General features: G+C 35.4%; 5 protein-coding genes and 3 non-coding genes across 8 annotated transcripts; 2 read left to right on the forward strand and 6 right to left on the reverse strand.

Moving 5' to 3' along the window:
* Positions 1-20,896: 20,896 nt before the first annotated feature.
* Positions 20,897-27,384, forward strand: LOC126973463 (myoneurin-like). Its single transcript, XM_050820765.1, has 2 exons — positions 20,897-21,958; positions 27,175-27,384. The coding sequence occupies exons 1-2, from the start codon at positions 20,945-20,947 to the stop codon at positions 27,382-27,384; spliced, it is 1,224 nt and encodes a 407-aa protein (XP_050676722.1). The 5' UTR covers positions 20,897-20,944.
* On the reverse strand, positions 22,606-22,679 carry Trnan-guu (transfer RNA asparagine (anticodon GUU)). The gene has a single exon. It is a non-coding gene; the product is annotated as a tRNA-Asn (tRNA).
* Trnan-guu (transfer RNA asparagine (anticodon GUU)) lies at positions 24,889-24,962 on the reverse strand. Its single transcript has one exon. It is a non-coding gene; the product is annotated as a tRNA-Asn (tRNA).
* A 1,850-nt stretch (positions 27,385-29,234) lies between the features above and the next one.
* On the forward strand, positions 29,235-29,308 carry Trnan-guu (transfer RNA asparagine (anticodon GUU)). Its single transcript has one exon. It is a non-coding gene; the product is annotated as a tRNA-Asn (tRNA).
* Positions 29,309-63,027: 33,719 nt separating this feature from the next.
* Positions 63,028-65,241, reverse strand: LOC126975187 (heat shock protein 68-like). The gene has a single exon (XM_050822953.1). It carries the CDS (start codon positions 65,033-65,035, stop codon positions 63,170-63,172), a length of 1,866 nt encoding a protein of 621 aa, XP_050678910.1. The 5' UTR covers positions 65,036-65,241; the 3' UTR covers positions 63,028-63,169.
* A 10,795-nt stretch (positions 65,242-76,036) lies between these two features.
* LOC126973468 (uncharacterized) lies at positions 76,037-78,344 on the reverse strand. The gene is made up of 2 exons (XM_050820776.1): positions 78,327-78,344; positions 76,037-77,202 (listed from the first exon to the last, which is right to left on the reverse strand). Exons 1-2 carry the CDS (start codon positions 78,342-78,344, stop codon positions 76,081-76,083), a joined length of 1,140 nt encoding a protein of 379 aa, XP_050676733.1. The 3' UTR covers positions 76,037-76,080.
* Positions 78,345-85,338: 6,994 nt separating this feature from the next.
* On the reverse strand, positions 85,339-86,958 carry LOC126975194 (putative aminopeptidase W07G4.4). The gene has a single exon (XM_050822965.1). The coding sequence runs from the start codon at positions 86,931-86,933 to the stop codon at positions 85,395-85,397; it is 1,539 nt and encodes a 512-aa protein (XP_050678922.1). The 5' UTR covers positions 86,934-86,958; the 3' UTR covers positions 85,339-85,394.
* A 16,754-nt stretch (positions 86,959-103,712) lies between these two features.
* LOC126973476 (28S ribosomal protein S35, mitochondrial) lies at positions 103,713-107,507 on the reverse strand. Its single transcript, XM_050820791.1, has 2 exons — positions 107,500-107,507; positions 103,713-104,611 (listed from the first exon to the last, which is right to left on the reverse strand). Exons 1-2 carry the CDS (start codon positions 107,505-107,507, stop codon positions 103,750-103,752), a joined length of 870 nt encoding a protein of 289 aa, XP_050676748.1. The 3' UTR covers positions 103,713-103,749.
* Positions 107,508-109,466: the final 1,959 nt, after the last annotated feature.

Genomic DNA, 109,466 nt, shown 5'->3' on the forward strand with positions numbered 1-109,466 from the left:
AAGTTTATTGGGACAGAAAAGTCAACGATGGTTACGATTTTTCTCTCAAGTAGGCCACAATCGGAGATAGACTGAATTGGGAACGGCCGTATAGCGCTGACAAAACTGTCAATATAAGAAAAATTCTGAAGTTTTCCGAATATCAGGCAGCCTTGCAAATAAACGCGGAAAACGTTATACGTCCGAATAAACCAATCATAATAGTCCAGTAATTTTTTTTTCTCTAGAAATGTCAATCATGAAAAATAGAAAAGATTTAAACAAAAAACACGTAAAAAAATGTTAATTAGTTAATTTTTTATGAATTTTTAAAAGTTAGGGTACTTTATCAGTAGCAGCAGGCTTAATTGCAATTTTTAGATACAAATATCTCTTTTTCTATTGCATTTACGAGTGAAGTGGTAATAGACAAATTTGTAGATTTTTTATTATCTATCGATTTTGTTTGATTGTTTTTTCGCAAATAATTTTATTTTCGAAGAAAATCACCAAAAAGCTGTTTCGGGGGTAGTTTTTATTGTTTTTACAACCCCTGCAAGCTAATTTTCGATTATTTGACTCTATATCCTCATTTTACATAAAAAACTGAAAATATGATCGAGAATTAAAAACATCCGAAAAAAATTTCGATTTAAAACTTTTCTATACTGGACTATAAGCAAAATGTCTATTTGTAAACATTTTTCATATTCTTAGTTAATTCAAATTCAAATATTTTTATTCAAAATAGGATTCAAAATCACTTACACAACGTCAAAAACTACCACCCATTCAAAAGAGACTGCCTCAGACCTGAGAAGAATGGGCGCAAGAAAGTCAGCGGGCTTTTTTTTTTACTATAAAATATGGATTACAATGTAATATCGTACAATAAACATTTATAATTAAAGAGCCTGAGGGTGTTCGTTTCATTCCCAGTCTGTGGTGTCATTAAGAAAATCGTTTATGCTATAGTAACCTTTCCCACACACACGTTTATTAAGAATTCTTTTAAATTTCGCACAACAAGACACATTTCTTTTTGTACATTTTCTGGGATCATATTGTAGAAGCGACCAAGAAAAGACTTACTAACTCGACTTAACCGAGTAGTAGGCATAACAAGTTTATGTTTGTTCCTCGTGTTAGCATTATGAATGTCACAGTTTCTAGCAAATTCCTCAATGTCCTTATGAACATATAGAACATTATCAATAATATAATATTGAGAAGCAACAGTCAAATAGGTACAAATATTTTATCTTGTCTCAAAAGAACATTAACATCTCGTAGAACATTCGTCGACCAAATTGGGGACGTTTTGAGAAAAGGAGAGGTCCGAAGCACCCGCAACCGGCGAGCATGTATGAAAAGAGTAATGAAGGTAGAAGAAGCGCGTGAGGTTTGTAAGGATAGAAGCAAATGGCATTCTATTGTCTCTGACTACCCCGACGGGAACAAGGCGTGAGTGTGTGTATGTATGTCTCAAAAGAATTATACAAAAAAACATGTACAAGTTACTACATACACATAATACCTACTACACAACATTATACATTACAACCTTTAGATACAAACATTAAGATGAAGCCTACATCGTCACCTTTTTGCTGTTAATAGTGATTTTCATTATTATAACACTGGAAATAAGGGATTGCTTGTAACTAATTCTAGTAGGCTTCGTAAGATACATAATAGCTTTAAGAGTAAATGTATACACTTCTATAATAAAGTCCCAGCCACTGTTCAGGCATTATCTATAAATAAATTTAAATGTTTTATAAAAAAAATGGCTGTGTCGTAGATCCTATTACTCCACTGCTGAATATCTAAATGATCGGACAGCCTGGGACTAGATTGTGATTATTTTATAGCGATAGAAATGACTGTACAATATTGTATATTTTTATTGAAAAGAGCGCAAAAAAAGAATGCTGGGAGAGTTTCTTGCGCCGCTTCTTCTCTCTCAGAGCGCCATTTGTTACCGAAACGGTAGTAGTATCTAGTAGTTATTAGAAATGACATCAAAAAGAATTCTAAAGGAATCAATTTTGAGAAAATAAATGCCTTTTATGCCTTTTTACATACTTAAGTTTGGTAAATGTATCTAGACAAGTAGGTACGAAGTTTCTATTGATAGGACTTCTTAAATAAACTAGGCACATACAGACAGTAGGTTTATGTGAAACAGACATAAAAGAAGCCTTTCCAGAAAATTGATATTCTTTTTATGGAATAGGAGGACAAACGAGCGTACGGGTCACCTGGTGATAAGTGATCACCGCCGCCCACATTCTCTTGTAGCAACAGGAGCATTGCCGGGCTTTATGGAAGGTGTATGCGCTTCTTTTAAAGGTACCCATGTCGTATCGTCGCGGGAACACCGCATAAGGAAGCTCATTCCACAGCTTTGTGGTACGTGGAAGAAAGCTCCTTGAAAACCGCACTATGGAGGACCGCCACACATTTTGCTGGAGTGTAGGTATGTGGTTTCTTTCTCATACTTCTCATACTCGGAAAGTAATGCTGTCTTGATCTGATTATTGGGTGGAAAATGCTGCTTCCCTCCATAGAGATGGAAAAACTCATACAAATTGCTTTCCACCTAAGGGCCGGAATGAACTTCAAAAATAGAACTGCTTTCAGCTGTGAAGAGTTTTATGTAAAAAAAAAACTAATTAAAAAAAACTGCGGCCATGTGACTTTCTAAACAGACAGTGTGAACTTAGCGCAAACTTCTTTGAGCGGAATAAGCCGCAACAATTACGCGGAGAGTTACATATTTAAAATTTAAAAAGTCGTCATAAATTGTCCTAATTTGACAGTTAATTTTAAATAGGTACTACTAATATTATGATTTAACATCAATAAATAGTTTAGATAAACAATTAGTTTTATTTTCCTCATATTCGAAATGAAAAGTAAAGTGCTTAACACGGGTAAAAGAAAATCAATTCCTGCTCGGACTATAGCCAATAAATAAATATAGTCTAAATACCTCGGGAATTGATTCTTTCGACCCTCGGTTAACAATCTACTATTACCTCGCATTTATTAAGGCGACACTAAATGCCGGCGACCTTGAGCGATATGAATTCACGACTCCTATGTAACAAAGCCAATATTTTAAAATTCTTGCGTCGAAAATGTAACATTTTAACAGGCGCAAACAGTTTAATTGCTTCCAAACCTCATTATTGATTACTAATCTGAGTAAATGTACCTACACAAAAAAGCAAAAGCAACTTTTATGAGAGTAGTATACTAAACAAATGCATCATGCCGAGAAAAAACTTGTTTAACTGCAAAGAAAACTGGTAGTTCATTATAGCTCTGGAGTGTTAACTTTAACCAACAGCAAGCATTAGCAACCTACAAGTAAAACTTAAGGGTATGTGTAACAGGATAAAGTAGTGCTCATAGCTCCAAATGATATATTTTCACCACAGAACTTGTCTAAAAACACCTTGATTGTGTGTTTTCTGTCTACCCTTCGCCTTAATAACATAGTTTTAAAGTACATCTCCGGCTCAAAATTGACCGGTTCTAAATTTAAAACAGAGCAGACACGTAAGCCCCGCCCATTGTTTTAGTATCTGGCGTTAAGTCACTTTAATGGTATTAGTTAACTGGGTCGGACATAATGCGGTGACAAGGTTGCCCCGACAATATCTTTGCCACAGACATAGATCCAAGTAGACAGCGCAAATCCCTCCGTCTGCATGAAAACCAAAGAGTATAATAATATATAGGGAAAAGAGAGCCCTCTCTACGCATTATGAGCTGTCTATTTGAAAACTAGCGCCATCTGGTGAATGGCCCCGAAAATAACTATATATAAGCTCGAAATTATAAAATTCATTTTTAATGTTGTGACGCAATTAAATAACTAACTCTACTTTTTAATGTAGGTATTGCAATTTTTTAATATGTTGAAATTGCGCGTAGAGTTAGTTATTTAATTTTGTCACAACATAGAACATAAAGGATAGATTTAGTAGTGTAAATATGCAAAATGGAACACGAGGGCTACATACATGCGCAAACGCTAGAAGTAGCCGCCATTTTATGATCAGTGGGCAGTGACACAAACAAAGAAAATTTGAAAGGTTTCAAAGCGAGTGACAGCTGACAAAGCTTTCATTTTCGGGCCAACTAACAGATGGCACTACAGTCTTCTGAAAACGTCACTATAAGGCGTCTGTCCCACCCATGTTGAAAACCAAACGTGCCCTTTTTTTGTACCTACTGTGACGTCGTTAAAAATGCCAGTGAATCGAGCCTAACGTTTAGCCAATCACCTCGTCATTAGCTGTCGTTTTCAGTACATCAATAGTCGGTATTGCATATTACTAAAATCGGCAATGTTTTATTTTACTTTATTCGACAAACCAACAATATTTATGCACAAATGTAAAAATATCAACAAGGAGACTTAAAACTAAAAGACACAGCAAAAATATCAATAACTGGCATGTACAAAAGATTTAGAGACATACAGATTATTTAAAGTAGTGTAACAAAAATAATAGTCATTTCTACAAACTAGCTCCCTTACGCAGGGAGTCAATGACATTATGACGAAAGCTGGTTGATGTGGAATTAAATAAATCGAGTTGCTGATTATTTTGAGAAAGTTTATTTAATTGTCGACAAATACGATTGAGGCAGGAGTGATATGCCAGCTTAGTACGGCTACGATTATCTTTAAATATGTTGTTGGCTCAAACTGTACGTTTAGGGATTTTACAATTGAAATTTATTTTTGGTAATAATGAAGTAACCGTTTGATTATTCAATATTTTATGAAGTAGCATCGTGTCAAGCAGCACACGACGCAAGCATAGAGGAAATATTTAAGTTTATCTTCATAAGAGGAATTGACAAGTTTTCTGTTGAATTTAAATAAGTCTTCGCAGGAATCGCCTTTGGACAGACTCGATGCTGTCAGCGTAAGTCTTTTGGTAAGGGGACCAAACAGGAGAACCATATTCTAAGACACTTCGAATAAGACACGTGTAAAGATGCAAAAGGCTTAAAGGATTGTATTATAAATCATAATAAAAATTAAAATAAAAGCCTCAAACGAAAGCATTGCGCCTTTTTTTGTCCTCTTTTTGACACGCGAAGTACATACACTCGCGGCATCTATTTGGATCCATGTCTGTGGTCTTTGCCCTAGGAATACGCCCACGCATAAACGTGGCGGTGTATTTCATTGTATATAGGGCTGCCCGATTGCCAAACCTTATAGACGCAGAGACCAGACAGTTTTATTACTAGTGGGAGGCTCCTTTGCACAGAATGCCGGCTAGATTATGGGTACCAAAACGGGACCTATTTCTGCCGTGAAGCAGTAATGTGTTGGCATTACTGTGTTTCTGTCTGAAAGGCGCCGTAGCTAGTGAAATTACAGGGCAAATGAGACTTAACATTTTATGTCTCAAGGGGACGAGCGCAATTGTAGTGCCGCTCAGAATTTTTTGGAGTTTTTCAAGAATCCTGAGCGGCTCTGCATTGTAATGGGCAGGGCGTATCAATTACCATCAGCTGAAAGTCCTGCTCGTCCCGTCCCTTATTTTCATAAAAGAAAAGGTTTTGCCGGCCATTTGGGGCATAAAAAACTACGTGTAACCGGTAAGAACCGACTTCAAAAACTGAAAAGTATCAAATAAAAATTATATTTAAAACACCTCCTATGAAAACCTTTACCTTTAATATTAATAAAAATACGGTTATTCAAAATAATAATAATATTGACACACTTTTACACAACAATTATCTTGCCCCAACCTAGGCATAGGCATAGCCTATGGGTTATAAGACAACGATATATTTAATACAATATACTTACTTAAACATACATAAATACATATAAACATCCATGACTCGGAAACAAACATCCATATTCATCATATAAATAATTGCAACTACCGGGATTCGAACCAGGGACCTCTAGATTAGTGGTCAGGGTCACTAACCATTCCGCTATATTGTATTTATATGTGCTACCTATTGATAGGTTTTAAGTCGGTGCCAAGCCCTACACAAAATTAAACTTAATATTATAAGCAGCTTAATTACTGTAATTATTAAGGTTGTCTGGCCACCCCGCTCAAAGTCACGCGTGGCGAGTGTAGGTACCTACTTTTACATTTGGCTTAGCACCTATTTCAAAGCTACCAAAATGTAGCACATACAAATAATAGTATTTTGTTAATATTAAAGTTATTGGTTTGCATAAGAGGTGTAATAAATTAAATTTTTAGTTGATTGATACCTACTTTTCAGTTTTAGAAGTCGGTTTTTTTAAATGTAGTTTTTTTTTTCTTTTACTCTTTAATGTCAGTTAATAATAATCTAATAATTATATAAAATTCTCGTGTCATGGTGTTAAAGTTTGAACTCCTCCGAAACGGGTTGACCGATTCTCATGAAATTTTGAGTGCATATTGGCTAGGTCTGAGAATCGGACAACATCTATTTTTCAGCCACATAAATGTTAAGGGTGGTCCACACGAAATTTTTTTTTAATTTGTTTGATTATGGGTCAGCATTAAAAAATACATACAACTTCCAATTTTTACCCACCTACGATCAACAGTTACTTTTGTATCGCGATTTTAATATCGACAATACAACGTTTGCTGGGTCAGCTAGTAATATATAAACATCAGGAATGAAAACACTTAACGTAGACAAGAAATTTCTTAAATTGAAAACTACTGGACCAAACTATGTAAAATTTTATGGGACCAAATGACATCTATTCCGCATCGAACTAAAGAAGAATTACGTAAATCGGATCATAAATCTCAGAGTAATCGTAATACATAAAAAAATACCGATCGAATTAAAACCTCCCCCTTTTTGAATTCGGTTAAAAATGTATCACAATCAATGAGCGTATACAATAAACTTTGAACATTACTGGCTACGAAATAAGGTGTTAATATGAATGAATGTTTAAATGTTATCTGTGTAAGTTAATACATACGTATCTGCCGCAAGGAAATGATAATAACAAAGATTTGGTCAATTCCCTAACGGCCGTTCCCAATATACTATCTACAGATAGGGATAACTTACTACCTTCTACTGTCAGTAATTAGCTGTCACTAATCTGAAGCTGTCTCAATATACCCGAGTATAAGTCTTTCTTATCGCCGGAATCGCCTTACTGCAGAAAAATGTCGGCGGCGGTGATCACTTAACATCAGATGACGCAATTAACCGCAATAAATGGAAATATGTATTACTTTAACATCTACAACGAACCGTGCTCGCTTGCCCGATTTTCGGACGTTCCCAATATACTATCTACAGATAGAGATAAATTACTACCTTCTACTAATTAGCTGTCAATAATCTGAAGCTGTCCCAATATACCCGATAAGTAATTCTTATCGCCTTATATTGGGAAACGTGAATTGCAATTTCCATACAAACTTCTATCACTGGTAAGCTATAAGTCGTCCCAGCGTGTGCGGATAAGGTGAGTTACCGTCGATAAGTTTATTGGGACAGAAAAGTTAACGATAGTTACGATTTTTATCTCAAGTAAGAGATAGACTGAATATTGGGAACGGCCGTAAGTCATTTAATCAAATCACGGAGTATGTTTAAAGAACAACACGATTTTATCATATTTCTCAATAAATCTAGTGATTTGATCAAATGCCAGGGTTGGTTCCGTGAAATGACAGTGAGTGACGCGACTAGAAGAACTTAGGATTTACAAGCGAGCATCAGACTTGAGTCATACCCCGACCCTGACAGGTTAGATGGAAGGGGTTGGCGGGCCATGCCCGTGGTTTTTTTTTAATATGGGCTTCTACTTGGCCTTTAGAGAAACTTTTATCTGTTTTGAGATTAGGTTACATTAATTTGATTTTCAAGAGAATGGTGCGTTACCTTTTCATGGGAGTGGAGGATTGAGCCAGGAGACATCTCCCTCCCTCCCCCTACCCCTTCCCCTCCCCCCCCCCTCTACACGATACTAAATTCTTACCAAATGATGTCTAAGTCTGACCAAATAAACCTAATAAATACCAACTCTGGCATTTGGTCAAATCACTATATGTTGTTGTTGTTTTTTTAACCATTTTAACATCGTCCGAGATTTGACAGAACCACTGTTTTTATCACATCCCTGCGACATATATACAACTTCTCGCACGCAAATTATACTTGGCACACGCAAACTTAGATAAAATTGCTAAAATACAATTGAAATATCAAAACTGAATTGAGGTTGACGCGTCTGACAGTTTAATTTAATAAATAAAATTATAATTTAAGTTGCAACACAGAGCAGCTCGAATTGTCGTGGATCCAGTGCTCTGTGAACGGCTGGATCACTTGGCGTTAAGTAGATACGTCGCTTCATTGTGTGTCTTCTACCGCACGTCGTCTTCGTTTATCACGGGGAGTGTTCCGAAGAGCATTTGGACCTGATTCCTGCCGCCGGATTAAACCTTCGCACGACACGCCACAAATCAGGATATCATCCCCACCATATGGATGTGTGGTGGTCCTCCACAGTGCGGTTTTCAAGAAACTTTCTTCCACATACTACAAAGCTGTGGAATGAGCCTAAATGCCTTCAAAAAAAGCGCATAGACCTTCCTTAAAGGCCGGCAATGCTCCTGTGATTCCTCTTGTATAGCAAGAGAATATGCGGCAGGCACTTAGCACCAGGTGACCTGTACACTCATTTGTCCTCCTTTTCCATAAAAAAAATCTACAAATAAACCTAGTTAAAACGCTGCATTTATGTTTATAAACAAAATTTTATGATAGCTTCCAAGAACACCAGTCATCTGAATTCCTGTCTTCATAATACTATGATTAGCTCTTTGATGTCTCTAACGGCATCGTAAAATATAAAAAAAAGGTTAAAAATGTACATATATATATATATATATAACAATATGTTAAATATTGTAAAGTTCTACTGTTTATTACATATTGGGTAGGTCTGAGAATCGGACAACATCTATTTTTCATCTCCCTAAATGTTAAGAGTGGTCCACGCCAAAATTTTTTTTTTAATTTAATGACATTTTTTTTTTAATTGTTTGATTATGAGCCAGCAAAAAAAATACATGCAACTTCAAATTTTCACCGATCTACGATCAACAGTTACTTTTGTATCGCGATTTTAATATCGGCAATACAATGTTTGCTGGGTCAGCTAGTAATATTATATATTGTAACTGATATGATTTATAAAAAGATAAAGCTGTATGTAGTTAAATATTGATTTAAAATAGTGGCTATGAGTTTCTTGCCACTTCTTCTCATTAAAGCTCGACCCTTCCCAAAGTGGCGTTAAATATAAAAAGAAAAGAAATCTTTTGACATTATCATAATATTATGTGTCATACAAATTAAAATAATTAAAAAAAAAACTCTTATTTATATATTATACTGAAATTTGAAGCTGAAAAATACTATGGCTACCGTCAGCGTCATCTAAGGATGCAGGACTTCAAGTCAGTGTAACTATAAATGTATAAATCAAATCAAATCAAAATCACTTTATTCATGTAGGTCACGGAAATGACACTTATAAATGTCAAAAAAATATTTTTTCTTATTTAATCTACCGCTACTTTGTAAAGGGTTGAACTAATGAGAAGAAGTAGCAAGAAACTCATTGCCACTTTTTTATATCAAGATTATCATTGATTTACAAATCATTTCAATTACAATATAATATTTAAAATGATGCAACAGACACACTCAAACGTCAAATAGTCAATGTCTTACACAAGTAAGTCAAAAAAGTAAATGTAAATTAATACAAAAGTTATTGAGTACAGTAGCTGCATCATCCACACACACCGTAAATAAATAAAAGTTCTGTGAGCATTTTATAAGCGATTATAAATAAAGTATATATATAATAACTTAAAGATTATCCTGCCAACACAGGAGCTCTCATTCACAAGCATAATTATATATATTTTTTTATGCATTGATTATCAGTTGTGTAAGACATCATTTTATGTAGAATGCTGTCCAAGAAAAGCATTTACAGTAGACCCTTGATAATGTGAGAATCGTTTAGCAGGGCAGTGTCGGACTATACTACACATTGACACTGAATACAGTGAAGTTATGATACTGAATATGGTGCGTGGTGAATTTGCATGCTGTCCAATCATGCATGACCTACATTTGTGAAGATTTTCCTGAATGATGTTTGTGTAGATATACATTCAACAGTGAGAGGCATATTGGTTTACAGGGGGCGATGGATTTACCAGGAATCTACTATTCTACTACATCTTAAGAAGCTCTTGGATGTGATGTTGCTTTAGTTGCAAAAGTCAAAGCCCAAACAATCTTTATTCACTGTAGAACTTTATAAGTTATTTAGTGCAAGTCAGGATGAAGTACAAAAGTTAGTATGGCATTCAAATGAGTGTAACAAAATTTAGAACATTAATTCCAACTATCTTTATCATTCAAATAATCTTTCACATTATAATAGGCCTTAGATGTTAATTTATTTTTTACGATACATTTAAATTTTTTATTAGGTAATATTTTAATATCATTTGGGAGTTTATTATAAAATATAGCACTATCCACTTTAAAAGATTTAGCAATTTTATGGGGCCTAGTAGATAGAATTGCGAGTTTATGTTTGTTTCACATATTGACATTATGTACATCACTATTCTTTTTAATTTGGCTTATATGTTTATGAGTGTTTAGGAGGTTCTCATATATGTACTGGCAGTGTACTGTCATAATATTAATTTCACTAAACTTTTCTCTCAATGAATCCCTTGAACACATTTTATAGACTGCTGGAATTGCCCTTTTATGCAGCCCAAATATGTTGTCAATATCTGCAGCCCTACCCCACAATATAATTCCATAAGACATGACACTATGAAAGTAGCTGAAATATACAAGTCTAGCCGTTTCAACATCTGTTAGCTGCCTAATTATTTTTATCGCAAATACTCCAGAGCTAAGTTGATTACATAAGTTTTTTATATGAGCACTATTGTAGCTAAAAGTCTAATGTAATGCCTAGGAATGTTCTCGTTTCTACATCAAGTTTGTCAGTATTAATTTTTATAGGTGTTGGTTGGTGCTTTGTATTTGGAAGTGTAAACATTTTGTTTTCTTTTAGTTTAAAAGTAAGTTATTAACATTAAACCAATTTACTGATTCAGCAATGTTGTTGTCAACCTGACAGAATTTTTATTTTTAATTACTTATTTTATTTTATTTTAATTACAAAGATATATCGTCAGGAAACAGTATAATATCATGTCTTTTTTTTGTCACATTTCATATTTCCACATAGTCTGTTGGTGTTTTTTCTATTATTAATTTATTCCACAACTTGTATCTCTGTGTTTTAGATTTCCTTCCTTTCTGTGCTTAATGAAAGGTGTTCGTGCAGTTTTTTGGTTATGGTACACCATGGTATGTTTGCAATTGACATTAAGATTTTGTTCATGGTCTCAAATGATGTTGGATTTAATAGAGCTGTCCCATAATTTTATGTCAACCATTTTTTTTAGAACGAATGAATTTATTGTACAATGATAACTTATAGTTCCATATTTCATACAAACATAATGTATGAAATTCTGTGTTAGATTATTATTATTATTGTATGATATTACGTTGTGACATAAATTTTATAATTTAACCTTTCTGTTCCGCGAACTCCGATCGGGTGTATATGAGGGTGAGTATGACTCAGATTCGAGAGATTTTGGCGCAGTGTTCTGACATATTATTTTACATACAGCAATACATTGCTTATAATTAGGACGTATTAAGTGAATGTATGTGAAAGCTATTGAAACAAGCTATAGGACTATGCAAAATAAACCATGTTATCAACGAAATAAGGGTCAGAACTTGGTGAGGGAGTAGGGTGCCGTACAGAACTATCGGTTTTGGTGTATCTGAAAAGTCTAGTGCCCTGGGACACTGCCAATTTTGGGAGGTTAAAAAAAACCCTTAGTTTCTTGTGCATATTCTTCTTAGGTTGGAAGCATTCAAATTCAAATAGTTTATTTCTCAGAATAGGATAACCGCATCACTTTTTGAAGTCAAGAAAATATACAAATAATAGAATAATACAGTCCTACTGCTTATAAATTAAAATAGTATGCAGACCTTAAAATTATTTACATTGCTTTAATCCCATGCACTTTTATCTGTTATATAATCTTTAATTGTATAATAAGCTTTTTTTAAAAGTTTCTGTTTAACAAATATTTTAAACTTTTTTAATTGTAGTTATTAGTTAGTTAGTAAATTTCTTCAGAGATTTTATTATAAAAATGGACACATTGTCCTCTGAATGATTTGTCAATTTTCGTTAGCCTTGTGTGAATCAGAGCAAGATTATGTTTATTTCTAGTGTTGCAGTTATGAATGTCACTGTTTTTTTTAAAACGATCTATATTTTTATGCACAAATATTAGGTTTTCAAATATGTATTGACATGGTACTGTTAATATGTTGATCTCCTTAAATTTATCTCTCAACGAATGTCTACTGGACAGATTGTAGATTGCTCAAACAGCTCTTTTCTGCATTTATATATGAATGGGTGGTAGTATTTGACATTCAAGAGGTGATTTTAAACAATATTATGAATAAAATTATTTGAATTTGAATTACTAATCTCTTTTAGCTTTCATAATTATATTTCCTTGAAGATGGACTGTTTCCTTGGTGGAGAATAAATTTCACTGTTGTTTACTGTACTGTTTTAATATTTACTAGCTGACCGGACAGATTTTTATTTTATTTTTTATCCACCATAATTACATTAATACATTTATTAATACACTATTAATTCTAAAGTTGTTAATGTTCTTCTGTTCATAATAAAAAAATAAAATTAGTAAAAACCGTTTTTGACCTCTACTTGGCAAAAGGAATATTCCTACCAAATTTCAAGTCTTTACACCTTATGGTTCCAGAGATATTGTGATGAGTCAATACATAAGAAATCTCTTCGATATATATAGATAACGCCAACATATATAATCTAATAGTAAGTCTATCATATAGATATTGCTTCAGGCACCTTAATAAGATTACAATATTTAGATTGCTATTTTATGTATGTAAAAATGTTAAAAAGAACTTAATTTGAACAGTTTTGGGAATTAAAAGAGATTAAGCATAGTGTATTGTTATAATAACGCTAAATAATATTATAATTGCATTGTATATTTTAACATACCGATTTCACAGCCTACGTCTTCGACGCTTGTGTCCTTCATAAATACAAAATATATTAGCCGCTATTCTTCACTAACACCGGCGTAAATTACAACACATCATGTTTCAACGTAAAGGTCACTAGTCGTTCTTTAGGTATTAATTAATCGTTTTAATTAGTACACAGCAAGTCGAGGGAAGTAACACCATACCACTGTTTAATTTAGATCTATACCCAACCGATAATAAAGTTCGAATGTAAACACAACATAAGATGTAAAAATATCTTAATTTTATAGAAAATCGCCTTCAGTTTTCTGAAATAAGTGATATAACTTTCGATTTGGTAATGAAAATAAAGTTTATGGTGTATTTCAGGATTTATATTTTTTTAAGCTTCAATAAAAATTGCCTAGCCTGAATAAATGTGATTAATGACATATTTAGCTTAATGTTGCCATTTAATGTACACTAACCGGGTATGACAAACGTTTTATTACTTTACATGCCAAATAAATCTACAAAAAATTACGAGAGAAACTGTTTACTTTTTGCATATCTATATAAATGGCTGAGATATATACGATCAAACGAGGGTGGCCCTATAAGCCATGACGTCATTCCCCCGGTCATTCAACTTTCGCGCTACGTCTACGAAGTAAAAATGAAATTTATAAGGTTCGCTGTTGTAAACATAGAAAATAAATACTATAATGTGTCTCAGTGCTTCAATTCAACAGTTAAAACACCTGATAAACTCTTTTTTTTACGTAGATAGGAGATGTCATCATATCTAAATGAGATAGCAATAGTTTGTGACGAGTATATTTTCATGTTTTTCTGAACGATTTGTACAACGTAATAGACACCTAATAACTTAATTCACACCAAATCACTCAATTACGTATTAGCAATCAGAATTTATTCAATTAGAATTTAAATTAAATAGTATTGCACTACGGCAGCTATTGCTTGTTGAACTGGGTCCAAACAAAAAAAACATGCGTGCAATTCACACTTGGTAGAAGAGAAACCTTCAAAAACTTTGGCTTCAAGATGTTGAGACGAATGTAAAATGTCAGGAATAGGATAATTGTAGGTTTTTAGTAATGATACAAAGTTTGATAATTATTTTACATTTTATTCGTTTATATTACATAGATTATTTTATGACGGGGAGTGTTCCGAAGAGCTGTTTCACCTGATTCCTTCCACCAAATTTCACCTTCGCACGACTCGCCACAAATTAGGATACATCCCCACCATCTGGATGTGTGGTATCCTCACAGTGCGGTTTTAAAGAGGCTTTAGTCCACGTACTACAAAGCTGTGAAGTGAGCTTCCTTAAAGGCCGGCAACGCTCCTGTGATTCCTCTGGTGTTGCAAGACAATGTGGGCGGTGGTGATCACTTAACACCAGGTGACCTTAAGCTTGTTTGTCCTACTTTTCCTTAAAAAAAAAGATTTATTCAGACCCAGAGCTTACATTTTATATGCAAAAAATGGTAACTAAAGTATGAAATAAAAATTTGATCTTAGTATGGATTATGGATATCCCATGTATCTTTGGAACCTCGTGAATTACTGTTTTTGATCTTGTTGTTGGTACAATGCGACTACTGCACATTTTCAAATTTACGTTGACGTCTAAAAACTTAATCAACGGATTCGCTGTATCCTATGCGAAATTTACATTAAGTTTTTAGTAAAATTGTGTCCCTATCATCTCGCTTTTTTGTTTCATCGCTTTTCAAAGCACAACGATTCTAAAGAAGTTTAAATAGCATACGTGATACCAATCTAATTTATGTGCTTCTGTTACATTATAATTGTTATTGTAATGTAACAGAACCGCATCTATTGTTCATCTTGTATCTATGTTTTTTATATGCCTGAAGACCCAAAATTGAATAAAAGGGACAACCACACCACATTATAAATTGCACAGAATGTAGATATCCGCTTTTGCATGCGCGCCGTCTTCACATTATATACTTACTATCTCTAATACCTAAGAATAACTGAGAATATGCGAAATAATGACTATATCGCTGATAAAACTCTCAATAAAATTTCAATAGATCGAAAATAAAAAGGCCGACACTGATAATTCGGGAAAATGTTTAATTTTGCTAGTCACCTCACCTAACCCAAATGATTCAATAGATGATATCCGGTATTGAGAACTGTAGAAACATTTGAGGCTAGGCATTTATGATGAAAAAAAAAATATAATTAGAAACTAAAATATAAATAAAACGATAATATAACATTATTGCGCGCATTGCACACGCTAAGGTTGTAAGGTTAACCTAAGGGCAAATAAAAAAAGTATATGTAAAACAATTGAGATTGTTTTGTATTTGACTTTGAAATAAAATTCGATTTTAATAGGTACCTAGGTATTTGTTATTTAATTTATAAATTAGCACTGAAATGACATAGTAATAGTTGTTTGAGACCCTGGACGGGAAAATATAACTAGAGACTTGGCTTCGGCCTTATAAATTGATATACCTCTGAATTTTAAAACAAGAAACTTTGCTTATGGTCTTAGAAAAATATGATCGGACTTGACATAATAATGCGAAGAAATTAAAAGAATAAAAGCAATAAAAACGTCAAAGACATGGCTGTATAGGCTTAAACCCTTTGTCTGCCTTACTATTAGACGACGACACCAATAAAAAATATCATTTCTAAATTCCAGCAATGTAAATTGTAAACAATAACAAGTCTAAAAATTTTAATTCTTATTTTTAGCTGTACCTTATATAATAGTCGATCTACTGTGAATAACTAGTGATATTGTGTTAAAATGTCTTCCTACCTGTGTTTCCTATGTCATAGTACAGTAAATGCTGAGACACTTGAGGAAACACGAGAAAAATATAAAGAGGTTGTTGGATTACATGTAAGTACCGTTTCCAAAGATCTAAATGTTTACAGCAACTATCTACGCCTTTCTTTTGCTTTATTGCTTTTTCTGCCGCTGAACTTCAGCATCTCAAAAGTAATCTTCAAAATAAATTTGACCCCTGCAATAGCTATAAGTTTATGATGACAGATAATTTTTCCTGGTTAGTTACTACTATATTATATCTGCTAAGAGTTCATAGACCTATGGGCTGTATTCCATATTGCAATATAAATAGTACGAAGTCTGGGTCAAGTTAAATATTTCGTTACATTTTCGAACAAAGAGTATACATTCACATTAAAGGCTGACAATGCTTCTCTCTAGCTTAAAACATGTAGATATCAAGAAGCAGTATTTCTGACTTTCTATTTGCCTCTCTATTATAAAAAAAAAGTGTGTGTGTCAGCTCCAACACATGACTGGAGTTTAATGCTCAAGAACGATTTCTTCTTCTTCTGAACAAAATCAAGTCCAATGGAGTCGGTTACAAACATACATACAGCAGAAGCTAATAAAAGCGTATTAATTTAAAAAAAAATATAGATAAATAAATAATAGGTTGGGTTAAAAATTGTCTTTTTGGCGTGAAATGTGCTACATATACTCTCCATATTAAATCAAACATTTAATTATGTGCATAGCTCATATAAATTTGTATCAACAAAGCACGCATGTTTATATATACAATACATGTCATATTAATGTATGAATTGTAACTTACTTAGTACCCACATGCTTATCAGATTTCCGGCACTATTATTTACATCACTTTCTTCCATAATTTATAGAATTTTCACTTAACTTTATGAAAGTATAAAAATAAATCCATTTCAATAATATAATAATGCTTCAAAATACAAGAAAGTGAAAGGTGTGCGAGAAATGATGCGCACCAAAAACATTACTATGACATTTTGATGAGCAGATTTTACTGTCCATATTTTTCTCATACCAGGCGCCTAATATGAAAATCAATTCTTAAGGAGTAAACTCCAAAAAAACAATGGTAGTAACCCATAAGTTGGTATAATCCATAAATTAATAGTAAGTGGACAAGTGGGAGTTGTATGAGGGCAGCGCTGTACCAATAGTCATAGAGATCTATGGGGATGCCTTTTTCCGGCAGTGGACATCTTTGGGCTGATGATGATGATGAAATGGGAGTCATGCTAGCATACTAAGGGTTCTGTATTATTGTACAAAATTGTCAGAAAAGTTATGTAAAAAAAAATTTTTTCTAGATAGACTGTGACAGTTGTGGACATGTTGAAAAATATTGTGGTGAACTGTTAGTATTTATTTACAGCAACACACACACTAATATGTATCTCGAGTGTATATGTGTAGCTTGTCATTCACAGTAAAGTAATAAACCTGGCATATTCTCATGTTGCCTGAGAGACTCATTCGACATATATAAATTATCTAAAAGTTTTCTATTTACATTTAGCAGTAGGAGGCTCCTTTGCACAGGATGCCGAATAGAATATGGGTGCTACAACGGAACATATTTGCTGGCTGTCGTGAAGCAGTAATGTGTAAACATTATAATGTTTCGGTCTGAAGGGCGCTGTAGCTAGTTAAATTGCTGGGCATATAAGACCTAACATCTTATGTCTCAAGTTGACAAGCGCAGTTGTAGTGCCGGTCAGAATTTCTGGGTTTTTCAAGAATCCTGAGCGGAACTTGTTTATTATGGGCAGTGTGTATAAATTAACATCAGGTGCTGTCAAATGCCTGCTCATCTTGTCCCTTATTTTTCATAATAAAAAAACAATTTGCCATCTTTATTTTTAATATTTGTTGTAATAATGTCAATAGTAATACACACTCTTGCAAAATTTCACCTGTCAAACCAAGGTGGCTTTTAAAATATAAACAAATTGACAGACAGTGGCTGTACAGTCTCGGTTATAAGGTTATGGTGTGAAACCCTTAATAGTTATTTATGCAACTGTTGTGTAATGAGGGGTATTAAAACATGAATGTGGCTTTATCTCACGAGGCGAAGCGGAGTGTGATAATAGTATCACATGAGTGTTTTAATAACTAATTATCAACAGTTGCATACAAGACTTTATCTACACCCATAATATGAATCCTCTAAAAGATTCTGAAATAGTTAGTCCTAGTAGTAACCTAATATCATCCATTACTGATTATATACAAATAAACTAAGTATTAATGAAAAAATATTTATTTTAGTAGTAATTTACAGTTTGTATAGTGCAATAATTAAAATTCACTTGAATATTATGTTCTTTTGCAGCGTTTAATATGAATCGCTAATTTTTTGTAAACAAAACAATAAAAATATCAAAGAAAAATGGCGGGGATTCGAATAACCTACTTTTTTTACGGCGCGCGACGTTCTGGTAGTGTGGAACGCGCGTAAACGAAAATGTTCCTTTTTTGAAATTCATACAGATACCACTCATCGTGCAATAAGAATGTGGCTGTCTGTTCAAACTCTTTGAGCATGAAGGAATTGAAAAAAAAAATAGGAGTGTTGTTATGAAATTCAGTACAACATTACAACACTCGTTTGGATGATGTAATGGTTATTAGAACATTGGGTGTTTTAATGTTGGCAATAAGCTAAGTGTTTCAGAATCTTTAATAGAGTATTTAAAGCATCGGTGTAGATAAAATCGTTAAAATTATAGAACCTTTTGATAAGAATTGAATTAGGTGTCATAATCATCATCATTTCAGCCGGAAGACCGCCACTTCTGGACAAAAGCCTCCCCCAAAGATCGCCATGACAATTGACTCACCCTGCGCTGTCCTCATCCAAACTATTCCAGCGATCTTGACCAGATTGTCAGTCCATCTTGTGGGGGGCTTACCAATACTGAGTCTTCCGGTATGTGGTCATACGAGGACTTTTCTACCCCAATTGCCATCTGTCTGTCTAGCTATTTGCCCTACCCTCTGCCACTTCAGTTTCGCAACCATTGGGCTATGTCGGTGGCGAATTAGGTGTTATTTTGCGTAAGTCCGTAAACACAATCCAAATGGAGAACACAATATGTCGAATTGGGGAAAAAATTAAATTTTGCAGAATTCACACTCAAGAATAATTAACGTTTGGACCTTTGTTTTTTATTTACAGCTATGCCCTGATTCACATCTCTGTTACATTTGCTGTCATGTTCTGCACAAACTTTGGATGTTCCGTTCGATATGTCTGAAGAGAAGTCTTGAATATCCTGTCCTGTTTAGGTATGTTTGGGTGTGACTTTACATAAAAATAAACTTGGTATGGTATAATCGGGCTAATTTCAGCAACTTAACGACTGTGCGCCATTTTTGCGCGCGCGGGAATATATTTGTCATTCCTGCCACCCTAAGTCCTTCAGAAACCTTAGCAACCTCCTCTCCTTCCTCTCTTTTCTAAAAACTTCCAGTAGTGTGTTTGGGGTGCCAACATGTTAAGCCTCCTCCTAATGCATAAGTACATGCGCAGCCTTTTTTTCTATCACCATGCAGGCACTGTACCGTGGGCTGTCAGATATCAGACGGCTGTTAATTATAAGCACCATGATCAGTTCTGGCCGCTGTTATTAATCTTATTAATAACATATCACCCAATCTAAACATAATAGTAAACAAAGGGTCACCAGATGCTAATTGCTCTTTTACGACACCAGAAACATTAATGATCTTTAAGCTGGATCCATTCTCAGTACTGTTCTCACCTCTGGGCGGGTGCTCCCCAGTACCAGCTTGTTCCATTTGACCGAATAAAACGAAAAAAGGTTCGAATCATCGACGATCAAGTCATCTCCTGATTGACGGCTTGATTCTTTGGCGTTGCTTAGAGATGTGGGTTCTTCATGCATCTTCTACCGCATTTATCACGGGGACTGCTCAGAGGAGGAGGAGTGCGAATTCCACCACTGGACATTACGGCGTCTGGCATTCCCCGACCTCGCAATTTGCAAGAAATTTCTTGACTCGCAAAGACACTTTGTGGAATAATTTTCCGGCTGCTGTTGTCCCGAACCGATACGACTTAGGGACCTTCAAGAAAAGAGAACACTGCCTTGCCTTAAAGGTATCAATGCCTGTGCTCATGAATCTTGGAGTTGAATATCCCTATTTTATTTATGATATCGTATACAATATATAAAATACGTTTTCAAAATTATAAAAACAAATAATTAATATTTCACTTACAAAAGTATTTGACTGTATGTTTATAAATAGACTTAGCATTGCGTAAGGAGGTTGCTTCGTTGTGTGTTTTCTAACGCATTTATCATTGGGAGTGTCCCAAAGAGCTGTTTGATCTGATGTCTGCCGCCGAATTCCACCTTCGCACGCCACTCCACAAATTTGGTACCATCCCCACCATTTGCATATGTGGCGTTCCTCACAGTGCGATTTTCAAGGAACTTTCTTCTACGTACGACCAAGCTGTGGAATGAGCTTCCTTGTGCAGTGTTTCCATGACGATACGACATGGGTATCTTCAAAAAAGACGCGTTCATTTTTAGGGCTAGCAACGCTCTTGTGTTTCCTCTGGTGTTGCAAGAGAAAGTGGGAGGCGGTGATCACTTAACATCAAATGACACGTACACTGTTTTGTCCTCTCTTCCATACATAAAAAAGGTAGAGGTGCCTGCAATCACACGATCCCTTAATCAAAGACACGTCTTTCATTAAGGGATCGTGGCTAGACACGTCTAGCCATGTTTTAGGGGCGAAACTGGTTTTCCAAAGCGCCATCTATATTTCTCTTTATTAAGTTATTGTATTTTGTATAATTTTAGTGAGAAAGGCACAATCAATCTGCAACGCAGTGACATATCAATACATGTAATGTGTCCAGACGAATTGGATGTGACGAACAAATGTACGCCATTTAATTATAATACGTATGAAGGAACACATTTCGATAACTATGAACCTCAAGTACAATATGATTGTTTTAATCAAAAATTTGAAAAAACCGTTGAAGACAACCGCTTTACTTGTATTGATGAAAGATTTAATGATGTAAATAACCAATTTAGTACAGGCAATGCTTATGAAAATCATGTTAATTTAACTGACGACAATAGAGGCAGTAAAGAACAATATTTTTGCAATCTAAGATTAAACGATTGTAATGTATTTCAAAAAGAGAATACGTGTAGCTATTTTGAGGAGCAAAGATTTAGTTTATTAAACGAAAATGCAAGGCCCATTGATAACTTTGAAAACCAAGGTTTCCAGTACGATTATGTGTCAAATAATGATTATTGTGAAAAGGATGATAGCTTTAATAATAGACAATATAATTACGAAAATAGAACGAATGAAAGTGATGTTATTAAAGTAGCAGATGTTGTAAATGAACAAGCTCTAATTAATATTGTTGAAGTGAGTAAAACTAATGAACATTTTGATGAACAGAGTCCAGAAACAGAAAACAAAAGACCTGATAACGATACTGTTGATTTAATTGATAATGTTGATGATCAGAATACCAAAAATGAATCATTTAATGATGGCAGTGATTCTGTTATAGACTTAAAAGACAATTGTAATGAAATAATTAACGCAAATGATATTTGTGATGATGATGTTAAAAGTAATACCGAAAATTGTGAATTACTCGAAGCTAATTCGAATGAGAGTGGCAAAGTTAAAATTGACAGGGATGATAAAAAAGTTAAATCTAAGAAGAAGGGCTTTAAGAGAATAGTTTTGAGTATTGAAGAGCAGAAACGTGATTTGGAACATTCTAGAAAGAGTAAAAAGTATGTCGATGCAGAGTTTAAATGCTACAGTTGTGCACTGGGATTCCTTTTCAAGGATACTTACCAGGCTCATATGATGAGGCATGAAGAGGTATGAATTATAATATAAGGATACTAGCATGTCCGGACGTTTACTTTGGTTCAACCGATCCAATAAACACTAACCCCCCTTATTCATAATGGTCCGCTAACTTTAAACAGCCGCTTAGGAGTGTTTTTTCTCATTCTGACTTAGGTCAATAGAAGAAGACAGAGTGAGAATAAGCAATGCGTTAGCAGACTATTATGAATAAGGGGGTAATACTTTTGTCGTTACTATAGCAAAATTTTATCATAAAATTTATTGAAGTAGGCGCTACTTTGGCGGAAATCCATATTTATCCAAATGTTTTAAAGTCTTCTTTAGTGTTTCGCCAGAGACACAGTATCGTGCCAGATTTTGGCGATTCAACATGTCTTGAGGATGCCTCGTGTAGAGGTGAAACACGTGTCGAATTGTTTAAAAGACAAATATTGGCGGAATTAACACTAAAGAAACCTCAAAACATTTGGAAAATTTTATCATCTTTATCTATTTCTTTCAAAGATTAATTTAATAAGTTGTTATGTATATAACAATATAACTGCGGTTTTTGTAAGTATGCCCACAATTCTTAAAAAAATGTGCATAATATTTTTGTTAATAATAAAATGGATTATATTATACAAAAAAATTTTTTTTTGTTAAAAAATATTCACCGCCCCCGGGTGGGCTTGAACCACCAACCTTTCGGTTAACAGCCGAACGCGCTAACCAATTGCGCCACGGAGGCAATGGATGATAGTGTGAAATTAAGCATCATTGTGTACTGTAAACATGATTATATACTGATAGAATTCCGAATGCGGTAATACGAGCGCGCTGTGGTTTGAAAGAGGATGTTGTGACAAGGACTGAAAAAGGAATGATGAAATGGTTTGGACACGTGGAGCGAATGAGTGAAGAAAGAATGACGCATCAGATATATAAGGCAAGTGTGTGTGGGCAGGTCGGTCGCGGGAGACCTCGTAGAACATTCGTCGATCAAATTGGGGACGTTTTGAGAAAAGGAGAGGTCCGAAGCACCCGCAACCGGCGAGCATGTATGAAAAGAGTAATGAAGGTAGAAGAAGCGCGTGAGGTTTGTAATGATAGAAGCAAGTGGCATTCTATTGTCTCTGACTACCCCGACGGGAACAAGGCGTGAGTGTGTGTATGTATGTATGTAAATATGATTATGGTAAGATTTTTTACACATGACTTATTAATAACACTGTTTATATTAAATACTAGCAGATTCCCGTGACTTTGTCCGCGTAGATTTTAATAATAATAAGCAAGTTTGGTATTGAAGATTATCTCATGTCCTATTCCAGTTCCGGTTCCCGTTTTCGCTCTCGTTCCCAACATATTTTTCTTTGTTTGGACTTCAATGCGAACGATTAATCCCCTTTGTCATACCCAAAAAATTTTAAAAACGCTAGAAGAAATAATTATTTATTTGTTATCAAGTTGCTACAGACCAAGTTTCATGGTGTGTATCTTCAATAATACAAACTTACACCCCCTATTTCAATCCCTCCAAGCCTTTTATTCGCTCTAGTCTATCTATAAAAAATTTCATCAAAATCGGTTCAGTGGTTTAGGCGTAAAAGTGTAACAAACATACTTACACATTTATAATATTTACTAGCTAATGCCGGCGACTTCGTCCGCGTAGATAAGGGTTTTTTAAAATAATAAGCAAGTTTGGAATTGAAGATTATATCGTGTCCTATTCCTGTTCCGGTTTCCGTTTTCGCTCCCGTTCCCAACATAATATATGAATCTTATATCGAGGAAGATTGCTATGACAATCTAAACCTACTATTGGTATAGTTATAGCTCATCGATGTGAATTTCAGTTTTTCTTAAATGCCTGGATTTTCCGGGATAAAAAAGATCCTATGTCCTTTCCCAAGCTCTAGTCTATCGCTGTACCAAGTTTCATCGAAATCGATTTAGTAGCTTAAAAGAGTAAGAAACAAAGTTACATTCACATTTATAATATTAGTAGGGATGAACATCCTGCTCGTCTCGTCCTCTATTTTCATAAAAAAACAACGTGTAGATTGCGATCGGCAGGTAAGGCCCATGATGCTAGCAATGTTACCTCTTTGTATGGCCAAACTTATCCTCTGACAGAGGTACCAGAGGGTACCGGATCTTGGATCAACTATCAAATCGGTTAGAAACCTGGATAAATCTGTTAAGAATTTTTGTGCGGATAATATTATTAAAGTGAAACTTTTAGTACATCGTCTCAAAATTTTTCGTCTGTGTGTTGCATGTCGCGTGACGGTCGAACGGCGACTATAGTTCGCAGCAGCTGACCGTGTAGTGTATAGACTATTACTCATTTGTGCCAGTGCTCCACGCTATTTTGTTTGTTTTTGCCAGTGTTTAATGTAAATGTTGTAATTCATTAAAGTGAAACTTTTATTCAATATTTTTAACCAGGGCTAAGGTCAGTAATTAAAAAATCAATTAATACAAAAAGTTCAATACAAATAGTAGTTGGAGACTTATTCTTATTTCCCATTATCATACCAATTTTCCACGTATAAAATTAAGATTGATAAGGCGATTTTATACCCTTAATGGAATATTATTCCAATTTTTTTTTGTTAAATCTCTATAATGTGAAAAAGCGTTTTTTTTTTTAACTTTTATCGTGGTTTCATAAAACCACATAATCCTTTTATTATTATAAGGGAGTAATATTATTATTATAAGGGAGTTATATAAAGTAAATTGTTATAGATTTCATGATTGATTACTTGCTAAAACGAGGTGAGCAGGGGTGATTATATATGTTCTTTCTTTTCACCAAACTAAAATTTACATGCTTCGTAGTAATAGTTTGAGATATTGCTGCCGGATGGCACCCACGAAATTGATGACTTTATTTAAATTTATATTTTTCGATAGCAAAAAAAAAAAAATTTAAATAAAATATTGTCCGCCCCCGGGTGGGCTTGAACCACCAACCTTTCGGTTAACAGCCGAACGCGCTAACCAATTGCGCCACGGAGGCTATGGATGTCAGTGTGAAATTACGCATCAAAAAAAATCGGTCTTTCATTGTCGGCCACTCACAATATTATTAAAATTTATGTAAATTATTTCTTATAAGTGTATCCTTACCGGAATGCCATACCTTCTATTATCTATAACATTTCATTAAATGATTCATAGATCTCGTCACGCATTTGACATTTGAAAAAAATCTGAAAATATTCAAAGTTATTCAATCGCACTATAAAGCGAAGCTCCGATCAGTCGATATATAGAAATGGCGGGAAATGATAAACGCAAAAAGTATCTAATAGAATACTTATCGCATTCCAAATTTGAATTCAAAATAACACTTATCTATTAAAAACTTTTAATTTTAACATGTTTATGGTCAGACTCGTTACAATAATAATAATATTATGATTTATTTATATAGTGTGTGGATTGTAGCTTCTACTGTACCCCATCCTGTGGTTTTTATTTTTGTAAAAGTTACCAGTGTGAGGCTCCTTTGCACAGGATTCCGGCTAAATTATGGGTAACACAACGGCGCCTAATTCTGCCGTGAAGCAATAATGTGTAAGCATTAATGTGTTTCGTTCTGGAGGGCGCCGTAGCTAGCGACATTACTAGGCATGAGATGTAACATCTTATGTCTGAAGGTGACGAGCGGAATTGTAGTGCCGCTCAGAATGTTTGGGTCTTTCAAGAATCCGGCAGAAGAGCGGCACTGCATAAATGTGGTAATTGATACGCCCTGCCCATTAAAATGAAGTGCCGCTGAGGATTCTTCAAAACCCCGAGAGCTCTGAGCTACACTACAACTGCACTCGTCAACTTGAGACATAAGATGTTAAGCCCAGTAATTTCACTAGCTACGGCGCCCTTCAGACCGAGACACAGTAATGTTTATACATAACTGCTTCACGGCAGAAATAGGCGCCGTTGTAGTATCCATAATCTAGCCGGTATTCTGTGAAAAAGGTTCCTCCAATTTACTATCACAGCTACCATATTGACGTTCTCCTGGTGTCTATGTAGTAATAAATCGTGTTTATGACGTCAAATATCGCAAGGTATACTCGCGTCATACATAAGACAATGTCTTCTTCGGCTATTATCGCCTGGTACCCAAACACTGTATAATGGTTCCTATCATATTCTCTATTCTGTATATAATTTACCTGTTTGTGTCTCTATCGTCTCGCTTTTTCGTTTCATCGAGTTTCAAATCACAACGATTCTGAAGAAGTTTAACTTCGAAAACTTAAAAGTGATATCGAAAGTGCGTTACCTAACCAGGAATAACTTACTTACTTAACTTACAGGAATACCTGAATATTATATAATTTTCATATTAAACAAACCCATACATTTAGTAATCATTAAAAAAAATCCATAGATTTACTATTTATTAAAGTTTTTTAATGATCATTTTGTGAATAGAGCGACTGGCCTAGGTCTATTTAATTAATACGTTTTATTGTAACGGAAATTTATATCAAAAATCCGTTTAGTTTTTTGTGCTTGTTCTCCTCGGGTCTTAGTGGTTCGGTCGAATTTAATTATTTCAATAATTTATATCATTAAAAAGATATTATTACTTATAACAGCTGAGCAAATAACGGTATAGAATAGCAGTTGTCTGTTATGTATGTTATAATTGTTATTTATTCAACTGTTGTGTAATAAGGGGTATTAAAACACGAATGTGGGTTTATAATAGTATTGATGAGTTCAGCCAGGTCGTCTATGCGTTTCTAAGTCTTTGACTGGGACAGTGCTTTGAGATTTGTATTGGAATAATTTTGAGAATATAAATGTCTTTTTAATCGCGTGGCAGAGCAACTCTATACAGTTCCTAAGATTTATGACCCGTCTGTTCTATTCCCTAACAATGTACATCAGATTTTTATGGAAAGAAAACTTCTGTTGGGCTTTTTTGTACAGAAAAATCTTGTGTTCGCGTCACCGTCATTCTCGTGACTATTGCACGCGATAAATAATTAAAAAAATAAATATAAAGAAATATACTTACACACTTTTTGGATAGGTGTAATCTAGTGAGTTCGCGTCACCGAAATGCTTATAGCAGTATATCTGTAGTTATACAGCTGACGTATTGTGTTACATTAGTGCTGTGTATATGTTATTAAATTAAAAATTTTAATACTTAAAGTTCTAAGCTTTCACTGCTATCAATCTCTGCAACTGTCAGTTTTTTTTTTCAGTCAAACGGCGAGTATCGCTGTGAGATTTGCACACTGCGATTTTCGACGCACAGCCTTCTGAAAATTCACAAAGCGTCACATACGGAGTTATACGTATGTCTCAAGTGTGGCTTGTCGTTAAAACCCCGTGCGAAAAGGAGTCATGACTGCGAAAACACAAATGTGAAAGAAACCGTGGCTTGTCACCAGTGCGGCAATCTGTTTAAGTAAGTATTTTAGTTGAAAATAATAAAATTATAATAAATTTCGTTGTATTTCAAAGATTACATATACATTTTTTAGTGTTTGAGACTTCCCAGTATGTTGTCTTAGGACACTTGTATTGGGAATATCTCGCAACTTCCTTAGCAGATACATTTTATGTAGTAAACAATATAGAAATAAACAGAAATGATTAATAACCAAATTTTACAATTAATTGTTTGTGTGTGTGTATGTGTGCATGTGTTTGAATTGGACCTTTAATTGGGTCCATCTATATAATGCGTGTGTTTGTCATGTCAGCCTGATCGGTATTTATGCAACTGTTGTGTAATAAGGGGTATCAAAACACGAATGTGATAATAGTATCACACGAGTGTTTTAATACCTAATTATCAACAGTTGCAAGACTTTATCTATACTCATAATATGAATCCTCTATAAACGATTTTGACGCCAGTTTTAGTAACCATTACATCATCCAAACGTGTGTTGTAATGTTGTACTGAATTTCATTACAACACTCGTTTTGATGATCTATTGGTTACAAGGACATTGGGTGTTGGAATGTTAGCAATAAGCTAACTGTTTTAGAATCTTTAAAAGAGGATTTAATGCATCGGTGTAGATAAACATTCACACCCCACGAGTTTTTAATGAGCCAAAGCATTCGGGTATCGGTACGCGCTTTAGGTACGAAGACATACCTACAGGTGTGCGGAAATCTCGAGGTAAAGATCACAGAGTACCTTTGTATATACTAGTAATAGAGACACTTGACTTCTGGGATTAATTAGGCAAATTAAAATTGAAAACGTGCGAGTGCTCTCCCACGTGACGTCACTCGAACGGTTGCCTCATTGCAAGAGCGCTCGAACGGACCGCGAGAGGTCGCGGGTTCGAGTTCCGCATCGTTCATTAATTTTGTTTTCAAATTTAATTTATGTTTATTAGATTGCTTTCGATTGATTTTTAAATTAATATTTGGTCTATATATTTTTGTGAAATCTGCGTGTATTACAATAGTATTTTTAGTGATTGACGTTGTCGAGGAATAAAGCATTTTTGACTTTGACTTTGAAACTTTGTTGGACCAACGTAGCTGATATATTCGATTGTTTTTTTAATTTTTGTATACACATGATTGTTGTAGAGACGCCAATGGTTTGCAACAGCACTTAAGGCGGGTACACACGTCCAAGGTGTCGAACCGGCTCTACTCGTGTGCTGTATGTAATGAAAATTTTGTCAACCAATCGACACTGAGGACGCATATGATGTGAGTTAAATTTTTTTAATGTAATGTTACAATTTATTTTTATTGAAAATAAAGAATGAAACGAGCAAAACGTTCAACTGATGGTAATTGATACGACCGACACTACAATTGCGCTCGTCACCTTGAGACATAAGATGTTAAGTCTCATTTGCCCAGTAATTCTACTAGCTGCGGCGCCCTTCAGACCGAAACACAGTAATGTTTACACATTATTGCTTCACGGCAGAAATAGGCGCCGTTGTGGTACCCATAATCTAGCCGGCATCCTGTGCAATGGAGCCGGTAAGGTAAAATACTGGTTGCGTTTTTCATTTCCCGCCATTTCTGTATATTGACTGATCGGAGCTTCGCTTTATAGTGCGATTGAATAACTTTGAATATTTTCAGATTTTTGTCAAATGTCAAATGCGTGACGAGATCTATGAATCATTTAATGAAATGTTATAGATAATGCAAGGTATGGCATTCCGGTAAAGATACACTTATAAGAAATAATTTACATAAATTTTAATAATATTATGTGTGGCCGAAAATGAAAGAGCGATTTTTTTTGATGCGTTATTTCACACTGTCATACATGGCCTCCGTGGCGCAATTGGTTTGCGCGTTCGGCTGTTAACCGAAAGGTTGGTGGTTCAAGCCCACCCGGGGGCGGCGAACATCTTTTTTATTTTTTTTTTATATTCAAATTCAAATATTTTTATTCAAAACTAGCCGACAGACGTTGTTCTGTATATAATAAATAAAATAATGTTTTCACATGAACTTGTCAATAATATATCATAACATCAAAAATTACTTGGTAAAATATGCACCCTGCTGTCGTAATGAAATTGTTTCACAGCAGAACTGTCAAACCGTGCGTCAATAAATTCTCTCATAGAAATTATGTATGAACACATCGAAGGAAAAACAAATTTGTTGTTTTTATTTAATTTAGCAGCATTTTCCTATTTATTCACCTTTTAAACCTTACCTGGACTTCCACAAATAATTCAAGACCAAAATTAGCCAAATCGGTCAAGCCGTGCTCGAGTTTTAGCGAGACTAACGAACAGTAATTCATTTTTATATAGATAGATAGATAGATAGATAGATATAATGTGACATAACTTATTGAAAGTCAAAAACTATACATTACAAAAGGAATGCCTCAGACCTGAAATGGATGGGCGCAACAAGAAACTCAGCCTGCTTTTGTTTCAATCAAAAAAATATGTTTACAAAGTAATATTGTACAATTAAACTTATTATTTAACAGCCTGAGGGCGGTCGCTCCATTCCCAATCCCCCCATTTATGTTATAAAGTAACATTTTCCACACAAACGTTTTTTAACAATTCTTTTGAATATCGTAATATATTTGTTTTGAACATTTTCTGGGATCTTGTTGTTAAAGCATATACATTGCCCCACAAAAGACTTACTAACTCGACTTAGCCGAGTAGTAGGCGTTATAAGTTTATGTCTGTTTCTGGTGTTAACATTATGGTTATGACAGTTTGTAGGAAATTCACTTATATGCCTATGAACATACATTACATTATCAAGGATATATTGAGAAGCGACAGTCAAAATGTTAATGATTTTTAGCTCTCAATGATTCTATTTATTATATTACTAGCTGACCCGGCAAACGTTGTTTTGCCATATAAAGTATAATTCACGTGATAGTTTTATAAGTAATAAAATATTGCCTATATTATAGCCTGTACATCATTTTGTTCTGTTGCCAATAGTTTTTGCAGCGCACGCAAAAATAGGTTTTCGATTTTACACCTTGTGTTACAAAATAGCAATTTTATTACGGATCCCTAATTTTGAAAAAAAAACATAGCCTATAGCCTTCCTCGATAAATGGACTACCCAACACTGAAATAATCATTCAAATCGGACCAGTAGTACCAGAGATTAGCGCGTTCAAACAAACAAACGCTGCAGCTTTATAATATTAGTATAGATTTATAAAGAGATTCGTATTAAAGACAGACTTTCGTCAATTGTGCAACTAAGAATACTGAAGTTCTTTGGTCACGTCTCTAGAAATGAGAACTTGGAGAGACTGGTAGTTCAGGGCCAGGTGGAAGGCAAGAGAGCACGCGGTCGATCGCCAACCCGCTGGATAGACGCCATCACAAAGGCTACTGAGTCCACCATAGTCCAGTGTACTCGCAACGCCTCTAACCGTCATAAATGGAAGCACATCGCCAGGACATCTACCCTCAGAAAGGATATTGACCCACCGAACACCCCACCATGTACCTTGTCAGCGCAACCACGACCACTCTGACAAGAGTGTCCGAATAAGAAGAAGAGTCTATTTATTACGAATTGTATACATTTAAAAATATAGATGAAACCTGTTCAATGTATTCAAATGCGAACCAGAGGAGGTGTTTCTTAATGTCCTACAAGATATTTTAAAATGTGTCATTGACTGTTGTAGCGTCGTAGGCCGGTTCGTTGCTTTCCCTAAAATATGTTCGAAGGTGGCTTTTTTTTTTCGAGAGGAGTAAAATACATTTACGTATTGAAGACCCCGAAACGGGGCCCATATGTCGGGCTCGGGTGTAAACACCCCCTACCGACTAAAAACCTCCTCTGTGCTGATAGCCCTGAAGGCTTTTACAGCGAAGCCGGGCGGGGGCCTTGGAGGCCGAAAATGTAGCTCACAGGCGCGGGGCGTCTCGGAAGGAGACTCGAACCTCGGACCGCCTGCTCACTAGGCTGGATGGAGAGAAGATCACTAACGATCTAAAATATCTGTTAGTCCAGTGGACTCTAGGTTTGAAGAGACTTCGCACTCGCCGGCGAGTGCGGTGATATATGTATGTAAGTATGTGTGAGTGTATGTGTGTGACTATTTGTGTGTAGTGTTATTGTAGGTTTGTGAGTGGTGTTAAACGAATACAGGACGAGGACTATCTCGTCGGGCTTCTATCAAAGTGTGAGTCGAACGAAGGTGGCATATATTAAATGCATGTTCGTGAAAGGGCGCTACTATCAATGTCTCGATGATCCTGCCATTAAGTACTCTCCTTGATGCTGTTAAATTAATCTTTTCTATCTATGTATATATAAAAATGAATTGCTGTTCGTTAGTCTCGCTAAAACTCGAGAGCGGCTGGAGTGATTTGGCTAATTTAGGTCTTGAATTATTTGTGGAAGTTCACAGAAGGTTTAAAAGGTGAATAAATATTAAAATGCTCGGAATTAAATTAATACAAAAATTTTGATTTTCCTTTGATGTGTCCCCCGCCGCGCGTCGTTTAGTAATCAAAATTAAAGAATAGTTTAAAATGAATAACTAATTAGAATATATATCTTTCTAACTTTGTCAGGAGGTAAAAAATAAACTTAATTTTGTAAACAGAACGTCTGTCGGGTCAGCTAGTATATAATTACTTTATTACGCTTTTACGCCGGAGCTACTGAATCGATTTTGATGAAATTTCGTACAGCGATAGACTAGAGCTTGGAAAAAGTCATAGGCTACATTTTATCACGGAAACTACCATGGTTCCTGCAGGGCTTGTGAAAAACTTAAATTCACTTTGATGAGCTAAAACTATACCAATAGTAGGCTTAGTTTGTCATAGCAATCTTCCTCGAAATAATATTCACATAATATGTTCAGAACGGGAGCGAAAACGGGAACCGGAACTGGAATAGGACATGAGATAATATGCAATTCCAAACTTGCTTATTATTTATAAAACTCTTTCTCTATGCGAAGTTGCCGGCATTAGCTAGTAAATATTATAAAGGAATGTATTTTTACACTGTTTGTTTGTTACACTTTCACGTCTAAACCACTGAACCGATTTTGATGAAATTTTGTATAGAGATAGACTAGAGCGAATAAAAGGCTTGGAGGGGGAATAGGGGTATTTTCCAGTGTAAGTTTGTATGAAAATTCGTCATTATTGAAGATACGAAACTTGGTATGAAGCAACTTGATAAGGAATAAATAATTATTTTTTCTAGCGTTTTTTAAATTTTTTGGGGGTGAAAAAGGGGGTTAATCGTTCGCATGGAAGTCCAAACAAAGTAATGCTTTCGCTTTAAACGCTGAATTTGATTTTGATTATATTTGGTTTACAAAAATAGACTCGACCTTGGCAAAGAACATAAGTTACCTTTTGTTGCAAAAAAGGGCATGATCAGGTTGAAATAAGGGATGAAACTTTGCATGGGAATACTTCATTTTCTGAGGTAAAACCATGAATCTCTATGTATTTAGGCACTTCATATGAAGTAAATAAACCTTTGAACCAGCCTTTTTGAAACTTTGACCTCCATGAGGATGAAATAGCTAATCACAGGGAAGTCTAAATAAAGCCTGATAATATCTCTCCTGCCTTCTGGAACTTTCCATCGGCTCACGTGCACGTGTTTTTGACTAATGTTTTTTGACAATAACACCACAATGTAATCAAATGATGAATTATGAAATAATTTTAACTAAAATTCTTAAACTGAATTATTCTCGATTTTATAATAGGTGTATTGTACATTTGCGCCGATTTATTGTAAAATTAGAAATACAATAAGTTAAGCCTGTTTGTATAAATATCCGTCGAATTTGAGTTGTGTCGTGTAATTAATTTCAGAAAGCACATAAACAGAAAGTTTCCGTGCGGCTTGTGTTCGGCAGTGTACAGCAGCCCTTACACGCTGAGTCAACATAAAAGGCTGCACACATCGCCGAGCGAGAAGCACTATTGTACCACCTGCGATACTATGTACGGTAGCAGGAAAGGATTACTGGCGCATAGAAGGAATAGTCTGGCGCATCAAAATACTGGGTAAGTAGTTTTAGTGGTAAATGTTGATTAATTATGAGGAAAAATTAAGAAGAAAACTCAAACCTTTAACACTAGATATTTTTTTTTAAATACAAATGAGATCGTACTAAATTAATCACAGGAGCGTTGCCGGCCTTTAAGGAAGGTGTAGGCGCTATTTTTATGCCATGTCGTATCGTCCCGGAAACACTGCACAAAGAAGCTCATTACACAGCTTTGTAGTACGTGGAAGAAAGCTCCTTGAAAACCGCACTGTGGAGGACTGCCACATATCCAGATGGTGAGGATGATATCCTAACTTGTGGCGTGTCGTGCGAAGGTGGAATTCGGCGGCAGGAATCAGGTTAAACAGCTCTTCGGAACACTCCCCGTGATAAATTCGATGGAAGACACACAATGAAACGTTGTAACTTTATTATTATCAAAAAGCCTATTGTACTTTATAGAATATTATTTAAATGACTATAAGTCGGTGTAAATTTTACCAAAATAATTTATAATTATATTTATAATTTTTTTGAAGTGATAACTTCTTATGGGAGGGTAAACCGCTTCGTGACGTAACGCGTTACGGCGCCAGTCTATCTGGCGTCCCTTTCTCTCACGCATACGACAGCGGTAGGCAGGCTCCTCCTCTCTCACTCTAACCAATTGTTACTTTTATAGGATTAAATAATGATACTAATAATGTACATATTCAAGAATTATTACTGAGAATAAAATATATGTTACTAGCTGACCCGACAGATGTTGTTCTGAGCATAACAAAGAAAATACTGTTTTTTTATGAATTTTTCAATAATATTTCACAACATCAACAACTATTTCGTGAAATATGCTCCTTGTTGTTATAATGAAATTGTTTCACAGCAGAACTCTTAAACCGAGCATCAAAGAATTCTCTCATAGATTATATGTCCATACAAAACAAATATTGGAATTAAAAATAATTATGGGTCCCAAATCGAAATAAAAACTATCCTATCTCTCAAGTTGGACTAAACTGCACTCGATGAAGGAATTCCCATTAAAATCCGTTCATTAATTTAGGGAGTCCATCGCGGACAAACAACGTGTCACTGTGTGTAATTTATATACATTAAGATAGTCAGTAAAATATTTTCTAATAAATAACCTTTCCTTACATATTCATATACATAAAATTAACCTCAACTTTTCTCAAGTTAAACAATTTCATTAAATAGTTCAATTAATATTTGTTTATTCAGTCGGGTGTCCCGAGACCTCTGTCCTATATAAGTATCACTGGACATGGTGTTCCATATGTTTGACAGCAAATTTGTGTCTCTACTTGAAGAGCCACTCGCGAGCGTCCAGAGAACTAATTTTGACGGTAACAACAAACGCTCCTTATTCGCGCATTCTTCATTCGCGTTTTCAATATTCACGGATTAAAAAATGCGGTTCAATTTCTTTATTCGGGGCCAAAGATTTGTTTTTTCGTGGATCTAATCGGTACATACATACTATAATAGAAAGGATTCAAATAGGCATCCAACCGACTATCCTTTTAAACGCGTCGTCAAATAGACTAATAATAAACTAAAATGGGCGTTATTACAACCAATTGACGGTACTTTAAAAACTGCCAAGCAAGATAAAGTTACAAAATTCTTTAAACCATTTATACCTTAGTCTGAGGATAATAATTAATAAATATGGTAAAAAACTTCAATAAATTTGGTTTTTCACATATTTGCTCTTTTTTGTCATCTAGGAACGTATCCCCTATAATCCCATATAAATTACCATTCCATATTCACGGTTTCCGTATTTGCGGTATATTTACGGAACATATACCCCGCGAATAAAGACTTCTTACTGTAATACTGCGGCTGCGAAATAACGTATATTACTCTGAAGTATTATTGCATTTTTAATTAATTTCGTTCGTTTTACGTGGTATTTATACTTCAAGAATCAACGTAATAAAGTTCCTACACATTTTTTTTGATTAAATAGTTTCCCACCATCTATCGATGTTTGCTTAGGTTGTCATCACTAGTTTTAGTACCGCAGACTCTCGCTACATGGCCAACAGCGCCAAAATGGCGAATATCAAACAGGCACAAAAGCACTTTGACAGCCGCCAGTCCAGTGGTATATAGTAGGGGTCAGTGCCCGAGACGTACGCGTATTTTCCTTTCAGTGAATTTATAACTGCCGTGTTTCAGATTACGGCGGCCACGCACGCTCGCGCCGAGCATTCGATACACGTGCGAACATTGCTCGCACACTTACACGAACAAGAAGTCGTTGCTGAGGCATATGAAGGGACATTTTAAGCAAACTGCTGTGAAAACTGTTGTTTGCTATTTGTGTGGACACAGTTTTAAGGTATTTATTTTATTTTATGACAATAAGGCACGAGACTAGCAGGACGTTCAGCTGATGGTAATTGATACGCCCTGCCCATTACAATGCCGCTCATGAATCTTGAAAAAACCCAAAAACTCTGAGTGGCACTACAATTGCGCTCGTCACCTTGAGACTACGGCGCCCTCCAGACCGAAACACAGTAATGTTTACACATTACTCAAGTTATATTTGGTAACAAAATATTTCTTATCTAAATATAGCTAAATTATATTTCCAGGGCAATAACAAGCTAAACAGACATCTTCGTGAAGTCTGCGAGAAACATGAAACACAATTAGCAGACATGTATGAATGAAAAAATAACGAAGGAACCATATCTGTCTAAGAGCGGGATATATCTCATAACAAAAAATATTTTATTTGGAGAGTGTTTACACAACCCCTACAACAATAAATAAAACATTGGTTGTCAGCTCCGACGCACGACTGGAATGATTGTCTTTGAACAGGTACTAAACAAAATCAAGTCTAATGGAGTCGGTTACAAACAGACATACAGCAGAAGCTAATAAAAGCGTATTGATTAAAAAAATCATAGATATTAATAGATATTAAAAAAATTAAATAACTTCATAGTTAATAGTGATTTTTCTTATGGTCAGGTACCTAATTATTAGAAATCTGTGATCAGCGCCATCTATCGGAAACCGTTATGTTGTCGTATTACTCGATATATTCAGTGTTCGATTTGGAAATACGAAAAATTTTATGAAAGTGACACTAGATGACGTGTAATCAAGTATTATTTGTTTTTAATTTGAACTTAGATGGGGAGTCTGTAGTTCAACGCCATCTAATAAAGCTTAGGAAACTGACATACATTAGCCACAACACTTCTTATTGCAAAATAAAATAATTTTCAAAATTAACGCTAGGTGGCCGACAGGAACATACAATGCTAGTTGTTGCCTTATTTGTAAGCAGACAAAGTCTGTTTTTATTTAAATGAGAAAAACGTTAGTATCCCATTTGATAAGTAGGTTTTACTCTCCATATTTTTCTCATACCAGGCGGCTTATATGAAAATCGATTATTAAGGAGTAAACTCCAAAAAAGCAGTCATGTTTCACGATGAAATTGAAGATTTTGTTCACAAATTAACATATTTATATCAGAATAATAAACGAAACAAAAACTACATATTGTAACCAGTAACGTGAAGTGAGGAGCGACTGTTGGAGAGGAGGCGCTAGTATAGCGGTGTGAAGTGAGCTCAGGGGTGGGACAGACGCCTTAAAGTGAGCTGAAGAAAGTTAGCCCCCCAGATTTTTATTTTTTTTTATTACATCGTTAGTTCGCCATTTGTTCTTGATTGTTCTCTATAAACATTTGTTTGTTCTCGATTTTTTTTTTAATTTTCAATTCATTATAATTGGTTAGGTTAGGTTATGTTAGAACAGTTAAAACAACGCACGAGCCGAGCGTACCGTGCCGCGGCAACAGCCGGCGAGTGCCAGAACCAAATAGTAGGCGTTTCCCCCCATTTTTAATTAATTGTTTTTAAATAAACAACAAAAGAACAAACAATTATTTATAGCGAACAATTAAGAACAAACTACGAACTAACGATATGCGATATTGAAATTTCAAAAATAGAAAAAACATTTTTTTTGTGGGGCTAAGTTTGATGAGCCCTTAAAGTGACGTTTTCAGAAGCCTGAAGTGCCATCTGTTAGTTGGCCCGAAAATGAAAGCTTTGTCAGGTGTCACTCGCTTTGAAACCTTTCAACTTTTCTTTATTTGTGTCACTGCCCACTGGTCATAAAATGGCGGCTACTTCTAGCTTTTGCGCATGTATGTAGCTCTCGTGTTCCATTTTGTATATTTACTACACTAAATCTATCCTTTATGTTCTTTGTTGTGACAAAATTAAATAACTCTACGTGCAACTTCAACATATTAAAAAATTGCAATACCTACATTGAAAAGTAGAGTTAGTTATTTAATTGCGTCACAACGTTAAAAATGAATTTTATAATTTCGAGCTTATATATAGTTATTTTCGGGGCCAATCCCCAGATGGCGCTAGTTTTCCCTATATATTACTACTATACTCTTTGGGTGAGCGAGAACAGGAGAGGAGAGAGGATGGCGTAGGGCTTATAAATGTCTTGCTCGAGATTGGATTAATTATTCTGCAGTGTTTAATTGTTGTTAAATAATTACCAGTTTAATGAATTAAAGGTTAATAGTTTTAATTGTAAAATCTGTGGTATAAATTGATTTGTGAAAAGAAACTATGTATTTTATTTTCCCTGGCTGCTTTAGAATAATTTTCGATGTCATGACAGTGACAATGATTGTTAGAACATATTTTATTCAGACTCGAGGTCAATGTGTATTGACATCTAGTCTGATGATGGATGTAATAAAATTTATACTTAAATAAAAAAAAATTGAATGTGAAAATCATAACATGTCGTGGTTTTTAATTTATGCGAGGAATTTTAAATAAAATGACATTAAAATGAAAGAAGGGGAAACATAAAAAGAAACACCAGAATGTATTTTGCTTAGATAGATAGAGCCTCTTGCTGTTGGACAACCGATGAAAACAGGCCCGGTTTATAACTTTAGTGTGCGTGACAAGCTACGTCTTACACTCGCCATTTAAATGTCACTTTGTGTTAGAGTGCGTGCTTTGCTCAAAATAGAGGTTAATTTTCAACCTCCATTTTTTTCAACGTTCTCAAAGCTGCCACAGTCTATCTCGTGTCAGTAGTCTACTTTGTGTTGGTGTGCGTGCTTTGTTCAAAATAGAGGTTAACAGTTAAGCTCTATTTTTTTCAACGTTTTCAAAGCTGCCGCTAGTCCTTATCGTATAAATAATCTAATGTATTTTGACGCAGCCGTTACGTATCACATAATTTATTATTGTGATATTGTTACTATGTTTAAAAAACTTTATGTAATAAATTTTATTGGTATGTTCATTTCAAATGAGTTACTTGCTACTTCTTCTCATTAGCTCAACCCTTTACGAAGTAGCGGTAAATTCAATAAGAAACAATATTTTTATTTATTTTTTGACATTCATAAGTGTCATTTCCGTGACCTACATGAATAAAGTGTTTTTGAATTTGAATTCATTTTATTCATTATTGGTATTAGGTGCAAAGTTAATTACAACCAAAGATTGCATAATAGTATTTTATGCAACAGTTGACAGTACTTCAACCGATCAAGCCTTTCGCCGTAGCAGAGAAGAGCAGCTGCCTATATCTTTCTCGCTCGGGTACATTCGGTGGTCCCGAGTTCACCCGATTGAGTCGTACACTTCCGAGTTTGACGTATCAGCCTAACCTACCTACGAAAAAGTGAATTCGGGGCGCCAAAAGAAGTTCCACGGCCATGTGGAGAGCAAAGCCAAATTGGCTTCGAAGAAACTGGGTGTCATTAATAGAGCACGGCAATACTTCAAGCCGGCCCACATTCTAGCGCTGTACAAAGCGCAGGTCCGGCCACACATGGAGTATTGCTGTCATCTCTGATCTGGCGCACCCCAGTATCAACTCGATCCATTTGACCGCGTGCAACGCAGAGCAGCTGGAATTGTCGATGACTCAGTGCTCTGTGGACGGCTGGATCACTTGGCGCTGTCTAGACACATCGCTTCATTGTGTGTCCTCAACCACATTTATCACGGGGTGTGTTCCGAAGAGCTGCTTCACCTGATTCCTGCTGTCGAATTCCACCTTCACACGACACGCCACAAATTAGGATATCATCTCCACCATCTGAATGTGTGGCGGTCCTCCACAGTACGGTTTTCAAGGAGCTTCCTTCCACGTACTACAAAGCTGTGGAATGAACTTCCTTGTGTTTCCGGTACGATACGATATGGCTACCTTCAAAACAAGCGCGTACACCTTCCTTAAAGGCCGGCAACACTCGAATGTGGGCGGCGGTGATCACTTAACACCAGGTGAGCCATACGCTCGTTTGTCCTCCTTTTCCATAAAAAAAAAGTTTTCACTTGAAAAGAACAACAGTGGTATTAAAAAATAATTTATTAAATCAAGTTTGTAGAATATTGTAACACTGTAACGCGGCAAACGCGACCAAGCTGTAAGCCTGCATCCCGTCTACAATTATCTTATTCAAAACTTCACTACATTTCATCAGAACATCTTTTTTCTCCTCACTCCTCTGAAACTCTTCGCTTTTCGTTAAGTTCCATTTCTTTCGCCATATCTCCGTCAGCGTACTCCGTTTCAACACCACCTCCTGCGTTTGGGTTTGACTTATCTTTATCGAGCTGTATCGTTTCAGCAAAATTTCTAACAAATGAAATATGTAACACAGGTTTTCTAGTTTCTTTGTGTTAGAAAGTTCTGGAATCGTCGATATACTCTCGTGGAATTCCTCTAGGATTTGAGTTACCTTCTCAATTGCGAATTTTACTATATGATGCGATCTGCTTAAGAGAATATATCTATCGATTTCTTCATCGATTTTTAGGTGCTGAAAAAACATAATTTAATTTAGTATACTCGTTTATTAACGCGAGTGTTGCACATTTAAATAAAATTCTTTTGAAAGGATTAAAAGTGTGGTGGATATTGAAAACAGACGTCTCTCTAAGTCAGCGGTATGTGACCATATCAGACCGTCCAAACCACTACATCTGTTTCTACCAACCAAAAATTTTGGCCAAAGAGAATTCTTCCAAGAACGCGTACTACCATTGGCTTCACGTACGTGCCTACGTGAAGCCATTGAAATTAAAAAAGTATCTTAATTTCAATAGAAAAGACGAGCTAAAATTATCTAGCACCTGGGATCCAATAATCACCAAATTAAAACCCAAAACTACACGTACCAAAAAAGTAGAGGATACTGTCAGTAAATTTTGCCAGAAACCATCTGTCTACAGCAAATATCACCTCCGAGGAAATAAATGGCGCTAAGCTTAATAATGACAACTATGACAAATACCATCTCGACTCCAGTCAACCGCAGTCACCCTCGAGACAATGGTTCTTGAAGGTTCACGAAATGACGGGTTAAATAAAATAATGATAAATATGTAACGTTTACGCAAAAACCTAATGTAAAATACAGTCCAAGTGTTGAGTTTTCTTTAGTGTTAATTCCGCCAATATTTTTCCTTCAACAATTCGATACTTGTTTAGCCTCTATACGAGACATCCTCAAGAGATGTTGACTCGCCAAACCCTGGCACGAGACCGCATTAAATGAGCCGGAAACTGATCTTTTATACCCTCGTCCCATGAAATGACGCGCTGTCATTGGTCGGCTGTTGTGACGTATTACCCCTGGAAGAGGTACTCCTACGTAACAATGGTGACACTAAAGAAAACTCAAAACACTTGGATAATTATGGATTTCCGCAAAGTTACGCCTACTTCAATAAATTTTCGTAAAATACAGTAATAATTACACGCGTATAGTACAATTTGTACACTTTTGAAGGTCAATTTTTAAATAATCGGTTCAAAAGACTACCAGGAGGTCTTGTTATGAGAAGAATCGACAAGAAACTCGGCAAGTTTTATTCTCCTTTTACATTCCACAATTTTTTATCGGCTATATAATATATTCCTGAACTTTACAATACGCTTTTTCATTGACGTACAATAGACGACTAGACTCACAATCAGGCTCAAAAATTGTCTCAAGGAAAACTCTGCGTACGCGTCTATTAGGTAGAGCATTCGTTCAGTTGTGTTTCGACCGCACTTTGAATACAACGCCACGCAATGAGAAAGTGAGCAGTGAAAAACTGTCCAATTAAATTCATATCCAAACTTTAAAATGATGTAGTGTAGTATTTCAGGTAAGTGCCCCTTTAAATTAACAAAATTCTCTAACTAACTTGACGTTTTAATCATTCTGCTAAGTAATTACATTTCAATTGTTAAAACAAACTGTTCTTGCCTCGTGTTCGCGTACTTCTGATGAGCGTATACAATAGACTTTCAATATTACTTCTACGCCATTAGGTGTTAATTTGAATGAATGTTTTAATGTTATCTGCATAAGTTAATGTATACGTATATACAACGCCGCTCGGACATTTTTTGACGACCTTTTAATAGGCAATTGGGAGTCTGGATATTTATTGTAGGTTAATGGTTTTCTTCACATACATATATATATATATACGGTATGTTCAGTTACATGATGTGGGAGTTTATTATATCTAATATATAAAATTCTCGTGTCATGGTGTTAAACATTGAACTCCTCCGAAACGGCTTCACCGATTCTCATGAAATTTTGAGTGCATATTGTCTCTAGGTCTGAGAATCGGACAACATCTATTTTTCATCCCCCTAAATGCTAAGGGTGGTCTCCACACGATTTTTTTTTAATTTTTTTGACATTTGTTTTTAAATTTGTTTGATTATGAGTCAACATTAAAAAATACATACAACTTAAAATTTTCACCCATCTACGATCAACAGTTACTTTTGTATCGCGATTTTAATATCGGCAACACAACGTTTGCTGGGTGAGCTAGTATTTTTATATATTTCCCCATGAATGAGAGACCAGTTGTATGAAGTCTGAAAGTTAAATAGAGAATATTTTACCATGTTGTCAGCTGTGAAATTTCCTTCGTGGATATCTGTGAGAAGTTTGTTCAGGAATTCTAACATTTCCTCGAGAAATTTGGGGTAATATTCTTCTTCGTGTAATTTGTCAATTAACTGACCCAATACCTGGAGTAAAAATTCATACTTTATAATTTTGTTTTTGAAGTTATTCTTCTTTAGGCGCATTATGAAAAAATATGAGGGTGAAATTTTAAGATGCGCGCGCATCACTGTAGCACAAAAGTAACAGGGTGAAGTTAGTTCCTTAAAATTTACAAGATTCAAATATATTTATTTTACCCGTAGGACAAAAGTGCTTGGGTATATCACTAACAAAAAAAACGAAAGTTATATTTAATACCTATTATAGATAATAAATCATTGTATTTTTTGGATGCGATTACTAATTATGACAGTAATCACGACCATAATGTTCATGAAGCATCCTTACACAAACAATTAGTTCAAGCTCTTAAGGTTGATGCGTTCAATATACGATAATTTATATTTAGGTATACAGTTTTGAAATATTTGATATGTATATTACAGCCATTGTTATACTCTATTGATTGAAAAGAGTGGCCGTTGAGTTTCTTGTACGTTCTTCTCGCGAGCTCTACTTTTTCCGAACATAATATGTAATTTAAAAGAAATATCTATAGTGACCTGACTAACGTCCCAATATACCGTCTATCTCTTACTTGAGATAAAAATCGTACTATCGTTGACTTTTCTGTCCCAATAAACTTATCGACGGTAACTCACCTTATCCGTGCACGCTGTCTGTCAATGGGACGACGTAAAGCTTACCAGCGATAGAAGTTTGTATGGAAATTTAAATTCACGCGTCCCAATATAAGACGATAAAAACGACTTATCGGGTATATTGGGATAGCTTCTCTGTCTCTGTAGATAGTATATTAGAAACGGCCGTTAATGACTTTACCTATTGCAGTTCAGAATTTTTGTTGGTTATCTATGTTGGGCTTGGCAGTTTATTTACACATTCTCCTATGGCAATGAAAATTGGCGCGTCTGTGTAAATATTTGTGGGTGGTCTACTTTTGGCAGACCAAAAACGCTTACCTTAGAAATTTCATAGTTAATTTTAGACGTGGAGACAACCAAAGGACATTGAGAAAGAAATTGGAATAAACAAAATGCCGATTGGTCGAGCCAACTCGATTGGGAAACTGTAAATAAAATACATTATTATTTTTTATTCTTGTCAGGAGAATAATCACTTATGGTTGTGCTAGTCGGTCATTCTTCTATACAAACCATACCATTGGTGGCTTCTAAGCATAGGATTATAGGTACCACAGGCCTAGGTACCGGCGCCTATTTCTGCCCGTGAAGCAGTAATGTGCGACGTTGCCAAACTTACACATACAAATTTAATCAAAGGACATAATAATCAATGGAAGTAAGATAGTGACATATATTTCATTGATAAGTAGGTATGTACCACTGGAAGGCTCCTTTCCAAAGGATGCCGGCTAGATTATCGGTACTACCACGGCGTCTATTTCTGCCGTGAAGCAGTCGTGTGTAAACATTACTGTGTTTCGTTCTGAAGGGCGCCGTAGCTAGTGAAATTACTGGGCAAATGAGACTTAACATCTTATATATCTCAAGGTTAAATTTAAATAAGGTTTGTCAAACTCGCTTGAATGGCTTTGCTCGTGGCATTGCCGTGGTTTGAGTCTTTACCTTTCCCTATGGTCGAACCTATTATTGAATTTGGTTTTTATGAAATAACACGAAGCGTACAAAATTTGAAAGATGCCATCGAGTGTCAAGATGCACACAAGCATCTAATAGTTGCTGTAATAAAAAAGCTATTGTTCTAAGGTAGTGCGGTATCTAGTTGGACCGCAGCGGAGACCAATCCTTAATCTAAGGCTTAAAATAATTATGCCGTTCAATGTTCTGCTGTGTGTAGTAATAATAAATGTATTAACCGGAAAGAGATCCCCTGGAATGTGTACTTTTGTATCCTGAATCACTATTACTCTCTTGTCTGCTTCTTCTCTTCAAATATCCCTTAACTTTATTTAATTCCTCTATCACTTTGTACGAAATTATTTGAGCTTGAGAATCCGACAGATCATTAAATACTTCACCATCACTATCAAATTCGTTTGTATTTCCTAATGATTCATAGTCTGTTAAATTTTCTCGGCCTGATTCTTTTCTTTCATGGATTCCTTTTTCATTCTGTGCATTAAATTCAAATTGTTTTGTTTGTCGATGTTCAGTAGAATCTACATATTGACGCGTATCAAGTTTATCAAAATCTTCATTTAATTTATCAGTTATTTTAAGTGCACTTGGAGTATCGCATACTAAATTAAGGTTTATTCCAAGACTGTCAAGATCTTCATTCAATGCAAAAGAATTGTTAAGTTCTATTAAGTCTCGATTACAAATTTGTTTGGGAAATGCTTCGTCACTTAATACGTCAAAATCATTCTCAATGGAACTGGAAGCAATATCTTGGCTTAAGTTGACATTTGTAAGTGCTAAATCGGGAGTTTTATTGGATAGTATGTCTTGACTGAGGTAAGTGAATTGGTTTTCATTACAAACGACATTATTTCCATTAAAAATAATTTTAGATTTCATTAATTCGTAATACATAGGATTATTTGTAATACTTTCTTGCGTGAGGTCAATGACATCATTTTTAGGAAAAGTTATGTCTGGTGTATTTAGTTTTTTATCTAAATCAATAATGTTAGAGATATTTTCATGTATGGTACTTTTATTATTTGGAACATCTTTTTGACTGTTTTTCGTAACTTTTTCTGGATTACTAGTATTTTCTTCAACTATGTCGTTGACTGCAATATATTTATTTTGACATATTTTAATTTGATTTGGTTGAATCACCACATTGTTACTATTTTGAATTTCCATATCAGAATCCTTTGTTTTGAATTTATTTTGACTAACAATATCTATATCTTTATCATTATTTGCAGCGGTGTTTTCTTTTCGATTATTATATGCATTATTAATATTTTTCAATGCATTGGCTTTAATAATTGTGAATTTTTGGTTTTTTTCGGAATCGTTTAACATTTTATTAGTAACAATAACTAAGTCGTCTTGGCTTTGACTTATATGGGTACAATTTTGTGAAAAACCGTGTAAGCTATATATTTCAGTCTCTTGGGAATCGTACACTTGTAAATCAGTTATGTAATCTGTAGTATTCTGTATTTTATTTGAATCTTTATCCAAATTATCTGCAACTTTTGCTATAAGATCATCATTCTGTCCATTTGCTTGACTAAAATCTGTTTCATTCAAAGTGCTCATTTCCATATTCCTATGGAGAGTTATATGTTCGTCGTTTTGTGTGCCTTCGCAGTAAGTTTCTTGGGTTAGGGAGGTGCTGCTTTTGTCGACCTGTAATGAATATTAGCTAAATAACTGCGTATTACTTTCCTGGAAGATAGTTTTATATGGTTTGAAGATAATATTCAGACTTTAATAATAATTATAACAGTTTAAAACATGATTAGGATACTGTAACCCGAAATATTTGACAATCCCCAAAAATTAGAAACTTTTAGTTAAAGCAATATATTTTTGTGTGTCTAATATAGCAAGATTTGTCTGATGGGGTGAGGCCTTAAAGACTCTCTTTCATGTTGTTAAATTTAAAGTTGTCTTATATATTTATAGGAAGGTATATATATCTTCAGAATCATCCCCCCACAAGATCGACCGAGGATCTGGTCAAGATCGCTGGAATACGTTGGATGAGGGCAGCGCAGGACCGATCGTCGTGGAAATCTTTGGGGGAGGCCTTTGTCCAGCAGTGGACGTCTTCCGTCTGATGATGATGATATATATATCTTCATATTTTTGATATAATACTCATTTTTTACACCTATATTTATTCACAGTGTATGTGGATTGATGCGTCTAACGTACTTAAAACTCTTGTAAGTTTGAAGTAATTTATATTCTTTACCTGTGTAAAGCTTGAGTATTTTAATATCTTAAAAACACGAACGTTATCGTTTTGATACACACCTGGGAGAAACTTGGAGCATCTGTAGCACAGGAATTCACATTTTCTTTGGTTTCTGCACAAACTAGACCATCTTCCATTCCATGCTCAAAATCCTTCAAAATATTTGGGCTATTATTAAGTTCTACATCAGCAATGTCTTGCAAATCATCGCTCATAACAAAATCTTCATCATCTATATCAATATCATCAACTTTCATGGTATTCAATTTGTTTATATATTCTTCGACAGTTATACTTTCTGGTTTACTTCTTAGAACTGCGATGGCAACGGCAAGTCGATACTTTTGAAGCATTTGCTGAACTGAAAAATTTATCAACTATTGGCGATTTTTCTTAAGAAATACGACCACTTGTTGATAAATGATCAGATATCGTAACAGGCGACTAAGGCCGCGTTTCCACCTGCAAGATAAGTTCCGCGATAAATGTCCGACTGTCTGTCTGACAGCAGCTTGCAAGTGTAAACCCCATTGCAAGTGCTGTCGCGACAGTTGGCCAAGCGCTTCATGCGAGTAGTTGCGAAAACATGTCTAAACATGTCTGCATCGACTCGCGACAGATCTCGCTGCTTATCGGTCTAGTTTCGTATATCTCGCAGCATGTATCGCCCGCACGGCTTGTGTTTTTGTTTAAATTGAACATAATAAGTCATCGGCAAAGTCGTGAATGGTCTCGTGAGGAAACTATAAAGTTAATAGAATATTATGAGTGCATTCCTTCTTTGTAGGATTAGCGGCATGCGGATTATAAAAACCGAATTAAAAATATCTATGCTTAATTCCATCGTAAAAGAATTCTCTACAACTGAGAATGAAGTCCGAAAAATCGCAGCATCAAGACTCACGTGAAATTATGGTGAACAACAGCTTCTCATCTCGTAGAAATCCATTCTCGAACCTAAATTGATATTTTTTTTCTTATTCAAAAACAAAATTATTAATGTAGCTGCTGTACGTACACGTCTTGACAGTTCCTATCACGACACTCTAAGCTCTCGTGTGTAAGCACCTCCGCGATAAGTTGCGATAGTATGATCGGCGAGCTTCTCGAAAGACATTTATAGCAGAAATAAATTGCAAGAATTAGTAGAACATGTAAACACAATTGCAAGAAGTCATGCAAGACTTCCGTGAGTTTGCTTGCAGGTGGAAACGCGGCCTAAAGGTGACTAAACTAAACCAATGATATGTTTCTTTGCACAAGATTAGCAGTAATGTATAGGCATTTTTGTGTTTCGGATCGGATGGTGCCGTAGCTAGTGAAATTACTGGCCAAATGAGACTTAACATATTAAGTCTCAAGGTGATGAGCGAAATTATTGCAGTGCGCTATTTAAGGTTTTTCCGGAATCCTGAGCGGCACTGCATTGTATTAGGCAGGGCTTATCAATTACTATCACCTAAACTTCCTGCTCGTCTCATCCCTTATTGTCAAAGAAAGCTGGATCTATTAAATCTCGTTCAACACATTGCTGCTTGAATCATCTAGTACTGTCAAGAATGTCAAATAACAAAAAAAACACGCTTTTTATAGAAAACCGAACTAAAAAAATTGAAAATTAATTTGAAATTTATAAATTAATTAATAATTAAAATTGGAAATTTAAAATTAACATCAATTCCTGCCTCATAGACGATAAATGAAATTTATAAAAATCTTATTTTGCAAATTGAAAAATTGAATAATTTTATCAAATTAATGTATTGTCATCGGTCCTCGATAAATCCACGAAGTTTGAACGAAATCTAGCCGTTCAAAGTGGGCCAAAATCGCGCCCAAATTATTCAGTTACAAACAAACATACATAAGCTAATAAAAAGGGTGTAAATAATGTCGTGAAGTAAGTAAATATATACACTTAAAACAAGAAATTGGTACTTTAAAATTTAGAGATATAAATATTGTCACCAAAATATTTGTACAATGTCTTTGATGTCAGTTACCAAAATTCAAGAATATTAAGTACTCTATAAACAATACGTCTCAATAAACAATAATATTCGGAAATCGGAATATATCTGCTCCGGATATGAATTATTGTTAATATTTGTCGAAATCTTAATTAAAAATATAGTTCTAATACATTCATATACCTTACTTGCTGTTAATTCTTATTATAATAAATAGTAATCTTCATTTGTATTGCAATTCGATGAATCGGTCGTAAAGTTATTTTAATTACGTTTACTCACCGTAAAAATCATCCATTCCAGAGGTTCAACTTTTCTAAAAATATTTACATAATATTTATAATACGTAAATAGTTTATAATGTCTAAATAAGGTTCATTCCTTTTAAAAAAATAACAAAATTAAATACATTTAAATTTCGTGGATTAACAAAATTAACTTAAGTATGATTATTTAGAGCAACATTAAATTAATTAAAATAACATAAACACACTTTGTTTTCAATTAAATGTAACTGTAAATTTAATTGTTATTTTAAAATAACATAATAATTATTTGATTGTATTATTTTTAATAAACACAAGGTACAACGGTAACACTATTGGTTTCAGACTTTTGGCGGTAATTTTTTTTTTTTCAATAAATTTGTGGGCACGGTTTATATGCAACAAGTCATAGATAATGTATTTGTACTACGGTGGTACAGGCCAGTTTAAATTCTCTTTGGTAGAGGCACAGATTACAATAATATTATATTTGGTAATGGGTCATACGACATTTAGCTTGAAAAGTGACGTTATTAAAAAATAATTCGTTATCACATTAGTGAAGTGATGTTTACGTAGTAGGTACCTAAACTAATATTTTTTAATTAAATGGCGTTATATACAATTTTATTTGGAATAAGTATTTTTATGATTGCTTTGGTAATGGCAATAATAAAGAAGATGTTTTTTCACTGGAAACAGGAACATAAAACTGAAATGAATATTCCTCTAAACGTTCTAAGGCCTGGTAAGTCAATATATTTACCGTGGTTTATTAACGAGTATTCAATATTAAGTAGACACCTTAGATAGTATTATTTTCTAGCCATTATCATCGTTATAGTATTATAACGTCAGTAACTTAGTGAGTCCTTACAAAATTTAATCTTAAACTGTTCGCTTAACGTCTTAATATAAGCCGCTTTAACGTAAGTTTGAATTGACTTTAAAAGAAATGATATCATTAAGAAATCTCATTGAATTCGCGCTCGAAGAAACAACTTAATACAAAAAACACTAAAAACTACACTCCACGTGACTAGGAGAAAATGAACCATAAATCTGTGGACTATAACAACTGCAAATGTGACCATTACCACAGTAGACATATGTACCAGTACGGAAACTATATACAATCGTTCTTAATGACACACTCACACAAACATGCGCATCGACGAGGCCCATAAGCGGTTTTCGCGGTCAAGGCGAGTCGAGTGTCACGTTGTTATTTGTTTCCGAGATCTTTTTAAAACGCCAGCGTATTGCGGCGTGGTATACGGCTATTTGAACTCGGCTCCATCAAAATTCCAGTTTTCGTTTTTTAAGCCCCATAAGGAACTTCGTTCCAAAACTCCTTTTTTAAAGTCGGTTAGAAAAAAAACCTGACAACCCTATTGCTTCAATGGAGTGTACGCACATCTTAACAGTGGGAGGCTCCTTTGCACAGGATGCCGGCAAGATTATGGGCACCGCAACGGCGCCTATTTCTGCCGTGAAGCAGTAATGCGTAAGCATTACTGTGTTTCGGTCTGAAGGGCGCCGTAGCTAGTGAAATCACTGGGCAAATGAGACTTAACACCATATGTCTCAAGGTGACGAGCGCAGTTGTAATGCCATTCAGAATTTGGAGTTTTTCAAGAATCTGGAGAGGCTCTGCATTGTTATGGGCAGGGCGTATCAATTACCATCAGCTGAACGTCTTGCTCGTCTCGTCACTTATTTAAAAAAAAAACATGTAGGTCAGTATTTTATCAACAAGCCTTTGTTTCCAAACTGATACATATGTCTACTGTGCCATTACTCAAACCATCATATCAAATTTACACAAAAGTGTGCATCTCGAGATGTCCGACAGAGGTGATTACTTAAAGTAATCTAAGTTGAACTATTTAATATTGAAATTGTTTAACTTAAGAAAAGCTTAGGCTAATACTTAAATTTTATGTATTTATATTATTATAACTTACCAGTGGGTTACTGAGTATACTTACCTAGATTATGGGTACCTCAACGGCGTCTATTTCTGTCGTGAAGCAGTTATGTGTAAACATTAATGTGTTTCGGTCTGAAGGGCGCCGTAGCTAGTGAAATTTCTGGGCAAATGGTGAAAGGTGACAAGCGCAATTGTAGTGCCGCTCATTGTAATGGGCTGGGCGTATCAATTCTCATCACATGAACGTCCTGCTCGTCTTGTCCCTTACTGTCATAAAAAAAAACGTAAGGAAATGGTAACATATAATAATAATATTGACACACTTTTTACACAAATTATCTTGCCCCAAATTAGGCATATATATCCTATGTTATGTTACATATATTTTAGAATTATTGATTATGTACCAACATTAGAATTTGTGTATGTACATTATTAGTTTCATTATTAAATCCTATATAAGTAACAATTGGTTAGAGTGAGAGATGAGGAGCCTGCCTACCGCTGCCGTATGCGTGAGGGAAAGGGAAGCCAAACAGGCTGGCGCCGTAACGCGTTACGTTACGAAACGGTTTACCCTCCCATAAGAAGTTATCACTTCAAAAAAACTGTTTCAGCTGTATGCATGATTATATCTATGGACAAATCAGTTCTCCAGTGCCGCCGTTACAATCAAGATATTCTTATCTACTCGATACTCAGTAAGAGCGATATAAGCGGACAAAAGAGTATGTAAGGAATTAAGAATCCGTGGAGACTTGTTATTTTTTTTAATTAGAAACTTAAATTAATGTTTTATAATATACTTACTATGATATTGAGTTTTTTATTTATGAGTAATATAAAAAAGGTTTTCTTTTGGAATATAATATATGTTTAGCACAATATTGTTATTTGGAATATTATCAAGTTATGTTTTCGGATTTGTTGAAATTAATTCGTTTGTAGAATTCCCCTAGCTATATATCCCAACATATTATAAAACAAAGTCGCCCGCCGCGTCTGTCTGTTCGCGATAAACTCAAAAACTAAGATAGGTTTAATGATAATTTATGTTTTACTTTTGAGTTACTTACCTTGTTCCATAGTATACTTATTCATATTTAATTTCAGAATGCTTTGTGTAAAAAATTGTGTATTTTTTTTCAAATGAGAAAGGAAAGGCTACTTCTTAAAGTGCCAAAGTTTTAGTGATATTTAGATTCACAGCCTTACAAATAAACTTGCCGTAAAATCATACCTGAGAATAACCCAAGAATATTATGCAAAATGTTGACTACATCGCTGTCAAGCAGCCTCGCAAATGCAACGCGGGAAAGTTTATAAGTCGGAATGACCAAAAATCGTAAGCAAATGTGTATTTGTAAACTATTTGCATTTTTTTGTTTATTGCAGCTATCTACCTACCAATTCAGTAAGTACCTACATAAATTGTTAAATGTCTGCAGAAAAGTCCGTGATGGCACGTTTCTGTCTCCTAAGGATATACAAACTATATACATTTTAATTTAAAAAATTGGCAATAATATTGTGGTAATTTAAAAGCTGTTTACACAAATACTATATTAATCTTTATCATTATAAATAAGTTAGATATTTTTACTCTTTAACATGTTTGATGCGGTACGACCCTCCCCCCGCACCACCTTGCATTGCAAACATGAAACGGTAGTTGAAGGGTATGATCACTCAGAAATACGTTTTTTTTGTATGTTTAACTAATTGTTTTTTCACACTTTTACACAAACTATCTTGCTCCAAACTAGGCATATAGCCTGTACTATTTGTACAAGACAATATACTTACTTAAACATACATAAATACATATAAACATCCATCACTCGGTAACAAACATCCATATTCATCATATAAATGATTGCACCTACCGGGATTTGAACCCGGGAACTCTAGCTTAGTTGTCATGGTCCCAAAACCATTCGGCTATATGGGTCGTCAAATTAAAAAAATACTTACATCATATTTTCTTCTCTTGTTAGAATATCGTCTGTCGGGTCAGCTAGTCTAAAATAAATCTCCTTTCAATATCTCCTTCACATCTTGTCTCTTGTTAACATGCTACGCAAATATACAATTGTTTTTAACTTGTTCAACGCATTCATCTTCAATCGCAATATTAAGTCAGTAAAATTTTCAGCTCTTGTTAAAGCAGTCCAGCGTTTGTTTTAACTCCGCCGATGATGCAAAAATTACTTGACCATCGGCGTACGCGAAGCACTTAACATACAATCCTTCCATATCGATCCCACATACAATTTCTCTCATATCATTCAAGCAGCTATCCATGAATAAGTTGAGTCTTGTCTAGCGTCTACAGTACCGTCGAAGGTGAACAATCCACGATTTGAACTAGTCCATTGACTAGTCGATGAAGGAAAATGAACGATCTAGTTTCGTTGACACTAAATACGTCGACGGCCCACCGCTACTCCCCAATGTTACTTAGCGGGCGTGAAAATCATGTGTATGTGTGCGTGCGTCGATACGGGCGCGGGCGGAAGTGAAGTGTGGTATTGAGTCCTCATTGGTCAGGTTAATAACACAATATTTAAAAAAATTGCTGCTATAAAATCTGAATTTCTAATATAGTTATTCAAAGGGTTTTATTAGGCGTCTGTAGTAATTATTATTATTAAATAAATAATTTAACTCATCATGGAAATAAATAAAAGAAACAAATCGTAGTGCTAAAAGTTTATTGTTACATCAGTTCAATGATTAGCATTGAAACACTTTGTATCATAGACACTGTTGATTTTTATCAAATCTAGTTTTGACAGGAGATTCTCATGTTGGCCCAGCGATTTCATAATACTGCCGTCTGGATCCTGAAACAAAAAGATCGATATAAAGATTCTAGGTAACGGTACGCCTGACTGATATTTTGATGTAAATACTTATTTAACTGCGTTGAGTAATTTTTAGCAGGAGAAAATCTTATGAGTTCGCATCACAGACATACTCATGTTTAACTTTTAATATATAATTAAAAAAAATATTATATATATTTACAGCTAGACACTCTTTGGATGGGTAAAATCTCGCGAGTTCGCTTCACCGAAATGCTATACAGCTGACGTATTGTGCAACATTAGTGCTGTGTATATCTTATAAGTGAAATTGAATGGATTTGGTGGAAAGTTCAATGTGTATATACTGTGCATTGTTGAAATAGTGTTTTTGTTTGACAGTGGCGTCGCGTGCTTTGAAGGATATATAAAAATTTGCTTGGAGGCCCATATGAAGGGAAAAATTCTCACAAAATAAAAATAAATGTTTGAATAAATTTAAAAGTAGTAAAATTTAATACTTCAAGAATCAACGTTATAAAGTACACAATTTTATTTTGTAAATAGTTTGCCACCATCTATCGATGTTTGCTGAGGTTGTCATCACTAGTTTTAGTACCGCAGACTCTCGCTACATGGCCAACAGCGCCAAAATGGCGAATAATAAACAGGCACATAAGCACTTTGACAGCCGCCAGTCCAGTGGTATATAGTAGAGGTCAGTGACAAATATAGTAATACCTTATCCCTGAAGGTGGCAACACTGGATATGCCTCGTTTGCCGATTTTGCGCCAAAACTGCCAGGCGGGATGCGTAGCGCTCTCGTAGTCGTAAGCAAGTGGGAAGGTTGCATCAGAACGAAGCTTCTCGAAGTGATGAAGTTTATCTGACAAATTTAATTTCTACATATATAAATTATCGTATACATGATAAGGGTGAGTCATTCCTTAATATTTTTTTATTTTATTATGATTCAGCATTAAAAAATACACAACTTCGAATTTGCACCCGTCTACGAAAAACACTTATTTAACACGATTTTAATATTATTCTATTCCATCCACAGATACGCAATAGAGTTGCAAGATGGCAATCGAATATAATATTGTAGTACGCTAAATTTTATGTACAATATATTTGGTAGGTCTGAGAATCGGTCGTCATCTATTTTTCTACGACTACTCAGGTAATTTTAAATGTAACAAAAATCACATGTTTTGTTGAGTATATACTAAACTTAACTACGGTGAGTGATTTTATTTTTACTCCAATAAAAAGGCAAAGGTACACACACCCATACAGCCAACGCGGCAAATGTGAAAATTACAGAATATACCTGCCAGCATCATGCAAATTATATTAAAAAAGTTTTTTTCTTAAGTTGATATTAAAATGTTTAGTCTATTGATTTAAATACGGAAATATTATGCACTTAATATAGTATGTAGTACGTATTACCTCATATTTCTTTGAACCTATCATACCTAACCTAGATTTAGTTGTCCTTTTTTTTGTGGCAAAGGAGCTTATACTATAATACCAGATGACCTGCATCTGGTATTAAGTGATCACCGACGCTAACATTTTCTTGCACACAACCTTTAAGGCTTTAGGCGCTTTTTTTGAAGGTACCCATGTCGTATCACCGCACAAGGAAGCTCATTCCACAGCTTTCTAGTACGTGGAAGAAAGCTCCTTGAAAACCGCACTGTGGAGGACCGCCACACATCCAGATGGTAGGGATGATATCCTAATTTGTGACGTGTCGTGCGAAGGTGGAATTTGGCGGCAGGAATGAGGTGAAACAGCTCTTCGGAAAACTCCCCGTGATAAATGCGGTAGAAGACACACAATGAAGCGACGTCTCTACGCAACGCCAAGTGATCCAGCCATTCGCAGAGCACTGGGTCCCCGACAATTCGAGCTGCTCTGCGTTGCACGCCGTCAAATGGATCGAGCTGTACTGTGGTGCGCCAGACCGGAGATGAGAGCAACACTCCATGTATGGCCGGACCTGCACCTTGTAGAGCGCTAGAATGTGGGCCGGCATGAAGTATCGTCGTGCTCTATTTATGACGCCCAGCATCTTCGAAGCCATTTTGGCTTTGCTCACCAGATGACCACCATTGGCGATCGCTCGAGATTTCGAGACCCAGTATTCCGACACTAGGCGAGGCTTTAAGGCAAGTGTTATCTGTGGCATCAAAAAAACTGTGCTTTTTTAGCGGCATTAAAGTACGTTAACAATGCTTGTTAGGCCATAGAGTATAGACTTTTTCAAAGACTCAATAAAGTATGTAATTACAGTAGTGCTCGTATCTATATTTAAATGACAGAGACAAGTAGAGGAATAGAAAAACCATATTTCTGCATCTTACCTGGTCTTATATGTCGGACATGTACACGAATATACTTATCTCTGTCGTGGCGGGAGATTTCGAAGTAAAATCCGAGCATAGCCATAACCATCATGGCGGTATGCTGTCGGTGTTGCCCGCCCTCAAGTAATTCCACGCATCCGAATATCTGGGAAAATATAAAGGTACGTATTACAAATATGAATTTAACACTTTTGTACGAGAAGTATTCAAAAATTGTTATTAAAAATCTTTTAATTGAATACAATTTATTTCTTAGTATGTACATAATTTTGTATTCGAAGTAGTAACGTCATTGTTGTGCGATACAATGGCCTTTCTGCTAATTTCATACTAGATGTAGTGGAGTGTTTAATAATCAAATTTGGGTATTTCTCCATTGATTTTTATTAGTTATTGATGTAATTTTACTAATTAGGTAACGTGATTGCAGATCTGTATAAAAGAGCAGGAACGGGCGATATACCACCAGTTTATTTAATTAACTGTGCATCATCTCTTGCAAGTATCGGGGCATTTCCAATTAAGTGGAAGATGGCAAAAGTTGTTCCCATTTTCAAAAGTGGTGACAACGGAAATCCTTTGCCACTTACCTGGTAATATTATCAAATAAGTACTTTTTGATTTATGTACCACATGTGCTGTAAATGGCTGTGCGTCAATATTTTACATATTACAATAGTTCTTGTGACAGCCCTAGCATATTTTAACACGTACCTACTGCACATAAATAAAGGTATTTTGGAAGCATTTTGCCAACATTATGAAAATATACTACTCTTAAAAGGGAATGCTCATATTAGGCTATCAAACGCCCAGTAATTTACTTTTATCTAAAAAAAGACTTCATATTTTTTCTTCTTTAATAAAATTATTAATATATCAAAAAAAGACTGCTATAATTTTACAAATGAGTATCGCAACGACATTTTACAACACAAACTACAATAAGACGACATATTTGAGTGCCAATTACTAACTACGAAGCGAATTACTTGGTTTAATCGATTTTGAACCTGTTAATAATAATGTATCTATTTGTTGCAATACGATAAGGTATTATTGATGTTAACACAGGTTTTAAATAACAGGATTATGTGAATAGCTTTTTGTTTTATATTGATTAGGCGTGATTTCATACAGCCATGATATACATATTAATCGGATATAGTAGCACTTAATATATTTTTGCACATGCAATTGTTATATATTTAGGTACAGGTTACATGCAGCGTTAATAATAGCAGTATTAATAAAAAAAGGAATGAAATATATTAAATAATTTTTTTCATTACATTTGTAAAATGTCAACATACAAATCAACTTCCGTTTATTTTTGCGCGTGCGTTTTTAATTTAAGAAAAATGTATTCGCAATCCGATAAAAAGCAGTGATATTATGAAAAGTAAATGTTTTTTTTTCTTAAAAACCCATTATTTTTTTAAGCTAATTTCCTAATTTTCTTATTTATAGTTCATATTGTAATCCCAATATATTTTTGTGTGTGTGCACTCGTAACAGTGAAGCGGAATCCTCGATAATTGACCGTCCGGTCACCACATATTGTATACAACGAGCGACGTTTGGTTTGCATCACTTGATCTTCCAAGTGACCACGAAACCATATGTACCAGTACAGAAACTACCTACAAACCTTCGAAATGACACGCTCACACAAACATGCGCATCGACGAGGCCCTAAGCGGTTTTCGCGGTCTTGCAGTAGCGAGTGTCACGTTGTTTTTTGTTTCCGCGATCTTTTTAAAAATGATTTATTGTTATATTATTAAAGTGAAACTTTTATTACATCGTCTCAAACTATTTCGTCTGTGTGTTCGCAGCAGCTGGCCGTGTAGTGTATAGACTATTACTCTATTAATATAGTATAATGTAAATTTTTAGTTAAATGTCTATAATGTGAAAAAAGATTTCACGGATTATCGGTTTTATGAATACAATTCTTCTTTATTATAATTAGTAGGTATGCGATTTATAAGTCCGTGAGATCGATTATAATTTATTCGTGAACATAATTCACAATGTTACACTAAGATGGCGGCTGCGATATTTATCATAATTTTTTTGATTATTGTTTGGTTTTCGAAGAGGTTTTTTTTATATTTATTTATTTAGGACATGAAATAATTACCTACATATTGTGTTATATTATGGTTTTCGTGGGTGTCGAAACCAATACCAGCTATTGCTGTCAAAATGAAAATTCAAGACGGCGGCTGCAAAAAATTATAAAATTTTTCGTCACGGGACACCCGTTTTAACATAACATTAACATAAAAATAACCTGACAACCCTATTGCTTCAATGGAGTGTACGCACGTGTAGGTAAGTATTTTATCAACAAGGCTTTCCATACTGGTACATATGTCTACTGTGACCAAACTGAACGTCGCGTGCCTCTAAAATACTTCAAGCCACCACATGCAACTATATACGACGCAATTCAGCCTCACATGGAGTAGTGTTCTGACCTTAGGGCCAGTACCAGCTTCATCCATTTGACCGCATACAAGGAAGAGCGGCTCGAATCATCGACGATCAAGTCATCTTTGGCATTGCGTAGAGATGTTTTCTCTGCATTGCTAGGTTGATACCAGCAGCCGAATTCCACTTCGAAATGCGAAATTCCACTCGCATCATAGCGTCGTTTGGTGTTCCACAACTACACATTTTAAAAGGAACGGAAGCCACTTTGCGGAATCAATTACCGGCTGTAATTATCCCGAATCGATACGATTCAGGGATCCTCAAGTACAGAGCATACTACCAACCTCAAAGGCCGGCAACGCATCTCTCGACCACTTGTGGCCTCACCATTTCCCCCCTCTTGAATATTAAATTAATAATAACAATTATTACGTATTAATGACCTAATTACCCACAAATAATAATAGTAAAGATTGGAGCGTGTATGCAATTTTCCTTCTAAAAATTATTGTTGGAATAGTAATGAATAAGGGCAGATTCGGTCCCGGCACTCGCCGGCCGCTGCCGCGGCACGCTACGCTCGGCTCGAACGTTGTGGTCAACAGTCTAAATTTCTTTTTGGGATGTACTAGTGAACAAAGGCCGATTCGCTTAGATTACAATAAGTTTATTACACTGATGCATAACTAAAAAAATAATGACTATAAAATAAATATAAGAAACAGACCAATCAGAGACGGCCTCATAAACTAATGACCAGTAAAAATGTCAAAATATCATTATTGCCTTACAATGTCACTATAGTGTACCCGTGATATTACTATTATATATCTTTAGTCACAAGGTGACGAGCGCAATTGTAGTGCCCCTCAGTAAGAAATGAAGTCGATTGACAATCTACTGTTAAATTGTAATATCACAGCTTTAACAATATACCTGCGACATGTATATAAATAAGTATACTTCCTATTAAACTTTTCATTGGCTTACTACTTGAATAGACTATGCCTACTTTGGGGCAAGATAATTTGTGTAAAAGTTTATTCTAGTATGTTTTTTTACTATATTTTTTATTATTTCTACTACTTTTAGAATTTGTTTTAAATAAAAGAGCAATTCATATTTGTATTTTTATTAGCCTCTATTCAAAACTAAGTTATTTCTTAAAAATGCATACAAATTAAGTTTTGTATAAAACTTATATATATAACATTACTTAACATCATAGACAGAGAGAATATGGAGGTATTTGGGATCACTGACATACCATTGTGTTGAATAAAATATTCACAATAATTAATTTTAACAAAAAAAACCGACTTCAATAATACTATTCCAAAACAATAGTTATAATATACAGTAAAAAGTATAAAAATAATTGTGTATTTTTAACCAATCTAATTCTACTTATGATTATTGTTATTTTTGGAACTTTGTCATGGATCCCATAATCAGAACTTAACCAAACTACCTTTGTAGTATATCCGTTGCAATACTGAAAGAATCATCAGAATCGGTTGGCGCGATATTAACTTATTGGTTAATTTGTCATGCAAATGCTTATAGGAAATTTAAGACTTTTATGGTTTTCTCATAGATTCCATTATCAGATCTGGACCATTGCAATGGAAACACACGGGAAGCACCAGCTTTCAAACAAAAAAAGAATTATCAAAACCCACTCTGTTCTGAGGAAACAAGTTTAAAATAAAATAAAAAAATGCCGATGAATTGAGAACCTCATTTTTTGAAGTCGGTTAAAATAATGCCACAGCCAACTAAGGTAAAGACATGTAACAATTAAAATTAAAACACACGAAAATAGTTTAATCTTAGATCTAACTAAGGTATAATAACAATATGGTAAAATAAATCACATTAAATGGGACACTACTATACAGTAATAACGTCTTGTTTGTTGAAGGGACAGTTTCACACACAAATTCTAGAGCTTATTTTACCGAGACCAAGCCTCAATATAAATTACCACTAGAATATCGAATCCTTGGAAAAAGTTCTATGTTTCTTGGATAATGTTTTATACCCATCAAAATAAAACTTGCGTTCTTCAGTACTAACTTATAGTTAACTTATTTGTTAAAATAACAATAGTAAAGGCTTTATTCTAAATAATAATTGGAGGTAATTCCAGAAAAACGTTCCAAACCACAATCATGTCGAAATTGAGTTAAGAACACAAAACTGGTCACATGATTCATATTATCGGACTGACAAAAATGGCAGCCTTACTGTCACTCTTTAAATGACGTCATGACTTAGTAGCCCAATCCATGTATGAAATACACTAATATTTATTAAACATAATTCCTTAAAATGTGATGCTTGTGGCTTGGAACGTTTTTCAGGAACTACATCCAATTTAACAAAAAGATATAAATAACTTACTGCTATAGTGATAAACCTGTTTTCAAAATCTTAGCAGAATTAACACTTTAGATTACAGCTAATTCAATAAGAACATATTGTCCTAAATGTTTATTTTTATAACTTAATATTACTCTTATGATAGTAAAACATCTCAAATCTACAAACTTTTGAGGTAGCACAGTATTTAAACCAGTGTGTCCCAACGTAGGGCCCACACCCACAGGGGGGCTTTTTCATAGTTTATAGTAAATAGCAATGTAAAAATGGAATTGATGCGACTTTAACACTTTGGCTTCAGGTTATTTAAATGCAATGCTAGATATCGGTGAGAAATTTAGCAAAAAAGGCAAGAAAATGTGCAAGTTTTACTACCGTTTCCATCTTCATATTTAACTGAATTTGGATTTAGAGCTGTAAATTATTTACCGATAAAAAAAATAAATTGATATAATATATCACCAGGTGGAGACTTGAGATTAAAACTAAGTAAATTGGAGGTTATATTTTTTGTTTTTATTCATTGGTATTGTCGTGTCGCTCACATCAATAGTAAGTCTATAGCTTTGTTTCACTCGAAAATAATTTAAAAAGCAAACAGTTATTGCAACTGATGACATATTCTTAGGCCATCACATGGCCATTATTATCAGTGTTTGTCCATTATAATCTAACAGCATGTATTTTTGTTTCAGGTATAATAAGAAAATAAATCTGTTTCGATTCTAGGCACCAGTCATTACTATAATCACTTGTAAATTCGTTAACACCAATCAAATGACACACTCTAAGCTTGGTGGTCTACTGAAACGTGACATAGGCGAGTTGTGGTGCCCCTTCCAGGGGAGCCACTACAAAGAATAGAATAGAATAGACCCAGCTGTCAGGAGAAGTGTATACCAGGCGGACTATATTAATATACTATGACTAAAAATACATAAATAATTTAAACATGGCTTAGATACGTGTTTTGTTGAACGGTAACATAACTACAACAACGTCAGTCACCTAACAATAACATCTAGAATAGAATTTATCTTTCTCAATTATAAAACTGTTTAGCTTGTGTGTTAACTAAAAAGTCGTTAAGCTGACAACATAAACTGAGGTGTACAAGAATAAATAAATGATTGGAATGCAATTTTTGTCATCATCATCATCAATATATATATATTGTTAAATTGCTTTTATGAAACATATATCTATACAACATTGTAATATATAGGCTGTCCCAAAGTTATGGGACATGAAGGGAAAGTACCTTAAATATCGTAGATAGGGTATTTTACTGAAAGAAGACTTTATGTTATTTTTAAAAGTAAGTATTTCTGCATTCAAAGATTTTCTAAAAATTACTTGCCTTGTCTGGGAATCGAACTGACTTAAACGTAAAAAAGACACCCCTACTATTATGATGTTTTTTAGTAGTTTTTTGAAAATCTTTGAATACAGAACTACTAATTTTTAAAAATAACATAAAGTCTTCTTTCAGTAACATACCCTATCTAGGTTATTTAAGGTACTTTCCCTTCATGTCCCATAACTTTGGGATGTCCTGTATATATTATAATTTATAACTCTATTAAGTCGTACTAAATAATCTTCTAATCACAATGTTATATGTCTGTCTCAATGACTTTTTTGAAGGTATAGACTGCTGTGTTGATGACAATATTTCTTGCTCAAACAAGAGTTACATAGCTGAGAGTGAAAACTCAGTGTTATTCAGTTCAAAACTAACATACACCTATCTTAAAACAACAATGACATAGATTTTGACATTAATATTGTAATCTTAATATATAAAAATTATGTGATACATTTTTACATAGTTTAGTCCAACTTGAGAGATAGGATACTTTTTATTTCGATTCGGGACCCATAATTATCTTTATTTCCAATATTTATTTTGTATGGACATATTTTCTGTGAGAGAATTTATTGACACACAGTTTGACAGTTCTGCTATGAAACAATTTACTTATAACAACAAGGAGCATACATTACGAAATAATTCTTGATGTTTTGAAATATTATTGGCAAATTCTTATAAAACATAATGTTTTTATTATCTACAGAACAATGTGTTGGGTTAGCCAGTAACTTACAAATATTTTTTAATATATTAATTTTTATATACCATCTACAGCTCTGGTCTTGAATGTTACCGCTTCCAATAGCTTCAGAGATACTAAAAACAAACAAAAAAGATCTTTCATTGGGTAAAATTATATTTAAATTATATAAAATGTTGGCAATGGCACATAAGATTAAAAAATAGCAAAAAATGATATTTTAACTAAACAAAATATCACAGCTTAAAGCAACACTGATAAAAGTTACTTACAATTATATTTCTTCATATTCTTGAGTACAGAAAGACTACACACAACTACAGCACCATTGCTCTTAAATTTCACATCACATATAACATATGAAGGTATCAAAATATACCAATATGCCTCCACCACTGAAAAAACAAAACATGTTCATCTGTAAAGCAAAATTTATTTAAAAATTATATAATATTAGATGCAACTAACTTACTTCACTTATTATCTATTTCTTCTAACATTTTCTTTCATTTTCACCTCGCTGCTTCTTCGATTGATGTTTGAATTTCTTGCTGAGCCTCCTCACTGTTGCAGACCATCTACGTAACAACTCTGACATTTTCCTCTCATACTCCTCCCGCAGGCAATCCATGTTTTCATTCAGCCAAGAGAGGGCATCCTTGCATTCACCTATCATAGCTGCACATTCATCTCCACTAACACTCTCCAAATTTTCAACAACAGTTTGCTTAACACTATAGATGTATGTTTCCAATTGATTCCGCACTTCTAAGCGTAGTTTATTCTCCTCATCTTCTTCATGAAACTTTTCAGCATCAGCAATCATTTTACAAACCTCATTCTTGTTGTATCTATGTGTATTTTCTATTGTTATACTCTTCATGTTTCCTGTACTTTTATCGCGTGCAGAGACTGTCAAAATACCATTTGCATCAATCTCAAAAATCAAGTCTATTTTTGCAACTCCTCGTGGCACTGGTGGGATATTTCCAAGCTCAAATACACCCAGCAAGTTGTTATCTCTTGTCAATGCTCTTTCTCCTTCAAACACCTCAATAGTCATGGCAGTCTGGTAGTCCTCTAATGTTGTTATCTCTTTTGTTTTTCTGCACGGTATAGAAGTATTACGTTCTACAACATCAAACATCATTCCACGAGCTGTTTCAACACCTAGGGTTAATGGCACAACATCAACAAGTGACACATCCTGTATCATATTCTTACATTTTTGAGTCATAATCACTGCCTGTATAGCTGCACCTTGTGCTATAGCTTCTTCGGGATTAATAGACGTTGTTATATCCCTACCATCAAAGTACTCTTTAACCATACTTCTTATCTTTGGAATCCGAGTACTTCCACCAACTAGAATAATTTTGCCAATATTACACTTCTGCATGTGAGCATCTCGCAAAACTCTTTCAATAGGTTTAAGTGTATCACTGAATAAGTCTGAACACAATTCTTCAAAGAATACTCTAGTAACGCACCCAGTATAGTCTATTCCGTCATACAAACCTTCGATATGGACTGTAGCTTCTTGTGAAGATGTTAAAATGTGCTTGACTTTTTCAGCAGCCGATTTAAGGCGTCGAACACACCTTGCATTCCGTATTATCTCAACGCCAAACATTTTACAAAAATCTTCAGCAAAATATGTTACCAGTCTATGATCAAAGTCCTCACCACCTAATCGCGAGTTTCCTGCAGTAGCTTTAACCTTGTACACAGAATTAACGATTGACAAAATGGATACATCGAAAGTGCCACCACCCAAATCGTAAATTAAAACATTTCCTTTAAGTTTCTTATCGTAGCCGTAAGCGAGTGCAGAAGCTGTAGGCTCGTTAAGAATCTTAACAACATCGAGACCGGCAATTTTGCCTGCCAATATTGTTGCATGCCGTTGTGCATCAGTAAAGTAAGCGGGAACAGTCACGACTGCTTTATCGACTTTGTCACCTAAATAGTTCTCAGCAACCTCTTTCATTCTATACAAAAGCATAGAACAAATTTCCTCGGGCGAGAACTTTCTCTTAACGCCCCTGTATTCGACTAAAATTTTAGGCTTACCGTTGTCGTTGATAACTTTGATGGGTAAGTGCATCAGGTCCATATGGAGGCCGACATCGTCAAACCTCCGTCCGATAAGCCTTTTGACTGCAAAAATTGTGTTCGAAGGATTAACAGCTGCTTGATTTTTCGCCGCTTCGCCAATAAGTCGTTCACGTGGCGTGAATGCGACGTATGAAGGCGTTGTTCTGTTGCCCTGCTCATTCACAATCACTTCAGCACTATTATTTGTCCACACCGCAACGCATGAATATGTTGTTCCCAAATCAATGCCCACTATAACCATTTTCAAATCTGTTTACTAACAACAATCAACTACAATAACAGCAGAATGTCAGAACCAGCGTGGTTTATACGTTTGATAAGAACACAGAACACTATTACTCGGAATCAAAGTCGGAACAAACGTCTAACACTAAAGTCACTGAATACCCGAACTGTCTAACTTTCAAAACTTCAAAAGCGGTGTCACGCGTTCGGAGGACTTATATAGTCGGCCGATAGTAATTACGAAATTTCTAGAATCCGATTTCAACCAATCAGATAAGAGAGTACATGGAATTTTCTAGAAACTGTGTTGCCAGACTGTATTTCGTCGATTTTATATTGAAAGGGATATTTTTAAAGGTACAGATTTCCACAGAAAAGGAATTTGCAAAGATAATATTAAAATAAATACCAAATTTCGTATTGCAAGAAATTAGTCAATTATTACATTGAGCTATAAAGTGTTTCTATGTATCTATTTTAGTAATAAAATATAATTTAATTATCATTTGAATCAAACCACTTTCAGGCAATCCGACCAGTCCAGTTAATCTCTCGTCATAATTAATAAACTCGGTATAATATCACTTCTTGTTTCTGAGTAACATTGCCCTTTGAGAGTAGATTTTCAGTTCACCAAAAATTAAAGTAAGATAACTAAAAAATAGTGTCACATTCAATATGTTCTATTGATATATTCTATAGATTATAAAATTGGTCAACAAATTTAAGAAGATAAAAAAGTGTGTACGTGTAATCTTTATGCGCGATTGAAGTTAAACTTAATTATAATTAAGTTTAGGAATAATTAACAGATACATTTAAATCCTTTTTTTCCTTATCTGAAAGTTCATAGACAAATACGTTATTTTCGTTTGCCCTTGTTTGTCCCACCTATTTTAGGACATCCAGTATAATATAACAAATATTCTTAAAAAGTTGAAAGAAGATCAAGAAGATTTAATTTATACCATTAAATATAAACTTACATTAATTAAAGCCGTGCTATTAATGAATAATTGAATGAAAATAATTACATTATTATTATCACACAAATCAATACAACGTTGTTATAGAATATTAACGAATATATAATAGGACCTTTTACCTGTCCGATGGACGAAGAAAAATTAACGAATGGCGCAAACGTCAGACTGAGAATTTTATTTATTATTTATTACAAAGTAGTCATAAATGAACAAATACACTTGGAGATTTCCAGAAAATATTACTGGGTAATTTGAAATAATTTTTTAAACCATTAAATTAAAATGGTTAAAAATTGTTTCTATTGACTTTTTTCTGCCGGAAGTACTAACGTTACTTCCGTCAGAAAAATATTCTGAGTTACCCCCAAGGCACGCCTAAAGAAGTTTTACTTCAAATAGGTACCAAAATTATTTGAATTTCCTGCAGACTACAGCTAATCTTGCTTGCATAAATTTTGGAAGTGTCATTGTTATTTGTTGTAATGCTCTTCTGTACCTACCAAATTTATAAAAGCATCCTCAGGCCCGGACCAATATCCAACTAGCGAAAAAAGCGTTGTTTTTTTATGTGGACAAGGCCGTAAGTTTTATATTATATTTTTTATAGTGGGTAGATGTGTGAAATTATATTATGGTCGATTTCATGCCTTTTTTTGATTTGGTATCCCAGCTCACGTGAAAATATAAGTATAGGCACAGCAGTGAGCACTGACGTCAAGACTCAACTTCAAGCCAAAGAGTGAAATAATGCGCAATGTCAATTGTCAAGTATTTGTCAATAATTGTTTTTTTTTTTGGGATTTTATGACTTGGTCACTAAGACCTTTAAGTCAATCAATAATTGGCTACGTAGTAAAATATAACCACAGAGAACCTTTAGATGAACTTCAAATTCAAAAGAATTCAGTTTTCAGTAACCTATGTGATTGTTTTTCAAAAAGCAATAATATAAAAATAATTATTTACAATTATGTATCTATTAAAAAACTCTCTTAGAAATGTTTTCCTCAATTGCGTATTATTTTTAATAAATGCCAATATATACAAGTACGATCTGTATATATCCGTACAATATATTATAAAATATTCGAACAGATTCTTATATACATATGTCCAAAACGGAGAAACTATAAGGCAGTGGTTTTTAATAATTGCCTTTTTTCTTGTGTAAAGAACATAAATTATATTAATATCAACCATAAATTTAAGTCTCTTATCTCCACAGTCAGTGATGTTATAGAGCGTCATTGTCCACAGTGCATGAAATAAAACCCAACCTACTTGCGTTTTAGATAGAACCACATATCAGTTATTTGGCAAATAGATTTAGTATTGCAACTTTTGCCATTATTAAGATGAAAAAGTTAACTGATTTAAATACAGCTTGATTCTTGTGATAATATGTTATTGTCACTCTCTAAAAATAAATATATGTACTTCTAATCTTAATAAATTTAATATTTATTAAATGAAAATGAAAATAAAATGAAAATGAATTTATTTCGGAAGAAAAACTGACACATTCACACAAAAAAGTTAAAGAGAACAAAATATATGCTTAATCTAATACTTAATACAAAGAAACAAAAGCAAAACTTGATGTGGCAGTGGTCTTCCAAAACTGGAGTCCACTCAGTTATAGTTGTGTCCATACACTATGAGCACAACACTGATTTTCAGTGACCCCATTGTGTGAAGTTTGGAGCTGAACTGACATATTTTTAAAAGTAAAATATAATTAATTGTGGCACTAAAATAATTATTATGAGAAAAAAAATATGATTAACAAAAAAAAATTTAACTAAAAATAAATAACGACAATAACAAAAATAATAAAAAACGTATGTGTGTAAATATATAAGGAAGAAAAAATAATAATAAATACGAGAAGCTATTTTATATAATACAATGAAATTTAAACAGTGTTCACCAAGGCAGGAGATGTAGGGAGGTATTGGTCATTAATAAGTATTTTTTTGTATTTTTTTCTAAAATTCGAGACTGTATATAAACCCCGTAGCGGCGGTGGTAAATTATTCCAGCACTTGGTGGCATTGTACTTGAAACTTCCCCTGAAAGCCGCAGTGTGATGCTTGGGAGGACAAAGCTTAGCCTTTACAATGTTCCTTGTTATAAAATTCAACATCCTGCCCTCATTTGCCCATAAAAGTTTCGATTAGAGATATGCTGGCGTTTTTGTCTTTATAACTCCAAAAATCATACAAGCGAAGTGTAGCCGTCTGCGACTTTCCATGTTCAGAGATCTGTGTGGAATATTCCAACAAAACCGGGCGCAGGCATTTTGCACTCGCTGTATAGTACTTTTGGTGCGGGCTCGTAGTCTAGGACCATACGTAGTGTCATTATAATTAAATTTTGAGAGTACCAAAGCATCACACAACCTGACACGTAGATTTGTATTTAAATAGTTCCTAATGCGATAGAGTACTTTTAAACGATAAAAACAGTTCGCAACAGTAGAGTTTATATGTTTCTCAAATCTAAGATTCTCTTCAAATATTAATCCTAGATTACGAACCTCATGAACTCGCTCAATAACTTTATTATTAATAACTATTTTAGGATTGTAACGTTCAATTTTTTCAACGACTTTAGGGGTTCCCAGTATCATAAATTTGGTCTTAGATGGATTAAGAACCAGTGAATTATTTACCGACCAAGTATAGATTTTGCTGACATCTGAATTAATATTTTTTTCTGCATCTGACATCTCGTTTGGCTTGAAAGTTTTTTCCTTCTCTATTTTGCAAGAAATAGAAACCGTTAGCCTTTTCTTTATCACCAAATAAAAGCGGGGCTTTCTATTTTTAAAATTGATCACAGAGTTAAATTGCATGATGTTACAAGTGCCATAAAATCGAACTATCACGAGCAGTAGGTGTTAAAAACTTATTATTATATTCTCTTGTCCAAATTATATTACTCATATTAAAATCCCCCAATATAAGATGGTTTCCCGAATAATAATCCCGATAATTTCATATTTTAAGAACGACCTTTAAAGTTAGAGTACTCTAGCGCCACCCATAAATCATCGGCTTTTGTTTTCGAAATTTAGAACCCTATACAATTTTATAGATTTATGCACAACAATCAGAACACTTCCCCCCTCCTTATGGGCTAAACAATGGATTGAACTGACAATCCCTTCTATACCAGTGGGAGGCTCCTTTGCACGGGATGCCGGCTAGATTATGGGTACCACACCGGCGCCTATTTCTGCCGTGAAACAGTAATGTGTAAGCATTGCTGTGTTTCGGTCTGAAGGGCGCCGTAGCTAGTGAAATTACTGGGCAAATAAGACTTAACATCTCATGTCTCAAGGTGACGAGCACAGCTGTAGTGCCGCTCAGAATTTTTGGGGATTTTCAAGAATCCTGAGTGGCACTGCATTGTAATGGGCAGGGCGTATCAATTACCATGAGCTGAACGTACTTCTAGTATAGTCCCTTAAAAAAAAAAACTTAAACGTAGCGGGTGTAAAAAATCTCTCCATCTAATATGTTATGATTATACAAAGTTTCAACCATCATAATTATCTAGTAATTTTGTGTTATTTTTTTTTATATCATGTAGTTATAGTACTTATTTGTTTTGTTTGAATAAAAAATATATATTTCATACATACATTTTACGTGTAAGAGAGGCTTTATGAAATGTATACCTGTCTCCCTCCAACACGTCCGGTGACGTAGTCAGGACTGTTGTCCAATACTAGATAATCTTCAAACCTCTCTGTCTCACTCTCCGTTATTTCCTCGAGACTTGCGCAGGTCTTTTCTTTTAATATGCTATTTACTTCAGCCAAACGGGTTCGAATGTCTTCTATGTCATCTGTGGAGTAATTTTGAATAAATAAAAGCATAATATGTGTTCCTTTCCCATATCCCCTCGATTCTGTATCGGTATACTCGCCGATAAAATATCGACTCACGTCAGTTTCGTTGTCACTTGGAAAAAAAGGTCAGATTGTTGTTTAAAAATTTTGGTGTTACTCAGTAAGCCGAAACAGTACTCCACTTCAAGCCACCGCTTATAACTATATAGGGTGCAAATTCAGCCTCACATGTAGTACTGTTCTCACCTATGGGCCAGCTTCTTTTACGGGGAGTTCTACTTACTTCTTTTCTTCTTATCACGGGGAGAGAGCAGAATAATTGTTTGGGTCAATATCAGCAGTTGAATTGCACCAAACCGCGAATTCCCACACGCTTAATGTTGACGTCTGGTATTCTACAACAGTACGTTTTTCCAGAAATTTCCCCCACAGCCACTTTGTGGAATCAATTACCCAAATTATACAAATGATTTCAGTTTTCTTTAGTGTTAATTCCGCCAATATTTGTTTTTAAACAATTCCACACGTGTTTCGCCTCTACACAAGGCATCCTCAGGACGTGTTGTCTCACCAAAATCTGGCACGAGACTGAATCAAATGAGCCGGAAGCCGCTCTTTTATACCCTTGTCCCATGAAATGATGCGCTGCGATTGGTCGGCTGTTTATTACCCCCGGAAGATATACGTGACCAAGGTGATGGGACTAAATCTATAACCGGTTACAGTTTTTCCGAAGCGATACGACTTAGGGACCTTCAAAATCTGAGCATCACAGTCCCAATTTAAAGGTCGGTAACGCAGCTATTGATGCTTGGTGGACGGTTGTCTCACCACGTTCGCGTTAGCACCTGCAGGTGGCAAAGTTTTTTCACATAAATTTGGGAGGCAAGAGTAGTCTTGCTGGCGGTTGTGAAATGTCGGGCATAATAAAGGTGGTGCGGATTTAATTTCAGCATTTTGATGATGCGTCCCCTGATGGAAATCTTATGCTGTTGGGTTAAATAATTATTTAAAATGTAGTCTTTCATACATTATTAATAATAAAAACAGTTCCAAACATACATTTTTCACTGTCCTTTATTACATATCTAACAATGCCTTCTTGCCATTTTCTTTCATTATAAAACTCTTCATTTTTCTTTGATAATTTTACTTTTTCTATGGTGTGAGGTCTCCCCTTGTCTCTCTTTCTGGCTTTTGATTTTGAACTGGGTCTGTTGAGAAAATATTGTTAAGCTTAGAATAATAACAATAATGCCACCTTCGCACGACACGCCACAAGTTAGGATATCATCCCCACCATCTGGATGTGTGGCGGTCCTCCACAGTACGGTTTTCAAGGGGCTTTCTTCCACATACTACAAAGCTGTGGAATGAGCTTCCTTGTAAGGTTTTTCCGAGACGATACGACATGGGTACATTAAAAAAAAGCGCGTACACTTTGCTCAAAGGCCGGCAACGCTCCTGTGATTCCTCTGGTGTTGCAATAGAATGTGGGCGGTGTGTCACTTGACACCAGGTGACCCGTACGCTCCTTTGTCCTTCTATTCCATAAAAAAATAACGCTAAGTATACTAAATTTGCCTGTCTGACGTTGCTTAGAGGTGTCTGAGGTTGTAATAGCTATGTTAGGTAATCTATGAAAATTATTCAATTGATACATTATTAAGAGACGTTTAGATATTTTTAAGCAAAACTTATAATATAATACCGAATGCAATTGACTTTTAGTAAAATCTAATTAAGTAAATGTCGTAATTTTAAAAAGTGAAGTTTTCAAATATAATAAGGTAATACTAAACAATCTCTTTAGACTGAGGTTTAGACAACCTAGACGCTTAGAACAGCGGTAACTATACAAAAAACATTCATTCAAATTAACACCTTATAAGGCGGCAGTAATGTTCAAAGTATAGTACGCATAAAAGAAGCTCACTGTCCGTCTCTTTCACACATGCTGTTACTGTTATTTAGTCTGTTTTTCACTGAACGATTTGCCATTTCGTAGCGTTGTATTTAAAGCGCGGTCGCCACACAACTGAACGAAAATTCTGCCTAACAGACCCGTTGGCAGAGTTTTTCAGACAATTTTTGAGCGTGATTGTGAGTCCCGTTGTTTATTGTAATTCAATGAAGTTCAGAGTTATAAGTTTGCATGCCTTATAGGATAAGAGCATCTAATTATAAGCTAAGAACAACATGTTACCTTATCCCGCAAATAAAGATGATTTGATTTGATTTATAAGCTTCAAACATACTATGACGTCATTCACGTTTCCTGTAGCATCGCCGATTGATGCATTAAATACATTTTTTATTTAACCTCAATATACAGGTTGTCCCAGAAAGAATGGATAAACCAGGTGCGTCTTATAGTACACATATCAGACGCACAATAAAAATACCCAAAAAACAATTATAATTGGTGCCTACTTTATGAAGTTTAAAAAAAAAAAACAATTATTTACCTTACTTTCTCTCACTGACAGTTTTATTAGAAATACAGTATACAATATGTTGTATGAGTACCTATTGTACTTTATTGGCTTAAATTTTAACTTAAATATTTAATATGAAATTTGATGCTAAAACAATTTTGTTTGACTTCGAGAGCCGTCATCGAAAAAAAATGTACGAAAACCTAAGTGTGTATTCCAACTAAATGCGCAGCAGATAGTAGAAGACAGTTGCACTATTAGACGCTCCAGGATTATCTATTCTTTCTGGGACGTTGGACGTTGTCTTGAAGTTAATTAAATATTTAAACTTATCTACTTACCTGATCTCCAATGATTGCCCGTTTGACGCAGACTCTTCATAATCCTCAAATCTCTCTTCCTCATACCGCTGTTTTCTCTCCCTTTCTTTCCGTTTCCGATTATATTTCTCTGTAGTCGATTCGCGTGAGTTTTGAATGTTTCTGATTCTTAAAATATTTCATGATACATTGTCCACCTTTTTAATCTAATCTAGACATTTTTACTACAACTTTGATGGTCTTAACGGCACCGCACGTGGCATGCGAAGTTGAAGGAGTTTACTACAAGGCCACATTATCTCTGGACCTCGCTGGAGCTTAATGCCCCCTCCTATTCCCCTTTCAACCCCTAGCACTCGTCCTGCTGCGTCAGTACGGTTTGCAGTTTCATTACCGTTAGGTACATGTCGTTTTGTGTAACTGCTATCCAAAATCGCTTACTTCGTATCGAATAATAAATGTTTGCCAACAAAAATTTAATAGTTACAGCCACTGTCTTTCTTAACCAATTAAATATTTACTTGGTTAAGAGAGACAATAAAATAAAATGTATATGTATAAATACAACCCGGTTATATTATCTCTGGATCTGACATCGATGACGTCACATCGTCGCTTTGGTACGATGTGCAAAACAAGCATCACTAGGATATTAGATATTATTATTAATGAATAAACTACGATTTATTTTGTCAGTATTATAGATTGATGTAAATATGTTGTGTTGTGATGCTGATTATTATTATAATAATGATGAAAAATCAATGAAATTTGAGTTAAGTGAAAAAAGAACAACAGAAACTACAGAACTATTAACAACAAAAGTTAAAACGTAACAATGAAAACTTCAAAAACAAAGCAGTGATAAACTTTAGATGTTAGTAGTTTGTTTTCAATGTTATAGTTAGATCACGGTCTAAAAAACACGAGTCTAAGCCATGTTTAAATTATTTTTTTGCAATAACACAGTAAATATTTAATTGGTTAAGAAAGAAAGTGGCTGTAACTATTAATTTTTGTTGGCAAACATTTATTATTCGATACGAAGTAAGCGATTTTGGATAGCAGTTACGATATTATAGTATTTGAGGCCGATCTTTTCAAACAATTACATGAATCATGTTTATGTGCCAAAACTGCCTACATGAAAAATGCCAATGGACAATGCAAGGTTTTCGTACTAAATAATAAGGAAATCAACAAAAACTTAGACATTACATCAATGACAAGAATATATTTTACACGAAAACATTGACAAATGAAATGATGAAAAAGTTAGGCGTGGTTTAAGAAAACACGCAAACATGATGTTTTTAGACAAGTTTTGTGGTGAAAGTATAGCATTTCGAGCTATGAACACTATTTAATCCTGTTACACATATCCTTAAATCTTATTTGTAGGTTGCTAATGCTTGCTGTTGCTTATAGTTAACACTGCCGAGCCTTTTTGAACAACCACTTTTCTTTGAAGTTAAACAAGTTTTTTGGCATGGCGTGACGCATTTTTTGGTACTTCTCTCAGAAAAGTTATTCTTATAGCTTGTACTTTTTTGTGTAGGTTCATTTATTCTGATTAGTAGTGAATACGAGGATTGTAAGCATATAAACTGTTTTCCACGCAAGAATTTTGAAAATATTGGCTTTGTTACATAGATGGCGGGCCGGCAGCCGTGAACTCATATCGCTCAAGGTCGCTGGCATTTAGTGTTGCCTTAAACTACAAGTCGTATAAAAATTTTATTGAAAGTGACAGTAACAATTTGAACGCAGTGTTTAAATTCTCTTTGGTAACAGATAGTTATTAGACGAAGCATTGATTAGCAGCCATTGACTTTTCTATGTCCTTGATTTATCGTAGTGTTTTAATTCCCTTAGGATTTATGCTTTGGTTTTATGCTTGAGTCAAGTGGAGTCACGCATGTTGACCGATTTCAATAATAATAACGAAGTGACTATTTGTACGGGTACTGGACGAATAAATTATATTTATTCGTACATTTCTTATTTTTATTTTTTTTTAATTAAAACAAAACTTTTTCAACATTTCTGTGAATTTTTATTTACTTATTTCATGAGCTAAGCTCAGTCGGAAAGTGCTTTTTTTTTAAATTTTATGATTCCTTTTTTATGTCACATTTGTCTGATTTTTTAATTACCTATTCAAATGTAGGATCTGTATTTTATTTACGTGTTTACCCGTTCAGAGGTTGTAATTTTTTTTCGTTATTTTCTTTTAAGTTGTGTATTGTAATAAGATTAGTAGCGCTATAAACGTGGACCAAATCCCTATCACTATGATTTATAAAAATTGGTTAGGTTAGGTTATGTTAGAACAGTTAAAACAACGCACGAGCCGAGCGTAGCGGGCCGAGCGAGCTGCCGGCGAGTGCCAGAAACGAATTCTAGGCGTTTCCCTTTCTTTCCCCCCCATAAAAATGTCCAACCCTCAAAAATGTCATAATTTGTGGTTAGGTTATAATGCTTTTTTCTCTGGAACGGTGCATTACCTTGTAATTAGAGTGGTAGCATTATAATCGTGGACTAAAACTCTATCAATTTAAATATTTATTACCTCATAATTCGTGCTATGGGATGCTAAGTTTTAACCCAAATTTCATTCAATGATGTCTTTTTCTCTCTAATCCGATAATCGGACTACTAAGTAAATTCATTCGTCCAGTTGCAGGACGAATAGCAACAGCCTAAACTAAAATTATTCGTCCGACTTCTGTACGAATAATAATAAATTATTTGTCCAGTACCCGTATCAATAGAGCCAGTCTAATAATAATGCAATGTTTCAATGTTTACTTGATACTTGAGTAAAACAAATTACGTACGTTTGACACGATATATTTAGAGTGTACGCGCCCAAGATTGGTCAAGCAAGCTAAAACGCGCGTCAGCAATAAACATGGCGGTCGATAATTTGGACGAAACTACATATGATTTCACACTTCAAGAAAATTTATTGAATTAGGCGTAAATTTGCGGAAATCCATAATTATACAAATGATTTAAGTATTCTTTAGTGTTTTTAAAAACAAATATTGGCGGAATTTACTTAAATCATTTGTTCACACTTCAAAACAATTTGATCACACGAATGTTAAGGTACGTCATATGAACAGTGCTCGCTAGCTCAAGCTGCTCGTTAGGTGCATAAAGCTGCTGGATCAAGCAAAATGACAAGTCGCTTGGTTGTGTATGAACTGCTTCAGATAATCACTATCTTGACTCCTGTACGTCAGTTGCCTATGATCCCACGTACTACAAACCATAGCAAAAAGTTCGCTGTGACTATTACTATGACTGAAATGTTCCAAAATGTTTCAATCCATTATAAAACACACGTTTAATATTATGAATAATAGACACGGTATATGATCACCAGCCTTAGACCTAAGAGGTAATATTGAAACAGAAACTACTTTTTCAATAAAATGTTTAATGACATCTTACCTATCTCTCATAAATCTCCTTTTTTTGTCTGCATTAATCTGAGTGACCATTCTCAAAACTGCTTTATCTCCATCGTTAGACCCATTTTCCAAAAGCTCATCATCATTAGCATCTTTTTGAACATTATCATTAACAGGGATTTTCATTCCATTATCATTATCAGGAACTTGACTTTCATTATTCTTAACAGTAACATTATGTGCGTTATCCTCAGTAGGTTTCCCTTTAACTTCATCAGTATCCCTTTTCCTTCTTGATACTCTATCATCTCCATTAGTATTATTCGTAACATTTTCAGAGGGTCTTTTCTTTCTTACTAATATTTTAGAATCTACTTCTTCCTGAAAAGATGCTTGTGGGCCAAGCTTAACACTTTCATTGGCATTTACAATATCTGTTATGTTACTTACAATCCTCTCATTAAGAGTTTCATTATCCTCGCGAGCTCTATATCCAATCGGAAGGAAATTTGAATTTTTCGTCCTTCCCTCATGTCTTGTGTGATAGTAATAAGTTGGCCTGTGCTGAGTAGAATGCTTGACTGCACCCGACTTAGTGGACCTAAAGTACTGCCTGCATCTTCCATTATTACTATCGTAAAAGCTGCAACTTGCTCGTAAATATGTCTCTAATGTTTCCGAAGTCTGACAGAATTCTGTCATATTTGCAATGGCATTTTCTACCACGTTTTCTGTGTATGCTGCTACAAGTTCAACGATACCTAGAACATCTGGCTTAACATTTGTTGCATTACTCGGAGACCTCAATTCGTCTTTAGTACCATTACAGTATTTCACTCTTGCGTTCTTCAAAGCTGTAGCAGTAAGCATATGTACTTTTTGTACGATTTCATTCACTTCGTCAGTGAGGTCCAGATTCTTAATGGTTTCGGAAATATTTGCAGGTAATTCCGGTGGTGCAGTTATTTCTGGGTTCACTCTCAAGCTGCGAATACTTTCAACGGATACATCGCGTTTTCTTCTGAAATTTGGATATTTACGACATAGCTCTATCTTTTCTTGTCTATCTCTCTTCTGGCATTCGGGTCCATACACTACTTCAATTTTACGTAAATCTGAGTCAGAAAATCCTGCCCGATTTTGTTTTGTGCTTCGATTCTGAAAGTATTATCAATAAATTATCAAGCGAAAATATAACTTCGGATACTTACTTCTTGTGCCTACAGAAGAGTAAGATGTGTGGCCAGGTGTGTTCACTTTAGATGCAACAACATATTTGACGTATGAGAACCTCTAGGTAGACAAGCGGTTAGTTATCGCGTGCCGCATTAATTCCACTTGTAAGAATATTTTTTCCTTTATCTGTTTATTTAATCGGAGTTATTGTCCTCTCAAACACGGAGAAATAAATAGTGTCCATAAACAAAACAAAAGTAAACATTGCACCTAGGTTCCTACTTAGGCAAAGTATGCAGGTAATTCTTTCTCCCACAACAGCTAAACAGCTACGTAGAGTGAAAATGGCACCAACTGTTTTATTTACGCGCCTCAGCCTTAAGTACATTCCCAATAAGTAGGTACAAGTACTTCTACTATTACATATTCTTTAGTACGAGTAGTGAGCGTAAACTGATTTATCAATGTGTTATGAAACCAACTCATCTACACACTTTGTACGATGTAAAATAAATCTTAATCACGGACATCTAAAGAAGCTATTTCTTTAAAAGTGAAACTTCTGTTACAATAAAAAAATCTTTGCCACACTTAATGATAGACTCTGAAAAATTTATGAATTTGAAGGAAAGTTAAACGTGATGAATTTAATTCAATACCAATCGGCTTGTAATTAATTAGTAACCTAGTTGATTCAATATCACTATTATTGAGATATTCTACAATCTCTTTCTATCTCAGTGGTTACTTCGGCTGGATGATTTCCAATTCAAAATATCTAGCTACAATAAATGAAGTTGCAACCAGCAGACATTATTTTGTGACCTATGATAGAACTACTAATATACTGTATTACATATACACATAAAACCCCGTGGCATAAAGGACGGTTATCAACTGAATTTGCTTCCATTGAGGCAGATTTGGCGGATAATTAAAATGGCGCGAACATAAGGTATTCTTTCGTTAAGGATTGATTTGTTCTTTTTACCTCATTTGTTATATTATAGTCTTAATCTATTGTTCAGAACTATAATTTAATTTATTATTCAAATAAAACAAATCTTATAACTATATTTACAATACTATGATTACGTGGAACGTACCAAGAATACTGCCAGCATTACAGCGTTGGATAGCAAGGCTGATCCGTTGCAGCGTTTGGGTTTCCAGTAGCATTATTGAGGCGCGAAGATAGTATTTTGAACATTTTCCGGCCACCAAACGGCACAAAGATCTATGACTCACTGAGAACGACATTATTGCGACGCTTGCTGTCTTCGGCAGTCGAAGCAGCAGCCCAGCACCAAGTGACGTAACTTGGACATGAGAAGGAGCCACAGTGTCGACGCAAGTAGCGTCCCACACCAGCGCCCTTCCCCGTGCCCAAGCCACCAGCGTCATTCCATCAGGACGCTTGCCATCGCGGCTGGTAATACCATCTATTGTTCATGTATTAATTCCATATTATTCGCTACTTACATTCTATAGTCATTTTTAAACGTTCAATAAAAATTATGAGGCAAAGGCGGATGTTTAAACAGCCCATGGTACCTTGAATATTATTGTTCTGTGTCCGTTCTTACTGAAGTCCCTCTCACCAAAGTGCATGACACTATCCACGTCATACCTGATGTTTATCAACTCTCTTGGTAGCAATTTGTCCTTTGTAAAGAGATCGATGGCGTCTGAAATTGGAAAAACAATATAAATATAATCACGGACTACTAAAATAAGGACTCCGTGTCACCTTACATAACAGTGTAGCACCAAAACAAGCCGATTAACGTGTAAAAACATAGCCCCACGCACACACATACACTACTACGCCAGCCACGGCGGCCATTTTATGAGAATTGTCATCGTCTGTGACAGATCAATTTGCGTCTAAATAAAATATTTTAAAAATGCCGTCGTACATTGTGAAAAAGTGTAATAACGATACTTTATTTGTGGCCATATATGATTATTTAAGGGAGAAAAAATTATATAACTAGTATCCCCCGTAACCGCACACACATTAGCATAACGATGCTTCACTTGCTAATATCACAGCGCGGAGTCCTTCTTTTTTTACTCGTTCGTGAATATTATAATAATTATTGTATTCTCTTACGCGAGTATTACACATTAATAGAGTTAACATTACCCTACGTAGAGAGGTCCCTTCATTGTATGTCTTCTACTGTATTTATAACACGGAAAGTTCTGAAGATCTGTTTGGCATGACTCCTATTCAAATTCAATTTTTTAATTCTAAATAGTATATAAAACGATTATTGAACGTCAAAAACCCATTGGAAAGTGTATGCCTCAAATTTGAGCGCCCTCTCCATTCCAAATCTGTGGTACGATTATCATAGTCATTTTTGTTATAATAACCACATAAAATTAACAATTATTTTCAATATCGTTATACTTTTGTTTTGAACATTATCTGGAAACTTTTTGTAAAAGCAAATATATCGCCCCACGAAAGACTTATTAACTCGACTTAGCCGATTAGCAGGCATTACAAGTTTGTCTGTTCCTGGTGTTAACTTTATGGTTATGACAGTTTCTAGCAAATTCATATATTTGTCTATTATAGAATATATTAAGAAGCAACAATCAAATTTATTTAAATTTTGCTCTCAAAGATTGTTTAGGACCTAGGTTATAAATAGCGCGAATAGCTCTCTTCTGCAGCACAAATATTGTATTAATATCGACAGCGTTGCCCCATAACAATATACCATAGGACATATTATGGAAATAACTAAAGTAAACTAGTCTCGCCGTATCTATGACAGTTAATTGTCTAATCTAGTTACAATTTACAAATTTGCAACAAATATTGTCGTATTTTTTTCAAGAGAGAAGGAAATACATTACCCGAAACGGGGCCCTTATGTCGGACACGAGTGTCCGCGTAAGCGGCCGACTAAAAACCTCCTCTATGCTGTTAGCCCTGAAGGCTTTTACAGCGACAAAGGACGCGACCGACGTAGGCCGCAAAGACTACGCCACAACAGTCGCGGGGCGTCTCCTAAGGAGACTCGAACCTCGGACCGGCTGTGTGCTTGTGGGAAGGAGAGAGCATGAAGATGAAGATAAAATGATGATGAATGTTGAAAAATAAGAAGAACACACTCGCCGGCGAGTGCGGTGATGTATTCTGTAATGTATGTATGTGTGTTTCAATATATGTATAAAAATAATATTGACACACTTTTTACACAAATTATCTTGCCCCAAGTTAAGCATATATAGCCTGTGTTATGGGTTACAAGACAACGATATATTTAATACAATATACTTACTTAAACATACATAAATACATTCAAACATCCATGACTCGGAAACAAACATCTATATTCATCATATAAATGCTTGCACCTACCGGAATTCGAACCTCTAGCTTAGTAGGTAGGATCGCTAACCACTCGGCTATACAGGTTGTCTATGTATGTAAGTAGTGTAAATGTTTGTGTGCATGTATGTTTGTGTCTGTTTATGGAGTGTATTTGTGGTGTATGTCAGTCTGTCAGTCAGTCCGTGTGTAATATTGTCGTCAAGTTTTCAGCGTCCCTATTGCGGTTTTATTATCAAATTTTTTGAGTTATCTTCGCCAATATTTGTATTCACTCAATTCGTCACGTGTTTCGCCTCTACACGAGGCATCCTCAGGAGTCGTTGACTCGCCGAATTCTAGCACGAGTGGTTTTTAGGGTTCCGTAGCCAAATGGCAAAAAAACGGAACCCTTATGGATTCATCATGTATGCCTGTCTGTCTGTCCATCCGTATGTCACAGCCACTTTTTTCCGAAACTATAAGTACTATATATACTGTTGAAACTTGGTAAGTATTCTGGGAACCGCATTAAGATTTTCACACAAAAATAGAAATAAACAATAAATTAATATTGGGGTAACTACTTATACACATGCAACTGAAACTTATTTTTTTTTATCAAGCCCATTCGCGTGGGGTATCTATGGGTATTTAGAGACAACTGTAAAACAACTGCTTGAGTATGAAGACTGTGAGGAATACGTGGAAGATATATTTTACTTCAGTTACACGATATATATACAAAATCCTTAAAACTAGTTAACCAATTACAATTGTTACTTAAAAAATATATTTACAAGTTTAGAAATTACACACCAATAATAAAGCTTACATTTTGACCAATAGTTAAACGTTTCATTCAATAAGAATTGAGAATAATATTATGTGTTCTATCTCGCTCTAAAAGTAATGCTATCGCAGTAAGCCGGCCAGCGAGCGCTTGTGTAAACTCGCGTCGATAGGTCATTTTATATGTATATCACTAGCTGATGCCCGCGACGTCGTTCGCGTACGTATTTTTACACCTTGGGTTACATTACTGGACTTTCAGTAGGGATCCCTAATTTTTTTGAAAATGTTATATAGCCTATAACATTCGGGGATAATGTAGCTTCCCAACAGTGAAATAATTATTCAAATCGGTTCAGTAGTTGCGGAGCCTATTCAATGCAAACAAACAAACCTTTCCTCTTTATAATATTAGTATAGATTTATTTCTAAACTGAATACTTTGCGAGAGAGACACTTCCAAAGTGGTAAAATGTGTGTCCCCACCCTGTTACTTCTAAAATAAGAGAATGATAAAACCATAAAAATTATAATATGGTGTAAATTACCATACAAACATCCACCGAAAATTGGTTTAACGAGATCTATTCAGCAGTTTTTTTTATATACACTATTATTAAAACAACACTATTATGAATACGCTGGAAAAGACTGGCTAATATTGGGCAAAGACCGTATAGTGTGGAAAAAAATGGCGGAGGCCTTCACCCAAAGAGGAGCCCATACTACTAATTAAACATTAATTATTAAGAAATAGAAAAAAAAAATTACTTACATAAAACTATCCTCTTTTCAAGTTCTTATGATATTAGGCTTAAGTTAAGTTAAGTTTACTAACAATAATTATAAGTTTGTTTCAATTTTTAAATTTAGGTTAACTTCATTATGTAATTTAGGAATAAAAGGCTTTTTTATTATATTTTATATATTTATATTATTAAAACATCGATCAAAGTCACAACGAACTACAAGAACTTTTATATTATGTTACTTGCTGCTACGGAACCCATCATGGGCGAGACCGACTCGCACTTGGCCGCTTTTTTTTATAAGAGGAGTAAGAAGTAAGTGGTGAGGGAAGGGGGGAGGGATATATTGCACATAAAATTTATCGTACTACAATAATCATTATATTCGATTGCCATCTTCCAACACTATTGGGTATCTGTGGATGGGATTTAATAATATTAAATAATATATTAAATATAATATTAAATAATATTAAATTTAATATCGCAATAGTAAATAAGTGTTGATAGTAGACGGGTGAAAATATGAAGTTGGATGTTGTAATTTTTAATGATGAATCATAATAAAATAAAAAAAAATATTGTCAAAAAAAAATATTTTGGGTTGGGTGACCCTTATCATTGCAAAATAGATGTTGGCCGATTCTCAGAACGACCCGGTATGCACACAAAGTTTCATACAAATCGGTTTTTTTTTTATGGAATAGGAGGACAAACGAGCGTACAGGTCACCTGTTGTTAAGTGATGACCGCCGCCCACAATCTCTTGTAACACCAGAGGAATAACAAGAGCGTTGCCGGCCTTTAAGGAAGGTGTTCGCGCTTTTTTGAAGGTACCCATGTCATATCGTCCCGGAAACACCGCACAAGGAAGCTCATTCCAGAGCTTTGTAGTACGTGGAAGAAAGCTCCTTGAAAACCGCACTGTGGAGGACCGCCACACATCCAGATGGTGGGGATGATATCCTAACATGTGGCGTGTCGTGCGAAGGTGGAATTCGGCGGTAGGAATCATGTTAAACAGCTCTTCGGAAAACTCCCCGTGATAAATGCGGTAGAAGACACACAATGAAGCGACGTCTCTACGCAACGCCAAGTGATCCAGCCATTCGCAGAGCACTGGGTCCCCGACAATTCGAGCTGCTCTGCGTTGCACGCCGTCAAATGGATCGAGCTGATACTGTGGTGCGCCAGACCGGAGATGAGAGCAACACTCCATGTATGGCCGGACCTGCACCTTGTAGAGCGCTAGAATGTGGGCCGATTGAGAATAAGGAGTTGGTAACAAAGACCGGGACACGCGAATTTTATATAATAGATTTCATAGTTCGACGTGCAGCCGATATCAAAACTATCTTTGTGCTGCAGAAGAGGGCTATTCGTACTGTTAACTTTACTTAAACAAAAAAACATTTAACTGTTGCATCTCAATATATTCATTTATTAGAATTTGCTAGAAATTCTTACAATCATATTGTTAACACGAGGAACAAACATGAACTTGTTATGCCTACTACTTGGTTAAGTCAAGTATTTAAATCATTTATTGGGCGATGTATGCTTTTACAACAAGATCCCAGAAAATTACAAACCAAACTCAAAAGAAGTGTTGAAAAACGTTTGTGTGGTAAAGGTTACTATAACATAAATGATTTTCTTAATGATACAACAGATTGGGAATGGAGCGAATGTTACAAGGCTATCTAATATTTAAAATTCTCATATCGCGGTGTTTGTAGTTAAACTCCTTCGAAGCGGCTTGACCGATTCTCATGAAATTTTGAGTGCATATTGGGTAGGTCTGAGAATCGTACAACATCTATTTTTCATGCCCCTAAATGTTAAGGGTGGTCCACACCAATTTTTTTTTTTCAATTTTTTTGACATTTCTTTTTAAATTTGTTTGATTATGTGTCAGCTTTAAAAAATACATACAACTTGAACCACCCCTCTCTCTCTCTCTCTTTTTCACCCATCTACGATCAACAGTTACTTTTGTATCGCGATTTTAATATCGGCAATACAACGTTTGCTGGGTCAGCTAGTTTAATTATATATTTTATTGTACGATACTACATTTATTGTAACTAAATTAAGGAAAAAAAAAGCCCGCTGAGATTCTTGCGCCCGTTCTTCTCAGGTCTGACGCAGTCTATTTCAAATGGGCGGTAGTTTTTGCCGTGCAATAAGTGATCTTTAAACTGGAAGTATGTCAAAACACCATGCAGAGGAGCCTATTGGATATAAAAATTAAAGAACAGAGAAAGAATAACGGACATAAGAGAAAAACAAAGGTAGCAAAAACTGTGAAAAAACTTAAGTGAAAATGGAAGGGTCATATGATCAGAGGCCCAAACAATTGGTCACAGAAACTCACCCATTGGTACCCGAGAGATGTTAAAAGAAAGAGAGGCAGACAGATACTAAGGTGAGAAGATGACATAAAGGTTGCTGGACCAGTTTGGAGTAGAGAAGCGCAGGAGAGAGAACACTGGAAGGTCCTAGAGTAGGCCTATGTCAGTGGACAAGCTAGATATATTGTTAAAAAATAGAGGAAATAAATAAATAAACATGTTACTACATAACTAATTTCTAGAAATAAAGGCTACCTTAATCTTTAAGTGATCTTGAATCCTATTTTGAATAAAAATATTTGAATTTTAATTTAATGGTCAACAGCCCCTCAGGATGCCTCGTGTAGAGACGAAACATGTGTCGAATTGGTTCAGTCGAGAGAGATTAATAAATTATGTAATATTATTTGTATCATTTTTTTTATGAAATAAGGGACAAGACGAGCAGGACGTTCAGCTGATGGTAATTGATACGCCCTGTCCATTACAATGCAGTGCCGCTCAGGATTCTTGAAACCCCTAATTAAAAATTCTGAGCGGCACTACAACTGCGCTCGTCACCTTGAGACAAGATGTTAAGTCTCATTTGCCCAGTAATTTCACTAGCTACGGTGCCCTTCAGACCGAAACACAGTAAAGCTTACACATTACTGCTTCACGGCAGAAAAGGAGCCTCCCACTGGTATTACTTATTTTATTACATTTAAATAGTTATGGATATCCGCTAAATAATAATCCAATTAATTCTCGCAAACAGAAGCATCTATTAAAATAATATTGAATAACATAATATGCAAAAACAATAACAGATAAAAAAGATTACTTAATCAATTGATTGTAAAATTATGCTATCGCCGTTGCCCACCGTCTTATCATAAAATAAAACTCACGATAAAAATATTAAGATACATTATCAAAACAAAATTACGAAAAAGATTATGAAAGTTATCAAATTAAAACCTTATGCGCATGGCATAAGGTTAATATCGGAACAGCAGTTGGCTCTTCTGGAGGGGCACCTGCAGCTCCAGCGATATCCAGGTGTGTGTATTTAATATTAGTATCTTCCAGACCTCCAACTTTGATCAGAAATCCAGCTGCTAACTGATGGTTCCTGCTTTTAGCGTCTGTGTCGTACTGAAGTAAATCGTCACCTTTACATTTCCCCATGTTCACAGCCAAGTCTTCAGAACGTACCGTTGATATTTCAATGCCTTCCGCCATCCTGAATCCACTAAATTGAAGTTTACTGGAATGATTAGTAGCTTTTGCGCTATGATTGTCCATAGCTGCAGTATGATTGCCGTAACATGCCTTTGCATGGCCAGTCAAAGTGGCTATAGTATATATATGGGGATTCAACTCTTTCGCAGCTATTTCAGTGAATTTGAACACCGAATCTGCCATGGCTAAACGACCTTCAGCATCGGTGTTTGTAACGCGAACTGTTTTACCACTTCTAGAAGTCAACAGCTCGTCAGCGACGTAAGAATCTTCACCAATGGAATTTCTGCAGAGGCACAGCACACCAGTTACTTTCAGATGGGGTGGTTTTAGAATTGAACATGCTTTCATGAAACCTGCTACTGCGGCTGCTCCACTTTTGTCTCTTGACATGCCAGCCATCCTCCCTGAGATCTTCACATCGGCACCACCTGTATCGTAAGTGACACCTTTGCCGACGAGTAGTAAGGTTTCCGTAACTCTATTAGGATTTGAAGAATTGTAAAGAATTTCAACAACCCTTGCTTTGTGTCTTTCAATGTGATTTGCAGCTCTATTCACAGCTGCTAAAAGGGGATATTCCTTTGCAAGAACCGCTTCATCTTCAATAACATTAATTGTTATATTACTGTCACCAGCGAAGGAATTCTGAACGTACTCCACTATTTTCGCAGGAGCCATTCTTTCTGGATCGCTACCAGCGATATCCCTAGCGACGATTCTCGAATGTTCCAAAGCGAGTGCATTCCGAACAACCCTTTCAAAAACGTCCGTTACTTTCTCATCAGATTGGAACCCAATATGAATGAAATTCTTCGTATCTTTTATCTCCCTTATCTGCAATGGAACGTATAAGGCTTCTAAAGCTCCTAAGATCCCAACAAGTTGTCCATCCGGGAAATCTACAACACTTGTTATAACAAGCAAAGGCTTTTTCATACCGGCATCGAGAGCTCTCTGCATTCCTTTCTTGACTGCATCTCTGATAACTCCAACATCATGATATGGAGTAACTTTTCCTGTTGGAGACAGCACTAGTCTCCCTCCGGATACATAATCACAACTCCAAACAGTCGGGACTTTGTGTATATGATTATCTATCTTCGAAAGTGAGTCAACGAAACTGGTAATCTGTCTTGGTAGTCCCACGTTGAGTTCCGGTGGATACAGTAGAACAATAACACCGTCATAATTAGCTGACTGGATGTTTGGTTCGATGAATATATTCTCGTAGAGTTTGAACTCTTGTACGTACTTATACATGTCTGGTAATGAACTGATAGCGAACGAGCGATTTATTAATTAAATAGCTTCATTATTCTTATCAATTTGTTTTGTTGAGACAATTGCTTCGGTTTTACTCTTATCTGTACTTGCAAACGAATGGATTTTATTTTCATTGTACTTTAGTGTGTTATTGACACAGAAAACAAAGGGTTAAGTAAAATAAATTGCTGTCGTATACTTATCACTACATATTATAAACAAAGAACTCCGCCGCATCTGTCTGTCTGTCTGTCTATTCGCGATAAACTCAAAAAATACTATAACGATTTTCTTGCTGTTTTCACCAATGGATAACGTGGTTGTCGACGAAGGTTTTAGTATTTAAATTGTTAGGTTTTTGTGTACATTAACGATATTTGTCGGAGGTGTCGGAAAAAATTTGCCGTCTGGGAGCTAACAAAAGCGAAAACGCTGTCTCTTTGAGATGTAACAAAATGGTGGAATAGTGTATCTTATATAGATCTACATAAGAGCCTCGGGTGCAAATGTCTATCTTTTAAAGGTAACTTACTATATCCATTTTAATACTTTTAAAATTTTGCAATTTTAAAGCGATAATGTTTACACAAATACGATATTAATCCTTATAATTTTTTAACCGACTTCAAAAAAGGAGGAGGTTCTCAATTCGTCGGTATTTTTTTTTTATGTTTGTTACCTCAAAACTTTCGACTGGGTGAACCGATTTTGATAATTCTTTTTTTATTTGAAAGCTGGTGCTTCCCGTGTGGTAATTTGGTCCAGATCTGACAATGGCATCCATGAGAAAAATCATAAAAGTCTTAAATTTGCTATACATACGTATTGTCATTTTTGGAGTCGGTGTCATCCAAGATATAGGCTTGTAACTATATGCATAGTTGAGATGTGCTTGAGTCGTGAGGAGGTGAGAGGCGACAGCGGGTGGCGGCGGAAGGACACCGATTCCAAAAATTACAATAATCGTAACTAGAATTAGATTGTATAAAAATACGCAATTATTTTTATACTTTTTAGTGCATATTATATCTATTGTTTTGGAATAGTGTTTTTGAAGTCGGTTGTTTTTTTGTTATTTTTTTTTATTAATACATATTAGAAGATCAATCAGAAATACGTTTTTGTTTCGTTTTTAACTCATGAAATTTGATTACACATTTTCGATGAATCTTTCTATTGATTGAACAGCTTCTGTCGGGTCAGCTAGTTTGAAAATAAAGCATAAATATCTCTAAGTGTGTGTGTGTGTGTGTGTGTGTGTGTGTGTGTGTGTGTGTGTGTGTGTGTGTGTGTGTTGGCAAAACCCCCTCAAGATGGACCGATGATCTGATGATAATGTCAACACCGCTGGAATACGTTGGATGAGGGCATCGCAGAATCGATCATCGTGGAGATCTTTGGGGGAGGCGTTTGTCCAGCAGTGGACGTCTTCCGACTGATATGATGATGATGCTGATAATTCGGCATCGTACACCAATATCAGTGCTAGTAGCGGCAACGTGGGACGAGTCGTTCCCTTCCCCTTAATATGGTCGAGGGAGCTGGCGATGGCTGGCCCATGCCTCATGCTCGTGAATCGGGCGCTACTTGTAGCGGCAGGATGATGATGTAGCCAGAACCTCTATATATTACTAGCCGACCCGGCAGACTTTGTACTGCCTCAATCGATAAATAAAAGACCTTGACTTTTGGCTCCCATTTCAATTTGGGAGCCAAAAAATTAGAAATTGAAATGGGAGTGGGCTGGCCATGTCGCCCGCAAGCATGACTCGTGGTGCAAGTGATAGAATGGAGACCGTGGCGTGAGAAACGCCCGAGAGGAAGACCGCAGATGCGTTGGTATGACGATATCAAAAGACTGGCGGGAACAAAGTGGTTGGAAACTGCTCAATACCGGAAAAGATGGCATAAGATGAAGGAGGCCTACGCCTTAGAGGTTGAGAACGGCAAAAGAAGAAGAAGAAAAAGAACTTTTGGCTATTTTTATTAAAACAAATGAAAAAAAATGCTCGGTATGAATGAAATTTTATTATTATTTTCGATTAATTAGACATGATGTTGCTTACTTACAAAACAGAGATGTTCTAAAATAATGGCTATTTTTGAGGTATCAATTTGATATTGACAGACACATACAGTTATGATACAGTCTGTTAATCAATTTAAAGCTTTCTGATATACTATGCTCTTTGTTTTGTTTTGTGGTGCGGTTAGGTTCAGAAATTTAATTTGTTACAAAATTTAAGATTTATCAAACTATATAAAAATAATCTGATAGATAGTTAACAACTGTAGTTCATCTACCGGCTATAGTTACCTAAAATTAAGTTTATTTTTTACCTCCTGAGGGTTTTAAACTATTATTATTTTAATTTAGTTTCTGAACGACGGGGGACACATCAAAGGAGAATCAAAATCGTTGTTGTTATTTAATTCCGAACACTTTTATATTTATTCACCTCTTTAACCTTCTCTGGACTTCCACAAATTATTCAAGACCAAAATTAGCCAAATCGGCCCAGCCGTTCTCGAATTTTAGCGACACTAACGAACAGCAATTCATTTTTATATATATAGATATATTATTATGTTTTGTATAATTGCTAATAAAATGTTCGCAAAATACCTTTATTTATTTATTTACGGTGTGTGTGGATTGATGCATCTACTGTACTCAATAACTCTTGTTTTTACGTATTAATTTACATTTTTTTTTAACTTACTCGAGTAATGCGTTGACTATTTGACGTTTAAGTATGTTTTGTTGCATCACTTTACATATTATATTGTAATGGAAATGATTTCGAAAACGATAAATATGTAAATGTTGATTTAGAAAGAGTGGCAATGAGTTTCTTGCTACTTCTTCTCATTAGCTCAACTCTTTACGAAGTAGCGATAGATTCAATAATGTGTAAGTATTATTTGTGTAATAAATTTAAACCCAGATGTGAGGTTTATCACTTTGAAACATAACAAATTGTTTAGATTTACAAGAGCGACATCTCAAGTCACTTCCTAATATGCAAATATTGGAATTGAGCATCGATTGAGATTACTTAACGTCAAAACTAGACTTTCCACAATATGGCTTCGTAGGATGCTGGAATTCTTTGGACATAGTGCTCGCAAAGAGGGTCATAATCTGGAACAGCTGATGGTGACAGGCAAGATGGCAGGCATCCCAGAGGACGCAGTCCCACGAGATGGTCGGACCAAATACGATCTGCTCTAAACATCAACTTCCATGATGCCCTTCATAAGGCTAAGGATCGCAGCAGATGGAGGGGAATCGTACGAGAGAAACTGATGCAGCGGGGGAGTCACGACCCTGAGTAATGAGGAAAACGACGCGAGGAGGGAGGAGGAATTGAGCAGGTTATCAACTGTAGCTGAGAGTTGAACAAAGCATATAAGATTTTATCAACGATACGTCACTCGAACGGTTGGATTAGTTGGTATTAGCACTCGCACGGACCGTGAGAGGTCGCGGGTTCGAGTCACGCATCGTTCATAAAATTATGTTTTCAAATTTTACTTTTGTTATTCAATAAGAAACATTTTTTGACGTTCTTAAGTGTCATTTCCCCGTATCCGTCGTCACTGGAATCCGTCGATGGAATGAAGCTGGTGGCTTGGGCACGGGGAAGGGCGATGATGGGGGACGCAACTTGCGTCGACACTCCGGCTCCTTCTCATGTCCAAGTTACGTCAGTTGGTGCTGGGCCTGCTGCTTCGACTGCCGAAGACAGCAAGCGTCGCAAATATGTGGGTCTCAGTGAGTCATACTTCTTTGTGCCGTTTGGTGTCGAGACACTTGACCCGTGGAGCCCAGAGGCGCGGATAATGTTCAAAGTACTATCTACGCGCCTGAATAAGGCTAATGGAACCCAAGCGCTGGCAGCTATTTCGGTCAACGGATCAGCCTAGCGGAAATGCTGATAGTATTCTTGGTCCGCTTCCACGTAATGATAGTTTTAATTTTATGTAGTCATAGTATTGTATATATATAATATATTATAGTTCTTATTTTATTTTGTGGCTTAATTTAATTGAATAGCATGTCATTTTTGGCTCTAATTGAGGCATCACTTACAATATGAATGTTATTGTTTTTGTATTATATTGGGTTTATAATAGTGTATACCTTGTTGTTACACCTCAAATACCACAGTGTCTGAAGACGAAGGTTCTTAACCAGTGTGTGTTGCCAGTGATGACCTACGGTACGCAGACGTGGTCGCTAACTATGGGCTTTATGAGGAAGCTAATTGTCGCTCAGAGGGATGGAGGAATGGAGACGGCTATGCTCAGAGTATCCCTGCGACATCGAATCAAAAATGAGAAGAACCGAAGTTACCGATATAGTCCAATTGATTGCGAAACTGAAGTGGTAGTGGGCAGGGCACATAGTTCGAGGGACTGATGGCCGTTGGGGCAGTAAAGTTTCGGATGACGACCAAGTACCGGAAGACGGAGTGTTGGTAGGCCCCCCACAAGATGGACCGACGATCTGGTCAAGATCGCCGGAATACGTTGGATGAGGAGAGCGCAGGACTGATCGTCTAAAATCATCAGAAATCTTTAGGGAAGGCCTCTGTCGAGCAGTAGACGTATTCCGGTTGATGATGTTGATGATACCTTGTTGGCGCAACAAAATTGTATGATATGCAGGCACTATAGCGAGTATTAAATTGTCTTCCAACTTACCAGGTTGAATATTTTCGAAGATCACATCAACAAAGATATCCCTGCTCGCCCTGTTGTGTTCAAACGAGAAGCCCAGTGCCCTCATCATCATCATATCGATCTGTGGTGACTTCAGACAATCATAACCCAGGGTCATTCTCTGCAAGAAAAAATGATGAGTACAGTTTTCTTTTAGGGAGTTCAGAGGAACTTTATGCGTGCACGTAGATGCTCTTGGGCAAGTGGGTTGGGCAGTCGCAAAGTGCGGCAACTAATACTACGCCCAAGTGGACGTACTCGAGCCAGTCCCGATCAATGTGTGACGTTGACGTGCCACATGTTCTGTTGAACTTTGCTAATAATTAAAACTAAAATGCCGGGTTGCGTAGTAAGATTTTGTATAAATACTACAAGAAATAAGTATGACACTGGGATCACATATAATCAGTAAGTATTTTTTTTATTTTTTACACGAAGCGTATGTTACAAAATTGAATGATGCCATTGAGTGTCAAGATGCCACACACACAAGCATCTAAGTTCTTAGGTTGTGCGATATCTAGTTCAAGCGCAGCGGAGACCAATCCGTAATCTAATGTGTCTACATAAAAGTCTTCTCAACTAACTAACCTAACTAAAGCTTAGAGGAGAGAGAGTGGAGAGATATTGACGTTTCGCGAAGGCAGACATTTTAATATAGTAGTGACAAGAGAGTGGGTCAGGGATTGGTAAAATAACTCTAATTGAAGGAACGAGTCTTTATTTGCGTTCACTTTTCGAACTTGCACTTCGCCGGTGTGCCGCTGTTCCGACAGTCGATGGCGGTGCCTTCAGCAGATCACACCACACCGTACACTAGTTGTCTTCTATCTTCTTCTTTCTTCTTACGGCCGTTTTCAATAACGTATCTCTAGTTACGGATACCGTGCTGTCACAGTTTAATGACAAGATCTTATCTATCCATACCTATGTCCAATATAGTTATAGTCCAATGGCTTATGTCGATAGGTTTTTGAAATGTAAGTCCCTTTCCCTTTTCACTTTTATTCTGAACTAGAACTGCCGTAGGCCACGCTTAGTACGGCTGTTATACCCCCGGATCTGTTCAATTTTACCAACACTGCGTCTTCCGGTCGCCATTCGAGAACTTTACTGACCCATCTATGATGAACTATGTGCCCTGCCCAATGCCACTTCAGTTTCGCTTTTTTTTGGATTTAATAAGAAAATTGCAAGAAACGCAATGTTCTTTCAAATCAATTTTAACAGCTTAAACATTTTACAATTTATTTTAATTGCAAATTACCCAAGCTTATGGGTTCCAGTAGCCCTATTGAGGCGCGTAGATAGTACTTTGTACATTCTCAGTGCCTCTGGGCCCACGGGCCAAGTGTCACGACACCAAACGGCACAAAAATGTAGGACTCACCAAAATATTTGCGACGTTTGCTGTCTTCGGCAGTCGACGCGACAGCCCCAGCACCAACTGACGTAACTTCGACATGAGAAGGAGCCAGAGTGGCAATACGTAAGTATAAAGGAAAAGAAGGAATTAAGGACGAAGTAGTGAAAAGCGAAAAGTGATCCAGGAGAAGAAGAAGATAGGAAAGGACTCTAGTCCTTTCCTATCTTCTTCGGTAACTCTAGTTCGGTGCGGTGTGATCTGTTGAAGGTAGTGCCGCCGACAAGAGGAACAGCGGCAGACTCGTTCTATATAAGTGGAGTATTTATTTCCAATCCCTCTCGTGTCAGTATAATAAAGTAAAAACTTACATGTGGTTCTTCGGAAGAATGTCCTGCTTTAGAAATGACACACTTCCTCACGCCATTTGGGTTTTCAATAACTAAAACATGACGTTCACTTGGCTCTGACATTACGGGGTTGATTTTCAAGCATGTCTTGAATGCGAGAAGCGAAAGAGCGGTCAATATTGATAGCTTTTGTTCCGCATCTGAAAGTTATAAAATTATCTCGATATATCGGTAAGGATGGTTGGTTTTTTAGGGCTCCGAACCTCAAAGGAAAAAGCAGAACCGTTATATGATCACTTTCTTGACCATCCGTCCTTCTGTCAAAACAAATCAAATCAAAATCACTTTATTCATGTAGGTCGCGGAAATGACAATAATTATCAAACAATATTTTCTTTTCTTATTGAATCTACTGCTACTTCGTAAAGGGTTGAGCTAATGAGCTGTGAGCACGTCTAAAGAATAGCGGCCAACTGTTGACCTCTATTTTCAGCACGCACGCTTAAACATAGTGACTTACAAATCGTTGTTGTGAGTACGTCAAAAAAATAAATGTCTGTCTGTCTGTCATAAAAATTTATCTTGGGTACTTGCGGAGAACTCCAGAGGAATCACAGGAGTGTTGCTTGGCTTTTAGAAAAGTGTAGGTACGCGCTTTTATGAAGGCATCCATGTCGTATAGTCGCGGAAACACCGCACAAGAAACCTCATTCCATACTTTCTGTGGTTTGGCTTTACGAACTGGAGTACTGTGGAGGAACACCAAACATCCAGATGGCGGGCTTGGTTTCTTACTTTGTGGCGTATCGTGCGGAGGTGGAATTTGACGGCAGGAATCAGGTCTTTAGAGGTTATGCTTTTATGGGTTGTGAAATGAAACAAACTTATATGGCGAGTGCTCAAACCCGGCACGCAATGTTAACTGTCTTTATTACTCGTGCATTACGCACACTTATAAGAAGTGCAGCGTATCCGTACGTACATAATGCAAACATAGTAAATCTTATATACAAAATTCTCGTGTCACAATGTTAGTTACCTTACTCCTCCGAAAATCCTTTACTTACTTACCTTACTTACCTTTACCTTTTTTTATCAAATTTTATATGCATATTCAGTAGGTCTGAGAATCATCTACTATCTATTTTTCATCCCCCTAAATGTTAAGGGTGGTCCTACATTTTTTGTTCAACATAATTTTTTTAAACAACCCTAAATTTTCAACCCTCTACGATCAATCCCTATTTTTGTATCCCGATTTTTATATTATTCTGTTCCATCCGACAAATACGCTATAGGGTTGCAAGATGGCAATGGATCATCAATAATTATAAGGTCTGAGAATCGGTTGCATCTACTTTTTACACCCTAAAAATGTTTTTTATTACTTTATATGGCAATACAACGTTTGCTGGGTCAGCTAGTTATCACTAAGAATGTGTACCTACATCAGCCCTCCCGTTATTATGAATGAAATATACAAAAAACAGTTCAAACAACTCTTACAGCGCAAACAGCTCTTCGCAATATTCCACGTGAAGAAGAAGACATAGATTGAAGCGACGCGGACGTCTCTACGCAACGCCAAATGATCTAACCGTTCACTGGATCGACAAGAATTTGAGCAGCTCTGCGTTGCACGCGGTCAAATGTTTCAATGATCGCGGAGTGCGCCAGACCAGAGATGACAGCAATATCCACTTCTTCTTTTTTATCCTCGCACTATCCCATTTTAGTTGGGGTCGGCTCTCCTAATCAGTCTTCGCCATGACGTTCTGTCCTGGGTCGTCTGCGGATCTATTTGGGCTTTTTGTAGATCTTACTTAGCTCTGAGCTGCGTCCGGTCATTGAGTCCACATTCCAGTTTGCAATGCGCAGTTTCTGGTTAAATTTGTGTGCGGCAATGACCTTTGCGTCGCTTCGGGGGAACGCCTAGCATTTGCTGCATTCGTGATCACAGTGTCGTCGCTTAAGGGGGACGCCTTAGCCCTTAAATTCGCTCTTGTTTCCGTACTTTTCATGATTAGGAGTAGGTTGTCGGCTGTAGATTTTTACGGCCGGTTGCCACCTGACGCTAAGGCACTAATCCTTCTTAGGACTGTAAGCGCCGACATAGAAAAAAAGACAGCAATATTCACTGACCTGTACAAATACCACTGGAAAGGCAGTGCCATATGTTTGACAGCAAATTTTTTGCGCCTATTTGAAGCGCCACGCGCGAGCGTCCAGATAACTAATTTTGACGTATAATACAAATGGCTGCGAAGGAACGTTCGTTTTCCGTGTTATTAACACATCAAGAATCAACGTAATAGTACACAATTTTTTTTGTTAATAGTTTCCCACCATCTATGTTCTCCACTAGATCTGTAGTTTTAGTACCGCAGACTCTCGCTACAAGACCAACAGCGCCAAAAAGGTGAATATCAAAGTGGCACAAAAGTAGTTTGACAGCCGCCAATCCAGTGGTTTATAGTATATAGGTCAGTGGCAATACTACGTACATAATAAGTCGAACCTGCGCTTTGTAGAGCGCTATAATGTGGGCCGGCTTGAAGTACTGACATGCATATTTACGATCTTATCTACACATGCCGATTTTTCGGTAACATCTTAGAAAAAGTCTTGGAATATTAAATACCTAAGGTTTCATTCTTTTTATACGCTTTATATTAGCTTCACCTGTATGTTTGTAACCGACTTCTTTGGGCGCGATTTTGACCCACTTTAAACCGCTAGATTTCTTTCAAACTTTGTAGATTTATCGAGGACCGATGACATTACACTAATTTGACTAAAAAATTAAAAATAAATCATAGTTAAAAAAACTTAAAAGCACGCTTTATATAAAATTCAACTAAAATTTTATATAAAGCGTGCTTTTTAGTTTTTTTTAACTATTATTTCTTTTCTTAAGGTTTCTTAGTAGGCATTTAACGTTACCGGGTAAGCACTTGTCAAGAATATTATATTCGGTTAAATTTTTTGGATACCCTTAAATACTAAACGTCAAATTTTATTTATCTAATTAAGTTTGAACTCACCGAAATGTTCTGAATTTATAAAGAAGGGAATCGTTGCATTGGGCCAGTATACGAAGTCTGTTGCCTTTAAAACTGTAACAAAAACAATACATGTCATGATACAACTTTGGAATGAACCAGCTTTGGCAGATGTTTTTATTTATTTACTAAGAATATAATATACATTTTGATAAATATACATTGCCCTCCAAAGCCGTCTAGACGGTTTAACTGGGGGATGGAACAGTCTCACTATATTATTTTATAACTATAGGTTATTATATATCAAGAAATTAACATTAACATTTAGATTTAGATTTTTTTTTTAATATAATTTTGTTAGGTTCGTTTCTAATATCCTCGGGCAAGCAGTTAAGGGTATGTTCCGATATGCACTGTACAGTGTGACGTCTATTTAGTATACTGTGAAGCTGTTCCTTTATAGTTAGTTATAATTGTTACTATTTAAAACGGAACGCAATCCCGTATACTGTCCTGTCAGCCGCATTATTTGACGCAGCATTCAAATTAAAGTTTTCTAGTTCATTAAATAAATGTGTTGTTGGAAATGAAATGAAATGAATGAAATGAAATGAAATGAGGTGAAATGAAATGAAATGAAATGATTTATTTGTATGAATCGTGGTAACATAGTTGTTAACAATTAATTGGTGTACAGCACAATTCGCCAATATATCGGCATACAAATATTTGATTGTCAATATTGGAATATCATATTTAATTTATACTTATACGTTCTTAATACACATTACGTAGCTTTAATTCAATGATATAATAGGCTAAAGAATTCTTTTAAACTATAAAAGCATTTATCTATTAGCCATAATTTTAATTTTTTATGCATTAATGTTTTAGGAATCTCTCTAATATTCTTTGGAAGGGGGTGAAATACCCTAATACACATAACATTTGCGTTATTTTGATGAAGCGCTGTTCTACAGTATGGCATAAGAAGGCGAGTTGGATCTCTTAATCCTAATATGGAATAGTCCTTTGCTGGTTTAAAAAGTTCACCATGTTTTTTAATGAACATACAAATTTCTAATATATATAGACCAGTAAGCGTTAACAGACGGTGCTTTTTGAATAATGGTCTACACGATTCTAGAGGACTGACATTGCATAAAGCTCTTATACATTTTTTTTGTGCCAGAAAAACATTTGAAATATTAGTGGAGTTTCCCCCTAGTATTAACCCGTACCGTAAAACTGACGCAATATAACCGTGGTATGCAGTAAGTGCAGCATTAAAGGATAGAGTTTGTCTGAGCCTTCTTAAAGCGAAAACGAACTTATTTATTTTGCCTGCCACTGTATCACATTGAGCTTTCCAGTTACAATTGCAATCTAATATAATGCCTAAAAATTTTATTGTGTTTGTTTCTTTAATCGTTAGGTCACTGTGTGTTATATTTAGAGATTTATGTATTGTATTATAATTAGAAAATTGTATATATTTAGTTTTTGTCATATTAGCGAATAAATTATTCTCATTAAACCATGTCAATATAGTTTCTAAATTTTTATTAATAGTCATATTATAATTATTTATCGCTTTATGCTCGTCAGGAATAATTATGGATATGTCATCTGCAAATAATACACAGTTATAGTCAACCACATCGGGTACAACAGGAGTACTGTCGAATTAAAAATATTTTCGATTAAACTGTATGTATTGTTTATCAAACCTTACCTCATAAACGCCAGTGCTCACAGTAGAATATGGCGGCGATTTATGACGTCATATATTTCCCTAGGGTACTGCGGCAGTATACTGGCAGTCCATAACGGAACGAATTTTTCTACAGTGATAGCACTGTGTAGTGCTCGCAGTGCATATTGGAACATACCCTTTAAATAGGGATGACGTCTTTTAATAGTTCTATCATCGTACATAATATTCGCCCGCATTAGCAGGAATATATTATTATGTTAGTCTGCAGTCTAGAGTTAATTTCTACAACTCATCTAACCCTAGTAGTTAGGTAAGTGTTTTGTTGGAAGATGTAGATACCTAAGTACTATATGCTTTTACAACAAGATCCCAGAAAATGTTCAAAACAAATGTATAACGAAATTCAAAAGAATTGTTAAGAAATGTTTACATTGTAAAGGTTACTATAACATAAATTACTTTCATAATGATACCACAGATTGGGAATGGAGCGACCACCCTCAGGCTGTTAAATAATAAGATTTATTGTACGAAATTACATTGTAACCATGTTTTTTTTTAAATAAGGAGCCCTATGTGTTTCTCAGATCTGACATACTTTTCGAATGACAATGGAAATACCAGTGAGAGGCTCATTTGCACAGGATGCCGGCTAGATTATGGGTCCCACGACGGCGCCTAATTCTGCCATGAAGCAGTAATGTATTAAGATTCTGTGTTTCGGTCTGAAGGGCGCCGTAGCTAGTGAAATTACTGGGCAAATGAGACTTAACATCTTGTCTCAAGGTGACGAGCGCAATTGTAGTGCCACCCAGAATTTTTGGGCTTTTCAAGAATCCTGATCGGCACTGCGTTGTAATTGGTAGGGCGTATCAATTACCATCAGCTGACCGTCCTGCTCGTCTCGTCCCTAATTTACAAAAAAAAAACAGCACTATGGAAGTTTCTTGCCAACATCCAGATGGTGGAGGTGATATCGTAATTTGTGGCTTTTCGTGCGAAGGTGGAATTCGGCTGCAACAATCAGGTCAAACAGCTCGGAACAATGAACAAACAACTCCCCATGATAAATGCGGTAAAAGACATCGAATGAAGCGAAGTCTCTACGCAACGCTAAGTGATCCAGCCGTTCACAGAGTACTACGTCCCCGACAATTCGAGCTGCTCTGCGTTGCACGCGGTCAAATGGATCGAGCTGGGGTGAATGGGGCGATACTGGGGTGAGCCAGACCAGAGAACAGCAATACTCCATATTATATGATTTCCGTCAATCTAGACACGTAACAGTAATAAATAAGTAGGTACCAACAGAAGTACAATAAATAACTAGAACTCACAATTGTCAAACGCTCAAAAATTGTCTGAAGCAAAACTCTATATACGCGTCTACTACGGCAGAGTTTTCGTTTAGTTGTGTGTCGACCGCGCTTTGAATACAACGCCACGCAATGACATACTGTTCAGTGAAAATAGCAGCATATCCAAACTTAGATACGATAGAGTGAAAAATTAATTAAAAATTTACAATTTAACAATATTATTTAACTTACTAATTTTGCTACATAATTACATTGTAATTGCTTAAATAAAATGTTCATGTCTCGTGTTCGCGTCCGTCTCGCGCACGAGGTAGTATTACCACTTCTAATGTGCCTATACAATGGACTTTGAACATTACTGCCTCGAAATAGGGTGTTAATTTGGATGAATCTTTTAATGTTATCTGTATAAGTTAATGTATACGTATATACAAAGCCGCTCGGACATTTTTTGACGACCTTTTAATAGGCGATTGGAAGTCTACTGGTTTGTTGTTCCTCAGGAAGTTAATACTGTTGTATTACAAGATATACAATTTCTGGGAATGTTTAATAATCGAAAACGCAAATCCTTACCATCTTCGTCACCAAAATTATTCAACTTTCCATGTACGAGAAAAATATAACTTATTAAAAATATAAAGTAATACGCCATTGCGACGCGAAACGTACTGAAATTCGCACAAATTGAAAATTTTATGGCGCGATAAAGTTTGTTGGAGCATAAAAGATGAATTAGAAATTTTAACGTTTATGTAAACTGCAGAAATAATATATTTTTGCTTCTACCAACCCAAAAACTGGCAGTTATTTTGTATTTGTGTAAATAACTTTTGTATTACCGCTTTATAATTGCCAATTTATTACCTCAATTGGCACCCACGGACGAGTAAAAAAAGAAGGACTCCGTGTCACCTTACATAACAGTGAAGCACCAAAACAAAACATAGCCCCACGCACACACTTACACTAATACAAGACGATCGGCCACCATTATGAGATTTGCCATCGCCTGTGACAGATCAGTTTGCGTCGCAATAAAATATTTTAAAAATGCCGTCGTGCGTTGTGAAAAAGTGTTAAAACAATACTATGAAGGTATTTGTGGCCTTATGATTATTTAAGGAAGAAAAAAATGTGTAACTAGTATCCCCCGTAACCGCACACACACTAGCATAACGGTGCTTCACTTGCTAATATCACGGCGCGGAGTCCTTCTTTTTTTACTCGTCCGTGTTGGCACCCTACTACTTTTCCGTGCAAACTATTTTGGCAGTAATGTGTGAAATAATAATTATAATATTTAAATATTTATCGTATCCTATATCTAACTAACAAAGCTCAGAACTTAATAAATTTATAAATCTGAAAAGAAAATATATATCACGTAGTGATGCGGATACACGCATAACCGTACATCCCCACTAGCTACACAATTATATAATATATATATCTATTATGATACCCATCCTCACTACAATCGATGTATTTAATTTAGTTTTTGCTCGTGCAATAATAGCTTTTTGTAGTTATTCTTAAAAGATTCCTTTGAGTGCAAATATTGGCGAATTGTGCTGTACACTAATTAATTGTTAACAACTATGTTACCACGATTCATACAAATAAATCATTTCATTTCATTAAGGTTAGTTTGGAGTAAAAGGCATAAAAGGCATTTATTTTGTCAAAATTGATTCCTTTAGAATTCTTTTTGATGTCATTTCTAATAACTAGATACTACTACCGCTTCGGAAACAAATGGCGCTCTGAGAGAGAAGAAGCGGCGTAGAAACTCTCCCAGCATTCTTTTTTTGCGCTCTTTTCAATAAAAATATACAATATTGTACACTAATTTCTTTCGCTATAAAATAATCACAATCTAGTCCCAGGCCGTCCGATTATTTAGATATTCAGCAGTGGAGTAATAGGATTTACGACAGCGCCATTTTTTTTTATAAAACATTTAAATTTATTTATAGATAATGCCTGAACAGTGGCTGGGACTTTATTATAGAAGTGAATACATTTACCCTTAAAGCTATTATGTATCTTATAAAGCCTACCAGAATTAGTTACAAGCAATCCCTTATTTCTAGTGTTATAATAATGAAAATCACTATTAAGAGCAAAAAGGTGACGATTTTTGTGAACTTAACCTTTCCGTGTACCATTACGAGACTCTGTTTAGAGAAGTCTCAATTAACGACATTAGTTTGTCCCGGTTCTCGTCGACGCTTTCCCGAGACATATTGGCACGGCCGGTGCAAGAAACAAAACCCTGTGCTGTTGTCTGCGTTAGCAACGAATGCCGCTTATTTTCAACATATCCTTGATCAGGGGCAATCGAATAGGGAATAGGTGCCAAATTTTGGCGAGACAACACGTCCTGAGGATGCCTCGTGTAGAGGCGAAACACGTGTCGAATTGTTTAAAGACAAATATTGGCGGAATTAACACTAAAGAAAACTCAAATCATTTATATAATTATGGATTTCCGCAAAGTAACGCCTACTTCAATAAAAAGTTAATTTAGTTTAATTTGGTTCTGTTATTTTATTACCAAACTTCTATTTAACACCCACTCGTAAAATTTTTCCTTAGATACTAAATACCTACAGTAAGCAATATTTACTTATTCCAAAGTTCAAGACTAGTTCCTTACTAGAAAACCAATGCACGCCCCTGTCCTTATATGCAGAAGAAATAGTGTAGGGGATAGGGACACCAGCTTTTATGGGTTTTAAGACAAAGCAGGCACCGTCGATATCTCTGGTGTTTCAATTAGCCAAAAAGATAGTGACGTTTACATAACTTCTCTTACATACCTACTAATATTATACATGTGAATGTAAGTTTGTTTGTAGCGATTTCGCGCCCGAACTCCTTTTTTTTATGGAATAGGAGGACAAACGAGCGTACGGGTCACCTGTTGTTAAGTGATCACCGCCGCCCACAATCTCTTGCAACACCAGAGGAATCACAGGGGCGTTGCCGGCCTTTCAGGAAGGTGTACGCGCTTTTTTTGAAGGTACCCATGTCGTATCGTCCCGGAAACACCGCACAAGGAAGTTCATTCCACAGCTTTGTAGTACGTGGAAAGCTCCTTGAAAACCGCACTGTGGAGGACCGCCACACATCCAGATGGTGGGGATGATATCCTAACTTGTTGCGTGCTACTCAACCGATTTTGATGAAATTTGGCACAGCGATGACTAGAGCTTGGAAAAAGACATAGGCTACATTTTATCACGGAAACTACCATGGTTCCTTCAGGACTTGTGAAAAACTTAAATTCACTTTGATGAGCTATAACTATACCAATAGTAGGTTTAGTTTGCCATAATCTCCCCCGAAATAAGATTCATGTAATACTATGTTGGGAACGAAAACGGGAACCGGAACTGGAACTGGAATAGGTCATTAGATAATCTTCAATATATACAAATAATTTGAGTTTTCTTTAGTGTTAATTCCGCCAATATTTGTCTTTAAACAATTCGACACGTGTTTCGCCTCTAGACGGGGCATGCTCAGGACGTGTTTTCTGAGAGTTTTTACGAGACTATGTCTCGTGCCAGAGGATGCCTCGTGTAGAGGCGAAACACGTGTCGAATTGCTTAAAGAAAAATATTGGCGGAATAAACACTAAAGAGAACTCAAATCATTTGTATAATTATGGATATCCGCAAAGTAATGCCTACTTCAATACCTAACTTGGTTATTATTTTTAAAACCCTTTATCTTCGCGGACGTTGTCGCGGGCCTCTGCTAGTATATTATATATATATATATATATATATATATACATTATTATATAATAATCTACATTGGATATTTACATTATTATAGATTTATTTATATATTTGGGCAACTAACAAATTACACTCTTTACATGCTTAAACTTAAAATATATTAATAAAATGGATGGAAGAGTTAATTCACTTATAAGCTGCCACGGTATTCATAATTTTTACTACGTTTATAAAACAGTAATTTTAACAATTAAATAACTAAAATCTATAAATATTGTTAAATATAATCGTAAAATAAAAATGAAATATGAAAACAAGGTTTCTACGTCACGTGTGTAAATTCAGTATTATCTTTTTATCAAGCGGAATGAATAAATCAATGTTATATGACCTACAGAGCCTAGAAATTATTGCGTTTCGACGTTTTATTTGTTGAGGTTTGGGTGTTATTTTGGAAATAGATAGCCCATAGATTCTAGACCTGTATTTATGTGACAACTTTTACCAAAATGTAAGCAAGACGCCAAAATAAAACATAGCTCTATTGTTCTATATTTATTATCGTTCTATATTTATTAATTAACACTTCTTCTCCGGCAAACCGAGGAGTTTTCTTACAACAGTATCATATCTACTCAGTGTTTCCTTATTTTCACCAACATTAAACAAATCTGACACTGTTTCCTTATATTCATTCGCATGAGGTATCTCCGACACATCAAAACTTTTATATTCATCATCAGTCAATAATCTATCTTCGTTTTTCACTTTTAAATACCAATCAATAAGGTTCCGCTTAGACTTATTATTATCCCAATTGTAATACTCCATATCTTCTTCGCTTTTCTGCTTCTCCCAATCCTCAACAGCCCATGACTCATGAAATGTTGCTGTCAATAAGTAGTTGACATAGTCCAAATTCTGTTTCCTCATAGGGCACCGATCGGCTGTGAATGTGACCAAGTCGGTTTCTTTGTCATAACGATCACCGACTAATCTCAAAAACTTGTCCTTCGCATGCTTATCTAACTCCAAGCTTGACAATTTAACTCTTAATGTCACAATTCGTGCGAGTGGATTACGAATAGTTGGACTTGCATGACAATAATCAGATGTTATAACTTCAACTGGATAATGTTGTTCAATCGCTTGCTCTGAATTTAACATTTTTGGCCATTCTGTGCAAAATTTTTTGATTGCTTCGCACTGCATTTTTATAACTGGTGGGGTGAGATGCAGAAAGTTGGGTATTTTCATAAGTTCTGCATTAGCTTTTTTGCCAGGTGGTACTTGGCCTTTAGGGACATACCCTTGGCGTATTGGAAGTGGCACAGACGAAGGATGAAAAGATCTTGGTCCCGGCCAAACATTGCCCCAGTTCTGGAAAATAAATTCAAATATTACATTATCAAATGCCCCATGGTTCCTAAAAAACAATGAACTTCATGAAGAACTTAAATTTAAAACAGATAGAAGAAATTAAAAAATATTCTTCAAATTACAAAGAAACCCTAGCAATTCACCCAAACCCATTGGCAGTGGAGTTACTAACTTTAAAGCACCCAAACAGACTCAAGCGAAATAGCATAGTCAAATTGGACTTAAATTAAATGGAAAATCTTCCGACCAAATCCTAGACGTCCAACACATCTGCTCATAGTTTGGGGACTGATTGCAAATATAATAGAGGAAAAAAATATATATCACATTAATAATCGTGGGAGTCCTTTATCTGCAGTAATTACAGAAAAGCTCAGCCTTATCTCTCCTAATAATAATAATAAAAATTGTACACAAGATATGGCAGGTTGTTCCCTAAGATATGTTGCAGAGAAATGGGATGTTCATACATTATACTCATAAACTGGCACTGCTGTATTTATTTATACTATCAATCAATTACAGAAAGAATCGCCATGAAATAATAATATATGTATGTTAAATATAAATATGTATATGTTAAATAGCTGTGACATCCAATTTTTCGCTTATAAATTTTATACAAATAATAATGCTATTTAGTCAGTTCATGTTATCAATTGATAAAAAAAAAAATCGCAAGACATTTGTGTTTTATTATTCACATATATACACAAATTTTCACTAAGTCCATTCAATTTCACTTATAAGATATATGCAGTGCTAATGTTGCACAATATGTTAGCTGTATAGCTACAGATACACTGCTATAAGCAGTTTGGTGACGCGAACTCACGATATTTCGCCCATGCAAAAAGTGTCTAGCTATAAATATTAATAATTATATTCTCAATTATATATTAATAGCGTGCGTCAAACATGAGTATGTCGGTGACGCGAACCCATAAGATTTTCTACTACCAAAAAGTACTCAATATCGTTAAAGAAGTATCTACGTCACTCATAACAATTGGTCAGGTGTACTGTGTAGAATCTTTATATCGATCTTTTTGTTTCAGGATCCAGACGGCAGTATTATGAAATCGCTGGGCCAACATGAGAATCTCCTGTCAAAAACTGATTTGATAAAAATAAAGTGTCTATAACATTGAGCAAAAATTTTTATCACTATGATTTGGTTGTTTTATTTATTTTCATGATGAGTTAAATTATTTATTTAATAACAATAATAACCACAGACGCCTAATAAAACGATTTGAATAACTACATTGTTATGTTATTAACTTGACCAATGAGGACTCAATACCACACCTCACCTCAGTCACAACAACCTAACTAACCTCAGTAACACAACAGTACTTTAACAATAAATTAAACTATTACCTTAATAAACAACCTGCGGGAGTTGTTTATCTGTAGTCACCACAGAAGGGCTCAGGCTTATTTCTCCTAATAATAATAAAAATTGTACACAAGATATGGCAGGTTGTTTCCTAACTATGTCGCAGAGCAATGCGATAATCATACATAAGCTAGAGGTCCCGGGTTCGAATCCCGGTAGGTACAATCATTTATATGATGAATATGTATGTTTGTTTCTGAGTCATGGATGTTTATATGTATTTATGTATGTTTAAGTAAGTATATTGTATTAAATATATTGTTGTCTTGTACCCATAGTACAGGCTATGCCTAGTTTGGGACAAGATAATTTGTGTAAGAGTGTGTCAATATTATTACATATTTTTATAATGCTCATGAACTGGCACTGCTGTATTTATTTATACTATCAATAGATTAAAGAAAGAATCACCATGAAATAAGAATATATACATATATGCTAAATAGCCGTGATGTCCAATTTTTTGCAAATAAATAATAATTCAAATAATAATGCTATTTAGTCAGTTCATATTACCAGTTGATAAAAAATATAATTCGCAAGCCATTGGTGTTTTACTATTCCCAATTCACTGCTCACACGTCTGGGAAATAATAAGGATGTAGCGCCCACAACCAGTCAATACACCGGAAAAAGACACTCCCACAGCCAGAAAAACCAATTTAAAAAGAATTTGCTCATTCATGCATTATGCGGCATAACAGACAGTCCTAAGTGCAGAGGTTGTCTGACCGAAGACGAAACGGTCGCTCACGTAATCCTGGAATGTACAGGGCTGGCCAACCAACGGGCAAAAACCTTAACCAACATAACCCTGTAAAAATTATTTTAAATACAAATTTTGCCAAAATAAGTACAGATCAACTCTACTGATTTAAGTAGAACTTAAATGTAGTAAAAATACTTATAATATTATAATTTCTACTACACGTCTACACGCAACACAATCTGAGAAAATGTCATAAAATTAGAATTTATATGTTGAGCCAACAAACACCTCATTTTAATAAAACAAAATGTCTACCTGGTCTGTGGGCATCTTTTCGGCACGGTCAGCGGGAACTTTCATAGGGCGTGCTACTCTCCGTTGGTGCTTATCTTTCTTCTTAAGTATATCCAGCACTCTGAATTCCTCTTCATCTTCACCTTTTTGCAGTGTTTCTAAAGTAGAATTGGAACGCCATAATAGGTTTGTATTAAACAATACTCCTGGCTTATAACTCCTTGTAAACAATGCCATTATCATCAATTATTATTTGCGATATTTATAAGTTCAATTATGCCATTTTATTAATCTAATAGATTTGATTTAGGTTAAAAAGTTATGGAAAATGGAAATCACGTATATGTCAAATGTCAACACACAATCCACAATAATTGTCAAACGGGGTGCGTCCGGAACACGGAACAGAAAAAACTAGTGGAAGAGGCATGTGGGCGCCACTAATGTGTACAAATGTAGGTACCTCTCGAGGCTCAAGTGACATCAGTCATTTGATGTCAAGCGAAGCATTATTATCTTTTAAAAATTTACAATTATGCCTTACTGTGCCATTTTCGACTGTAGAAATCAAAGCCGCAATAGAAATATGTCCAACAAAGGGATTTCCTATCATCGGCGTGTGCGTGCATGTACATATGCATGAAATAAATTTTATCTTTATAAATTGTATTCAAGGTATGCTCTTTTCCATGCATCATGCGATAAGGGTAAGCATTATGGTTGTGGTACCTAATTGTGTACAAGAGAGACTACGATGAATTCAAATTAATAATTTTAATTGTCTCTTAGGTACTGCTAATAATTAATTAACAAATATCTGTAAGATTCCAGTTAAACTAAATAAGCGTTAATTTTTAAATATAGACAAACAATTTTTTTTAAATTAAATATTTGGCATATATTGATGTTCCAACGATAAGGTTGAGTAGAGGTGGAGTAGAAGAATAACCTCATCTTATTTTTTTTAAATTAAAATAAGAGAAGGGTAGGATATGCCCTACCCATTACAATGCAGTGCTGCTTAGGATTGTTGAAAAACCCAAAAATTCTAAGCGGCACTACAACTGCGCTCGTCACCTTGAGACATAAGATGTCAAGTCTCATTTGCCCAGTAATTTCACTAGCTACGGCGCCCTTCAGAACGAAACACAGTAATGTTTACACATTACTGCTTCATGATAGAAATAGGCGCCGTTGTGGTACCCATAATCTAGTCGGCATCCGGTGCAATGGAGCCTCCCACTAGTAAATGCGTCACATCATGAAGTAAAGGAAATACGTCATAGAATTGTAAAACATAGATCGAAAACCATGAAATTTGGGTATGTTTGCCATCATTGTAGCATATGTACATCATATATCATAAGACAACGAGATTATTAATACTTCATTAGTACTTTTAGCTTCTCTTTTTATTAATAATTCGTTACTCCTTGTATTGGAAATATTCTTTTCGCACACGCATTACGTATGGAAGGAGTATGGTTTATAAAATCTCATGTCTAATCATCTGTCATATAATAAGTAAGTAATTCCGTATAAAGCCAAGGGGCCAGCCCTTGGGTTTATACAGAATCACGATGAATACTTATAAAAAGCTATTTTTTATGCGTGTATTGCTTCCCAGAAAAATATAATACTGATTGTGTAACTTTCCAAGACTTTTCGTGTATGCTGTCTTGATTTTATTTTAATTGAGCTAAATATTGTCCATCCTTTTAAATAAAACTATACATACGAAAAAATATTGGCCTATTATTATTTTAGCTTACGACGTTCTTTATCGGTAATATACTTTACCAACCCTGATTAGATCATTTCTTGTTTTCACTAACCTATCGATATGTTTATTCATTTTTGTGCAACACTAGGTATTTTGACAGAAGTCAAATCTATGGTTATAAAGTTCCTATTAGTTCAAGTTTTTATGTTATTATTCTCAATTTAAAAAATAGTTCTGAGGTTGTCACAATCACTTTAGAGATTGTATTAAGTTCGAATTTGAAGTAAATAAATTTGTAGTTATGTTTTTTCGTGATTGTGAATTTAGGCCTATCAAAAGTTAACAAAATATTATGCAATAATAAATATGAATACTACTGTATTTTTATATTCATTTTTGTTTTATTGTATATATATTCTTTTTTGAGTATTATTGTTGCATCACTTTACATATCATCATCATCAGCCGGAAGACGTCCAGTGCTGGACAAAGACCTCTCCCAAAGATTTCCACGACGATCGGTCCTGCGCTGCCCTCATCCAAGGTATTCTTGCGGTTTTGACCAGATCGTCGGTCATCGGTCCATCTTGTCGGGGGCCTACCAACACTACCAACACTGCGTCTTCTGGTGAATGGTCGCCATTCGAGGACTTTACTGCCCCAACGGCCATCTGTCCGTCGAACTATGTGCCCTGCCCACTACCACTACAGTTTACATATATTGTAACTGAAATGATTTGTGAGTGAGTGTTTGTCACAATGAGTTTATTGCCGCTTCTTCTTATTAA

This window comes from Leptidea sinapis, chromosome 2 (genome assembly GCF_905404315.1).
Source record: "Leptidea sinapis chromosome 2, ilLepSina1.1, whole genome shotgun sequence".
In the NCBI taxonomy this organism is placed as follows: domain Eukaryota; kingdom Metazoa; phylum Arthropoda; class Insecta; order Lepidoptera; family Pieridae; genus Leptidea; species Leptidea sinapis.

Bases quoted from the DNA above. Each gene is read 5' to 3' on its own strand.
- LOC126975194 (XM_050822965.1), bottom strand. From the start codon at position 86,933: ATGTATAAGTACGTACAAGAGTTCAAACTCTACGAGAATATATTCATC.
- LOC126975187 (XM_050822953.1), bottom strand. From the start codon at position 65,035: ATGGTTATAGTGGGCATTGATTTGGGAACAACATATTCATGCGTTGCG.
- LOC126973463 (XM_050820765.1), top strand. From the start codon at position 20,945: ATGTGTCCAGACGAATTGGATGTGACGAACAAATGTACGCCATTTAAT. The intron at 21,959-27,174 runs GTATGAATTATA...TTTTTTTTTCAG, and splicing joins ATATGATGAGGCATGAAGAG to TCAAACGGCGAGTATCGCTG.